Raw genomic sequence first — 108,653 nt, forward strand, 5'->3', positions numbered from 1 at the left:
ATAAGATGCAATTGCCAGACTGCAGATGACAATCATGATTATATGGTTTATCAAGGAAGTAACAAGGTACAGCTTAGGATCAGAATGAACTTGGATAGCTTCTTTTTAAAACATAAACATTTTAAATCCAGTTCTTCAATCAGGACTGCTTCCAACTGAGGTAGCACTGCTGGACAGTCCCACAGGCAGGTCTCATTCTTGGCCTCTGCCATCAGATCCGGCTCAGGCCTACTGTCCCTGGCTCTGCTCAGTTCTATCTCCTGCCCTGCTCCAGTCAGTGTTATTAGCTCCTGAGCTCTAATGAGTGCCTGGCGGCAGCTCAGTTCACCAGCAAGCTGCGAACCAGATGGCATTCATTCTCGCTCTGTGGTTGAGGATCCCATGGCAGCTGCCTCACTCCATGGGTTAGCAAACCGACGGAAGGCATCTCCTATCAGTCCCTTAGTTCTCACACAGCTGCCATGCTGTTTCTCACCAGCTTTAGGGCTACAATTCTCTCTGTGTCCTGGGTCTAGGAAGCTCTAAGCACAAGGATCCCAGGTCCAAAGGATACATTTGCTCCCAGTTCTTCTCAGGCATACCGAGGGGCCTTCATTCTCCAGGGACATGCAGGTACCAAGAGCTGTGTGATTAAAAGGCTCATGTACAAAATAGTCAAATGTTTCTCACACCTGAGAATCATTCAAGGCTCACTGTACAACAGAGCAACTTACTTATAGTTACCTTTAAACCGACTTGTGTAAAATAGGGTCTCCTTATACGAAAGACAACCATCACGACCATCCAACGAAATACAGCCCAAGTTGTTCATGAGAATAACTTTAAGAAAATGAATGGATTATGTTCTAGCTGAATGCAGTTGTTGCCTACTGAAACACGAGGGAATTCTCTCTAAAGATCATGAATCCCAAATTAAATATGTGTTCCTTGTGATAATCTGAAAAGAATTGTAAAAGGGACAAGGGTCCACGCTAATGTACTATTGAGGACTGTAAGTAGCCCTAGTGGTGAGGTGGTTCGACACCAAGGATGAGGGTTCTGGTGTTGGCTGTAGTAGTGAAAGCCCTAGTTTGCTATCCGTGAGGCTGGTGGCTCAGACTCCCTCAGCTGCTCCAAAGGGGTGGCAGTCCGCTTCCATAAAGAATCCCCAAACCAATTTCACTGCCATCGAGTTAATGCTGACCAGGTAAGACAGGGTAGAATTGCCCCTGGGAGGTTCCGAGACTGTAACTTTTTTACGGGAGCAGAGAGCCCTATCTTTCTCCCTCGGAGTGCCTGGTGCTTTCACGCTGCTGACCTTGCCATTAGCAGCCTGACTCAGAGCCACTGTGCCACCAGGGCTCCTTCCCCGGGGAGCAATCAATTTCAGCCAATCAAATGGACTCTCAGCCACACGATCAATAATCTAGTACTGTGACCCCCATGTTACCTAAAATACTCTTTGAGAAACATTCCAAAGCCCAAATCTCTTTCCCATCTTTATATGTCACTGCTCAGCAAAGGATAGAATTTCCACTATCATCTTCTATGTGAGTTCTGGTGGGATAGTGGGTTACACATTGGGCTGCTAACCGCAATGCCAGCAGTTCAAAACCACCAGGAGGCTTTCTAGTCCCCAAAAGAGTTAACAGTTGCAGATCCCCTACAGGGGCAGTTCTACTCTGCCTTCTAGGGTTACTGTGAGTCAGAATCGCCTGGATGACAATGGGTGATCATCTGTGATATGCAGATGATACAACCTTGCTTGCTGAAAGTGAGAACTTGAAGCACTTGCTGATGAAGATCAAGGATTGCAGCCTCCAATATGGATTACAACTTAAAGAAAACTGAAATCCTCACCACTGGACCATGCTGATAAATAGAAAACAAACTCGAAATTGTCAGGATTTCATCTTGCTTGGGCCCACAAGCCATGGTAGCCGTCAAGAGCTCAAGCGACACATTGCATCAGGTAAACCTGCTGCACAAGACCACTTAAAAACATTGAAACGCAAAGATGTTACTTTGAGGACTAAGGTGCACTTGACCCAAGTCATGGTATTTTCAATCATCTCCTATATATGTGAAAGTTGCACAACGAATAAAGAAGACCAAAGAAGAACCCATGCACTTGAATGACGGTGTTGGTGGAGAATGTTGAAAGTACCATGCACAGTCAAAAGAACAAACACATCTGTCTTGGAAGATGGACAGCCAGAATGCTCCTTAGATGCAAGAATGGCAAAAGTTCATCTCATGTACTTTGGACATGTTATCAGGAGAGGCCAGTACCTGATAAGGATATCATGCTTGGCAAAGTGGAGGGACAGTGACATAGAGGAAGACTCTCAACAAGATGGATTGCCACAATGGCTGCAACAATAGGTTCTAATATAACAATTGTGAGAATGGCCAAGGACCAGGTAGTCTTTGTTCTGTCATACATAGGGTTATTATGAGTCTCAACTGCCTGGACGGCACCTAGCAACAACAACAAACAAACAACAACGTCTTTTTAGAAGGGACATCTAAATGAATAATACTGTCTTTATTCTCAGCTAGATAAAATCTTAACAACACTCATTCACTCAGCTTCTATTCAAACATGGTGTTCTATCAAAGCTCAAGAAATCTAATCTTGAAGGAGAGTCCACTGACTTTATTGATTCAAACAGAAAAGACACAATGAAGCAAAGAAGGGGGGATGTCCTTGAACATGCCTCTAAAGACACTTACTTGGCAGAGAGCACCTCGCATGGCTGTGCTGTGACTATGGCCTAGTGGGGGCCACTTTTCTTCTTAGCAGCAGAGACTGGTCCAGCACCCCAAGTGAGAACTGGCTGCTGGCCCTGAGCAGCTGGAGCTGCTGTCTTAGAGGCAGGGGTTGGACTCTCCGTTGGTTTCTGAATGAGTTCCTGGTGGAGTGTCATGGCAGAGTCTCGGAAGTTTGAGCAGCTGGCTTGATATGACATTGCTGGACATCTGAAGGCAGTCTTTGGAGAGATCTCTTGGATGACAAACCTGGGTGCAATGGCCTGGTGGATTACAGGGAGGGGTTGAGAGTCCTGGGCACCCTGACAGACTGGGAATGGATAAATAGGGCCTACAAAGACTGGGGGAGGCTGAAGCTGGGTCCCATAGACATGGGAGGCTGGAGCCTAGATTTGAAAAGTCTGACCAGATGGAGGCTGAGTAGAGGCCTGAGAGAGATCCTGGAGTTGGCTTTGTGAGGCTGGAGGTGACTGGAGGTGGCTTTGAGAGGCCACGGGCACCATGGGGTGGCTCAGAGAGGACATGGCAACTTCAGGCTGGCTCTCAGAGGCAAGGATAACCAGAGGTTGACCCATAGAAGACAAGGGGACAGCAGGGAGGCTACTTGAGGCAAGGATGCATGGAGGCTGAATCGTAGAAGCCAAGGAGACATCAGGCTTGATCTTCAAAGCCCAGGTAGCGGGAGGCTGTCTTGTGGAAGCCAAGGAACCTACTGGCTGGCTTTTAGAAGTAGAGGTGTCCAGAAGCTGATCAGTAGAGGGCAAAAGAATAACAGGCAGGTTCTGAGACTCTAAAGTGGCAGGAGGCTGACGCTGAGGAGTCTGGGAGACCAGGAACTTGGTTGGAGAGGCCAAGGTCCTGGGAACCTGGTCCTGAGGGGCTGTGGTGAACACAGACTGCACTACATGGCTCAATGGGCTTCTGATGAGCCACGGGTGATCTGCAGAATAGCCAAAAGGTCCGGCTTCAGGGTCTGCGGAGGGAACTGCTTCTGGCTGTTTGACACCTGCAGGTACGGGACTCAGTTGCTTGCTGCAAAAAACTTTGGTGTCACCGCTTCCCATGACACCTGTCTTCTGGTTATCCACGTTTTCTTTTTCCAGCTGGTCCACGACTGTCATACTCAGCGAAGCAGCCCTTTTAATAGCCATCCTGCGTCTACACTGCCTGATCCGCAAAAAGGTGTTGGTGAAGGTGTGGGAGAGGTGGTGGCTGACGTCATGGTATAAGGATCCCACAATGGAGAACTGCTGGTGTAAGTGCTGTCTGAAGACCGGCCCGTCTTCAGGGGGCATCTCGATGTTGCCCGTGTACCAGAAGATCCACCAGAGGAGGCTGAAGAAGATGATAATGGAACCCAGGTACAGTAGCAAGTCGCTGAAGAGCAGGTCCACGAAGACCCCGGTCAACAGCACCACCACGCCCACCGTGTCGCAGATGAGCCCCATCCAAAAGAAATGTCTGCAACGGCCCAGGCCCGACCGAGTCTTGGACGTTTGAAAGGCGCTTTTTGACTCCATGGCCATGGACGGCAGAGGCAACGAGGCGGGTGACGCTACGGCAGATGCCACCAGCCGGTAATGGCAACTGCGTCTCCGTGGCAACGCTGTCTAGCTGCTGGGCGCGTGGGGCGGGGCTGGAGCGCCAGGAGTTTGGCCGCCCATCACCTGGTCTCTGGCGTCAAGGGCGGAGAGGCGCATGCGCGCGGCAGGACACGCCCCCTTCCCCCAATGGCCCCGGGATCTCCTCTCTACCAGGGGACCAGTTCTCTCCCGACCGTCGGACTCGCAGCCGCTACCTGGTGTGAAATTAGCCTCGGGGCAATAATAAAAAATAAAATAATAAAATAGATATTGTGGTCCGGCAGGGAAGTGCCGACATCTTTCACCCCACCCCTCCTTCCCTAGCGAAAGCAAGCCCTAAGCTAGAAAGTAACTTTCCTTTGAGTGGAGAAGTGGCTACATTAGGACCTATCATCAGATGGAGCCGAATTACAATTTAACGAATTGCCTTGTCTTCACTGTTTTATTCGCATGGTTAATGACAGGACCATTCACCTGGTTCAGTTTCTTCCCTTTGTTGTGGATGGCTGAGCTTCAATTTCTGAGCACGAAATGTTCAAGAAAGGCTGTGGCTTACAGTGCTTTAGAAGCCTCCATCCAGGTCAGAGATTTCACAGGAAGTTACTTCTGAGACGGACGTGCAAGCCTGTCCCTCACGACAATCTAAAAATGATTCGAGGGACATAAATGTATTTTTATAACTGAAGTCATTATCTGAATAGGACTCTAAATGAAACTGTGATAGCTTTATTTTCATTTTCAATTTTACTTCAGAGCCGCATGTCCATACCAAAAGACGTACTCATACTGACTCGGTAGGACAGGGTAGAACTGCCCCCGTGGGGTTTCCAAGACTGTAACTATGCGCTCAGAAAACCACTATGCCACCAGGAGCCTCGATCTCATATTCACGAGTCATACCCTGACTGCCTTGGTTGGAGGACCCTGGATCAATTATTGAAAGTGCTCCCAACCACAGTCCCTTTCCCAGTTCTGTAGTCGCATCTGCAACTAAGATGTGTTCATGACCATTTCCTTTGCCCTCCCATGTCCTTTTTAAGTCACTGGAAGCCCCTATGACCTTGTGACCTCCCTCATCTGGATAATGGGTCTTTGTCCTGTTGAAGACTTCATGAATGTTCTCCTTAAATTATATTTGAGATTTGGGGTCCCTTTTCTACTTTAAAAGAAATGGCATCGTCTTGGTCAGGATTCCAGTGCTGTCTTTTGTGGTAAGATCTCTGGAGAGCCCAGGAAACTTGTGCCAGAGAAAGGGGTGTTTTTATAATTTCTGTGTATTCCATCTGGAGAAGTTCATGGGTAGATTCACCATTTGCGCTGTTGAAAAACGGTATTTTCTATGAGGAAGTCGTTGGTCTTGCAAAATCCTATGATGTGATCCCCATCTTCAAGTCCATATTTTCCAACTGCTCTTCCTTCCTGTTTCCAACTTTTGTATTCCAGTTGGCAATAATTATCAATACATCTTGGTTCCATGGTTGGTCAATTTCAGACCAAGGCAGTTGGTAGATTTCTTCAATTGGTCACCAACTTCAGTGGTTGGTGTGGACATTTGAATCATATTTGTGCTAACTGGATATTCTCATATATGTATAGATCTCCTATCACAGACAGTATTGTCCTCAAGATTGATTTTGAAATATCCTTTTTGACAATGAAAATTATTCTTGATTGTGTTATTCCTGGCATAGAAGAAGAATGTGGCATTTGTATTGGGTAAATCGTCTGCAGTAAACCTCTTTAAAGTATTGAAAGCAAGAATGTTACTTTGAGGACTAAGGTGCACCTGACCAAGCCATGAGGAAAAGTTCAATTCCCTCATGTGTTAGTCTGGGTAAACTAGGGAAACAAATCCACAGAAACTCATATGTATAAGAGGAAGTTTTATATCAAGGGTAACATTAAGAAAGCATCTCAACCCAGTGCTGCCCAAACCCAGAAGTCCAACACTAGCCCATATTTTCAACACTAATCTACAGAGTCCTCCTCAATCTCACAAAAACACACACAATGACACCGACTGCAGGAGGAAAGACGAATCAGTGAGCATGTAAGCATCTCAGCGCTGGCAGGGGTCTCCACACAGCTGCTCCAGCACCCAGGGCTGCATCGGTGGTAGGTCCATGTGGTTTCTCTTCAGGTATAAAGCAGGGAACTGGCTAAGACAGCTGCACCCTGGTCCAACCATCAGGAAGCAAGAGACCCGAGAACTAGAAAGTGGAGGCTCATCAAGCCATTTATCTCTCTGCCCTTCAATTAATCCCACATGTGTTTATCAGCTAGGTTGGTACAATAAACCTTAACTATCTCACCTCATATGCATGTGAAAGTTGGACATTGCATACAGAAGATCGAATAAAATATTCAATGCTTTTGAATTATGTTGCTGGTGAAGCATACTGAAAGACTACCACAGACCAAACAAATCTATCTTGCAAGAAGTATCACTAGATTGAATGTCCCTTAGAGGCAAGGATGGTGAGACTTAGTCTCACACACTTTGGATGTGTTGTCAGGAGTGACCAGTCCTTGGAGAAGGACATCATGCTTGGTAAAGAACAGGGGGAAGGTCTTGAAATGCTGGATTGACACAGTGGCTCAACAATGAGCTCAAACATGAGGACAATTGTGAGGTGGCGCAGGACGGGGCAGTGTTCCAGTCTGTTGTCGTAGGGTCTCTGTGAATTAGAACTGACTGGATAGCACCTAACAACATCTTCTTGTATAACAGGATTTTATGGTTTGCCTCTTTTGTGCTTTGTTGAGATTTTAACATTTTCTTTGAGATTCATTTGTTTTTTATTGTTTTCTTTACAAAATTAAGACAGTTTTTTGGTCTTTTTGAATGGCTCACTATCTTTTGTTTGGCTATTAGTATCTACTGTATTCCCACTAGTTTTTGTTTTTTTTTGGTCTTCATTGAAGAACTTTTATCTGGGGTTCCTTATTTTGATTTACATGGTTCTGTTTCACTTTTTGTATTACTTAAATAGAATGATTTTTTTCTGTAGTAATTGTAGGGTAAATGAACAGCCCCCTTATGTCTCATCCAGGATCTCCCTCCAGACTAACCCTCCCCTTTAAGATATCATGCCCAAACTGACCACTAAGAATATGTTATCACCAAGGCCATTTCTAAGCAGCAATTGTGGGAAGGACTTAGCCAAAAAGTTCCCAGGAAGCTCACAGCCAGCAGGGGTGACCTGGGCCTGCCTCACAAAACTTCCCTTCCATTCCTGAAACAATATAAAACTCTTGCTTGCTAGGCGTCAGTGTGGCCCAAGCCCTGGTCCTGTTGGCCATTACAGGGTGACAAGCAGTACTGTACCTCCATCTTTAACTTTTAAATAACAACGTTCATCTCTCCCAGAGTGATTTCTGGCTTGTTTTGGGGGCTCTTGGCACCTGGTACTTGGGATTGATGATTCTTGTTCAGGGAAGCTCCTCACAGTAATGTTTTGTGTGATGATTTTTGTTTGCTGCCTGTTGTTGATTCTTCATATAAAGAACTCCCTATAGTTTAGTTGTTGTTCTTGGGGTGGGGAAGGATAAGACCCTTCTTGTTTTTTACAAATTCTTTCAGTTTTTAGCATGTCTGCAAATAAATTTATTTCTTCCTCATATTTGAGGGAAAAATTTATTGGATATAGGATTTGATTAGCAGTTCTTTTTTCCTTTCAAAAATTTGAATATATCAATCCATCGCCTCTTTGCCTTCTATGGTTTCCAGAGAAAAATCTGAGCTCATTCTAACCACTTGGCCTTTATCACTGATTATTCTTTATTCCTGTTTGGCTTTCAGATTCTTTCCTTTTCTTTGATGTTAGAAAGGTTAACTATGATGTGTTATCATGATTTGCTTTGGGCTCAATGCTGTTTGGATAGTTATTTTTTGGGCTTCTTGGATAGTTATTTTTTGTTCTGTCCTAATGTTAGGAAAACTCTCCTTTAATCCTTCAACTGTTTTCTCTGTAGTTAACATTTCTTTGTGTTCTGGGATATTGGTCAAATGTAAGTTTTTCCTCTTGATAGTGTCTCATAGAATTTTTAGGTTTTCTTCAGCTTTTTAAAAAAGGCTTTTTTTAATAGCTTGCTCTTTTTGTATTTTGGTCTCGAGTTATTTGCTGTTGAGTTCACGGATTCGTATTTCCATTGTTTGAATTCTTCTGTTTTGTTCTCGCAAAATATTAACCAGTTCTAATATTTTAGTGTTTGCCTTTTGAATTTCCATTTGGAATTGTTGAACTCTTCCTAGTTTTTCTTTTATTTTGTCAGATTGGTCTTGTAATGCTGCCTTGAGTCCCTCAATCTCCTCTCACTCTCTCTCTCTCTTTCTGTCAAATTTTTCCTCCATTGATTTAAAGCAGCTGCAGATAATTGCCCTGAATTTCCTCATCATTCGCGGCCATTGAGTCAATTCCAACTCAACTTGTGAACTTAGGGTTCCCCCTGTGGGTTTCCAAAACTGTAGGTTGTTTGTTTGTTTTTAATTTCTATGAGTAGAAAGCTTCGTATTTCTCTTGTAGAATGGTTGGTGGTTTTGACCTGCTGACCTTTTGATTAACAGCCCAGGGTATAACCTACTACCCCACCAGGGATCCTTCAAATGCCCTTGTAGGAAGATCTATAGCTTTCTCCAATGCATGTACTCCAGTCAATCGAAACATTTCCTCTTGTTTGTGCTTGTGCACAGAGATCGCTTCCTCTAATACATGGCCTTGTTTTTGATATTTGTATTCGGCAAACAGCAGTCCCAGTGTACCTGTTGTAGGTACCCAAGAGGCAAGAGTGGCCGGCAGTTCAGCACTAGCCTACTCTGAGCAGGAGCCAAAGGCAGGAAACAAATACAGCCCCATCCAAAACTTGGTTTCAAGACTCACTCCCAAGTCACCAGGGCTTGTTGGGTAATGATCAATACAGCCGACATGAAGAAGAGAAGGGACTATCCAAGACACTGCTTGCTCACCCACCAAGTCATGGTCACAAACTCTGGATGTCAGTGGACCCTGACCTGGGAACCCGGGTGGCTCAGTGAGTACGTGTTAGGCCAGTAGGCTGAAGACTCCAGTCGCTCTGTGGGAGAAAGCACGTCTCTCTTCTCCTGTAAAGGATTACAGTCTTGTAACCCACAGAAGCAGTTCTCCCCTGTCCTATAGGGTTACCATGAGTCAGAGTTGACTTGATAAGTCAACATGTGACTATGTCAGAGCAGAGCTCAGAGTCTGCTTGGGGGAAGCAGATGATACCGCTGTGATCCCTGGGTCCATGGAGAGATGCAGTTCAAACTCACCTGTGCTCATTTCACACCCAACACAGGCCAACCAAGTTCTGCACCCCTCAGGGTTGGCTCACCACCCCAGTATTCTGGGGAAGTGCTGCCACAGTCCAGTTCCTGAGAGGTCCATCCAGTCATTGAAAGTCAGCCTCCAGCTGTTCTAAATCTCCCTACAAACTATATATATGCATATATATGGTAGTTTATATAAAACATATATACCGTATATACTCGAATATAAACCGACCCAAATATAAGCTGAGGTACCTAATTATTACCTGGGAAACCAGAAAAACTGATTGACTCTAGTAGAAGCCTAGGGTGGGAAATGCAGGATGTGAATTAACACAGAGACCAGAGGGGAGAGACTGAGTGCAGCCACAGACACATCCTTACCAGTTCAGCTGCCGGCGTAAGTGAATCACTACCGGTGCTTCTGCAAATTGAAGCCGTCCACGTCATAGGACGGCTCTGATTGGTTAGATGTGAGTAAACAAACATTCAAAGCCCTGCAGTGTCAGCGGAACTTTGAATGAACAGTGGAGGAATGGCAATCACCCGTGAGATGTTACACCTCTCTGAGGTACCACTGACCCGTGTATAAGCTGAACCCCAGTTTTTCAGCATATTTTTTGTGCTTATACACGAGTATATACGGTCTATAAAGTTTATATTTTTAAGACAAGTGCCCATTTAAAAATTTTAAAATCTCACTGTGCTGGTAATATGCTTTTGGTTTTCTAGTTTATTAATTTGGTTTCTTTATTATTTCATTTTTCTACTTTGCTTAATTTCCCCCCAAGATTCCATGCACATTAATTAATAGCATGGAACACATAAAGTACTTATACTGAATAAATGATATTCATTAAACCAGATGAATATGATTCAAATTCATGCATCAACCACTAGAGTGTGATGAAGAAATCGAAGAGTTTTACCAATGTCTGCAGTCTGGAATTGATAAAAAATGCCATCAAGATTCATGGATAATTATTGGAAATTGGAGTGCAAAAGTTGGAAACAAAGAGGAAAAACAGTAGTTGGCAAATATGGTCTTGATGTTCGGTACAAAGCTGGAGATCACATGAAAGAATTTTGAAAGACTAACATCTTGATCAGAACAAATATTCTTTTTGCAGCAACACAAATGGTGATTATACACACGCATTTCTCAAGCTGGAACACACAGAAACCAAACTGATCATATCTGTGGGAAGAGATGATGGAGAAGCTCATTACAGCTGCTAAAATCATGCCCGGGGCTGAATGTGGAGCAATCATTAATTATTCATATGTATGTTCAGGTTAAAGCTGAAGAAAATTAAAGCAAGTCCATGAGAGCCAAAATATGACCTTGAGTGTGTCCCACCTGAATTTTGTGAACTTCTCAAGAACAGATTTGCTGCATTGAACACTAATGACAAGAGACCTGATGAGCTGTGGGAGGACATCAAGAACATCCTACATGAAGAAGCAAAAGGTCATTAAAAAGACAGGAAAGAAAGAGAAGATCAGCGTGGCTATCAGAAGGGACTTGCCCTTAATTGTCAAGTAGTTAAAGCAAATGGGAGACATGATGATGTCAAAGAGTTGAATAAAAATTTCAAAGGGCAGCTCAAGAAGACAAAGTCAAATATTATAAAAATATATAAAAATTATAACCCTCGCCAAGACCTGGAATTAGAAAACCAAAGAGAAGAACGCACTCAGCATATCTTAAACTGAAAGAACTCAAGAAAAAATTCAAGCCACGTGTTGACATATTGAAATATTTATGGGCAAAATATTGAAAGATGCAAGAAGCATTAAACAAAGAGGAAAGAATATTCTGCACTAAAAAGAACTCGTCAACAGTCTATCATTTCAGGAGGCAGCATATGAGCAAGAAGCAATGGTGCTGAAGGAGGAAGTGGAAGCTGCATGGAAAACATTAGTCCATAATGTAGCACCATGAATTGATAGAGTACCCAGAGAAATAGCTTAACAAGCTAATGAAGTATTGGAAGCACTCATTCATCTGTTCCAGACAATCTGAAAGACAGCTACGTGGCCAAGTGACTGGCAGAGATCCATATTTGTACCCATTCCAAAGAAAAGTGATCCAAGAGAATGCTCAATCAATATCACTGATATCACATGCAAATAAAACTTTCCTGAAGATCATTCAACAATGGGTGCAGCAGTACATTGACAGGGAACTGTCAGAAAGTCAGGGCAGATTTATCTTTATTTATTTATTTAATAAATTATTTGGGGGGGGGGCTCTTACTGCTCTTATAGCACTCAATACATCAATTGCATCAAGCACATTTGTACATATGTTGCCATCATCATTTCCAAAACATTTTCTTTCTACTTGAGCCCTTGGTATCAGATCCTCTTTTTCTCCCTCCGTCCCTCTACCCTTTCACCTACCTGAACCCTTGATAATTTATAAATTATTTTTATTTTCCTATTTTACACCATCCGCTGTGTCCCTTACCCACATTTCTGTTGTTCCTTCCCCTCCTTGGGGGCTGGTTGTAAGTCAATCGTTGAGGACCCATCCCCACATCTCTAGAAGTTTCTAGAGCTTTGAGTGATGTGATACAGATTTTGTTGTTTCTTTTTCCTGCTCTGAAGAAAATAAAACATGCAGAAAATGGATCATTTTTTGCCTCTTTGGCCTCAATGTGGTGAGGTTTCCCCTTTGTATATGTGATCACAATATTTTCCCCTAGAATCAATTCACTACCCACACCCCCACCCCCTAAAAAGCAATAGGACAACAAACAAAAAAGAGTCATTGTAAAAGAAAGTGTGGTGAAAACAAAAATACACCAGACAGCAACTTAAAAAAAAATTTTTTTTAAAGAGAAGTACTTATACACCAAGGCAGCAAATATGCATTTCCCAATTCTTTGAATGATTATTTAAATGATTGTTTAATTTCCAATTAGTAAATAGTGAAAGAATAGAGGATGAAGGTTTCCTTTCCTTTCTTTCTCCACCGGATAGACAAGGCAGAAGAGCCCAGCCAGCTATCCTTGGCCCTGCGGTTTCCACGCCCACCTGCTAGACTCTCCCCTGTGACTTAGCTGCCCAATCTGAAAGCGTGTGTCACAGACGACAGAGCATCTTTGCCTGGTTTTGGTATGAGGGTTATGCTTGCTTCATGAAATGAGTTTGGGAGTTTGCTATCTTTTTATAGATTCTGGAATAGCCTGTGGTAAGATTGGTGTCAGCTCTTCTTTGAAAACTTGGTAGAATTCCCCAGCGAAGCCATCTGGTGCTGGGTCTTTTTTATTTGAACAATTTTAATGACATGATGTATTTCTTCTATTGTTATGGGTCTAAGACACTCTATGTTAATTTGAATAGATGGTGTGTTTCTAGAAATAGGCCCTTTTCATGTAGGTTTTCAAATTTGTTGACGTACAGTCTTTCCTAGTAATATGTTACTATTCTTATTTCGTTGGAATCTGTTGTGATGCCACCGTTCCCATCTCCAACTCTTGCTATTTGCGTCTTCTCTTTTAGTTTTTGAAGTATGTCAATGGCTTGTCAATTTTGTTAATCCTTTCAAAGACCCAACATGTTTATCTTGTTGATTTTCTACTGTTTTTCTATTTTCCAATTAATATATTTCTGCTCTAATCTTTATGATTTCTTTTCTCCTGATGGCTGAAGGTTTGTTTGTTGCTTTTGTTCTAGTTATTGAAGATGCTGGGTTAAGGTGTTGTTACTAGTTTTTTTCCTGTTTTTTTTCCCCCATGTGTACTTTGATGGCTATAAATTACCCAAATGGTAACCACTTTTGCTGTGTCCCAAGGGTTTTGGTATATTGTGTTTCTGGTTGTATTTTTTGCAAGACTAATTTATGCATTTTTCTGCAAGTTCATGGTGTAGTCAATATTTGTTGCCGGTACCAATAGATCAAATGCACCAGTTCTCCTCCAATCACTGTCCAGCTCTCACATGCACACGAGGTGATGGAAAGTTTCACGGCTTGTGTCAGTTGTACCTCAGTCCTCAAATCGACACATTTAGAGGTCTCTTGCAGCAAACTTGCCCTGTGTGTGCCACGCACAGTTTGATTTCTTGATTGATACTTCAGTGAGAGTTGATTGTGGATTAGTAGAATGAAATTCTTTCTTTTTTATTAATCATTTTATTGGAGGGCTCTTACAAATCTTATAACAACCCATCATGCAATCGTATTAAGCACGCTTGCACATATGTTGCCATCAACACTTCCAAAACATTTTCTTTCTACTTGAGCCCTTGGTATCAGCTCCTCTTTTTTCCCCTTCGCTCCCACACATTCCCATCCTTGTGAGTCCTTGATAAAATGAAATTTTAAAAAATCATTTTATTGGGGGCTCATACAGCTCTTATCACAATCCATCCATCCATCCATTGAGTCAAGCACATTTGTACGTATATTGCCACTTGATAAAATGAAATTCTCAACAACCTCAATCTTTTCTCAGCTTATTATGATGGTCTTTACTGGTCCACTAGTGAGAATTTTAATTTTCTTTATATTGAGTTGTAATCCAGACTGAAGTCTATATTCGTTGGTCTTTATCAGTAAGTGTTTCAAGACTTCTTTGCTTTCAGTAAGGTTGAATCATCTCCATATCAAAGGTAGTTAATGAGTTTTCCTCCAATCCAGATCCTGCATTCTTCTTTTTCTTGTAGTGTCATTTCTTGAATTGTTTGCTTACCATAAATATTGACTAGATATGATGAAAAGATACATCTCTGACACACATTTTTATTGCTTTTAAACTATGCACTGCCCACTTCTGTTCAAATAACTACTTCCTGATCTATGTACAGATTCCACACGAGCACAATGAAATGTCCTGGAATTTCGATTCCTTGCAATGTTATGTTCCCCACAGACAGATGTCTTTATATAGCCCATAAAACCCAAGCAAAAACCTTCCTGGTAGTCTCTGCTTTCAGTTCACATCCACCTGACATCAGCAAAGAGAGCTCTCCTTCCTCATCCCCATCTGAATCCAGTTTGAATTTCTAGCAGCTCCCTGTGGATGTACTGCTGAAACCATTTTTGAATTATCTTCAACAAAATTTTAGTTCCCGGTGATACTAATGCTCTTAATATTTCTGTTTTCTATTGGGTCACCTTTCATTGAAATGGGCATGAATATGGCTCTCTCCAATTGGTTGGCCAGATCTTCCAAATTTCTTGGCATGGAGTAGTCATGGCTCTAGCTGTGCATCAGTTTTTGGAAACATTTCAGTTGGTACTCCATGCATTCCTTGGAGGACTTTTTTTTTTTTTTGGTTGCTATGCCTTAATTGCAGTTAGGACATCTTCCTTTAATAGCATCAGGTCGTGGTCCTTTAAGTGGTTGCATGTTGACCAATTTTGGGTGCAGTGTATTCCTTCCATCTTCTTTTGATGCTTGCCACGTGGCGCGGTCTCTTGCTCACTGAATCCTTCAATGTGCCAACTGGCGCTTGGCGCTCTCCGTTAGTTCTTTCTGTTTGAAATACGCGGAGTGTGTTCTGCTCTTTTGGTTTCCTAGCTCCAGGTCTTTGCACATTTCATTCCAATACTTTGTCTTCTCAAGCAGCCCATTGGTATTTTCTTGTTTAAGTCTTTTACTTCATCATCTCTTCCATTTTCTTTAGTTACTCCATGTTCGATGAACGTTTCAGAGTCTCTTCTAACATCACTTTGGTTTTCTCTGTCTTTCCCGACCTTTGCTTTCTTCATGTATAATATTCTTGATGTCATCTCACAACTCATCTGGTCTTCAGTCGTTAGTGCTAAATGTTTTTGTGATGGTCTCTAAATTTAGGTAGGATATATTCAAATCCATGTTTTAGTTCTCATGGACTTATTCGAATTTTATTCCCCTACAACTTGAACCTGAATTTGAGCGATTGATGATTTGTGCAACAGTTGACCTTGTCTTGGTGGATGACTTTTAGCATCTTCATTATTTCCTCCCACTGATGTGGTCAGTTTGACTCCCGTGTATTCAATCTAGTAAAGTTCACATGTATCATGCTGTTTATATTGTTGGAAAAAGTGATAAATCTTTGGTTTTGCAAAATTCTATCATGCGATCTCCAGCATCAGATACGTCATTAAGATCATTTGTTCCAACTTTGATCTTTCCTCTTCATTTCTAAATTTTAAATTCTAATCATCAGTAATTACCAATGCATATTGACTGTATGCTTGATCAATTTCAGACCGAAGTTGGTATAATTTTTCAGTTTCTTCATCACTGGCTTTAGTGGTTGGTATGTGAACGTGAATGATAGTTTTATTAACCGGTCTTCTTTGTAGATATATGGGTATTATCATATCACAGACAGCATTGTACTTCACAGTAGTTCTTGAAATGGTCTTTCGACGATGTATACAACATTATTTCACTTGATTTTTTTATTTATTTTTATTTTTTATTTTTAACAATTTATTGGGGCTGATACAATTCTTTTCACAGTTCATACATATACATACATCAATTGTATAAAGCACATCTGTACAGTCTTTGCCCTAATCATTTTTTTCTCTTTTCTTCTTTTACATTTTATTAGGGACTCCAACAACTCTTACCACAATCCATACATATACATACATCAATTGTATAAAGCACATCCATACATTCCCTGCCCCAATCATTCTCAAGGCATTTGCTCTCCACTTAAGCCCCTTGCATCAGGTCCTCTTTTTTTCCCCCCCTCCCTCCCCTTTCCCCCCTCCCTCATATGCCCTTGGTAATTTATACCTCGTTATTTTGTCATATCTTGCCCTATTCGGGGTCTCCCTTCCCCCCTTCTCTGCTGTCCCTCTCCCAGGGAAGAGGTCACATGTGGCTCCTTGTTCACTTGATTTTTATTCAAATTATATTAAACGGTATGTTTTTCTGATTGAAAATAGCCAATACAAGTCCATTTCAGCTCCCAAATGCCTAGAGAATATCTATCTTTTTGCATTTGATTTCATTTTGATGACTTCCAGTTTTCATGGACTTATATGTTCCTACATGGATGTTTCCATTGATTCTATTTCCATTTTGAATCATGCTCCACCAGCAAATGAAAGTCCTGAAAGTTTAGTTCCATCTACATCATTAGGACTGACTCTACTTTGAGGTGGCAGCTCTTCCTCAGTTGTATATTAAGTGCTTTCCAACCTGAAGGAAATGTCACCTCGCAGCACTATATCAGACAATGTCCTGTTGTTGCTGTTGCATCACATTGATTTCAAGCCTTAGCAACCCTATGCACAACGGAAGGCGACACGGTCCAGTCATGCGCCGTCCTCACAATTATTCCTATGCTTGAGCCCATTGCACTAACTCTTGTGCCAATCCATCTCATGAAGGGCATTCCCCTCCTTCCCTGCCCCTCTACTTTGCCAAGCTTGGTGTCCTTCTTTAGGAACTGGTCTCTTCTCACAGCATGTCCAAAGTGTAAGAAGTCTCACCATCCTTGCGTCTAAGGAGCACTCTGGCCCTACATACTTCTTCCAAGACAGATTGGTTTGTCCTTTTGGAATTCCATGGTACTTCCAATATTCTTCTGCGGCACCACAATCCAAACACATATCTTTATTTAGTCCTCGGTTTTGGGACAATGGTCTACTATTAAAAAATTAATTTAGCTATTTATGCAATATTTTTCTCTAAACTTTTAATATTACCATGAATAAGATAAAATTTTGAATCTCCGAAGAGTAAAGGTCTGTGTTCCAAATAGCTCTGTTATATATCATTACACAAAATATGTTACCCTCCCAAGTTGATGCAAACACGGAGTTGGTACCGGCATCCACAGACAAGACTGTCATGATTCACATGCACAGATGTAAACAACAAACCCACTCACCCAAGCACACAACCCGCACACGTAGGTTCACATTCCTGGTTCTGAACCCATCCACCACTCCTGTAAAGGTAGACCCATTGACCCTAGGTAGAGTTGTTGTTAGGTGCTGTCGAGTCTGTTTTGGCTCATAGTAACCCTGTGAACAATAGACCGAAGCAGCACTCGGCCCTCACAGTTGTTCCTATGTTTGAGCCCCTGTTGAAGCCACGGTGTCAGTCCATCACCTGGAGGACCTTCCTCTTTCCGCTGCCCCTCCACTTTGCCAAGTACAAGAGCCTTCTCCAGGCACTGGTCTCTCCTGAGAACATGTCCAAAGTATGTGAGATGGCATCTCCTCATTCTTGCTTTCAAGGAGCACTGAGTTGTGCTTTTTCGATGGTACTTTGGCAAGAGTCTTCGGCAGCACCATAATTCCAATGTATCAATTGTTCTTTGAACTTCCTTATTTAATGTCCAACTTCCACGTGTGTCTGAGGAAATCAAAGATGCCATGGCTTGGGTCAGGCGCACGCTAGTCTTCAACGTAATGTCTCTGCTTTTCAACACTTCAAAGATGTCTGGTGAGGTAGTTTTGCTCAATGGAATGAATCGTTTAATTACTTCACTGCTGCTGCCCTGAGTATTGATAGTGGATCCGAGCAAGACAAAATCCATGACACCTCCAATCTTTTTTTCCAGTTCTCATGATGTGACCTATTGGTCCAGTTGGGACAATTTTGTTTTTGCTTTGAGTAGTAGTTCTTGATCTTCATAAGCAAGTACCTCAAGTCGTCCTCATTTCGACAAGCAAGGTGGTGTCATCTGCCTCCCTCAGGTTGCTACTAAGCCTTCCTTCAATCCCCAGGCCACATTCTGCTTCATACAGTGCAGCTTCTTTGATGACTCGCTCAGCATACGGATTGAAGAAGGATGGTGAGAGGATACAAGCCTCACGCACACCTTTCCTGATTTCAAACCTTGCGGTATTCTTCACTTAGACACACACACACACACACACACACACACACACACACACACACACACACACACACAAATCGCACTCACAGCCCTGCAGCCCACAGATAGATCACGGGCTTCCTGCAGAGCGAACAAAGTACAAAGGCATCCAACAGAACAAAACGCTTTCCTCAGGCTCTCGTTTGGGCAGGGGGCTTGTCCTTAATGCCCTTTGCGTTGATTTTATTTTAGTCGTTGCCCCCTCTCTCCCTACCCAGCCCCCAAGCTTTTCCCAAGCTTCCATTGCGCATGTGCCCTGCATCCCTCCCCCTCTTGGGTACCAGTTGGTGCTACTGGGCACTGGCAGCGGAAGAGACAGAGCAGCGTCATAAGCGCCCGGCCCCCTAAAACGCTGCTGACTGGAGCAGCCTCGCTGCGGGCGCGCAGTGGGGATGGAGTAAGGGAGACCCATCGACCTTCCTGCGGGAATCCGCGATGGAGTTAAAGCCATCCCTTTCCACCCATCTGGAAGCTGAGAAACCTCTGAGGTGCTATGGGGCGGTGGAGGAGACAGCCTGGAAAGCAGAGGGGCTGAGAAGTGAGTACCTGGGGAGCCTGGGCCAGGCATTCAGGTTGCTGAGTGCCCCAGCAAGCCGAGGAAGCGTCCGCAGCCGAGCTTTTTGCGTTGCGGGTGGGGAGGGGGTGTTGGGGGGGGTAGGGGGGTGTTGGGGTACGCAGTGCCGCAATGACGGGCCCCTCCCCGTGGGTTGCGCAGGGAGGGTCGGGAAATCGTAAAGCAAGCTAAACTGGGAGTCTGGGGTTTCCGATCCACTAGTTCGCTACCGACCCGGAGAAGTAGGGTCTCTCCTGCGGCCGTGGGAACAGGGTTCTCTTGCAGCCGGGAGGCGCCTGTCCTTTGAAAGCGCCCCCGTTCCTGGAAAGCGGGGAGTGGCCACTGGTTTACGGGACATGGGGATCCGGTTGCATCTGAAACCCCGAGCAAGGGCGGCTTAGATCGCCGGAGGGGTGGGTATAGCGGTCAGGGCAGGTTCCCCCTGCGCGCACGTTCTCCTCGACGCGATGGGTCCAATCTTGGAATGCATTTCCGAACCGGACAGGCTCCGTTTGCCTAGGCTCTGTGGCTTCGCGGTGCCAGGATCTTACCAGCGAAACGAAGGATTTTCGTGTTTCCTTCGAGGGACGCAGCAGTTGAGACCCCGACCCTCACAGCGCAGATGCAGGTTGGCGGGCACTGGAGTGCCCCGAGTCCCCTCTACAGAGCCATGGGCTCCCCAGCTGCCCCGGCCCTGGCACTGCGAGTCCTCGCACAAAGCCTCCTGCAAACCGGGAAAGACAGACTCAGAGCGCTTTGCAGCTCCCCCTGCCTGGCTTCCAGGTAACTGCTCGGCGCTCTCACCCCTCCGACCCCCAGCTGTGCTGGGCCACACTGTTGTGAATGGATCCTTTGCAGGGCCTCTTCCAGCAGGTAGAAAATTGTGTTTGTGCGCGCGCGCCACTCCTGCGCACAGATGCGCATTCTCCAGCCCTGCCGTCAAAAATCCAGTCTTCCTCGGATGGTTCTGCTGTACTTGGTTAATCACAGTCCCATGCTTTCGGTAGGTTTTCACCTTCCACCTGGTCTCATAGCATGCACGCGAGTCCCTGAGTAACACACACGGTTAAGCACGACACTCATAACCGAAAACTTGGCCTCTCAGACCCACCTGGGAACAGTGCCCACGAGATGGGCTTTTGGAAAGTCGAAGTCTTGAAAACGCTACACAGGAGGCTGCCATGCTACTAACAGCAATCACAGCCACACCCTGTGCTAAGAAACGCAGGCTCACATTCAATCTGCACAACCCCTCTCCCCCCCCCACGCCCCCCCCCCACCCCCCCACCCCTCATAGGAGTTTTAGGAATTCCCTTGAACAGATGGTAAAAGAGCTCTGGGGAGCAGCGGTTAAGGACAAAGGTGGGAAACCCTGTGAGGTTTGCCTCTATAAGGATGGATAGCCTTGAAGGCTCACAGGGGGAGGTTCTACTGTCCTATAGGGTGTCTAGGCATTGAATGGCAGTGGACATCTATTTTTTGTCTTGTTTTTGCATTAATGAAAACACTGGGGCTTGTGAGGTGAAGGGGTAGAGCCAGGGATTGAACCCAGAGTGCCTGTTATTAATCGTGAAGGTTTGTTGCTTTCACACTTTTCTGGAACCTTCCTGAGTCTGTCCTTGTTTTCCTCTGTGGTCACAGAGTGACATTAGAACTTAAAAGAATATCACGGTAGAAGCTGAATTGGGATCATCCCTGCCAGGGATGTGAGTTTAGGCCCATTTCTAAGTATCATTTGCCTCAAAGGAATCCAGGTGGTGCAGTGATTGAGCCTTCAGCTGCTGACTGAAAGGTGGATGGTTCAGAAAGCTGTGCCGATCTGCTCCCTTAAAGATATCTTTGAACCTATGGGGCAGTTCTCCTCTGTCCTGTAGGATCGCTATGAGTCAGACTTCACTTCCCAGCATCTCATTTGCGGTTTTGTTTTTTTCTGCCTCCATTTTCTGAAACTCAAGACAATGATAGTATCTAGCTTATAGCTTCCTTATGAATATTAAGTAAGAAAATATGTTTGGAGGTCAAGGTAAGTGCTCAATATCTACACACTGCTTCCTTTATCTTATTACTCCACGTAAAGAAAGAATCTGCTTTTTCCCTTTGCAGAGATTTTAAAAAAGTCCACACTATAGACTGAAACAGCAATGTTGGGGAACCCCCTAGCTGGGGAGTCCATTTCTTTAAAGAATGAAGTTGGGCTTTAATCGGGATTGCACTGTACGTAGAGACTACTTTAGATAGTACTGACCTTTTCACAATATTAACGCTTGCTATCCATGAATGTGTTGGTGCCCTGGTGCCATAGAGGTAACATGTTGGGCTGCTGCCTGCAAGGTCGGTAGTTTGAAACCACCAGCAGCTCCTCACGGTAACTACAGGGCTTACGTTCTTTCTTTTTGATTTAAGATGAACTTGTTTGTCACTAAAGATTCCGTTTTACTTTTCTTCCTTTCCTCCACCAGAATTTTAACCATTCGGCCCACTATGTAGGTCGAAGCATAAGGAATCTGGAGAGTCTTATTTTTTAAAGAAACATACAGTATATATTTACACAGCCCATCTGAAATCAACAACAATATCCCATTAAACCCTCTATTTGTTGGCTGTTTCTCACCCCCATCGGCCCCACACCATTCTTCCTTACTCAATATCTTATCCCTCTTCCCGTTCCCACCCCCATTCCTGGTTGCCTCATAAGGGCTTTCTACTCCCATTAAGAGTTAATATCTCAAAATCCCACTGGGGCACTTCTATCTTGTCCTCTATGGTCGCTAGGTGCCAGAATTGACTCAAGGACATGGAGATTTAGTTTTAGTTTATGGGGTCACTATGTGTTAGAATCACCCAATGGTGGTGAGGTTGGCTTGGTTGTAGAGACCAGTCTTTGAAATGTGTAGTATCAACGATAGCAAAGAAGGTCCTCAAGGAGATACGTTGGCTCCGTGCTTGCAACAATGGGCTCAAACTTGACAAGTGTGAACATAGCACAGGATGTTTCGCTCTGTTGTGCAGAGAGTCACTGTGGTTGGAATCGACTCAATGACATGTAATAAAAACATAGCTTTTATAGGGAGACATGCTGGCATCGTAGCTAAGTGCTTGGTTAAGCCTGTTCCCCAGATTAAAGTATTTGGAACCCATTAACTGCCCACAGGAGAGAGATGCGGCACTCTGCTTCCACAAAGATCACCACCCCGGAGACCCCGAGAGTCAGTTCCAGTCCATCCTGCAGGGTTGCTTTGAGTCAAAGTTGACTTGAAGGCGGTGGGTTTTATTTTTCAGCTTTTAAATAGAAGATAGTTAGCCTAGCATAATAGAGTAATAAAGAGAGGGAGGTGTTTTTTTCTTTCAAGTCTTTGAATGGTAAATGAGGTGGGGGTTTGCATTTTGGATCAATAACTGTGTTCATCACTTTAAAGTACTAGTGAAATATCCCAAGCATCTTGGATTCACCTGCTCCTTGATTTGAAGTTAGGTGAGAAGCCCTCTGGCCTTCAGTTGCTTCATGGGTCAGGTGGGACTAATTATCATGACTGGTGGCGTACTGGGTTATTGGTTGGGCTCCGCAGCAGAAAGACACGACTTTCTACTCCTGTACAGAGTTATGGTCTCAGAAACCCACAGGAATTCGACTCCGCCGTGGAGGGTCTTTATGAGTCACAATTGACTCCATGGCACGGTGTGAGACCACTTCCAGCAACTGGGAAAGTGCAATGAAATAATATATATGTACTCACTTGACACGGTGCCTGGGATATTGTAAGCCCTTGACCAGTGCTGAACGGTTGTGGTCCTAGGGCATAGGGAATGATACCCAACAGTACTTGAAGAATTATTCCAAGCTTGCCTGTGACAACTTCTCCTTGTCTGTTTCTTTGTGAATTCCCAATAATGACTGTCCACCTCCCAGCCTTCCTATGGGTATGTGTGTGTGGACAAGGCCTCTGGATTCCTTGAAGACCATTTCGTGTTTTCTTATATAAGAAAGAAGGTAGAACATGATTGCCCCTGCTTCTGGCTGCACTTATCAGCTAACAGTGGTTGTTGATTTTTTGGTTTTGTTTTGCTTTGCTTTTTTAGTTGTTTGGGTCCCCAACCCCACCCTCCTTTACTCCGTTGGAAAATGTATCATGACACTTCAGTGTGGTTTGCGATGAAAGATTGCTTTCAACCAACTGCAATGAATTGAGGGAGGCACGAAGACAAGGTGCCTCTTGAAGAGCCAACTCTTATGAAAAAGTGTTGTCTGTTGTTGTGTCCATTTCTTCATAGACATTGAATGGCTCTTAAAGGGTGGTCTCGATTTTGGACAGGGGAAACTGTGGGTGAGTGGGGGGCAAGTGGCAGACTAGAGGAAATGCAATGGGAGGGGTAATTGCATCAGCAAAAGCATTAAGGTAGGAATCAATGTGCTATGAACACAGCCTTGGAATCAGCTCAGGCAGCAATCTTTATATAAGCCCAGGAGAGATGACTATTATTTAAAAGTCCAAGGCACACTGAGCAGCAAGCATGGCATTCAATTGGCCGGTGTTTCAGGTTTCATAAACAGTCCAGACTCTGGGAGACTGTGAATTGTGGTCAACCTACCTACTAGATTTCAAGGCAGAGTTTTGTGCTGGTTCCATGATTTGGTATGCTAATTTTATTCTTTCCATTTTATTTTTGTGGTCACATTATTAATTTTATTACAGAAGTCCTACGTGTACTTTAAACATGTCAACTTTATAAGAAATATAAAGATAAAAAGGAAAAGAGAATAATAACCCGCGCTTGCATCCCCTTTATTCACTGAACAAGCACGGTGCGCCTGCTTTGTGACCGGTCGTGTTCTAGGAGCGGTAGCTGTAAATAAGTAAACCAGAAAAAGTTCCTTTCCTCTTAGAGGTTCTTGGGAGTGAGGGTGTCAGAGGACACATATTCAGACAAACCAGGTAGCTCAGGTGTTAGTGTTCCTAGGGAGTTAACAGGAGAGGGATGTATCCTCAGCCAGTGGTAAGGAAATACTTCTTTAAGGTGATATTTTGCTTTGTAAATAGCAAAGATCCTTGATGGGTTAGAGCAAGGCTGAAGGACTTTCCCCCCCTGCACATCCAAGGTCGATTTGGATATTGATAACATCATTCTCGGGCCATACAAAACTATCAACTTAAAAAACTCTTCATGAACTCACCCCTAGTGGGATGGTGTGTGATATTAGTTGGTATTGTGGATTTGGGGGCTTTCTGTGGCCCTTGAGCGTTGTGTTAGAGGCAGAGACAGAGCAAAGGGAGTGGAACCCAGCGAGCGAGCGAGAGAGTGGAGATGGGTCAGTCTGGCCAGGCGAGGTGGCGTCTTGCATGGTGTGGGTTCAAGAAAATGCCTGGAGGATCTCAAGAACCAGAACAAGCCGTCAGCCAGTTCACATCTGTCTTCATTTTGAGTGTCTTTTAGAATATGTAAAAATCAATGAATATAATTGATGGTCCATGCTAGGTTATGTAAGAACTTCCTATATTTGTACACATTCCTGGGACGTAGTATCCCCTGAAAATGATCAACTGCATGTTTGGCATGTGAGTATTAAATAAGTTGGTAAGCAGTTTAAAATTTTTGTTTTAAGCCAATTATTTCACAAACAGAAAATATGGAAAGTATTAAAATGTGAGAGAAAGAAAGGTCTGGATATGATTCCTATTGCTGAAGAATCTGAAGAGACCTAAGCCAGTGTGATAGTTAAGTCTTGTATCAACTTGGCCAGGCCAGGATTCTGTTTGGTTTGGCACTATGTCCTCCCCCATAAGATGCAGGGCACCGCCTGTGGAGGTCTCATTGGGGGTGTGGTCGATTGGATAGCTATAAAAGAGATGCCCGTGGAAAATTGGCTCTCTCTCTCACCTTCCTTTCTGCCTGGATCCTGTGTCTTTTGGGACATGTGCCAATGGTTCATGACACTGCAGGACAATTCTGGCCTACTGTAACATCTGATCTGCCAATCTGTCTCTGTCTCTACTGGCCTCTGATCTTCTGGCTTCCCCGCCCCAGGCAGCCATGAGAGTCAAGATGAGCTTCCGGTGTAATATCTGACAACCAAACAGGGCCTCACCACTTCTTTAACTTAGCGTGCCATTTTTCTTGATGTCAATGTCACCCTTCATATACATATAGACTTGTCACCAGTTTTGCTTCCCTGGAGAACCCAACCTAACCCAGCCAGAGACCTGGGTTTTTGTTTCCAAAAGGTTAACCTTGGCTCCTAAATCAACACCAGACCAGTTGCCATGGAGTTGGTTGTAACTCATGGTAACTCCGCACGGGGCAGAGTAGCGCTTATAAAACCAGCCTATGAAGAAGCACTAAATAAAGGTGAGAAGACAAGATGGACTATTACTGGGAACTCCGGGGAGGCAGATGGGCAGATGGGCAAGTTTTCAATAGATGCACACAGGGAAGAAGGACATTTCAGATGAGCTCCCAGCCCAAGGTAGGGAAATCCCAGAGGCCACGCACCAGCCTTCTTCCCTCTTGGTACAAGGATTCTGGTTGGCACTCCCACCATGGGATGTTGATTCGTAAACCACAAGATTCTGGGTCTGTCTGGTTGACTCAGGTGAATCTCCTGTTACCAGGAGAGCCTGGTATGTTGGGAGCCAGCACAGCGGGAGACTCAAGTTCTGTAGCCTTTCAGAACAGCATGTGCCCAAATGCCCCCAAGATGCTGTTTCTCACCTGTCAGACTGTAAATTTGAAAGGAGATGGTGTTTTGAAAGGTGATGCTGTATTGGGAGCGAGGCAGAATAAGTTCTGCTTAGAATCAGAGTCTCTGATATGGTGAAAACGTGTGGAATTGTTCACTACAGATTAGTAAGCACAAGTAAGCCCGTTCTTGGTGTGCTTCTTGGCTAAGTCAATACCGGCCCCTTGAGAAGGCAGGAGACAGTGGGTGGCCGTGTGTTGGTTACCAGAAGGCGCTCTGAGTCAGAGCCTTTATTTTGAGGCCTGGCTCTGCCACATCCTAATGCTGCACCTGGCATGAGTCATTTACCCTCTTTTGTTTTGGTTTCCACGTGTATAAAATGGTGACAAGGAGCCTGTCGTTAAGCACTCAGTTGCCCCGTGGAAGGTGGGTTCTTCAGATCTACCAGTTGCTCCCCGGGAGGAAAATGTGGTCATTTCATCCATGGAAGCCCTATGGGACAGTTGTGCTCTCTCCTATAGGGTTTCCGTGAGTCAGAATGGACTGCACGGCAGTATGTTTCTTTTTGTTTTTGCAGGGCATGGGCATCTCAAGGGTGATGACAGTAGTAGCTACATTAGATTACTCTGAGAATTCCAGGAAACACAAAATGTAAGTGCATACAATGCATGTAGTACAGGGGCAACATAAACTGAGGCCTTTGCTCTAAATGTATGTATGGCTGTCTTAACACTGATGGTGACAGACACAGCAAAAGGTCAATTCGACTTAATACAGTGATGCGAGTAAGCAGGGTGCAGACTATGGGGCACAGAAGAGGGGCTTAGCTCATTCTGATGGTTCAGGAGAAACTTCCCGAAGGACAGAGTCTTGATGAAAGCGTGAGAAAGCATTGAAGGAAGGCCATGCATGCAAGGACCACTAGGTGTGAAGGAAATAAAAATGGGAATCTTGATGAGCTACCACTGTACCGCCACTAAATAATAAAAAAGTAAAACAGAAAAACAATATTGCCATAGATTCAATCTGATGGTGAGCTCTGTCTTAGGCAATAGGAACTGCTCCATTGGATTTTCATGATGCACATTTTATGGACCAAGCCTTTCTCCTGTGGCCTACTTGGTGGGTCCCAAGTGCCAGCCTTTAGGGTAGTAGCCAAGCAAAGAAATGGACCATCCCAAGTTGTTGACGAGAACTGGAGCTCTCCTAAGACAACTTGTGGGACTGCCACGGGGCACGGCCACTTTGGAAAACAGCTCAGCAACTAAAGATGCTAAAGACCCCATGACCCAGCCATTCCACTCCAAGATATGTATTTACCCAAGAGAAATGAAATCTACAGCCCCACAAAGACTCACAACTACATGTTCATAACAGTTTCCTTTGTAATAACCCCAAATGGAAAATCAGTCTCGTGGTTTTTATGGAATGGAATGCTGGTCATCAATAAAGGAGTGAACTCCTGATACGTGCTAGACTATGGATTCATCCCAATGGATAATCTTAAGCTAATGGACAGGAGCCAGAGCCTGTATGATTCTATTCATACGAAGTTGAAAAAGAAAAAAGGGGGGAAAAATCCTAATCTGGAGGAAGGGATAATGAATTGATTTCAAAGGGCCATGAAGAAACTTTTGAAGTTGGTGTATGTAATGGTTAGGGTTTTTTGGGTGTGCCAACTTGGCACCTGTAAGAAGATAAGGGTAGAGTCTAGCCTGTTGATCAGGTGACATCCCGTGGAGGTGTGGCCTAGATATCAAATGGGATGCTTTCCACCTTGCTCTCCCTCTGTGTTGGTTGGTTGGATCGTCATGCACAGGCTCGTTCAGCTGCTTTGCTTCTCCCAGTGTGTTGTGCCACCTCTGGGCTGTCTCATCATGCTGTGCGGTGCCACTCCGCACCGCCTCACCGTGCCGCACCACCTGTGGGCCGATTGGCCACACCCTGACATCCTGCATCTCCAGCCAGTCCCCTTGCCTGTCATGCTGTGAGAGTCCACCGTGACTTGCTTTGCCACCCTGTGCCACTGGCCTCTGCGATGCTTTACCACCCCTCACCACTTCCTCCTTTCTGCTTCTTTGTCCTTGGGACCTAGTGGCTATGAGTTGGAAAGAACTTCACTATATCAACTGACCCATAAAAGTGAGTTGGAGTGAGCTCTCTGTACTGGCCGGTGGGCTACTTTGCTGTCATAATTCCTTTTCACTCTATAAACGGTTCCACTCATATGTACTCACAAGTGTCCTGGTGTTGCTTCTCTCGAGAACCCTGTTTAAAACAATATATGTTCATGATCTTAATTGTGATGATAGTTTGTGGAAGTATAGCTATGCCAAATGTATCCAATTAAATGCTTCAAATATGCATAGTTGATAGTGTGGCAGTTATACCATAAGAAAGCTGTTCAGAAATTAAAGAGAAATATTAAACATACAATTGTAATACATATGTTGTTATATGGTATCGAGTCAGTGTCAACTTATGACAGGCAGCCTGATGTACCGCAGAACAACACACTGCCATCCTCCTGATTGTTATGCTTCAGCCCCTTGTTGAAGCCACATTGTCAATCAGTGTCATGGAGGAGATTCCTTTATCCTGACGCTCTACTTTACCAAGCACAATGTTCCTCTCCAGGGATTTGGTCCCTCCTGATAACATGTTCAAAATACATGAGGCAAAGTTTCACCGTTCTCATTTCTGAGAAGCATTCAGCCCATGGTATATTCACTATTCTTCACCACTGTAATTCATATGCATTCATTCTTCTTTAATCGCCCTTGCTCATTGTCTACCGTCCTGTGTCTATGAGGTGATTGAAAAGACTATGGCTTTGGGCAGGCACACCTTAGTCCTCAAATGGACCTCTTTGCTTTTTAACGCTTACAGAGAGGTCTTTCACCGCATATTTCCCCAATGCAGTCTCTCCTTGCATTTGTTCACTGCTACCTCGATGGGTGTTGATGGCGGATCCAAGTAAAACGAAAGCCTGGACAACGTCCTTTCTCCTTTGCTTATTCTGTTGCTGCTGATTGGTCCGGTGGAACTTTTAGACGAAGGTGGACCCAAGAATAAAGGCCGGGTGATCTGCCTACAAAAGTCAGCCAATGACAACCGCATGGGTTGCCGTCTGAGCCACAATTGATCACCGGGCAGGGGCAGGATTGGCTCCGTTATACTTGGGGCTGCTGTGGGCTGGGGTCTCCTCGGTGGCAATGAACAACACTGGCACACGACTTTCCCACGGTTAAGGAGTCCCCCAAATTAAAGGATGCACCTCGTGTCTTAGCTTTCCAGAACTGCCATAGCAAACGATCACAGAGCGAGTGGCTTTAAAGAACGGAAAGCTATTGGCTCACAGTTCTGGAGACTAGGACTCCCAGCCAGGCTATTGATTTCGTCAATTCCTTCTGAGAGCTTTGAGGGACGAACTGTCCCATGCCTCTTTCCTAGTTTCTAGAGGCTGCTGGCAATCCTCAGCGATTTTGTTGTTGTTGTTACTTGTAGATAGATGCCTCTTCACAGAGTGTATTCCATGGATGTGACTCTGCCTCCATGTCTGTTTTCCCACTTTAAATGATAACCCTCTGAAGGAATTAGGACCCACCTACTATGACCTCAGTAACCGAGAGCATTTTCCAAACAGACTATATTTCTAAGCAAAGTTCAAGTCGCAGTTCAGGGGCTAGAATTTCAACGTATCTTTGAGGGGGGTGGACACAATTCAGCCTATAACAAACAGGACAAAGTAATCCAATATAGTTCCACTCAATCGAGGTTAACTGGAGGTATGTTTGCTTGATCACACACAGACAAGTGTATCTGGACTCTGTAAAACCCAAATTGTGAAACGACTATAATGCATAACATTCATTCATTTTTCATTCCCCAATAAGTCTTCCATTCACTTATCCTCTCATTCCTGACTTGTTAAGTACACGTTCACTGCTTCTCTTCAGTCCTATGATCACAGCTCTGGGGATGTTCAGGGTGCACATGAGGCTCACCCCCAGCGCCTGCTGAGTTGAGCCGGAAGGTCTAGTTGGACCCCAAGGAGACCAAAGTCCGCGTTCCTCAGCAAATCTGGAAACTGATCAAAGGCCTGGTCAACCCAGACCCATGACTGTCCATTCTCATGCTTGCGGTCAGAGAAATAACTCAGTCCACGGGAATGGCGGGCATGTGAGCATTTGTAAATGAAAGAGTACTGCCAATGCTCAAATGCCCAAGAGCGTGGCCATGAGAATCCTGTACCAGCTGTCAGCAAACCCATGAATCTGAGAAGATTGGCCCCCACATGTGTCACAGCCTGTACCTGTAGGCGAAGGGGAACTTACTCAAGGACGAGTGGATGCTCATGAAGCCAGACAAGGCTTGCAAGATACACATGGTTGGCCAGGCTAATACCTCAAGGTCTCAGACCCAGGTAGCACTCGAGTGTCACGAGGCGTGGCTTGAGGACAAGAAAGAGATAAAGATCCTGTCCAAAGAGGACGAGACCAAAATATAAAGCATGCAGTGGCCTCATCAATTATCCAGGTCAGCCATTCCACAAAGCAAAAATAAAATAAAAACAAGCTAACAAAACCACATGCACTCTTGGCCTCTGATATGTCACATGATATGCTGAGGTCTTCCAAGGAAAGTAGTGCTTTGAGTAAGACATACACACTCTCTCTCTTCAGATGATTTATGGACTAGGGGGAACAGTCCTTCTTTCAATACTGCAGAACAAAGGGACCAAAAGGTGGCATATTCTTCTTCTTCATTCTATGTAAAAAGAACTCAGAACATCTGTTGATCCCATGTTCCATTGGCTAAATGTTGTCAGGAAACTAATTTGGTTGTTTAATTATAGACATGACTACTGACAGCTGAGAAGAGGGAATCTCATGGGTTCAAGCCAACTTTTACAGGCTAATCTGAGCTCAATTATTTGATTTTGCTCCCTACAAAGAGCACAAACACAGAGACCCAGCCTGCCCCATTAACTCAGAAGTCTGAATACCCCGTGTCTATCAAACCTTCTCCAGGAGAGACCTGCCTTCTACCCTGCTGCCCCTGTACTTGGGTTTCCAGTAAAGTCTGCTGTGGTAGTTACATAGTCCTGTGTCAACTTGAGGGTATTAAGAGTGAGGAGGTGGAGTCTAGCCTGTCAATCAGGTCACAGCCTGATGATGCCTCCTTGTGGGCGTGGCCTCCTCATGAGGATTCTTGGAACTCTCTCTCTCTCTCTCTCTCTGCCTTGGTCTTCCTGTGGACAAGCCATGTGGAGACTTGCTGAGCTCACCCTTCCTGTTGAGGATCTGCACTCCCACACTCAACTGGAGGAGCCACGTGGAGACCCTCCCCAGTGCTGAGAGGCTTCCACCACCAATGAATGGATCCACAAGACTTTCCACCCATGAGCCTGCGATATTCCACCATTTGGCATCACTGCATGTGCTGTGTCTGAAGGGGAATTTATGGACTAGTGTCGGGCATTCCCGTTACTATCGGACGTACGGTCTTGATCTGGACTGGGCTGGGACGTTTTCTTAATGTACAATTACTCTTAGCTATAAAACTCTTTCTTATTCACATATGAGTGTCTCTGGAGTTGTTGCTCCAGTCAACCCGGTGTAACTCATTAACGAATTATTCTTGTAGGCTTGTCCATTAATTTGGGGTGACAATGGAGTAATGTTGTATGACAGGAGCTGATTAGTCTTTTTCCTCTCTCCACATCACGGGAACTGACCTAGCTGAGATAGGGCTTCCCCGTGAGAGTTGTTTTTAAGATGTACGGATAAGGGGGTGCTATATGGTTCACGAGCTCTAGGCACACATAATGGCCCATTGCCTAGGAAACTAGATTCCAAAATGAGGTGATTTGAGAACAAGGGCCTAGAGAACAAGGGCCTACCTTTATCATGGTGTTTATTTTTATAATAATGGTTTCATACAATAATTGTCCTTTGGTGATTGGCTAATTTCATTAAGCACAATAGATACTAAGTCCTTCCATCTCATCTTTTTGTCTGGTTTTATCACTATATTTTAGGGATGCGCCGTATTCTACTGCGAGTGTGTGCAGAATTTCTAGATCCATTCTTCTTCTGGGCATTCGGGCTTTTCCTGGCTTCTTGGCATCGTGAACTGTGCCGCGATAAACACGGGAGAGCTTACATCTGCTCGTGTTCCGTCTTTTTCTTCTTTGGGGCCTAAGCCCAGTAGTGGGATTGCTGGATCCTATGGGGTTTCCATTTCCAGGTGTTTTAGGTAGTGCCATCTTGCTTACTATAGTGGCTGTACATGTTTGCAAGCCCACCAGCAGTGCATAAGAGTTCCAGTCTCTACACATCCTCTTCACCATTTGTTGTTTTCTGTTTTTTTTTTAAATTGGACTATCACTGTGGATGTGGCGATATTTCCTAGTTTTGATTTGTATCTCCTGAATGGCTAGTGATTTTCATGTGTTTGTTAAGCACATGTAATTTAATTTTCATTGCAACTTCATAAAATAATTCTTGTTTACCCTTAAAACAAAAACAACACATGTTAGAAAGGCAAGGAGTAGAGCGGGAGAATTACTTGCCCGTTGCTCAGCAAAGAAGGGATTTGAGCCCAAGAATGCGTACAGTAGCAGTTCACGTGCCACACTTCCACATGTGCTGAATTCCACCGGCATACACTATTTGAAACCAGCAAAGGCATCTGGAATTGTTTGCGGGGATTTGGGTCTGTCATCTATTTATTATCGTCCTTTTATAGGATTGTGTCACCTTACTACAGCACTGACTTTTCTCATCCAGATCCTACTTGCCAATTTTCCTCCTGGCGCATCTTAGGCTTGGAGAGCCAGAGTTCTGCAGAACTCTGGTCTCAGTGATAAACCTGGGAAACAGCTCTTTTTCCTCCCTGTGTTTAGATCCCTCCTTGGTCCAGAAAAAATTTCAATAGCTGGAAGCCAGAGAATTAGCCAGTCCCTACTCCACAGGTGAAATGCTTTTAGCGGGTAGCTTTAAAAAATCAACACCATTTCACCAAGAAACAAATGTGTTTAATGATTTTCATTTGGGTTCCATTTGGTGAGCCATGTCACCTAGCCCTGCAGGATCGACCCATCTTCCTCCTGTTTAAACACATCCCAGGAGCACTCTTGGTCACAGGGAGTGCCAGTGACAGCGAAATGCAGCCCAGCAGGGGCCCAGGTGGGTCCCAGCAGCTCGAGAGATTCATTTTCCTAGGGATCAGTTTACCTTATGGTAGGATTTATTTCTCGAAGGCCTTTTTGCCGGGTTAGGGGTAGGACAGCATTATGCACTTTCTTTCTCAACTGAAGTAGAACGAGTTGGACATCCACATTTGCTGGCAGTGTCCTCCTCCCTGTTTGCTCCTGGTCTTTCATCGAGGTTTATAATTTCACAAGATAATTTGGGACAGTGGTGTCTTAAGGTGATTAAATATATCAACGCTTAAGTTGGAGTCAGGCTGTTTGGGTTCAAAGCTCACTTCTCCCACTTACTAAGGGTTTGGCTTTAGGCACGTTCTATAACCTCTGGGCATTTATTGCACTTACCTGTAGGGATAATAGGAGTAGAACCAATAGGTAAAGTGCTTCGCTGCTAAGTGAAAGGTTGAGGGTTGGAGTTTGAAAGAAAGTCCTGGTGATCTGCTTCTGAAAACAAACCAACAGACACACACACACACTCTCTGAAACCCCTCTGCAGAGTAGTTCTGCCCATGGGATTGCCACGTGTCAGAGTCAGCTCAATGGCAACTGGCTTGTGGAATATTATTTACTTGACAGGGGCATTTTGAGGGGTAAGGCATGTACAATATAAAACCCAGTGCCCAGGGAATCGCGGGATGGTATCAGTTTAAGTGTTTGGCTCCTAACTGACAGGTTGTTGGTTCAAGTTCATTGAGAGCAGCGCGTTAACATGTTGACAACGTGTTTGCTTTCAGTCCGACAGGCGCTGCTGTCCTCTGAGACACTATCGTACAGGCAGATGGGGCTTGGGCAGTCAACGAGAAGCACATGTGTCCATCTTGTCATGTGGTAATGTGCGTTCTTGGCTTGTCCCTCAATAATTTTTGTTGCATTGAATTTCGAGTCCCACCTGCGGGATAAGTGGCAGGCCAGACCAACTTTGGATCCATGTGACTCTGCACCTACCAGCCTGTGATCTCCCTGCTTCTGCTTCACCTGTCAGCATCATCGGCCTACAGCTATGAGAGTCTGAAGAGGGCTCCCTAGCACTGAACTCCTGGGCTTGAGTTGAACTGGGCTGGATGATTTCTACTTTTTTAAAATTACTTTTATTTTTTAAAATCATTTTATTGGGGCTCATACAACTCTTATCACAAGCCATACATACATCAGTTGTGTAAAGCACACTTGTACATTCATTGCCCTCATCATTCTCAAAATATCTGCTCCCCACCTAAGCCCCTGGCATCAGCTCCTCATTTTTACCCCTCCTTCCCCGCTTCCCGCTCCCTCATGAACCCTTGATAATTCATAAATTATTATTTTGTCCTATCTTGCCCTGTCCAACGTCTCCCTTCACCCACTTTCTGTTGGGATGATTTCTTATACACAAATGAGTGTCACTGTGTTGTTTCTCTAGACAGCCCAGCCAGACACAGTGAGTTTTGGAAAGAGTTGTGTTCAACACAGATGCCTGCTAGGGCTCACAGGCTGGACATTCCCACCCTTGATCTAGAGGAGCCTCAGGAGAAAAGTTCGGTGCTTTACTGAGAGAAAATGAGCCATCGAAAACCCGGTAGACACGGTGTCTACTCTGATACACATGAGCTGACCATGAATCAGCATCAGCTTGATGGCGGGTGAAGGTCGTATGGGACTGGAAGTGGTAGTTTAGCATCATGATGGGTTAGGGCTAGGGAGTGGGGGTGGGGGACTAGTTCAGCATGTCACAAACTCAATTTTAAGGACCTGTAATCCTTTGTTTGGGGACTGTCTTGTGAATTGAAGGATGGGGAGCAACATCCCTGGCTACTAAGTACACCAAATGGCAGTGGTCCCACTCTAATTTTTGACCAAGTGTTTTTCTGAACATTACCCAATATTCCCTGGAGAGCAAAATCGCCACCAGTCAAGAACCACCGTCGAAGTCAAATGTCCTCAGTTTTATGATTCCATATTCTGATTCTGAGAGAATTTTCCTATCCCAATTCCTTATCTTGTCCCTAGGCATTTAACGTCTGCCCTGTCTTGCAGTTTTCGGTGTGTGCGCATGCCCCCTCCGTCCCCCCCCCAACTGCTATATTAAAAACTTGGTTGGATATACTCAGAGTTATGCCAAGGAAAGCACAATTATGAGCTCCCTGAAACATAAAGAAAGCTGATCATGCCGTTTCCTCAAGGCATTCCTGCTCACGACTATTCCTGCTGGCTGCAAACGGAAGTGAGGAGGAAATTGCCCCTTTCAGTTAACCATGAAAATGCTTCAAGTTGGTGACTGGAAATGCCCTTCAAACAACAGCCAGAAACTCAGCCACCAAATGAAGGATTTCTGTCAGCCCATTGATCCTTTAAGATCATTTTATTGGGGGCTCTTATAGCACTTATCACAAGTTATACATCAATTGTATCAAGCATAGTTGTACATATGTTGTCATCATTGTTCTTACGTTTTCTCAGAAACATTTGTCTCCAGGGAGTAATTCTTTCTCTGAATTACCAGCCCCAAGAGTTCACATAAAAATAATGACCTAGGACTTTGGACTTTGGGCAGGTTATCAGGAGAGGACCAGTCCTGGGTAAGGACATCATGTTTAGTAAAGCGGAAGGCCTGCCCCAAAGAGAAAGATCCTCAGTAAGAGGGACTGACACGGTGGCTGCAACAATAGACTCAAACATAACCGTCGTGAGGATGGTGTAGGACTAGGCCGTGTTTCATTCCTCAGGGCTGCTATGAGTCAGAATCACCTAACAACCACAAAAACAGACCAACTGAGCAAACCACCAAACCCCAACCCAGACCCATCACCACTGAGTTGATTCAAACTCATAGTGATCCCGTAGGACAGAATAGAACTGCCTGGCAGGGTTTCCAAGGCTGCGCATCTTCATGGAAGGAGACCGCTGCTTGTGTCACAGAGTGGATGGTTAGCAGTCAAGCGCTTCATCTGCTGTGAGTAGGACTCACCAGCACTGGGAGCAAACAGCAGGGGTAACAAATGACAGCTCAACTTTTGCCAACGGAAACGAGCGTTCCCTTGGGCTGAAGAAGAGAATGTGCAACTCTTACTTTTGTGGTCTATGATAAATTTGTATAGAGGTGTACTAAGAAATCAGGTGTTCCTGATGGTGGGCTTCCACGCGTGGGTCTCTGGGCTCACTGGCTTCTATGCTTCCATAGGGTAGAGAGTACATTTGTCGGACCTGGGGATAATCTAGTCTTGTGAATCAACTGTGTAACTGTCTTAGGCTGGGATCTCTCAAAACCAGTGGAACTGATTTACCTCTGTATGCACACACAGAGTCTTATTTCAAGGAATGGCTTACACAATTGTAGATACTAGCAAGTGCCAAGTCTATGAGTCAGATGTCAGACTGCAGGATTCTCCTGACTCATGCAGCCGCAGAGGCTGAGGAACCTCAGACTGATATGTCAGACAGCAGGCTTCTGGCTGCAGAGGCAAATAAGTCAAAGGTCGGCAGGTAAGATGGCAGGCTGCCGACAACTCCCAGTATCAGAAGGCAACACAGCAGGCTGCTGGCCCAAGGAAAACAGGTGAGGTCAGAGGATGAGCCAGATGCAGGATTCAGACCCAGCCTGAAGCCAACAAACTTTGCTGGAGAATTCCCATATATCTATCGGAAGCAGGCTACGCCTGGGGGAACGTTCTTCTAATTGCTTGCCTGATTGTAGCAGATCTCTTCCTGGAGGTGATTGTATTACAGTTCATCGTGGAGAAGGATCGGATCTTAACCACGTAGCCACGGAAAATCCGAGATCAGCCACACTGACACACAACCTTAGCTATCATAACTCAAAATCAAATTCACTATCATTCAGTCAGTGCTGATGTACAGCAACCTTTTAGGACAGGGTAGCACTGCCCCCGTGAATTTCTGAGACGGTAACTTTTCACTGGCCAAGAAAAGCCCTCGTCCCTCTTCCATAAAGCAGCTGGTAGTTTCGAATTGCTGACCTGGCAGTTGGCAGTGAGGGCATAATGATTATGGCACCCGGGCTCCCCATAGTAGTAGCTTTTAATGCAATTAGTTTATCACCTTTATTTTTTTTACTGGATTAAAAAACTGGACCCCCGAAAGTACATGATCTTCCAAATGCGCAGGCTAGGCGTTAGCAGAAAAACTCATCTATATCAAGGAGAAGTTGAATTGGCTCCTACTCACGGTGACTCTATGCACAACAGAACAAAGCACTGCCTAGTTCTTGTTATGTGGTGTGGTGGTGGGTGGTGCTGTGCTGTGCCCTGCTGTGTTATGTTTGAGCCCATTGTTTGAAGAGCTATCGTGTCAACCCATCTTGTTGAGGTTATCCCTCTTTGTCACCAACCCTCTTATTTTACCAAGCATGATGTGCTTTTTCAAGGACTGGTCTTTCCTGATAACGTGTCCAAAGCACATGAGAGGAAGTCTTGCCACTCTTGTTGCTAAGGCATCTTCTGGTTGTGCTTCCTTCAGGATGGATAACTCTGTTCATCTGGCAGCCCCCATGGGATACTTTCAATATTCTCTCTGCCAACACCGTTCAAGTGCATCCATTCATCTCTGGTCTTCCATATTCACGGTCCAACTTTCACATGCATATGAGGTGACTGGAGCAGGTTTGCCAATGCAACATGTTGTGCGAATTGTTGGTGACTGCTTCCAGGAGCTTGATTGTGGGTCCAAGTCAAAGAAAATTCTTGACAGCTTCAATCTTTTCTCTGTTTCTCATGATGTCTATTGGTCCTAGTGTGAGGATTTTTCTTATCTTTTCATTGAATTGTAATCCAAACTGAAGACTTCAGTCTTTGATCTTCATTAGCAAATGCCTCAAGTCCTCGATACTTTAGACAAGTCAGATGATGTCCTTCACTGTCAATAAGCCTCTCTCTACTCCTGATTCCATATTCTCCTGCAGGTAGTCCGACCTCTCAGTTAGTTGTTTGGCATACCCAGAAAATAAGTATCATGAACAGATACACTACCGATAAAGACCTTTCTTAACATTTGACCATTCAGTTATCCCCTTGGGACGTGGGAGAAACTGCCTCTTGATTTATGTACAAATTCCACTCGAGCACAACGAGGCGCTCTGGAATGCCCATTCTTCTCAGGGTACTCCATAGTTTGTTATGATCCACACAGTCAGTGCCTTTACACAATCAAATAAACATGTTTCTTGTCTTTTCTCCTTTCAACTAAAACCCATCTGATATTAGAAACTATATTCATCGTTCCTCATCCTCTTTGGAATTCAGCTTGAATTTCTGGTAGCTCTCTACTGATGTGTTGCTATAATCATTTTTACTTATCTCCAGCGAAGTTTTACTTAAATGTGATGTGAATCCTATTGTTTGATAATCCGTGCATTCTGTTAGACCCCCTTTGGCATACAAGATGGATTTCATATGATTTCTTCCACTTGGTCGACTAGATAGCTGTCTTCCAAATTTCTTAGCATGAATGAGTGTGTGCTTCCACCCCTTCACCTGCCCATTGAAACATGTCCATTGGTATTCTGTCACTGTCTCGAACCTTGGTTTTGGCTAATGCCTTAAGTTCAGCCTGGACTCCTTCCTTTAGTATCATTAGTTCTTGATCATATGCTACCTCTTGACTCAGTTGAATGTCTCCCAGTTCTTGTTGTACCCTGACTCTATGTATTGCTATGATACTTCTTGCGTTGTTGAAGATTTTGCTCATGTTGTTGTTAGGCGCTATCAAGTCAGTTCCAACTCACAGTGAACTTAAGTACAACAGAACTAAACACCGCCTGGCCCTACACCATACTCAGTTTGAGTCTATTTTTGCAGCTGCTGTGTCAGTCTGTCTCATCAAGAATCTCCCTCTCTCTTTTTTTGGGGTTGCCCTTCTACTTTACCTAGGTCAGCAGTTCAAAACCACCAGCTGCTCCTTGGGAGAAAGACGGGGCTTTTGACTCCCATAAAGAGTTACAATCTGGGAAACTCCCAGGGTAGTTCTCCATCCTAGCAGTGGTTCTCAACCTTCTTCATGCTGCGACCCATCAATGCAGTTCCTCATGTTGTGGTGACCCCCAGCCATAAAAGTATTTTCATTGCTACTTCATCACTGTCATTGTGCTACTGTTATAATTGGGCGAGCCTGTGAAAGGGCCATTCGACCCCCAAAGAGGGTCACTATGAGTTGTCATTGCCTCTATGGCAGTGAGTTTGGTTTTCCTTTTTTGTTTTCTGCTTTACCAAGCATGATGTCATTTTCCAGGGACTGGCCTCTACTGATAACATGTCCAAAGTACGTGCGGTGAAGTCTCACCCTCTTCGCTTCTAACGAGAATTCTGGCTGTATTTTTTTAAGACAGATGCGTTTTTTTCTTTTGGACATCCATAGTATGTTCAACTTTCTTCAGCCGCACCATAGTTAAAATGCATTGCTGCTTCTTCATTGCTTCCTTGTTGTGTGTCCAACTTTCACATATATAGGTGGTGATTGAAACTACTATGGCTTGAGTCAGTCAGAAAATGACCTCCTTGCTCTTCAACACTTGAACGAGTCCTTGTGCAGCAGATTGACCCTAAGTCAGGTGTTGTTCACTTTTCTGACTGTTGCTTCCATGAGCCTTGACTATGGATCCAAGCAAGATGAAATCTTTGACCATCGCAGGCGTTATTGCTCATAGAATCCTTCAATATGGCAACTTGAAGCTTGGCTCCTTTCCCCCATCAGTTCTTTCTGCTTGAGATCTGCTGCATGTGTTCTTCTCTTTTGGTGTTCCAGCTCCTGGTCTATTTCCACATTTCGTTATAATACTGTACTTTGCTTGAGCTGCCTTTGGAAATGTTCTCTTTGGCCTTTTCATATAGTCATTTCTCCCCTTTGCTTTTTAGCTACTCCATATTCAGGAGCATGTTGCAGAGTTTCTTGTGGCATCCATTTCTTCCCTCCCTGTCTTTTTAACGCCTTTTTGCTTTTTTCATGTGTCATTCCTTGATGTCATTTCACAACCTGTGTTGTTTTCAGTCATTAGTGCTCAGTGTGTTGACTTGAGATGTTTTCTAAATTCAAGTGGGATATGCTCCAGGTCTTATTCTATGGCTCTCAGGGACTTTTTTTTTAGCTTCAAAATGAACTTGCATGTGGGTAATTGATGGTCCATTCCACCGTGAATCCTTGGCCTTGTTTTGCCTGATAACATTGAGCTTCTCCATTGTTTCTTTTCCACAAACGTAGTAAGTTTTATTCCTGTGCGTTCATAAAGTCCATGTTTATGTTGTTGAAAAGGGCATTACCATGATAAAGTCATTGGTCTTGCAAAACCCTGCCATGCTGTCTCAGGCTTGGCTTGAATCACTACGACTGTATTTTGCAACTACAAGTCCTTCGTTTTTGTTGAACATTTTCAGATTCTAGCTGCCAGTAATTCCTAATGCATCTTGATTGCACATTTGATTGATTTCAGACTGAAGAAGTTGGTAGAGTGTTTCAGTTTTTCATCGCTGGACTTCCTGTTTGGTGTGCAATTTGAAATAATAATTGCAAAAACTGATCGTCCCTTGTAGGCGTTATCCTATCACATACCGCATAGTATTTCTTTAAAAAATTTTAAAATCATTTTGTTGGGGGCTCATAGAGCTCTAATCACAATCCATCCATCCATCCATCCATCCATCCATCCATCCATCCATCCATCCATCCATCCATCCATCCATCCATCCATCCATTGTGTGAAGCACATTTGTACATTTGCTGCCACCATCATTTTCAAAACATTTTCTTTCTACTTGAGTCCTTGGTATTGGCTCCTCATTTTTTCCCTCCCTCCTCCGCCCTCCCTCTCTCATGAGCCCTTGATAATTTATAAATAATTATTATTTTGTCATATCTTACACTGACTAATGTCTCCCTTCACCCACTTTTCTGTTGTCCGTCCCCCAGAGAGGGGCTTATGTGTAGATCATTGTGATCAGACCGTCCTCTCCGGATGCTAATCGTATGGTATCTTCCTGACTTTTTCAGAAGCAGCTTCCAGTTGTTAACTGGTAATATAATTCAAAATGAATTGGCAGAATTGAATCAGGGAATTTGATTTCTCGGCATCTGAGGCAAGCATTGCTTCCTTCCTAGGCTGGTAGGGAGAGTGGGTAAGCAGCTAACAATCTTCCAAAGATGGTCTTGAATGAGAAATCACTGTAACCTCAGGGGACTGCGATCAGGTAGCTAAACTTACAGTGTTTACTCAGCTGCCATTTCTATCCTCTGAAACAAAGCAAAGTAAAACTCATCTGAGAGTTGGGTCGTGCATCCATGCCCCTCCGTGTTAGATTGCTTATCAGGCTGGCACATGCAGTTGGATGTAACCCCATAGAGGAGTGTATCAGGAGGAAGAATGGAAAGCTAGATCCATATAGCCATTGGCCGCACCCCCAGCTCCAGCACACATACGTAATGGATAAAACCAGCCTCTTGAGCCATGGTCCAAATCAGTAATCTTTTCTGACCGAGGGCCGTTTCTCAAAGGCAATGTTCTGTGAAACAGCATCTGTTAATATATTTGGAAAGAAACGGTACTTTGGTCAATACTAGAGAGGAAAAGGCTAGGTGAAATTTAGTGACGCGGACTTCAGAATCTTTAAGAAGCGCAGGCCGATGTTTGCGCCTCCCCAAGGGCGCAGGACCCTTGTGGGCATCCTACAGTGTTTTCAGACTTGTCTGCCGCCCTCAGCTGGGTCCAGCTCTGCTGTGTAGCAGTGGTTTTCACCTTCCTTGCAGCCATCGGAGCCCCCCGGGGTGGTGCAGACCGTTAATGGAGGGTCAAGTCTCTCAGGGACCCCCTCAGAAAAAGGCCCATTGATCCACGCCCCCAACTCCATCATTGAAATCTAGTTAGAGCCGAGTTCAACTCTGACACACCAGGAGTTGTCACGAGTCAGCGCTGACTCCATGGTAACGGATTTATTTATTTCTCCACCCTTTCATGCAGTGCCACCTCCAAACTCCCCTACCATGTTTTGTTTGTGGTTTTCCTTTAATTTCTCTTCCTTTTAGAAAGTTGCCATTTTCATCACTTTTTTATTGTATTACCCAATGACACTGATTATATTCACAGTGTTTGTGTCCCAAACCTGTTCATCGTGCTAGACAAAAACTCTGCGCTGATTAACGCACTCATATCACATCATCCCCATAGTCTCTCAAGGACTGTCTCTATGCATTTGTACATTCTAGATATTTCATAGCTGTGATCTCATACAATATTTATCTTGTGACTGGCGGACTTCACTTAGCATCATGTTTTCAAGGTCATACATGTATAAGAACTCTACTCCTTTTTATGACTGAATAATATTCCTTTGTTTGTACGTGCTAAATTTTGTTTATCCACTCATCTATTCCCCCCCCCATATGTTTGAAATGAGCTTGTATGCCCCTAACAACTCCAAGCTAACTTCAGTTTTACTTTTTTCCCCCATTTTTAGTCACTCAGACCAATATTTAGATATGTAGGGTCAAGAATCTGGAAGGTGGTTGTTTTTTTCATGGAACACTTCAAAATTTTTTATTAAAAAAATTTGTTTTCTGTTAAACTCTACAGTTTTTTTACCTCCCCCCCCCCCCACCGCCAGCCCCACCATCCTTACCCTCTCCTTGTTCCCATCCCCCTCGCTGGCCTCCTGGTAATCGTCCAAGTCTTGTCTATTGGTACACAATCCACATTTCTTTGTTTTGCCTTATAATAATCTTTGTAAGGCTGACTGAGTGTTCTATGAGTCATATTCTCCTGTTTTGTCCATGTCTTGTGGTGTTTAAGAGAGTTATTATTGTTTTTTATTGATGCATAAAATTCCATAGTATGAAAGTACCAGAGCTTGTTGATCCATTCTTCTCTACTAGGAGTTTTGTTGCAGTAAACATAGGTGTCTATAGGTCGGTTCATTTCAGTCTTGATTTCTTTAGGGTGTATACCCAGTAGAGAGATTGCCGAATCATGCGATACTCAGGGGCATTTGTATAAGGAAGTGCCACACTGGTTTCCATAATGGCTGTACACTTCTACAGTCCCACTGGCAATGTAAAAACGCTCCTATCTCTCCACATCCTCCCCAGCATTAGCTCTTTGCTGTTTTATTGAATTTTGCCCTAAGTGTAAGTGCGAGGTGATATTTCATTGTTGCTTTAATTTGTATTTTTCTTATTGCTAATGAATGTGAACATTTCGTCATATGGTTGTTGGCTGCCTGTACATAATCTTTGGTAAATTTTCTACTCATATCTTGTACCCATTTTGATTGGATTACTTGTATTTTTCCAACTTTGATTGGATTGTTTGTATTTTTCTTAAGATATTGTAGTTTTCTATAGATTTTGGAGATTAGCTCATTATCTTTGGTATTATTACTGAAAATTATCTCTGATTCTGGGTTCTCTGTTGACTCTTTTGATGAAGTCTTTTGTTGTGCATAAATGTTATCTATTTAATAAGTCCCAGTTCTTTATTTTATCTTTTATAATGTGGATAATATTCATTACATTTGGTAATGTGCTTCTGCCTTATGTTAGGGTTCTTAAATTTATCCCTATTCTTTTGTTGATGGTCTTAATAACTCTGTGTTTTATATTTAGGTTCTTTTTAAATCATTTTATTGGGGGCTCCTGCAACTCTTATCACAATCCATATTTAGGTTTTGATTCATCTTGAGTTGTTTTTTGTGCATGGTGTGAGGTATGGGGCTTGTTTCATTCTTTTGCAGGTGAAGATCCAGTTTTTCCAGCAGCATTTGTTGAAAAGGCTGTCTCCTGCCCATTTAATGTATTTTATCAAAAATTAGATGTCTTTAAGTACTTGGTTATATTTCTGGGTTTTCCACTCTAATCCATTGATCTTCATAGCTATCATTGTACGAGTACCAGACTGTTCTGATTACTGTGCCTGTAGAGTAGGTTTTAAGGTCTGAGAGGGAAAGACCTCCTACTTTGTTTTTATTTTTCAATTGTGCTTTATTTATCCTAGGTCTAGTTCCTTTCCATATAAGCTTAGTAGTTGGTTTGTCCATTTCCTTAAAAATTTGTGGCAGGATTGGGAATTGTATTGAATTTGTAAAGTATTTTGGTAATATTGACATTTCCACAATATTTGCTCTACTTATCCAGGAACATGGTAACTTGTTCCATTTGTGTGAGTTCCTTTTGGTTTCTTGAAGGAGTATTTTGTAGTTTTCTTTGCATAAGTCTTTTGTTTCTTTGGTAAGATGTATTCCTAAATATTTGATATTTTGTGTAGTTATTGCAAGTGGCATTGTTATTTTAAATATATTTTTCAGTATCATCAGCTTTAGTATACAAAAATCCAACTGATGTGCTTCTGTACGGTGATCTTACAGCCTGCTGTGCTGGCAAAGTCTTCAGTTCGAGCAACTGTTTAATCGATTCTTCAGGGTTTTCTGCCTATAGGATTATGTTATCTGCAAATAAAGAGATTTTTATTTGCTCTGTACCTTTGTGGACATATCTTTAATTTATTTTTGATGTCTTAAGACTCTAGCTAAAACTTCCAGAACTATATTAAATACAAGTGATGATAAAGGGCAACTTTGCCTACTTCCTGTTTGAAGAGGAAATGATTTCAATTTCTCTCCATTCAGTGAGATTCAGACTACTAGTGTCTGGTATATATCTTTTATTATGTTGAGAAATTTCCCTACTATACCTATCTTGTTGGGTGTAAGTATCAGAAATGGATGTTGAATGTTATCAATGACCCTTTCTGCATCAGTTGTTATAATCATATGGTTCTTTATTTTGTTTATAAGATGGATTACACTGATTGTTTTAAAAACATTAAACCTTCCTTACATATTTGGTATGAATTCCACCTAATTGCTATGCATTTTTTAATGCATAGCTGAATTTTATTGGCTATGATTTTATTGAAGATCTTGATGTTTATATTCATCAGAGATATTTGTCTATAATTTTCAGTTCAGGGGATGTCTTTGCCAGGTTTAGGTATCAGATTATAGTTGCTTCACAAAATGAGTTTGGTAGGATCTTGTCCATTTGTATGTATTGTGGAATATGTTATAAAAATTAGTATTAAGTCTTCTTAAATGTTTGATAGAATTCCCCAGTGAAGCAATTTGGACCTGGACTTTTTGAACTTGGGAATTTTTTATGACTAGATCTATTACTTCTCATGTTAGATATAGTCTTGTTGAGATTTCTCTATATCAGGGGTTTTCAATCTTCCTAAAGCCAATACCCTTTAATATAGTCCTCATGTTGTAGTGACCCCCAACCATAAAATTATTTTCATTGCTACTTCATAACTATAATTTTGCTACTGTTATGAATCAGGTGACCCCTGTGAAAGGGTCATTTGACCCCAAAAGGTGTCGCGACCCACAGATTGAGAACCACTGCTCTATATTATTTTGTGTTGATTTAGGTAAATAGTATCGTTCTAGACATTTATCCATTTCTTCTAGATTTTCAAATTTGTTGGATTATGATTTTTGATAATACTGTGTGATTATAGTTTTATCTCATTTAGTTCTGTTGTAATGTCATCCATTTAATTTATTTGTATAATTGTTTTTCACATTCATTTCCTTTGTTAAGTTTACTAATGTTTTATAATTTGTTAAACTTTACAAAAATGAACTTGTCTTATTGATACATACCTATACCCTTCTGATTGTTTTGTTTTTGCCCTAATATTTATTATTTCTTTTCTTCTAGTACCTGATGGTTTGAGTTACTGCATTTTTCCCCTAGTTGTAGTTGATATGTTAGGGTATTAAAAAATTCTTTCTCGTTATTGGTGTACGCATATACTGCTATCAACTGCTTCTGAGTTCTGCTTTTTCTGTAAAGGTTGTGATAAGTTGTATTTTCAGTCTCACTTGTTTCAAGAATCTCTTGTGTTCTTTTGTTAGTCATTTTGTTGTGGTTTCGTACAACTCTTATCACAGTCCCTACATCCAACCACTGTGTCAGTACATTTGTACATTTGTTGCCATCATCATTCTCAAAATATTTGCTTTCTACTTGAGCCCTTGGTATCAGCTCCTCATTTTTTCCCTCGCTCCCCCTGGCCCATGAACCCTTGATAATTTATAAATTATTACTATTTTGTCATGTCTTACACTCTCTGACATCTCCCTTCACCCACTTTTCTGTTGTCCATTCCCCGGGGAGGGGGTTATATATAGATCCTTTTAATTGGTTCCCCCTTTCTATCCCACCTTTGTTCCACCCTCCCCGTATCGCCACTCTCACCACTGGTCTCTGAGGGGTTCATCTGTTATGGATTTCCTGTGTTTCCAGTTCCTATCTGTACCGGTATACATCCTCTGGTCTAGCCGGATTTGTAAGGTAAAATTGGGATCATGATAATGGTGGGGGAGGGGGAAAGCATTAAAGATCTAGAGGAAAGTTGTGTGTTTCATTATTGCTACACTGCACCCTGACTGGCTCATCTCCTCCCTGAAACCCTTCTGTAAGGGGATGGCCAATTGCCTACTGATGGGCTTTGGGTCCCCACTCTGCACTCCCCCTCATTCACAATGATATGATTTTTTTGTTCTTTGATGCCTGATACCTGATCCCTTCGACACTTCATGATCACACTGGCTGGTGTGCTTCTTCCATGTGGGCTTTGATAATTCTCAGCTAGATGGCCGCTTGTTTATCTTCAAGCCTCTAAGACCCCAGATGCTATATCTTTTGTCAGCTTTCTTCACCACATTTGCTTATGCACCCACTTTGTGTTCAGCAAACGTGTTGGAAAGGTGAGCATCATGGAATGCCAGTTTAATACAACAAAGTGTTCTTGCCTTGAGGAGTACTTGAGTGGAGGCCCAATGTCCATCTGCTACCTTAATATTAAACCTATAAATATATGCACACAGATCTATTTCACCATCATCATATATAAATATATTTACATATGTACATGCCTGTATTTAGACCTCTATAAATGCCCTTTGCCTCCTAATTCTTCATTAATTTTTATTTCTTCATTTACTCAGTAGTTCTTGAGTAAAGTGTTATTCAATTTCCATGTATTTGGGTTTTTTTGGAGTTGATTATTTTTATACCATTTTATTAGGAGCTCATACAACTCTTATTACAATCCATGGAGTTCATTATTCTGATTAATTTATAATTTTACAGCGTTATGATCTGAAAAGATGGTTTGTATTATCTCCATGTTTTTGAATTTATGGATGCTTGTTTCTTGATCTAAAATATGGTCTATTCTAGAATAGCTTTTATGGGCGCTAGAAAAGAAAATGAATTTTTGTTGAGTAAAATGTTCTATATCTATCTGTAAGGTCAAGTTGATGGATTGTGTAAATTAATATTTTGGTGTCTTTGTTGATTTTCTTTCTAGTTGGTCAGTCTTTAGTTGAAAGTGAAGTCTCCTAGTATTGTATTATGATCTATTTGTATCTTCATTTTGATATGAATTTGATTAATGTATTTTGATGGTCTTTCATTTGGTGTGTATATATTACTTACAGTTATAGTTTCTTGTTCAATTATATAGTGACCTGATTTCTCGCTCATTATGTATTAACTTTGATGTCTATTTTGTCTGAAATTAATACTGCTACTCTAGCTTTCTTTTGACTGCTGTCAGCTTGATATATATTTTTTCCATTCTTTGATTGTCTATATTTGTCTTTATATCTAAGGTGTGCTTCTCTAAGCAGCATATTAAAGGTTTGTTTCTTATTGATTATATTAGTCTTTTTCTTTTAACTGGTGGATGCAGTCCCTGTACATTCAGTGTTATTATGGATAAATATGGTTCTGTTGATGTCACTTTAAATATTATTTATGGTGTCACTGGTTTTAGTTTTCATGATGATTTTTTTGGTGGTGTGTGTGCCCTGTTGTGTTTTGGTTATCTTCTTGTTACTCTCTTTGCTTTTTTTGTTTTTATCATATTGTTTGTCTTATGTGGTTTTCAATTTGTTTTGTTGAAGTTTTAATTTTTCTTTGTAGGTTGTTTGTTTTATTGTGGTTTTCTTACCAATTCCAAAGCAGTTCTTTGTGTTTTGTGAATAGTTCCATATTTTCTCTGTTCACATATTTACTGTGTCCTCTGTCCCTTCTGCTGTTATTCGTTTGTTTTTGTCTTTATAGCAGAATGCTGTCCACAATTCCTTGTTTTGATTAATTTAGTTCTATTTCACTTTGAGTATTGCTTTAGCAGAATGTTTTCTCCATAATAATTTATTTTCTAACATGTTTGGGTTGCTGCCTCTTGTTATAGATTTTCTGTCCATAGAATTCCTTATAATATTTTGGTAAATGTTATCTTGCTGTTATAAGTTCCTTTAGCTTTTCCCTGTCTGTAAATTTTGCTGGATATAGGACTCTTGGTTGGCAGTTTTTTTCTTTCAATATTTTGAATATATCATTTCATTGCCTTCTTGCCTGAGTGGCTTCAGTAGAAAAACCTGAACTTCTCCTGACTGCTTGACCCTTGTATGTAATTGTTCTTTTTTGTTATACAGACTTCAGGATTGTTTCCTTGTCATTGATATTAGGAAGTTTGATTATTGTAAGTCGAGGTGATTTCCTTTTAGGGTCAATTCTGTTTGGTCTTTTATGGACTTCCTGTGATTTTATTTTATGTTCTGACATGATGTTGGGGAAGTTCTTCCTTAATATTTCACTATTTTCTCAGTAGTTGTTATTTCTTCTTTCTCTTCTGGGACATTTTATCAGGTGTATGTTGTTCCTTTTGATGATGTCTCATAGTATTTTTAAATTATCATCAGGTTTTCTTTTTGTCAATTTTATAACCTGGTCTTCTTGTATTTTGTTCTGGAGAAATACAAGAAAAAATTCAAGAAATCAAGAAACACCAATTCTTGATTCCAGTATTTTGTATCTTGTCATTTTTGTTCTTTCAAAATGTTGTTGAGTTCTAATATTTTAGTATGTGTGTTTTGTATTTGTTTGAAGTTGTATTATTTCTACTTTTCCATTTATTTTATCAGCATGTTCTTCCAAGGTACGTTTGAGCTCTTGAGTTATGGCACATGACTCATCTATTGATCTATTTTTGGCATTTCGGTTTCTCATTGGAGTGTAATGCACTCTGCCTGGCCCTCCCCACCCTCTGTACTCTGATACCGTCCCTCTGCCCAGCCTAGCCCTCTGTACTCCTCCCTCTGACAGTACACCTACCCACAGATGGCAGAGGGAGTTCTGTCCTTTTCCCACTGCGATGATTAAGGGAGCTCTTTAGGGCAGTTGACAGGTTAACACAAGTCAAGATCAGTAAACAGCAAGGATGTAGCCACTGGTCCATAACCCCACCTCTCCTCAGCCAGCAACCAAGTCTCTAGTCCTCCGCCTCCCAGCCATGTTGCCCCTTGGTCTTTGCTTCCATAGACCAGGACACCCACTTGTTTGCTCTGGCTCACAGTTCCGCAGTCTGGCCAGGTAAGGAGAAGGCATCTCATAGTCTCAGCACTGCTCCTTTGAGTCTCCATGCTCTGGTCGCAGTCTCCATCACCTCGAACAAAGATCTTGAACTTGTTTTTCTGATGGTCCTAGGAATTTCTCTGTTCCGGGTTCTGAGATGGCTCTTTCATGAAAGTGTGGTTTTGGTCTTTCAGCCGACTATACTCTCGAAGAAGACAAAGGATGTTGACTGAAGTCGCATCCTCTAGAGTAGAATCTAAAGATGCACCCCACCTCAATCCTGTAGCAGAGAGCTCTCTCCAAAAGGGGATTTCAGCCACAGGCATAGAGTCTGGAATCATAATGTATCACATAAGGAATTATGACTCGATGGAAGTGACTTGGGTTTTTTTAGAGTTGAGACTTGAGCCCCTGCATCCAAAAACAAAGTAAAGTTCAGTCCATCAGAATGCAGCAGTTTCTACCAGCTCATGGGTTCAACTCATTCATCGGTTGGGTTCTGGTCAACTCAGCCCTAGCTGCCATCCAAGCTAGGTTAATTGGGCACAAGCATAGCTCTGTGCATATCAGTCTGGTTCCGTCACAAACTTGTTTCAGCCCAGTGTGCTCATAGTTCAGTATCTGCATACTTCTTTAAACTTCAGACAGCCACCCCCTCCTCGTCCGTCTCTCATCTCTAGTCTCTGTGGACCAGCTCACCAGGCATCAGTGGAGCATGTCCAAACTCAGCCTGTCTCTTCATTGCTGCATTTCCCTCACTTCTACTCCACAAATATTTCCTGATAGCCACAGAGTAGACATAGGGTCTACTGCTGCCTTCCTTTTAGCTCTGAGTCCTGGGAGGGGTCATCTCTGATGGGCACAGACTTCCAGTTCAGGTGTGTCTAAAGGCAAACATCTTATCAAAATTCAAAACCACACAGTCACTTTGTTAGGTTTCTGGGGGTGGGAAATACCTCGGCCCTTGGCTTCTCATGATAAAGAATTCACTCCAAGCAGTTTGTGATCCCAGTGGGTTTTTATAAAGGGTAGAAGTTTCAGGTTTTACACAGGCAGCCCCAGGGCACTTTGCACCCACACATGGAGACAGGCTGAGGATCAGCTTGAGAAAGGGTGTGGGCTCCCAAGTCTGGGTTTTCAGGGCCCTCCGTTGGGAGGTGTGGTCAACTGTCAGGTAGTTGACCCCTTTGGTTGAATTAAGCCCACCTGGCCTAGTTTGGGGCCCTCCCAGGTGAACTGGCTTCCTGTCTCAAGGGCCTGAATGTGTGAGTGCCCTCTAACCTTGATCAGGGGCTTCCAACTTCCTGTAAGGGGGGAAGAGAGTCCTTAGCATGTAGAGCAGCGGTTCTCAACCTGTGGGGCATGTCCCCTTTGGGGGGTCAAACAACCCTTTCACAGGAGTCACCCAACTCATAACAGTAGCAAAATGACAGTGATGAAGTAGCAACGAGAATAATTGTATGGTCGGGGAGGTCACCACAACCTGAGGAACTGTATGAAGGGGTATAGGCATAAGTAAGGTTGAGAACCACTGAAGTAGAGGGACAACCCCTACTTCCTGTTCTGCCTCCTAACAGCTTTTTTTTCTTGCAAGTTTTTCCTTCAGTAGTTCTGAGTGCATGTTTTTATTTTTTCTAATGCAAATATACTCACCCTCAAGGCTGGTGGGGGACAGGGGGCGGGCATCGCCCATTTTTTTCTGAGGGCTCTATTAGATTACATATACTCAAAATAAAAACCTGGTCCTTCTGTTAGATCTCTCTTGTGGGAGAAATACCTCGGTCCTTGGTTCACGCAAAGAAAGCATTCACACTGAAGCCTGGTTTGTGATCCAAGTGAGTTTTATAAAGGAGAGAAAAAGTTTCAGGCATTACAGTAAATGGAACACCAGAGAGAGAGAGAGAGGGGAGAATGAGAGAGGAGGAGAGGGGGAGAGGGAGAGAAGGGAAGAGGGGAGAGAGAGAGGCTGTGGCACAGCTGCGCGGTACAGCCATGCTGAGCTGTGTATCTGAGCTGCAGGGAGAGAGCGTGCAAGAGAGAAAAACTTGTGGCATTTTCAGGGCCCCGTCGGAAGCCTGAACAATAGTACTGTTCGACCCCATTGGCTGAACTAAGCCCACCTGGCCCAGATGGGGTCCCACCCCGGTGTGCTGGCTTCCTGTGTCTCAAAGACCTGAATGTGAGCCTGCCCTCCAGCCTTAAGCAGCTTTCAACAGCCTGTCATAAGGGAGGGAGGCTTTGCCATGTAGAGGGACAAACCCTAGCTCTGCCTCTAGCTACCTAACACTTCTGGGAAATGTCCAACCCTCTTTTTTTATCAAATCTAATTGTAGACTGAAGGTAGGTTTATCAGCGCTCCCAAAACATAATTTCCAATATTCATTTTAATCACACATTGTTTTTAACACTAAGAGAAACCAACAGAATCCCAGTACTGACAACTAAGCAAATAATTCTAAACACAACCCTTTTAAGACATTCAAGTTCTCATCTAGACCAGAATCAGTGAACGCCGACTCTCGAGCCATATGCAGCTCTTTCCGTGTGTGCTTGTGGCTCTGAAGTAAAATTGAAAATGAAAATAAAATCCCCATAGTTTCATTTAAAGGATATGATTCAGATTGCAGTGATATCATGTGTTTGTAAAAACGTATGTATGGCTCTCCAGGGATTTTTAAATTGTGAGGGGCAGGATTGGCCTTTCCTTCTCAAATGTGTGCTGACCTCCTGGTCTAGATGATCCCATCCATGTGCAGGTGCCCTCGGCCTCTGGCAGGGTGTGTCCATTAAACCTGGCCTCTATCACTTAATTAAACAGCTCCGAATTTGCCCCTGGGGAGCCGGCTGCAGTTTAAGATAGCTTTACATTCCTTTTATTTCCCAGGCCACCTGGTTCTTTCCATTACAATCCTATATTCCTGGGGCTTGGACCCCTTGCCGGGAATCCCTCTCTTAGAACCAAGCGTGTTAAGTGTCAGAGAACCAAAGCTCACCTGCTCAGGCTTCCCCACTTGCCACAAAGCAGGGTCAGACATGCCTTCACCCTCCATATTTATTTTTTTCCTCTGTTCATGGTTTAGTTGGTGTTTTAGTTGGTATTACAGATAGTTGCCTAATTCATATGTAGATCGTTTTACATTACATATCATACACAAAATAATACCTGTTAGGACAGTTATGCACAAGACATGTGATACTGGATTTATACATTGGAGCCCAAGATGTGATTGGGGGAAAAATTGGACTTGGTACGTTGCACGAAGGTACCACACGTTATATCACACACATGGTGCCCGGCTATTAAAAGATATAGCGTCTGGGGTCTTAAAGGCTTGTAGTTAAACAAGCGGCCATCTACCAGGGAAGCAAGAAAGCCTACATGGGAGAAGCACACCAGCCTCTGTGATGATGAGGTGTTTCTTGATGGGAAGAGGTATTAGAAGTTCAAAAACAAGCAACCAAATCAATGTAAAGGGGTGTAGATATAGTAGAGACTTCAAAACCCACCTGGAAGATAACTGGACAGTCCCTCTCAGAAGGGCCACACGGAAGGGATGTGGTGTGGTACAGCACTGATGAATCACATAACTATCCTATAGTGCTTTAATATTGCCTCCCCTTCCTATTCAGGATTTTAATTGTTTTACTTCACTAATCACGTTAGATTTGTGTGTGCTCATTTGCATATGTAAGATTGTTGGGTACATGAAAGCCAAGATAGATAACCCTTCATAAACAGTAACAGGAGCAATGGTTCCCTGAGGGTACCAGAAGAGGGTGGGGGGCGGGGGATAGGTGGCTGACAGCATCAACGGCTCTATAAGTCCACTCTATGGGATAGAACAACAGAATTGTATGTGAACAGATATATTGGATTGTGTAAGATATGGCAAAAAATACTATTATAAGGGAGAAAAGAAATAAGGGTGGGGAGGAGGGTGGGGGAGGGAGAGGATAAAGGGGAGCTGATATCAAGGAGTTCAAGAAGAAAGAAGATGTTTGGAAACTGATTGTGGTAGCAGTTGTACGATACTGGCTGATGTGCTTGAACTCTGAAATGTTTTGTCATCTGTAAGACCTCCCAATAAAATGATTTTTTAAAGTTATATCACACACTGTAAACACACTGACGGTGGTGTCTCAGAGGAGGCAGACAATTTTATGCTAACAATTTATAGCTAGACATGCTGTGTGATTCACCGTAGGAGAGAGTTCTAAGGCTTGATGGACCATCTCCGGGTCTGACTTTAGGAAGTCATGTTTTTCCTTGATCATTTTTTACTGCTTTAGTCACAGAACAAATAAAAAGAACAACCCACAACCGAAGTCCATTTGTAGATGGACTAGATGGTGAAGTGGAACAAGAGAAGACTTTAAAATTTGCAGCTCATTTTGGATCCCCAAAAGTGTATCTGTATTTTTCTTCAACAGGGCCTCTTCCTCAGGAGTTCTAGAGTCACCTTTACAACGCCTGAGAGTCCCTTCTGTCCCCAGATGCATGGGGCACTGAGGCAGGCGTGTTTGTCTATTTCATGGAGGATGTACTGATCTAAGATTCTCCATACTTTTTGCCTAGTCAGCCACCGACTGCCCAGTGACCCAGGAAGTATAGCCTTTCAGTTTGATCACCTCATAAGCACCGTTGGCCACTTCTTTGTGGCCCTCATTCCACTCTTCCTTTTCCCCATCAGTACCTAAAGCAGGGTGCAGTTTTTTTCAGGGAGACACCAGCAACATTCTCTCCATTCCCAACTGCCCCACTAGAGTCTCCATGCTCCCCAAGGCACCCTGCATGACAGCGGAATGGGTGGACCCCCAGCCTCTCCCCCATTAGGTCACAGAACCACACTGAGTCCAGATTACAACCACTTCCAATAACACGGTTCTTGGGGAAGCCACTTATCTATGACTTTGAAGATGTTCCCGTTGCGCTGGGCTTTCTCCCTCTGGCGGTGACAATAACCAACTTGGAATTTGCAGTTACAACGATCAATCTTTGCCAGAGATGCCTTTTGGTATTCAAAGGAAAAGGCTGCCATATGGAAGATCCATCATTTCACCCTTCAATTTGTCTTCCCCGCCATCAACAAGAGCGAGTTCCCCTGCTAAGACCTTCATTAAGACACGGATGGCACAGGCCATGCCCACAGCATCCACCCCAACGACTGTCATCATATTCTGAGGGGTCTGGTCTTTCTTAAGACGGTTCTGAATCAGCTGATCCTTGAGGGTTGTCATATAGCTTTCGGAGGAGGAAGGAACCAGACTGTATGTCAGGTGAGCTGCTGACTCACCGGCAGCTTCTCCTAGACTCACACCAGAGGGGCCTTAAATGGTAGCACGAGGCTGATGTGGGGCAGGGGCGTGGATCCTAGCAGACCTGCAGGAACCCACGTGTGGGTTGGGCTGGGGGCAGGCCCTGATCGCCCTCTATATTTCTTTAATGTATTCTGATACCAACCATTGCTCTACAGTACTCTACTTTTCTGCTGGGTTTGATCATTGGGTGCAACGGCCACACAGAACTCAGACAATACTTACAATTCAGGGGGTTTATTGGGAGTTAACAGGTTACTACAAGCCAGGGCCCATCAACAGTAAGGACACAGTCACTGGCCCACAGCAGCACCTCTCCTGAGCCAGCAACCAAGTCTCTGGTCCTCAGCCACATGGCCTTTGCCTCCACGGACCAGGGAACCCACCTGCCACTCAGCCTCGCAGTAGCGTAGTCTGGAGCCAGGTGAGAAGAATCTCTGAATCACCATGCTAGTCTCTGGCGCCTCTGCTCTCTGCCTTCCCCACTTCAGACAGAGAGATCTTGAACATGCTCTTCCCGTGAGCCTGGGAATTCTCCCTCTCGTTCTTGTCCTTGGAATGTGTACATGGAGCTGGACTTCAGGCAGAGTTCTACACAGCCAGAAATAGTGGGAAGGGAAAGCTTACAAGAAAATCATGCTTAACGGATTAAATGTAATTAATGTCACCGGGAGCGACAATAACAATAATGGAAAGTAACAGGAAGCCTCATGTGATTCAGTAAGCACATAATTTGATTCCTTTTCTGCACATGACTCATTTTATGCAAATAGAGCAAGGTGCTGTGCTAGATTTCTTTCCTAGAGCTGCTTTGACCAAGTATCACAAGGTGGTTGTGGGTATGTTCTGGAGAGTCGGTTACAACTCATAGCAACCCTGTGTACGATAGAGTGAAACGCTGTGCGGTCCTGCGCCATCCTCACAATCATTCCTGTCTTTCAGGTCATGGTGGCAAGAACAAATATGCACCCAAAATAAGACAGAGCAAAACAAACCAACAAAAGAAAACGAAACAAAGACAAGCCTGTAAATAGTTCAAAGTCTGTTTGTTGACCTTTAAGAGTGTTTTGAGTCTGATGGGGTGCCATGCCCTGGCCCCAAAGTCTGCTTGTCTTATATAGATAGACATGAAAAAAAAAAAAAAGCCTACGAATAGTTCCAGGTCTGTTTGTTGACCTTTGTGAATGATTTCTGATTGAGTCTGATGAGCTGCCAAGCCTGGCCCTGAGGTCTATTTTGGGGATTCCTTGGGGACTTCATTGTTTTGCTCCCCCTGCTGCTCTGTTGCACTCCCTCCGCGTTTCATCCTGGGGTGTGTGTGTGTGTGTGGGGGGTTTGTCAGACCAGGGACAGGTTTCTGAATTGTTTCTCCAGTGTTGTCCCCTGTAGTGCTATGTGTCAGTGAGCAGACTGCCCCTCTCCCTGAGCTGCATCTTCAGTACTGCCCCCTGCCATGCAGTCTTCTGGGTCCGGGGCTCCAAGAAGCTGGGTTTGGGGCTGGCCCTGCAGACCTTTCTGTTGGTTTGCTGCTTAATGCCGGTAGGTTGCCTTCAAGTCTTGGGACACCAGGTTGAGGTCTGGTCCCTCTCTCCCTTTCCTGTGGAGACATGAACAATACCCGACTCCTGGGTGGGTTAGTGCCCTGTTGCCCCCTACCCTTGTCCCCCTTTTTTTAAGTTTAATTTTTTTAAACAAAAATTTTAAAAAATCTACAATAGGCAAATGGCCCGACCTTGCTTGCTCAACGTGCTTGAAACACTTGCTGAGGAAGCTTAAGGATCGCAGCCTTTGATAGGGGATGACAACTCAATGTAAATAAAACCCAAATCCTCACAACCGGACCAATGAGTAACATCATGATCAACAGAAAACTAGAGTGAAGTCAAAGATTTCATCTTGCTTGGATCCACAATCAGCTCTCATAGAAGCAGCCATCAAAAGGCTCATGATGCATTGCGCTGGGTACGTCTGCTGCACAAGAAGACCTCTTTAAAGTATTGAAAAGCAAGGAGGTTGCTTGAGGGCTAAGGCAGCTGACCCAAGTCTTGGTATTTTCAATTTCCTCAGAAGCATGTGAAAGTTGGACATCGAAGTAAGGAAGAGCAAAGATTGAGGCATTTAAATGATGGTGCTGGTAAAGAATATTGAAAGAACCACAGACTGCCAAAAGAACAAACCAATCTGTCCTGGAAGAAGGACAGCCAGACTATTCCATAGAGCAGTGGTTCTCGACCGTTCTAATGCTGCCACCCTTTCCTATAGTTCCTCATGTGGTGGGGACCCCCCAACCATAACATTATTTTTATTGAGACGTCATCACTGTAATTTTGCTACTGTTATGAATCGGGTGACCCCTGTGAAAGGGTCATGCGACCCCCAAGGGGTCGTGACCCATAAGTTTTGAACTGCTGCCAGAGGCAAGGATGGTGAGACTTCATCTCACATGCTCTGGACATGTTATTTATCTGGAGAGACCAGTTCCTGGAGAAAGACATCATGCTTGGTAACAGAAGGGCAGGGGGAAAGAGGAAGATTGTTGACAAGCTGGATGGTCACAGTGGCTGCAGCAATGGGCTCATAATAAGAGCAACAGTGAGCATGGCACAGGACAGGGCCGGCGGTGTGTGTGTGTGTGTGTGTGTGTGTGTGTGTGTGTGTGTGTGTGTGTGTGTGTCCTTCTGTTTTAGTGAGGGTCACTATGAGTCAGCACCTCCTCAAAGGCACCTAATAACAACAGCAAAAACAACGGAAGTCTGGCGAGCTGCTGCCAGACGTTCGTAGGTGAAAACCTCATGGCTCACAATAGAATCTTGTCTGATCGAGTGCCGAAAGACGACGCCTCTAGGTTGGCAGGCCCTCGAAACACATGCTGGGTGGGCAGGCACCAGGGGCCGTGACGGTAGTGCAGGATGGGGCAATGCTCTGTTCTGTTGTGCGTTGGTTTGCCATGAGATGGAGCCACCAAAAAAGGTAGCTAATAGCAACAGCAAAAAATGATGAACAGATGCTGGGAGGCCAAAATCAACCAATGTTCGCTCTGCTGTGGCATCTTATACTAGGACATTTAGAGTCTAAACACTTGAACCGAGTGGGCTAGGGACGTTCCAGGTGCAGTGAATGGCTGTTCCTTTCGCCTCTTCTTGGGGGAATTGCTTGTCTCTCCTTTGGCAGAATTGTTTGCCCAGATTCCATCTACCCTCTAGTAAATCTACCGCAACTTGGCACACCCACAGCTACATAGGAGTTTGTTTTCTTTCTTTCTTTCTGTGTAATCAGGTGGCCTCAGACGGCTGAACATTTTGTGTTGAAAAGCCATGGCTTGAGCTAACAGCGTGACTCAGCCATTAGCCTTTCTTTGTAAGGACAAACAAACTGAACTTTCTAACTGGGCTCTAAGTGGATACTTTCTGACCTGAAGCCTCCATGACTCATGCTGTAATTTCTCAGGCGTGGAAGTACTGCTGATACTTGACCTCCTCCTTCTCCCGGACAGATTCTTGTTATTAAGTGTCGTTGAGTCAGCTCCGGCTCACCGAGATCCTGTGCACAGCAGAATGGCACACTGCCCGGTCTTGTGCCATCTTCCAAATCGTGGTTATGCTTCAGCCAAGTGTTATAGCCACTGCCCCAGGCCACCTCCTCGATGGTCTTCTCTTTGTCTCTGACCTTTGACTTTACCAAGCAGGAGTACACTGGCAGTTCTTCCAAGATAGATTTGCTTGTTCTTTTAGAAGTCCATGGTATTTTCGATATTCTTTGCCAACATAATTAGAAAGCACTGATGTTTCTTCAGTCCAGTTTTCACATGCACTTAACAACAAGCCTGTTGCTGCGGTCTTTTTCCGCGAGTCCTGCTTTGTGGACTATTTGATCAGCATGCAGATTGAGTGAGCATGATGAAGGGATGCAAGTCTGACACACAGTTTCCCTGATGTGAAACCTTCTTTTATCTGAAGAGCTGCTTCTTGGTCCATTTCCAGGGTCTCCAGAACTATTATTTCAAGGTCTAGATTGATAGTGTACTTACTTGTTTGTTGAGTTCACTGCCTTCCCCACTAGGGTTGGGGTTGTATAGCTGGTCCCTAGCGTGTTGCCTGGTCTACAGTGAGCTGTTGTGGGGTTAGGCGCCACCTAGTCAGTGCCGACCCATAGAGAGCCTGTGAACAACAGAGCGAAACATGGCCCGGTCCGGAGTCCGCCTCACGATTGTGCCCATGGTTGAGTCCATTGTTGCAGCCACAGTGTCAATCCATCTCCTTGGGGACCACCTCCTGCTCTTCCTCCTCCTCCTCCTCCTCCTCCTCCTCCTCCTCCTGCTCCTCCTCCTCCTCCTGCTCCTCCTGCTCCTCCTGCTCCTCCTCCTCCTGCTCCTCCTCCTCCTCCTGCTCCTCCTGCTCCTCCTGCTCCTCCTGCTCCTCCTCCTCCTGCTCCTCCTGCTCCTCCTGCTCCTCCTCCTCCTCCTGCTCCTCCTCCTCCTGCTCCCCCTGCTCCTCCTCCTTTGCTACACTTCTACTTTATCAAGCATGATGTCCTTCTCCAGGCACTGGTCTCTCCTGACAATATGTCCAAAGTGTGTAAGACGAGGTCTCACCATCCTTCTCTCTAAGGAGCACTCTGGCCTGCCTTCTTCCAAGACAGATTGCTTTATCCTTTTGGTACTTTGAATGTTCTTCTCCAGTGCCACAATTCAAAAACACCGACTTTACTTTGGTTTTCCTTATCCAGTGCTCAACTTTCACATGCATATGAGGCGGTTGAAAATACCTTGCCTTCGATCAGGTACACCTCACTCCTCAAAGTAACATCCTTGCTTTTCAATACTCTAAAGAGATCTTGTGCAGCAGATTTACCCAATGCTTAGATTTAGTCAATGAGCTAAATAAGCCAATAACCCTCAAATGATCTATGAGGTCATGAGATTTGTCCAAAATCCCTCAGAAGAAAGACCAACCAACCAAGTGTCCACAAAGAGGTGATGGGGAGATAAAAAAATCGATGCCTATGAAATGTTCCTATTTTGCATCACTGTAGCATTGCTGGGGAGGTGACCCCCATCTCACCCCCAGTTCTAGCTGGGACAGTTCTGGGGTTTTGCTCCACTGGCATGTGATCTCTGTATTCTAATATGCAACATTTGTTTTCTACTTGTAAAAAAGTAATACCCGTCATACCTTCTCTGAGGTACAGTAATGTTGCCTAGTGCAGAGTGATGTCTTTCCAATGCACACTGTTATGGAAGTATTTGCCTCTATTTCCTGCACCTCTTGTACTTGTTATTGTGAATTGGATACAAGTTTACTGAGCAGTTTTCCATCAGTTTTCCATTCAGTAATTCATATACATCTTGTTTCATCTCATTGATTGCTATCTCTACAATGTAACCTCATTTATCCCATTTTCTCCCTGGGTTTCCTGTTTCCATTCTGCCTTTTTTCTTAGCCCTCTGAACTTTGTCCCTGGGTAAATACTGTCTTTTGAAAAACCGAAAGTGGTTGATAATTCTAAGGCATATGTACCTCCATAGTATTAACATCCCCCTTCAGAACTGTCTATTGTTTGGCAGAAAATTAAACCACGGGGTGAGTTGGGTGCCAGACCTGAAGGATGACAACGGGTCATAATCTTGGGACTTCACTGGTTTATTCTGATCCATAAACTGGCCCCTTTTATTATTTTGAGTTTTGTTTCACATTTTTCTCCCACTCTCTCCAGAACCTCCTACTGTGATCCCTTTCAGAGCTGTTGGCAGTGGTAGCTGGGCACCATCTAGATCTTATGGTCTCAGTCCATACCCAAAGCAACTCCATAGAATGAGACAGAAGAGAACTGCCCCATAGCGTTATCAAGACTGTAAAACTGTATATATGTATGCTCACTATAACGTAGCATTTACCTCTATAACCTGTAACTTTTTAAAAAGATAACTTATTTTGTTACTTAGTAATTTTACAGATCTTTTACAAAATAAACACATAAAAATCCTACAGATGTATGTAATCCTTTTTATGAAAAACAATGTGTCATTGTGAATTGGGTAGACTGATGTTTGTGTGGCCCATTAGGCCTCTATCTTTTCCATGCATTTCTCAGTTTCCATCACTCTTTGAACTGAGTCAGAATCAACTCAATGACAATAAATTTTGGGCCTTCTTCTTCTGGACAGGGAAAGACCAATAGCTGCCTCAGAAATGGGCACTCACAGAGGCTGGGAATCTTCATGGAAGTGCCCACGGAGCAGCTCACGGGTTCAAACTGCCAAGCTTTGGGGTTAGCAGCTGAGCCCTTTAACCCTGGCATCACCAAAATCACTGCCACCAAGTCAGTTCTAACTCATAGCAACCCTGTAAGACAGAGTAGAGCAGCCCCTGAGGGGCTCTGAAGCTGTGCATCTTTATGGGGGCAAAACTTCTCACCTTTCTCCCACAGAGCAACTGGTAGTTTCAAATTGCCGACCTTGCAGTTAGCGGGGACTCCTTATAGTGTGGAAGGGAGGAGGAGCAACTCTGGAGTAGAGAAACCTGCTAACCACCACCTCAGCCAGGTGCTCAAGATCAACACCCAAAGCTCCCAGTCATCTTGGGAACTGACAGCCTTGACATTGGAAACAGGCGCCTTCTGAGAAGCAGCGCTCATCGATCGCGAGGGGCTGCAGGAGGCATAAGGAGTGTCTGTTTCCTTGTGTTGCTGCAACAGAAATAACACAAGTGTGTGACTTTAAAGAACAGTAATTTACGATCTCTCAGCCCTGGAGCCTGAGTTCCATCCAATGTGTCAGCCATGTCCATTTCTTCCTGGTTGCTAGCTACAGGTATCCCATGGTTACCTGACTTGTAGACAGATATGGCAGCTGTCTCCCCGCATTTGATTTTGAATGAATGTCCCTGGGTTTGTGCTGCTTTTTTATGACTCAGAAGGGATTAGGTATAGGATCACCCTACATTGGTGTGGTAGTTACATAATCTATTGTCAATTTGAGTATTAAGAGTGAAGGGGTGGAGTTTAGCTTGTCAGTCAGGTCCCAGCTTGATAACCTCATTTAGAGATGCTAAGGAGATAAGTAACTTCTGGAGGTGGGACACACTCCCTGTGAGACATCCCTGTGGAGAAGACACATGGAGAGAGGCTGATGGAGGCAGAGCAGCCATGTGGAGACACCTGCCAGTGCTGAGCTGCTTACACTGCCATTGGATCCACAAGACCTTCCACCCGCTGGCCTGTGATTTTCCTGCATTCGGTGTCATTGCCTGAGTTTTGTGAGTTTATAGATTGGTAATGGACATATGGGTTAATATTGGACTTAGGGACTTGATCTGGACTGGGCTGGGATGTTTTCTCAATATTCAACTGCCTTTGTACATAAATCTCTTTCTTATGCACATATATGAGTTTATGAATGTGTTTCTCTAGTCTACCTAGACTTACACAATTGGTATGACCTCAACAGATTGACTATGCTATATGTGGAAAGTGAAGACATTGCATTAGATGAGATCACATCCACAGGTGTAGGGGTTAGAATTCCAGCTCATATTTTGGGGGAAGACAATTCAATCCATAACAATGACTAAAGGTAATCTGGTCTCCTGGATTGAAATTGACAATGGTAAAAAAATGAAGAAAATCTGAATAGAGTGTGAGCTTCAGTGAATAATTATGATCCTTGTTATTATTTTTTGCAGTCTTCATGGCTTTTGCCTTTGAGCTTGATCTTCCTTATTTGACGCATGAAGGACTCTCAGTCCACATGCCTATCTCATTCTGTGCTTTCCCCCCTCGTTGGCCATGAACTGACTCTCCCTTCTCACCTTGCAGTCTGTGTGGGTAAACATTGACCTCATGACCTCTACCCAGGTCTGTGCACAGCCCACATGCAGGCACCCTGACAGCTATCCCTGCCCCTTAAGCATACCCAAATGCCCCCATTGGAGTGAGAATTTATTCCATGCTCTTCCACAACCAGAGTCTCTTGGTAGCACCAATGATTTGTACTGGGACCCACCCAACAGTGTCGGAGCATCAAGGCCTGGCCATCTGCTTCCACAAAGATTACAGCCAAGAGAACAGATGGAGCCGCTCTGTTTGGTCACACACGGTGGGGGTGGGGTTTGGGGGGCAGGAGTTAGACGGGCTCCATGGCTTTGTTTGTTTGTTTATTCCTGAACCTCAGATTTTCTGAATGAAAATGGTGCTTGCCCCGCAGTCCATCTCCTCAGTCACGTTATTAGCCTGTATGAGGCATTAAATGACACACATGATTTCCAGGTCACACAATTCTGAAAACTCTGCATTGTAGCTTTGGCCCAACCTTTTCCTATAGATTTCATTCACTTAACCTCACCTGATGTGGTTTTAAGCAGGGTCATCCGGATCACTACCCATCCCTGGGTGACCTGAGCCCCCGCTTGGTAACTTCTGGACTGCTTCGTAAGTGACAGCTCTTAGGGGGTTTTGGTAAAAACTGACCAGGATTGATGTCTCACTGTCGACAGTCACCAATTCTTTCTGGGATTTCAGGGTCTGGGGCTATTTCAAGAACCCTGAAAGACGGACTAAATCTGCAGAAGTGTTGAAAAACATCCATTGTTTATGGACTTTCAATTGGACAACTTCCCTGTTGTTATTACGTGGTTATCAATTCCCATAGCATTCACCCGACAGTCCATCATCTTTGAATTAGAAAGAATGTTTTATTCTCTTACACGAGAGTCTGAACAACGACTCTGAGTCCTTCAGCTTGGGGCTGGGAGAAACAGTGACTCACTGAAGGCCACTGAGAGGTGTTGGCGAGAGGACAGTGAGTAATGTGGAATGACATCACTGGTTGTGAAATAACCTGGCAGAACCTATGTGTCATATCTCTACAAGGCCATCCTGGAGGGACCACATATATTATTTTCAGACAGCCTTTCTGGAAGTGCTTGGACATCGCTGTCCCATTCTGGCAGTGCATTCTTGGGCGCATCCTCCATGAAGAGAAATCTTTGCCTGGGAGAGGAAATGCAACTTTTGAAATTGCCCAGAATTATCCTGTGTTCAAGGGTGCAAATAAAGCGGGCGATTCAATCACATGCATATGCAAAACGAGAATACGAACCGATTTAACCCATTCTTCTTGAGGGGCTCTTAAACTGAGGTGAAAGTAATTGTCCAGGAATTGTTCACTAATACCTCTCATTATTTGGGAGACAGATGTATGAGTCTTGTTGCTGTTGTTGTTGGTGGTGTGTGTGTGTGTGTGTGTGTGTGGTTTTAGAAGGCTTAAGGAATTATTGGTTTTGTTAGACGCATAGAACATTCGAATGCAACAAGTGTACAAATGTGCTTGACATAATGGATGGATGTATGGACTGTGGGAAGAATTATACGAGCCCTCAATAAAATGATTAAAAAAAATAAGAACATTCCAAGATGATTCCATGAGGCATGATATTCTAGAATATTTGATAGGGTTTTTTCTCATTATGTTGATATCACCCTTCACTTCCCACATGCCCAGGTCTAACGTTGGTTTAAGGGACAATCCAGGCAGGACACTTGACTTCCTGTGTTTATCATCCTTCTTGAGAAGGTTTGGGATGGCTTGATGCATGAGGTGGGTCTTCATAAGTGGGAAGACAAGTTAGGGAAGGGGTTCCCAGGGCCTGACTTCCCTAGATTTTCTTCACTCCAGCTTCAGGGGAGGTCTGAATTGGCTGTTTTCTCTTTTGATGGTGAAGATGAGGGGTGTGACTGTGATCACTGACATGAGCGCCTTCCACACAGTCTCTCATTCCACTCTAGCCTCCAGCAATGGGGAGCAGCAACCTCTTACTCCTACATGTGCCATTGACAGATGCCACACCCTCAAAGTGGGAGAGCTTGCATAAACCTTTTACCAACCACACAGCTAGTTCTCACCGAGTGAATGAATTCTGCCAGCTAGATGCCATTAGCTCTCTGCTCCAAGCAAGGAATCAGAGGCTTGGAATAGTTAACTTGTCCTGGGCCACACAACCAGTAGTGGGTAGAGCTGATCTTTGAACTTGAGTGTTGACTTTCAGCCAAGTCTACTATGGTGATGTGGCTGCAGCTGCTGGCACTGAACTGGGGTGTGGCAAATGGGGGGTGCCCAGGAAAGTAGAAGGCAAGCACCTTCCTTAGTCACAACCTCTTCACCGAATCTCGGCCCCACCTGCATGCTACAGTTCCTTCCCTAGAGGATGATATTCCCCCTCCGGGGCCCTCCACTGCAGAAGTAAAATGAAGTTTTTTGCTGATGTAAAGATGCACAGCCTGGGAAAACCAAGGGGCAATTCTACCCTGTCCTATATGGTCTCCATGGGTTGGAGTCAGTCCTATAGAAGGGGGTTGAGGTCTTCCACTGTAGGATTATTTGGCACTCGTCTGCTCACTAAAGCTGGGTGGTTTGTACCCACGTGCTGCGGAGCAAGAGAAAGATGTGGCAGTCTGCTTCTGTTAGGTTTACAGCCTTAGCAACCCCACGGGATCCTTCTACATCACTCTGACTCAATGGGAATGGGTTTGGTCTGCATTGATCTTGTAGACCCAGATACCTATGTGGTGTAAATAGTGATGTGTCCGACTACTAATTGGTTGGTGATTTGAACAAAGGGTGCCTCAGAACAAAGGCCTGGATATCTACTTCTGAAAGGTCACAGTCATTGAAAATGATATCTAACCCAATTTTATGGTTTGGGGGGGGGGGTGGTCACCACAACATGAGGAACTGTTTTAAAGGGTTGTGCCATGAGCAAGGTTGAGAACCATTGTTCTATGGTCACCCCAAATCAACGGATACTCGTCTGTCCTATGGGAGTGGTGCCTTCGGAAGCTTCATTTGTTGATGGGACAGGACTCAAAGTAAGGAGAAATAACTGCAAACATCTGCTAATGATTGGAACTTGGAATATGGGAAGTAGGCATCTAGAGAAAATGGAACTAGTAAAAAATGAAATGGAATGCATAAACATTGGTATCCTAGGCATTAGCGAGCTGAAATGGTCTGGTATTGGCCATTTTTAATCAGAAAATAATATGATTTACTATGCTGGGAATAACACAGTTAAGAGGAGTGGCTGACATCATTCGTTTGCAAAAAGGACATTGCAAAATCAGTCATGAAGCACAACGCTGTCTGTGATCGGAGTAGATCTACTCACTTGCAAGGAAAGCAACACAATTATTATTCAACACAAAAGCCAGTGAAAAGAAATTGAAGAATTCTACCAACGACCAGTTGGAAATTGAGCAAACATGCAATGAAGATGCATTGGTAATTGTTGGTGATTTGAATGCAAAAGTTGGGAACAAAGAGCAAGGAATAATAGTTGGAAATTATGGACTTGGTGATAGAAACAAAGCTGGAGATCACATGATAGAATTTCGCAAGACCAACTTGTTCATAGCTAATATCTTTTTTCAACAACACAAAAGACAGCTACACACATCAACTTCTCCAGATGGAATACATAGAAATTGTATCGACTACATCTGTGGGAAGAGATGATGGTGACTCTTAATATCAATATCAGCAGATAAAACCAGGCTAGGAGCTGACTGGAACAGACCATCAATTGCTCCTATGCAAGTCCAGGTTAAAGCTGAAGAAAATTAAAACAAGTTCATGAGAGCCAAAATGCGACTTTGAGTCTATCTCACATGAATTTCAAGAACAGATTTGATGCTAATGGCAGAAGACATGATGAGCTGTGGGAGGACATCAAGATCATCATTCATGAGGAAAACAGAAGGTCATTAAAAAAACAGGAAAGGAAGAAAGGATCACAGTGAATGTCAGAAAAACTCTGAAGCTAGCTCTTAATCCTAGTAGTGTGATAGTTGGCTTTTTGTGCCAACATGGCTCCCGTAGGGCCGTGTGGACAGAATTTAGCCTGTCAATCAGGTCACAGTTTGATTGGAAGACTACTAAGATAAGTGCTTTCTGAGACTGGCCTCCTCTTTCTCCCTGGTGATGGGAACAGCGAGTTGCTGCCTCAGCTGGTCCTTTGCCTCAGCCATGCGCTGTGCTACCTGTGTGCTGAGTCAACCCATCGCTAGAACTTGGGGCTCCATCGGACCTGTTTCTCCACATTGCCAAGCTACTGGTCTCTGCTACCCCTTGACTTCTCATCTTCCTGCTGTTGCCACCCCACCCTGCAGTGTCTGCTGCCTGCGGGATGTCTCTGCTCATCTTTCTTGAGGGCAGATTCCGATGTCTGCTTCTTTGACCTTAGACCACTTGCAGGTGTGAGTTGAAGGACCTTCAGTATTTTACCGCCCCAGGAAAGTGAGTTGAACTGAGCCCTCTATTGCTGTGTGGACTAATTAGCTGTTGTGTTCTTCCTCGCTACATAAACCTATCCTTTTATATGTATAATCATTTGTGTCTTGGTTTTGTTTCTCTAGAGAGTCATTCCTAACCCAAATAGCTAAAGCAAATGGAAGAACTGATGAAGTAAAAGAGTTGAATAGAAAATTTCAAAGGGCAGCTCGAGAAGACAAAGTTAAATATTGTAAGGAAATGTGCAAAGACCTAGAGAAATGTACAAAAAAACAAAATGGAATAAGATGCTCAGCATATCCTAAATTGAAAGAACTCAAGAGAAAAAAATTCAAGCCTCGAGTTGCAGTTTTGAAAGATTCTATGGCAAAATATTGAATGATGCAGGAAACATCAAAAGAACATGGAAAGTATACACAGCGTCACTGTACCTAAGAGAGCTAGTCAACATTCTACCAGTTCAGAAGGAAGCATATGAGCAAGAACCAATGATGCTGAAGGAAGAAGTTCGAGAGGCACCGAATGAATTAACCAAAAACAAAGCTCCAGGAATTGATGGGACACCAATGAAAATGTCTCAACAAGCCAATGAAGCACTTCCTTCTCCAGGGGAGGGATTGGTATGTCTTGATAATATGTTCCAAGTACATAAGCCTAAAATAGATACCATGTATTGTATACACTGGACTGAATGCTCTCCATAGACCTGATCACTTTATATCAACCCTTTGAGGAAGACACTGCCATTCTTTTCTGTGCTTTCCAGAGAAGGAAACTGAGACTCAGAGAGGTTAATTAAGAGTCACCTATGGAGCTTCTTAAAAATTCTGATTGCCAGGCCCTCTCTTAAGAGACTGTAAGCCAGTCAGTCCAGCATCAGTTTATGAGATGGAATTTTAAAAATAATTAATTTTTGCTGTAGTTATGACTACACAGCAGAAACACACCAATTCAAGACTTTCTAGACGTACAAGTCAATGGCCACGAGTCACATTCTCCGCCACACGACAGCCATACCCTTCTTTGCTGAGGTTCCTCTCTATTAAACTCTCAGCCCTTCAGTTGGCCCTCTAGTCTTTTAAGTTGCTCTTTTCAATTAGATCCCATCAAGATGGACATTCAGAGAGACACAACGCACAAGGCAGGTTTTCTTTATTAGTTAAACTTGTTTAACTCCTAAGACTTCAGGAGTATTTGTTGGGTTGAGGCTTAATGCTTAAAGATTATCTCAGGAGTCCATCCTGGGATTCCATGAAAACTTGAGATTCTGTTTTTCATTTCTCCCACTTTGATAAGGATTCTTCTATAGAACCTTTAATCAAAACATTCACTAATGGTAGCCAGAGACCATCCAATTCTCATTTCATGGCAAAGGAGGCAGTTTTTCCTGGAGGCAATTAGCCATATATCACATCAGGGCGATGGGTTTTTCATGACACCCAGGAAAGTCCAGCTGCTCTCCCATGAGCACTTGTGAGAAACACTGGGTCTAGAGCAGTCATTCTCAACTCAGGGCCATTCTGTGACTTGGTGGGCATTTGGCACTGTCTCGAGCCTTTGGGATGATCAGATTTGTAGGCGTGCTCCTGACATCCAGTAGGTGGAGGGAGGCCAGGGGCTCTGTTGAACATCCATCCCACCGTGAACAGGACACCTCCCCCTACCCCCACCCCACCCGCACCACAAAGGGTGATCCTGCTCCAATGTCAATAGCACTGAAGGGGAGAGATCTTGGTCTGAACAGAGGCTACTGAGCAGGGATAAAATAGTTCCAGAGCGCCTTTCTTACTGTACAGAAATGCTTATTTCTGGTCCCCTTCTAAGACATCAAGTTGGAACTGCCCACTATTCAGTTCCTAAGTACGGAAAAATGATACTTTGGGAAGTTTTCAAATTCATGCAATTTGCACTGTTCAAAAATATCTTTGGATAAAAGAAATATAATGACCTACATATTCAGTACAACACAAACTTTAAATAAAGCCAGTGTGCACTTCCTTTATCTCAGGATAGGTAACACTGCATTGAAATTTCCTGATTTTTTTTTTTAATGGCAAGCAGAGTACAGAGTGATGCTCTTGTTGCCAGGTGCCATCGAGCCGGCTCTGACCCATAGCAACTCTGTGCACAACAGAATGAAACCCGGCACGGTCCCGTGCCATCCTCACCATGGTTCCCATGCTGAAGCCCACTGATGCAGCCACTGAGTCAGTCCAAGCATGATGTCATTCTCCAGGGACTAGTCTCTCCTGACAGTATGTCCAATGTAAGATGAAATCTTGCCATCCTGGCCTCTAAGGAGCCCTCTGGCTTCACTTCTTTCAACACAGATTGGTTTGTCCTTTTAGCAGCCCATAGTATTTTATTTTATTTTTTTAAAATGTTCCCCATAGTACTTTTAATATTCGTCTCCTGTACCACAATTTAAATGCATCGATTCTTTTTCGGTCTTCCTTATTCAATGTCCAACTTTCACATGCATATGAAGCTATGGAAAATATCATGACTTGGCTCAGGCGCAATTCAGTCCTCAAAGTAACATCCTTGCTTTTCAATACTCTGAAGAGGTCTTATGCAGTAGATTTACCCAGTGCAATGTGTCATATGGTTTCCTGGTTGCTACTTCCATGAGCATTGATTTGTGGATCAAGCAAGGCAAAATCCTGGACAACTTCAATCTTTTCTGCTTATCATCTGTGACCTATTTGTCCAGCGTGGAACACCTTAGATAGTCAATAAAACACAAGCAAATGCCTTTATATTGTTCTCTGCTTTTAACCAAGATCCAGCTGAAGTCAGCTAAAATATTCCTTGTTCCATGTCCTCTTCTGGGTCTGGAATGGCGTTTCTGTGCTTTTCTGTTAATGTACAGTGTATTGGACAGGGTTCTCTAGAGAGACGAACCAGATTTCTAGTAATTATATATAAATATATTTATAAAGATAGATATATAATTCAAGAAATAAACCATTAAATAATATACAGATAGATAATACAAGAAATTAACAGTTAAATTATAAAGCAGTGAGACACTAGCAGTCCTTCAAGTTTTGAGAGCTTCCAGGTGCCAGTCCCCTTCTGTAGAGAGAGCTGGGCTATATATACCCAGGCAGCAAACAGCAAGGCAGGTCCCCAACTGTCATCAACTGCCGGTCCCCAGCTCCAGAGATGAACATTCCAATCGTGTGGGCTTAAAGGGACCTCAGCTTACAGCGACACAGTCCACAGGCGAGGCATCCCACAGGTAGTGTACCCCTTTAAACTGAGGCACAGAACAACCAAGATGAGGCTCACCGAGCCATTTATCCCTCTGCCCTTCAGTTAATCCTACTTGCGTTTATCGGCCAGGCTGGCACAATAAACTATAGCATACGGCTGCACTCTTTGCTGAGTGCGCTTCAGGGAAACTGTATGTGCACATATTATTAATGCTGTTGTTCAATAATCTCTACAATCCTTTTTTGGAATGGATGAAAATATGTATCTCTTCTAGTTGATTGGCCACGTAGTGAGTTTCTTGGCATAAGTAAGTGAGTGCCTTTTGTGATTCATCAGCTTGTTGCAATATTTTCAATTGGTATTCTGTCAATTACTGGATATGTATATATAATTTTTAAAATTTAAATATGGATTACATTCTGAAATGGTAACATTTGGCATCTAATGGGGATAAATAAACTATTTCATTTAATGATTTTCCCCATGCCTTTTAAGTTTTAAAAATGTTGCTTGAAACAGTACAATTATATGTGCAGACCATTGTATATGAGGGGGTTTCCAACAGTTCAGGGAAAGTAGAGGTCAAAGATTTTTTTCCCCTAAGACTTTGTAAAGCATTCCAGTTTTTTGTTTGAACAGCAAGCTCTGGGTTCCACATTATTTTTCTCACAATCCCAATTTACAGATAAGAAAACTGAGCTTGAGAGAGGTTATCGTAAGTCTTTTTTTTTTTTTTTCTTTCAAGGCTACCTCTATATTTTAACAAGATCCCCAGGGAATTCTTACAGATCCTGGGGATCTTGTTAAACTTAGGTTTGATTCAGTAAATCTGGGGAAGAAAGCAAGTGATCAGCAGAAGGCCAGAGTGAACTGGTCAATCGTTTGAAGTCACGTTCTTGTGGCCATTGTTGACTGTCTACCCCTCCTTGTTACTTTTGTGACCTTGTGTAAGGCAGGTGTGAATAGGAAAACAGAAACTGGGAGATGCTGAAAATGGTGTTCAAGGTCACATAGCAGATTCTAACTGCAGTCAGGCTTGGAGGCAAGTCAATGCCCTCAGCTGCACACCCTTCCTTTCAAGGGCGATGGTGAGGAGAAAAATTTAAGGTATGGAAGGCACTGGGTGGGGAAGGTACCATCTCTCTCAGGACCCCGAGCCTCCTCCTCCTTCACAAGGATGGTTGGCGAATGGAGTAGCCTGGAGCCTGTGAGTTAAAAGAAATGACTTCTTCAGGAGAAACGGTGACTCATTAAATGCCACTGACTGCTTCCCATTACATTCCCGTTAGCGCAAGACGTCAAGGTAATTGGTAAGTCCCACAATAGGATGTTTGGGGGTTGAAATGAGTTTCTTTCTTACGTGAATGATTGACGATCATAAAAGCCTGGGGAGCCACCCATCTTAAATGCATCAAGATGCTCAGTCCCCACAATACAGCTCGGGCGCCTTTTCTGGTATTTAAGGCTCTAGTCTAGGAGTCCTGTGGGCAAAATGGCCATGACTCAGTTGCTGACAGAAAGGTCAATGGTTTGAATCCCCCAGCTTCTCCGCAGGAGGGAAAGGGGGGGCTTCCACTTCTGTCGAAACCCTCTGGAGAAATTCCACTCTGCACGGGAAGGTGGCTGTGATTGGAATGAACTTGGTGGCACTCAGAACAGGGCGAGGTGGCCCCATCAGAGTTGGGCACAGCAGTCTGACCTTGAGGGATCCGATGGTAGCCTCCATGACCAGAAGTCCCCTTCTCCAAATCTTGTGATTTTGATTTTTGTTTCCTTCCCAAATGTTGCCTGGCTGCTTTCGGGAAGGGAAATGTGGCGTCACTGGTGGCCACTACAGTGCCCGGTACTGCACCAAGCCTCGACACAGGAAGAGGTTTCTGAAATGTTGTTAGAAATCATTATGAAATTTATCAAAACGAAGCTGTTTGTCAACCTTCCCCATACCAGGGCCCTTTCATACAGTTCCTCATGTTGTGGTGACTGCTACTGCTATGAATCAAGTGGCCCTTGTGAAAAGGGTCATTCGACCCCCATTTGACCCATTGGGGGTTGCGACCCACAGGTTGAGAACCACTGATCTAGATCCTTGTACTTCTTTGGAAAAAATTTTTTTTTAAATTTTGAATTGGGTGAAGGCTTACAGAGCAGATAATCAGTTTTACGTTGAACAATTCACGTCTATTTGCTTCAGCTCATTTCAATCCCACAATGCAACACAATGCACCCCACCTCCTCCCTGTGTTCCCCACCTCCACTCCTCCTCTGAACCCTTTGTAGCCCTTTGATCTCAAATGGTTGGCTGGTTGGTCGGCTCTCCTAAGGAGTGCGTACCTCCTTCGAGTTATTAATCCCCTGGTAGATCTGTCGATTGTTTGGCTGAAAATTGAGGCATGGGTGAGTTCAATTTCTGATCTAAAAGGTGATCTAAAAGGTGGTCTCAGGAGGTCTCGTAGTATATATCCATCTGATAAGCCTGGTCTTTTTTTTAGGAGTTTTTAGTTTTGTTCCAAATTTTTCCCTCACTCTATCCAGGATCTTCTGTGATCCTTTCCAAATAAGTTGGTAGTGGTAGCTGGAGACCGGACCCCATCCACTGATCACAGAGAAATGTTGAAATATGTTTCATTTGGGAGAAACCTGTATGTGTATGAATTGGAACCTGAGTATCAAAACATTTTTTAACTTAGTAACAGGGATCCCTCAAAAATTCATGGAAAAATTAAATGAAGATTTCCCATGAACTTTTGAAGCACTCTCATCCATTGAGCGGAGTATATGCAATGTATGATGTAATATGTATATACAGACATTGGAAGAATGTACACCAAGCTGTTACTACATATATGGTGTTACGTGTAAGGGTATTCACACAGTACATAGGTAGATACATACACACCCATACTGACCGTATAAGGCAGAGTAGAACTGCCCCTGTGGGTTTCCCAGACGATAACTCTTCATGGGAGTAGAAAGCCTGGTCTTTCTCCAGTCGCTATGGATCAGAATTGATTCAAAGGCAGTGAGCACATCTTTTGTTCTGTATACATATATGTGCACGTATATCTTGTCTGTATCTATGGCAATGGTTTATCTATGGTACATTCCAACACGTGACTATTTATATATGTAATGTTTGTATCACCGTATGTGTATAGGTGTGTGTAAAAACTGGGAGATAATCATGACTGTGTTCTCATAAAATAATCACTGTAAGCATTTCTTCTGTCTAAAGTTGGAAGTGGTCTTGAGGCTCGGCGGGGCTCAGTGGCTGTGGTCAGTCCCAGGGAGCAGAAGCTTGGACACTGGGCCCGGCAGGAACTGACTCACTAACCCTGAACTGGTGGCTCAGAGCTCGCCTCAGGCATTCCATGGGAAACATGCTTTCTGGTTTCTAAAAGGCCCGCTCACAACTACGTATTTTCAACACAGGCCAGGCTCCGTGGGCCTTGTGGTGGTCAGTGGGTGGACTCTTCTTCCCCAAGCATGAATAGTGCCATGTCCCACAGAGATTCTTGGTTTACCTGGCCCGGCGGTAGCCGTGTGGTCTTGACCCCTGGGCTCTGTGTCCCCCACACAGATCAACTGGACATCATCTCCATGGCTGAGACAACTATGATGCCAGAGGAGATCGAGCTTGAGATGGCGAAAATCCAGCGTCTCCGAGAAGTCTTGGTTCGCCGGGAGTCGGAGCTCCGGTTCATGTGAGTGACAGAGCTTGGGGGAAGTGACGGAAGGGGTTGGGAAGAGGGAGGGCACCAGGGCACCTGACATTTATTGATCACCTTCTGGATGCCAAGCCCTGGGGCAAAGGCATTATGTTTTGTTTTCCTCATTCAGTGGGTCCCATGATCTTCAGCTTTAAATAAGACATGGACGATGGATTGAGTTCAGGTCAGTCTAACCCTGAAGCCCAAGCTCTCTCCCCATAGGAGAGTCGGGGAGACAACAGAGAGACCAAAGGGAGCTGGGGAGATGGAGGCAATGCTCTGTGCTGAGGTCCTTAAAGGGCACATCCTTTGGTAAATGTGTCATCCAAAACAGAAACAGAGGCGTCACCAGCAACCCAGGAGCCCTGGTGCATGTGAAAGTGGAGCATGTGAACATGGATGCATTTGAACTGGGGGGCTGGAGAAGACCATGGGAGGTACCATAGCCTGCCTAAGGCAGCATGGTCAGGGTGCCACGAGAGAGAAATCAGCTTCCACATAAAGTTCACAGTCAAGAAAACCCTCAGAGAGTTCTGCTCTGCCACACGGGGTTGCCATGAGTCAGAACCCAATGAACAAAGGACGACTTAGTGAGTAAGCCGCTAACTCTACCTGCCAGCTCCTGGCCCAGTCTCCGCAGCAGCCATAGCACACCTTCCAGGTACTCACTAATCACCTCCCGCCCACTCACTCACTGAGCTCTTTCAGGACTCAGGCAGGTCACGGCTGGCATCCCATTCAGCAGATGAAGAGAATGAAGCTCAGAGAAGTTAAGCAACCTGCCCAAGGCCTCCCACCCGGAAAATCGGGAGTTAAGATTCAGACTAGGTCTCCCTGCTCTGAAAACCAATCGCTTTGATTTTGTTGTTTGAGGGGTAGTGGTGATTGCAGTGAAAATGTACACAACAGAACATTCAACGATCCAGCCATTTATGATGGAGACAATTCACAGACACGGATGACATTTTTCATGTTCTGCCATCATGTTCTTCAAATCTTTCCATCTCCATGAACAATACCCACCTCCACCCTTTCCCCTTCCTCCTGCCTCTCCTAACCACAATAATCTTTAATTTCTATCTATTGGTTGATTTTATACAACAGACTTATTTTTCCCTGCTTTCAAAATCCCCCCATGCATCAGAACATCATTTCTATTTACAGCTGGGCAACATTCCAGTATATAGCCCAGCCTCAACCCCGACCCCAACCCCAGGTCGTCTCTAGTCACGTGAGTTCACATTATCCAGTCATGTGAGCATTTCCATTGAACCCATCTTCTTCCTGTGGTCGCCTCATCACACGGGGTCTGACGAAGAGCTTCCATTTATTCTCTTGACAGATGCCAGGCCCTGTGCTAAATGTCCTGTCTCTGCATTCCTTTTTCATCCTCAGGGAAGGTTCTAGAATATCCCCACTTTTCAGATAAGAAACCTCCCGTCATAGAAGGTGGGGTAGAAAGGGGGAACCGATTACAAGGATCTCCATATAACCCCCTCCCTGGGGGATGGACAACAGAAAAGTGGGTGAAGGGAGACATTGGACAGTGTAAGACATGACAAAATAATAATAATTCATAAATTATTAAGAGTTCATGAGGGATAGGGGGTGGGGAGGGAGGGGAAAAATGAGGAGCTGATATCAAGGGCTCAAGTAGAAAGCAAATGTTTTGAGGATGATGATGGCAACAAATGTACACGTGTGCTTGACACAATGGATGGATTGTGAAGAGAGTTGTACAAGCCCCCAATAACATGATTTTTTAAATGTAAAAAAAAAAAAAAGAAAGAAACCTCCCCTGTTGGGAATAAGCTAACCTTGCCTGTATGAGTCTTTGGATACAGTCCCGCACTCCCATTGTTTCCAGACAAAGACGGAGCATTTGGGCTCTGTTTTAAAGGTCAAGAGCCCCTTCAGCCCTTCAGTGGCTCTGGGGGAGCCCCACATTGGTTTTGCTGCCAAGAGAAAGGGGCGATGGCTGTTGCTTTGTGTTCACATCAGTTTGCATGATGTGTGCACATCCCTGTGTGTGTCTGTGAACATTTTCCGAGGCGTCTGGCACATACCTGGTACATGAACCCCAAAGGCTCCATGAGTCCATTCAGACTCAGTGACCCTGGAGGACAAAGTAGAGCTGTCCCCATCGAGCAGCCAAGGCTGTGTTCTCCATGGAAGTCCACTGTTTATTTTCTCTCCCACAGAGGGGCTGGGGCTCAACTCACCAGCCTTTTGGATAGAAGCTCAGTGCTTAACCACTGCATGGCCATGGCTCCTGCCGGGCACCTAGTGAATGTTTAATTATAAAAACCAAACCAAACAAACCGTTGTCATCAACCCAATGGGATCAGAGTAGAACTAGACTCCACAGGGCTTTCAATGGCTGATTTGGGGGGAAGTAGATTGCCAGGACTTTATTCTGAGGGACCTCTGGGTGGACTCAACCCCCTCACCTTTTGCTTAGTAGCCAATTGCATTGTCCAGTGGTGGCACCTAAAAATGTTGATAATAGCAACAGTTGATATTTATGAAGCTCTAACTCTAGGCCCTGGTGGTCGTTGTAGATTAGGCATTGGATGACTAACTCAAGGTCAGTGGTTCAAACCTACCAGCCACCCCAAGGGAGAAAGATGAGACCATCTGCTCCTGTGAAGGGTTACAGTCTCAGAAATCCTATATACAGTCCCTACGAGTCAGAACCGACTTCATGGAGACTAGGTGCTGGGGAGATCTGGGCCAGGCACTGCCCGGAGTCCTTGGCCTGTGATCTCATTGACTCTTCCCTCTGAGCCCATGAGTCCAACCACTTGTGGACAAATAATAAAGGTAGACACAGATTGATGCAAAGCCCAGGCTGGGCAGCCACGTGAATAAATCAAATGAAGCTCTTTTATCTCAAGGATACAGAAGGGAATCCATGCAACCGGGATCCAGAGAAGAACTCAGCGACATTTCCCAGAGGAGGGAGACAGCTATCAGGTCCTCAGAAATCTCAGACAGTCATGGAGGACAATAAGGACCCTTCCCTGCCAGCTTGGAGACACACTAGGGACAGTCCCATCTGGCCAGGCGCATCCACCTGCTCAATCTCAGAGATATACAATGGACTCGAGGCTCACCGGCAGCACCCTCAGACCCAGACAGACCACGCATCCACCATTCTCAGCCTCCTCAGGCTAGCGTGCCGCGGGCCGGGTGCATGCTTGAATTCACATTCCCCACTGTCTCTTCTCTCAGAGTTATGTCCTTACATGGCTGTAGGGCTTTTTCTGCAGATGGGTCCTTTTCTACTGTAGAAGGGGGGTGGGGGCAGGGCGGTGTTGGAGATCAAGAAATTTGGCCCGGGTTGTATTTGAGACTACCTAGCCATGTCAGGACTGGACTCTGACTCCAGTGAGATTCCACTTGCTAGTGAATGAATGGAGGGGGAGCGGGGATGGTGGGGGTGGGGGGAAGGAGAGACAGGGAGGGCAGGAAGAGAGCTTTGAATCCTTCGACCAAGACAATGCCTTACAGAATGTCAACCCCCCCCCCCGCCCCCTGCAAGGCGGGGACCTTCTCTTGCCTTGCTCACTGCTGCATCCTCCTTCCCAGAATCTTGAACTTGGCCTGGCCCCACTTCCTAATACTGTGTATGCTATAAGCTGAGAGGAAGGCAGCTCAAAGGCGAGCAGTGCTGCAGCCTTTGGCTGCCCGGATCCTTGTGGCCAGAGCTGTGATGAACAAGGAAGACTGATTCTGTCACATCTGCTCCGAAGTAATCCGTTAACAGCCAGCAGCTCCCCTGGAGACCCTATGAGTCAGACAGTTGTTCTCAGATGAGAGTGTTCTCATTCTTTCACACTTTCCTGCTGTGTGGACCCCTGAAAGGGCAGGCTCAGCGGCTGTCACATCCCCGCCTCCACTCCAACACTCCCAACTTTTATAATGATTCTCCCGAGTAGTTCCCTCTTCTCATCTACTCTTACCCTTTCCCTTGGACTCCACAGTGGGTACCTCTTCTGCCTCACCTTGCTAGGACTCTGCACAGGCAGAAGAACACGATTTATCCATTTTCTTCTTCTTTTTTTAAAATGAAATACTTTTATTGGGGACTGATTTATCCATTTTCAAAGAAACCCTGGGACATGGGCTCAGGAGTCAGATGGCTCTGGGGGGCCTCCTGGCTCCCCACACACTTGGCCGTGTCTTTGGTTGTCTGAACAGCAGGGGACATACGGGCTGCTGCTTCCCGAGGGCACTGATGTGGTGTGCACTGTGTGGAGCGCTCTGCAGGCGCTCCCTTCCTCTACTTGATAGAGAAGGTTCAGGTTGTCTGTTTAAGGACACCAGGTGGTAAGCTGTGGAACCCTGTGTTAGTCTGGGCACTTTAGAGAAACAAATCCACAGCAACGCATGTATAAGAGAGAGTTTTATATAAAGGGTAAGTGCACATCAAGAAAACACCCCAACCCAGTGCTGCCCAAGTCTACAAGTCCAACATTAACCCATATGCCTAACACTAATCCACAAAGTCCTCCTCCATCTCACAAAACAGACACAATCACACCGACTTCAGGGGGAAAGCCAAGTCAGTGAACGTGTCAGCATCTCAGCACTGGCAGGGGTCTCTACATGGCTGCTCCAGCACCCAGGGCTGCATCGGGGTAGGTCCATGTGGCTTCTACTCAGGGATGCCTTGCAGGAACTGAGCCTCCCCAGCTGAAGCAGGGAACTGGCTTAGGCAGCTTCACCTTGGCCCAACCATCAGAAAGCAAGAGACCCGAGAACTAGAAAGGTGAGGTTCACTGAGCCATTTCTCCCTCCGCCCTTCAATTAACCCCGCATGTGTTTATCGGTCAGGTTGGCACAATAAGCTAACTAACTCAACCTGGGTCTGAACCCAAGCTGTCTGCGTGGAGCTGATACCTGTGACTCTAAGCCATCCTGCATTCCTTATTCCTGTTTGAAGGGCCCTTTGCTCTTTGCCCAGGGATCCTGGGATGCAAAGGCAAATGCGTGCCTGGTCCTGTGTTGGTCTAGTCTCCTGAACTTGAGTGTGGTGGGGACTAAGGGTCTAGGGCGTCAGACTTCAGACTTCTCCTTGTTCTTTCTCTTGAGACACTCCCCGCCAGCCAATCAGCCAGGTGCAGCACAGCACCAACGAAACACACAACATTCCTCTAGTTCGGAAGTGCTCAACCTGTGGGTCGCGACCCCTTTGGGAGGGTCGAATGACCCTTTCACAGGGGTCGCCCGATTCATAACAGTAGCAAAATGACAGCGATAAAGTAGCAACGAAAATCATTTTATGGTTGGGGGGGTGTCACCACCGCACAAGGAACTGCGTTAAAGGGTCGCGGCATTAAGAAGGTTGAGAACCACTGCTCTAGTTCTTTAGTGCTTCCTCCCGCCCCCCCCCCACTATCATGATCCCAGTTCTATCCTACAAATCTGGCTAGACCGGAGCATGTACACTGGTACAGATAAGAGCTCTTGCCACACAGAACCCAAGACAGATAAGCCTCTTAGCACCAATGAGAGTAGTGATACCATGAGGGTAGGGTAAAGGTGGGGAGGGAAGGGGAAGAAAGGGGGAACTGATTACAATGATCGACATACAAACCCCTCCCCCAGGAGCACAAATACCAGAAATGTAGGTGAAGAGAGGCAGCAGATGGTATAAAATATGAAAATAAAAATGATTTATAAATTATCAAGGGTTCACAAGGGTGGGAGGGTTGGGGAGAGAGGGGATAAAATGAAGAGCTGATACCAAGGACTCAAGTAGAAAGATAATGTTTTGGAAATGTTGATGGCAACATACATACAAATGTGCTTGACACAATTGATGTATGGATTGTGATAAAAGCTGTAAGCACCCCCAAGAAAACGATTTCTCAAAAAAAATTTTAGTAATCCCTGCTGGCCAAAACAATGGGTTCTAATCTAAACAGAGGGACTGGCAAAAGCATTCAGCTTGGATATGTGTTGTCGAGAATTCTCCAAAGCCATAAGAGGGAGTTCCCACTGTGGACTGCCCCTGTCCCTTTTCTATTAGTGTGTCCGCCACTGTAAAAGCTATGCTACTGGTGTATGCAGGTGTGTCCGGATGCATGAACTGCGTCATGGCTTGTCAACACAGCAGAGCCGGTGCTAGTGGATGCAGGAGGAAAGGCCAAAGGAGAAGTCTCCATTTGGAAGCAAAATGAAAGGTTATTAAGCAACCTGAGGGGGGGAAAAGAAGCCACTGCCTTTACTCCACATTTGGGCTTGTCACGCTGGACAATCACAAGGATCTTCCGAAAGAGAACAATGGTCCAAGCTTTCAAAGGAGCAGTTCTGCTGAAAAGTATAAGGCTAAGGAAATGCGAGCGGGACCTAAAGATACGGAGATCCTGCTAACGATGTAGCGGGAGGACAACACAGAAGGGAATTCTGTTCAGTACAAGATCCCGAGGCCCGAAGTTTGTTAGAGAAGCTGAGAGGAAAAGCAGGCCCAGCCTCTGAGAGGGTGTTCCTACAGTCTCCAAATCCCACCGACTGTGCCGTGGGTGTTGGGTGACCCATGACTGGATCTCTGGAATAGGTAGCCAGTGTCTCTCTCCTGGGCTTGGTCCCCTCTTCACCCTCAGTGCCACCATATCTCAGCGCTGGTCCCTCCAGCTGCCACATCTCCGTGCCTCTCCATTCCCGGGCCTCTCCCATGGCAAGAACTCGCGGAGAAGGGCAGGAGCCTCAGCCGGCTTTCTCTCGCCTCACACCAGCCCTGAACCACAGCTTTAGCTCCCGATGGCTCCTCGCAGCCCCTAGGGGCCCACCTCAGTTCTCTCCTGTCATCTCGGGTACGATGCCGTCCTGCTGTTTATCTGGGTTTCAGGTATTTCCGCACCTCCAGCCTTGGAATGGCTGTGGAAGTGGAGGCTGTCGGAGATGTTGCAGCCTGGTTTCTGCTCTTTCACCAGGAAGAGTCCAAACTGCAGCCGGCAGAGAGGACCCCTTTTGGAGTTCCAATCATCACAGATCATCACAGAGCTGGACTGAAACCCCGGGGAGGTCATCTTGTTAAGAAGCACCAGGATGCATATGGGAGCTGGAAGCACAGGGAATCCAGGGTGGACGATACCTTCAGGACTAGGGGTGTGAGGGGCCATGCTGGGAGAGTGGAGGGTGAGTGGGTTGGAAAGGGGAACTGGATCCACATGTGACCTCCTCCCTGGGAGATGGACGGCAGAGAAGGGGGCGGGGGCGGAGACTCCAGATAGGGCAAGATATGACAAAATAACAATCTATAAATTATCAAGGGCTCATGAGGGAGGGGGTAGCAGGAGGGGAGGGGAAAAAAGAGGACCTGATGCAAAGGGCTTAAGTGGAGAGCAAATGCTTTGAAAATGATGAAGGCAAAGAATGTACAGATGTGCTTTATACAATTGATGTATGTATATGTATGGATTGTGATAAGAGTTGTATGAACCCCTAATAAAATGTAAAAAAAGAAAAGATGAGGAAAAAAAAAAGAAAATGATTAGGGCAAAGAATGTACGGATGTGCTTTATACAATTGATGTATGTGTATATATGGATTGTGATAAGAGTTGTATGAGCCCCTAATAAAATGTAAAAAAAAGAAGAAGCACCAGGAATTGTCAGAGGCCAGGCCTTCGAGCCCGGCAGAGATTCAGATGGGGTCAAGGGGAAGCGGGTGGTTGAACACCGGAGCTCTTTTCAGTACTTGATCTGCTGAGCACTGTCGTGAGTGATGGACACGTATCAACTCATTTCATTGACACGCACGACGATCCTATAGGGGTCAGATTGTCACACGCTTAGGAGCCAAAAGTCTCAACCTCCCCCCTCCCCACCCCCAGAGGTGCCTGGTGCTCTGTTTCCAAAAGGTCACAGCCTTGAATACTGTTCGGAGCAGCCCTGCTCCGTCCACACCGGCTCCCACTGCCCAATAGGGACTCACAGCCACAGCAATGGAGCCATAAAGGTGGAATCGCTGCCTCCCCCTCCCCCTTATGATGAAGCACAGAGAGGTCAAAGAACTTGTTTAGGGCCCGCAAGTTGATTCTGACTCGCATCGACCCTACAGGACAGAGTGGGGCTGCCGCGTGTGGTTTCCACGGCCCCAAATCTTTGTTCTTGGTGGTGGTGGTGAGGCCATCAAGCCAGCTGGCATGCAGAGGGATCGGTCCTCTGTACTGCCTGGCCGGGCACCATCCTCTCAGCGCTGGTAAGTTGGAGGCGGCGGCTGCAGCCACAGTGCCAATCCGTCTCACTGAGGGTCTTCCCCCTTTGTGCTGACCCCCTACTTTACCCAGCGTGATGCCCTTCACGAGGAGCTGGGCCCTCCTGATAATAGAGCCATGGAAGACGCAATCCTGCCTTCCTCTCTTCCAAGGAGCGGGATCCTGGGGGACCCTGCTGACATAGAAAACCCCAGTGGCATAGCTTCTGGCATCCCAGCAGCATGCCAGCCAGCTCACTGCCACAGCGTAATCGATCATTTTTGTTGGTTTGTTGGAAACAAAATTGTATATAGCTAAAGAGTCCAAGTTCAGTTCAGTTTTATTTTGCCTCCGTGGTTAGACCCTCAACTCCGTGTTTAGATCTGATGGGTAAGGAATCTGGAGGGTTTTTAAGGCCGTGTCCTCCCTCTCTATCTATTTAGAGCTTTATTTATATTTATTTTCCCTTTTTGATTTTGAAATATAATAAAATGTATTCTATGGATTTACATAGCTCATCTCATCAAATCAGCTACAGTATCCCACTAACCCCCGACTGATATGCTTCTCCCTGCCCCTCCCCACTTTCCTTCCTCCCTTCTTTTCTGTCCCTTCCTTCTTCCCACCCCTACCCCCACCCCTGGCCTCCTTGTAGTCTTTAAAGCCTTATCCTTATTGGGGGCTCGTACAACTCTTATCACAATCCATCCATCCACCCATTGTGCCAAGCACATAAAAAAAGCAAAATATTTAAAATATAAACATGGATTATGAGTAAATGGAGACAAATATGAAATCATAGAAAATTTTGAGCAGTATGTATACAATATGTAAAATTAACTGCAGTTAAATTTTTAGAATTTATAGCCCTAAAGTTTTAAAATGGAAAAAACACGTTTCTCTTGATAATAATGGTGTCACACACTATTAATCTTTATGAGATTGATTAACTTTGCTAAGCTGAATGTTCTCTAAATTTGTCCAGGTCTCAAGGTTTTTAGCAGATTCATCCTTGTTTTTTAATGAGGCATACTATTCCAATGTGAGCATGGACCAGGGTGGTTTACCCATTCCTCTATAGTTGGGGTTTGTATTGTTTCCATCTTTTTGCTATTATAGAAATTGCTACAATGGACATAGGTGTGCCTATGTCTGTCTGTGTTTTGTTCTGTATTTCTTTAGAGGGTATATATCATGTAGAGATTGCAGGGTCATAGGTATTTTTTAAAATAATTTTATTAGGGGCTCATATAACTCTTATCACAATCCACACATACATCAATTGTGTAAAGCACATTTGTACATTCATTGCCCTCATCAGTCTCAAAACATTTGCTCTCCACCTAAGCCCCTTTGCATCAGCTCCTAATTTTTCCCCTCCCTCCCTGCTCCCCACTCCCTCATGAACCCTTGATAATTTATAAATTATTATTTTGTCATATCTTACACTGTCCAACGTCTCCCTTCACCCACTTTTCTGTTGTCCGTCCCCCGGGGAGGAGGTTATATGTAGATCCGTAGAGTTGGTTCCCCCTCTCCAACCCACTCACCCTCCACCCTCCTGGTATTGCCACTCACTCTTACCACTGGTCCTGAAGGGATCATCTGTCCTGGATTTCCTGTGTTTCCAGTTCCTATCTGTACCAGTGTACATCCTCTTGTCTAGCCAGATTTATAAGGTAGAATTGGGATCATGATAGTGGGTTGGGGAAGGAAGCATTTAGGAACTAAAGGAAAGTGTTACGTTTCATCGTTGCTACATTCATTGCACCCTGACAGGCTTGTCTCCTTCCTGAGACCCTTCTGTAAGGGGATGTCCAGTGACCTACAAATGGGCTTTGGGTCTCTACTCCATACTCCCTCACTAATTCACAATGATATAATTTTTTGTTCTTTGATGCCTGATACCTGATCCCTTCCACGCCTTGTGATTGCCCAGACTGGTGTGCTTCTTCCATGTGGGCTTTGTTGCTTCTGAGCTAGATGGTTGTTTACCTTCAAGCCTTTAAGACCCCAGACGCTCTATCTTTTGAGAGCCGGGCACCATCAGCTTTCTTCATCACATTTACTGGGTCATAAGGTATTTGTGTTTGCATTTGTTAAGGAAGACAGTTCTACAATCAATGATGTCTGAGTGTTCCAATCTCTCTACAACATCCCCAGTATTTTCGATTTTTATTAAATTTTGCTGAGTGTCCATGTGAGGTGGTATCTCATTGTTTTTAATTTGTATTTCTCTTATTGCTGATGAATGGGAACATTTCTTCATGTGCACGTGAGGATGTTGTCTTTAGTACATGGTCTATTCATCTCTTGTGCCCATTTTTTATTGGGTTATTTGCATTTTTCTTACTACACTATAATCTTTCAGAAAGAAGGATACCACATCATTCTTCTGCAGAGCAGTTGTTGGGTTCTTGATTGCCTTGATTAACATGTTCTATAATTTATCACTCTAGTTTCTAATAGGAGCCCTGGTAGCTCAGTGTTTATGTGTTGGGCTGCTCCCTGCAAGGTTAGCAGTTCAAAACCACCATCTGGTCTACAGGGTCACAATGAGTCAGAACCACCTCCATGGGAGGGAGGGAGTTTCTAATATCTGTTGCAAAAGATACCCAGAAACCCACAGATAACATTTACAAGTAAAAGGCTTATGAAGGAAGTTAACAAGTTGTAATGCCAGTGACAGAAGCTCAGGGTTGAGCTGTTCATCAGGATGTTTTATAAAGTTTTGTTTTCTGCTAATAAATGCCCAAAGGGGCATACCACTGCGCTGGCATTCAGCTCAAGCCCTGTGGCTCAGCAAAACCGGATCCCCACCAGCCAGCCTCCTGCACAAAAGCCCAGCTTCACTTGCTCCGTGGGTGGGCAGTCCATCTGTTCCATGCTCTGGCTCCTGGTCCTGCTGCTGCTCCTCTGATGGTGTAGCTGTCTTCTGGACCCAGGAGGCTCACTGCGCAGGGATCTTGTGTTCAGCGGACACACTCACTCCTGACTCTGCCTGGTGATGAGATTCCTCCTCTTGCATCTCTGAGGGCTCATTTGATACACAGCAGGATGGCACTCCAGGGAATCCTGTTCGTAATTACTCACACCAAATGGTATCGGCATCTTCCCCCACATTCTGACAAGACTCACGCAGGGAAAAGCCATTTGGTGGGAATGAAATACTTTGGCTGCGTTTAACAACCAAGTGCTTATTGCACATCCAGACCTCATTTTCAGGGTTGCATAGATCCTATTGCATGGAAGCTCTGGGGTTTAAAAAATAATAATTTTATTGGGGGCTCATACAACTCTTATCACAATCCATACATCCATCAATTGTATAAAGCACATTGTACATTCGTTACCCTCAGAAACTGTTTATTACCACCTGCGTGGCCTAGAGCTAGTTCTTTGCCCTTTCTCAGCCTCAGTTTTCCCAGCCATACGATAGGGACAATGCTCTCTCCTTGTCAGTGTTGCCACAAGGTGTGAAACCAGACAGTACCTGGGGCAGCTGGCTCTTGATAGGCAGCGAGGTCGTCAGGACTCTCCTTCCTCCTTTACCTGTTTGCATTGGGCTTTCAAGAGGAACTGGAAACCAGGGCTGTCAGTCAAACCAAAGGAAGCTTAGAAGCAGTTCTTCCCTCTGGCAGCGGGAGAAGAAGGGCTGACTTCGGGATATTCTTCGGTTGGGCGGTCTGAGTGTAACTCTCCAGCCTCCAGCTCTCTCTGCCTGGGCCACCGACTTTAAAATGAATACTATTTATTAGTACTCTAAAGCGTTTTGCAATTTTCCTTTCAAGATGCTGCTAATTCTGCAGGCTATTACATAAGACTTCGAGCCCAAGGCCAAACAGCGCATGTACTCAGCGCATCTCAACTGTATTCCAGGGGGTGAGGTTCTGGGCCACCCTGGGCAGGCTCTGGGTTTTAAATAGCATCTCCTAAGAACAGGTCACCATTGCAGAGTCAGTGCTCCTGTCAGGTGTGAAGAGGTGTTCTTAATTGTAGAAGATATAAAAAGCAATCTGTCTTGAGCAGAGACACAAGAATATAAAACGCCAGGTTGGAGAACGAAGGCAGAGTTGGAGAGGGAGGAGGCACAGAGGAAAGACTAGGGAGGAACGGAGATGGAAGGAGACCGACTGAATGTCCAGGTGTCCCGGAGGGCGTGGGATCTGGGTTGATGGACTGGAGGTAGAAATGTCCCCAGCTTGACAAGCTTCTGTTGCTCCACATTTTCATAGCCCAAGAAGCTTAACAACGGGAATTTAAGCTTCAAGCTTCGTACCAGAAGATGACAGTATTTCATTCTACTGACTCAGGAGTTCCTTGGGACCTCCTAGAGAGAGGTCACCCTCGGAGACCATTTCTTCTCAGTGAAGTCCAGGAGGATGAATCAAAAAGTCCTGTCTCTAAGGTTTCAGTCCCACCTGACAGACACGGGCTGATTCCAAACAAGAATGGATGGCCGAGAGGAGTTCTTTCTGGGATGCTCTTGTTCGAATCCCTTTAAGGTGCCTTAAAAAAGGGGGGTACTTTTGTGCCAAAGGAAAAATGACTATTACCCAATTTTTAACAACCTCAAGTAGACATCTTAGCAGAGCACAGAGCCTGCAGTAAGTTTATAGACATGCTTTTCCATGCATTGCAACTGCCTAAGCCTGGGAAGACTTCAAAGATGAGCTAAGAACTCTTTCAATTCCATCAGCCTCCACCAATGAAAACACAGTGGCTGAACTGGTGGAAGAGAGCCATAGAGTTATGTTGACATAATTGGGGGTCTCGCATGGTTTAGCGTTTTTAGTGATCTCTGTCTCAGCCAGTTTTCAGCTTGATGCGGGCCAGAAGCACAGAGCGAGGGTCTGCGAGTGTAAAGTCTCGTTAAGACAGAAGCTGAGGAAGACAATTTTATGGAAGGAGTGGTCAGCAAGGATTGAATTTACCAACCAACCTAATCAGAGAGCCAGGGCGAATTTAGAACACCGGTTTCTGAGTGGATTGGCTGGGCTAGTTAAACTCAAGACAGAAGGTCAAGGCAATCAAGTCTGGGGGACTCTCAAATGGGACTCTTCATAGATTTTCTTAAAGGACCCGGGACCATCATAGAGACTTACTAAGCTGAAGTTGTAAGAAAATGGAAAAGTGCATCCATGAGGAAAAAAAGGCCAAGGAAATTGCTCATAAGAATCTCAGCTCTGGTTTTTGCCCGTTCAAACTCCTTTTCGTCCCCAGCAGTTAAAGAACATTTAAAAGGAACATGATTTTATCAGGGGCTCAAGTGGGAAGAGAATGCTTTGAAAATGACGATGGCGGCATATGTGCAAATGTGCTTGACACACTGGATGAATGTATGGATTGTGATAAGAGATGGAAGAGCCCCAAGTAAAAGTATTAAAAAAAAAAAAAAGAACACGATTTGAGTTCCTTAAGGTTGACAGTGCTTCTGCTTTGTTGCTGTTAGGTGCCATGGAATCAGGTACGACCCACAGCGACCCAGGGCACAACAGAACGACACTCTGCCCGTCTGTACCAGCCTCACAATTGTTCCCATGCCTGAGCCCGTTGCTGCAGCCACCATGTCCATCCGTCTCCTTGAGAACCTTCCTCTCCTTCTCTGCCCTCCACTTTACCCAGCATGATGTCCTTCCCCAGGGACTGGTGTTTCCTGACAAGATGTCCAAAGTACGTAAGGCAAAGTCTCGCCTCCAAGGAGCACTCTGACCGTACTGCTTTAGGCAGTCTATGGTACCTTCCATAGTCGGCTCCAGCCCCCCAGTTCAAATGCATCGGGTCTTCTTTGGTCTTCCTAATTCAATGTTCTCCTTTCACATGCATATGAGGCTATTGAAAATACCAAGGCTTGGGTCAGGTGCACCTTAGTTCTCCAAGTAACATCCTTGCTTTTCAATACTTTAAAAATGCCTCGTGCAGCAGATTTCCCTAATGCAGCACATCTTTTGATATCTTAACTGCTGCTTCCATGAGCCTTGATTGTGGATCCAAGAAAGATAAAATCCTTGCCAACTTTATTTTCACCATTTATCATGTTACCTGTTGGTCCAATTGTGAGGAGCTTGGTCTTCTTTGCATTGAGTCACAAGCCATCTGAAGGCTAAAATCCTTGATCTTCATCAGCAAGTTCTTTTCCACTTTTAGCATGCAAGATTGTGTGATTGTGGTAGTTACATAATCTGTTATCAATTTGAGACTTAAGAGTAAAGGGGTGAAGTTTAGCCTGTCAATCAGGTCGCAGCTTGATGACTTCATTTGGAGCTGCTAAGGAGGTAAATAGCTCGTTGGAGGTGGGACACTCAAACACTCCCTGCAAGACATTCCTGTAGACAAGACACATGGAGCTACACTCGTGTCCTGGAGCTCTACCAGGGCTGAGATGCTTCCACCGCCACTGGATCCACAAGACTTTCCACCCACTGGCCTGTGAGCTTCCTGTACTAGGTGTCATTACATGCATTGCATGAGTCTGAAGAGGACTTTATAGATTGGTATTGGACATATGGGCTAATATTGTACTTATGGACTTGATCTGGACTGGGCTGGGGTGTTTTCTCAATATTCAATTGCTCTTGTATATAAAGCTCTTTCTTATACACACGAGTGTCTATGAATTTGTTTCTCTTGCTTACCCAGACTAACACAGTCATTTACATATTGTAGGTTGTTAATAATTCTTCAATATCGATGCCACATTCTTCTTCTTACAAGCCAGACTCCATGATTATTTACTCAGCATACAGATTGAACAAATATGGTGAGAGGACACAATCTTGACACACGCTTTTCCTGATTTTAAACCACGCAGTAATTCCTTGCTCTGTTTGCCCAACGGATTCTTGATCCATGTACAAGTTCATCATGAACATAATGAAATGCTCTGAAATTCCCCTTCTTCTCAAGGTTATCCACAGTTTATTGTGGTCCATACTGTCAAATGCCTTTGCACAGTCAATGAGACACAAGTAAACATCTTTCTGGTAGTCTCTGCTTTGAGCCAACAGCCATCTGACATCAGCAATGATATGCTTTGTTCCCCATCCTCTTTTGAATCTGGCCTGAACTTCGAGCAGTTCTCTGACAATGTACTGCTGCAATTGTTGGTGGGTGTTCGCCAGCAACATTTTACGCTGTGCAATATCAGTGATACTGTTCTACTGTGTGAGCATTCTGTTGGGTCACCTTTCTTTGCATGGGCACAAATATGGATCTCTTCCTGCTAGTTGACCAATAGCTGTCCTCCACATTTCCTGGCACAGATGAGGGAGTGCTTCCCGTGCTTCATCAGCTTGTTGAAACATTTCAATTGGTGTTCCATCAATTCCTGGAGGCTTGTTTTTGGCTAATGCACTCAGCGCAGCTTGGACTTCTTCCTTGAGCACCATTGGTTCTTGCTCCTGTGCTACCTCCTGGAATAGTGGACTGTCGACTAGTTCTTCTTGGTACTGCTACGTTAGTGTGGTGTAAATGGAAGAGTGCAGAATTCTCCAGGGAAGGGCTAAAGAGATGGAGACACCGCCTTCAGAAGTCTATAGACCTAAACAGAGCCTATGTGAGATCAATCCTTTTCACCTCCTTTGCTGAGTTGTTCCTCCATCATTGACATAAGCGCACTGCCTAAGTTTCCTGTCTAACCCTTCAGTAGCTCTTGTTTGTTTGATTTCCTCTAGGTAGCTTTTTATTTTTTTAAACATTTTATTAAGGGCTCATACAACTCTTATCACAATCCATACATATACATACATCAATTGTGTAAAGCACATCCGTACATTCTTTGCCCTAATCATTTTCAAAGCATTTGCTCTCCACTTAAGCCCTTTGAATCAGGTCCTCTTTTTTTTCTCCCTCCCTCCCCGCTCCCCACTCCCTCATGAGCCCTTGATAATTTATAGATTGTTATTTTGTCATATCTTGCCCTATCCGGAGCCTCCCTTCCCCCCCTTCTCTGCCGTCCATCTCCCCGAGAGGAGGTCACATGTGATCCTTGTAATCAGTTCCCCCTTTCCAACCCACTCACCCTCCACTCTCCCAGCATCGCCCCTCACACCCCTGGTCCTGAAGGTATCATCCACCCTGGATTCCCTGTGCCTCCAGCTCCCATATGCACCAATGTACAACCTTTGCCCTATCCAGTCCTGCAAGGCAGAATTCGGATCTTGGTAGTTGGGGGGAGGAAGCATCCAGGATCTGGGGGAAAGCTGTGTTCTTCATCAGTGCCCTATAGGTAGTTTTTTAAAGAACACAATGCTCATTTGTTACAAGTTAAGCCAAACCCCTCTGTGGTATAAAGATTTCAAAGGGATACTGCTTGTTTAAGGCTTGGGCAACAGTTTCAGGGCACCTCTGGGTAATCTCTAATGCTCCAGCTCTCTGGGTGTCAGGAAAGCATTCATCACTGTTGCTGAACAAACATGAAGTGGATTTATCATCCCAAGCGCCTACGTTTCTACCTGTGCAATGAGTAGAATGGGAGTCGGGCTAATTGTAGAGTCCAGAGCTTCAGATGAGGATGCTCTGTGCTCTGGCTGGGTAGGGCGGCCCTGAGAGCAGGGTTGGTGCTTGAGCAGAAAAGCTGGCTGTCCATTACGGTATGTTGCTAGGCAATGCTTCATCAGCTCTTCTCCTCTCCCCACTAAGGGAGTGTCAGCACTCCAGCTCCATGCAGGAGGAGCCTCGGGCCAGGGTCTGGTCAGAAGCAGAAGCAGGGATTTAGGGGGTTTTATCTTCAAGCTGCCCCTGCAGTAGCAGGATTTCTGTTTTTACTACGTGCGTGGTGTGGAGCAGTAGAAAGACCCCAGTCTCCTCCTTTCATTGATACTGCTACTGGGTGAAAGCATTTTTATTTAATCATTTTATTAGGGGTTCATATAACTCTTATCACAATCCATATATACATCAATTGTGTAAGGCACATTTGTACATTCATTGGCCTCATCATTCTCAAAACATCTGCCCTCCACCCAAGCCCCTGGCATCAGCTCCTCATTTTCCCCCTCCCTCCCTGCTCCATCCTCCCTCATGAACCCTTGATAATTTACAAATTATTATTTTGTCATATCTTGCCCTGTCTGACATCTCCCTTCACCCACTTTTCTGTCATCCGTCCCCCAGGGAGGAGGTTATATGTAGATTCTTGTAATCTCTTCCCCCTTTCGAACCCACCCTCCCTCTGCCCTCCCAGTATCGCCACTCACACCACTGGTCCTGAAGGGACCATCTGCCCTGGATTCCCTGTGTTTCCAGTTCCCATCTGTACCAGTGTACCTCCTCTTGTCTAGCCAGATTTGTAAGGTAGAATTGGGATCATGGTAGTGGGTTGGGGGAGGAAACATTTAGGAACTAGAGGAAAGTTGTATGTTTCATTGTTGCTACATCACACCCTGACTGGATCGTCTCTTCCCCAAGACCCTTCTGTAAAGGGATGTCCAGTGGCTTACAAATGGGCTTTGGGTCTCTACTCTGCATTCCCCCTCCTCATTCACAATGATATGGTTTTTTGTTCTGATGATGCCTGATACCTGATCCCTTCGACACCTCGTGATTGCACAGGATGGTGTGCTTCTTCCACGTGGGCTTTGTTGTTGTTAGCTAGATGGCCACTTGTTTACCTTCAAGCATTTAAGACCCCAGACCCTATATCTTTTGATAGCCGGACACCATCAGCTTTCTTCACCACATTTGCTTATGTACCCATTTGTCTTCAGGGATTGTGTAGGGAAGGTGAACATCATGGAATGCCTGTTTAATAGAACAAAGTGTTCTTGCACTGAGGGAGTACTTGAGTAGAGGTCCAATGTCCTTCTGCTTCCTTAATACTAAACTTATAAATATATGCACATAGATCTATTTCCCCATCCTCATATTTAAATATATTTACATATGAACATGCCTGTATTTAGAGCTCTATAAATGCCCTTTGCCTCGTAGCTCTTTCCTCTATTTCCTTTGATTTTCCTCTTGTCCCACTATCATGCTCAGTCTTCATTTGGGTTTCAGTAATTCCTCTTGGTTACATTACCTTTGATCATACCCTACCAGGCCTCTTACACCCTCCTCATCACCTATTTGGATCACTTGTTGTTCCCTTGTCCCTGGGTTTGTTAACAATACTACCTTTCCCCCCACCTCCCCTTGTCCCATGTGCCCCCGGAACTGTCAGTTTTGTTGTTTTTTCCTCCAGATTGTTCATCCAGCTTATCTTATTTAGACAGACCTGCGGAGATAATAACATGCACAAAAACAAGACAGAGCAAAACCAAGCAACAATATACAATCAAACAACAACAACAATAAGCCAATGACAAAAAACAAAACATAAGAAAGAAAAGCTTGTAGTTAGTTCAAGGACTGTTTGTTGTCCTTTAGGAATGTTTTCCAGTCCAGTCTGTTGGGGCACCATACCCTGGCCCCAAAGTCCACCTTCAGCATTCCCTGGGGACCTCGTCACTTTGTTCCATTGCTGTTCTGTTGCACTCCCTTAGTGTTTTCCTCAGTGTGGAGGGATCAGTTTGGGCACAATTCCCTCACTATCTCCGGTGTTGTCCCCTGTAGGGCTATGGGTCAGTGAGGGACGTCATGTCTCATAGTGGGGGCAGCCATGTGGTCCTCTCTGTTGACTGGCTGCTCTAGTCGAAAACATCGTCCTCAAGGCATGGTGGGCCAGGATGTGCTCCACTCTCTCCTCCTCCCCCTTCATCTGCTCCCATGTACTCCCATCAGATACGTCCCTCTCCCTGAGCTGCCAATTCAATGCCGTCCTTTGAAACAAATTCTTCTGGGGGGAGGGACAGGTGTCCATGTAGTTGGGATTGGGGCCGGCCCCTCAGACCTCTCCACTGGTTCTCTACTCCAGGCCAGCATATTGCATTCACATCTTGGAGCACTGGGTTGAAGTCTGGCCCCTCTTTCCCTGTGGAGATATAAACAATACCCTCCCCTTGGGTGGGTTAGTGCCCTGTGACCCCATTACCCATTTATTTATGTTTTTCCTTTCCCCACCTCCTTTTTAGTTGTCTACCATATGTATCCCTGTATTTGCTCTGGTCCCTGCCATACTACCTGGTCTTCACCCCAGGAATGTTTGTATACAGTAGCTTTTTCCCTAGGCCCCTTTTGCATTTTTTTTAAAGATTACCTCAGCAGGCTCATGTTGTACTTGTCCTTTTGTGCCTGACTTACTTCGCTTAGCATGATTTCCTCCAGTTCTTCCCATGCAGTGATGTGCTTCAAATGTTCATCACTGCTTTTTAGCGATGTGTAGTACTCCATTGTATGTATATACCACAGCTTTTTAATCCAGTCATCAGTTGATGGAAATTTGGGTTGCTTCCAACTCCTTGCAATTGTGAACTGTGCCGCAATGAACATTGGAGCACAGATGTCTGGCCTTGGTTTGTTTCTTGCCTCTTCTGGGTATATGCCCAGTAGGGGGATTGCTGGGTCATATGGTAACTCTATTTCTATCTGTTTTAGGTATCGCCAGATTGATTTCCATAGTGGCTGTACATACTTACAGTCCCACCAGCAGTGGATGAGAGTTCCTGTCTCCCCACAGCCCCTCCAACACTTGCTGCTTTCTGATTTTTTGAATTGGACTATCTTTGAGGGTGTCAGGTGGTACCTCATTGTTGTTTTAATTAGCATTTCTCTTATGGCTAAAGATCGGGAACATTTTCTCATATGTTTGTTGTAACATTTTCTCATATGTTTGTTGGCCATTCAGATTTCTGTCCCTGTGAAACTTCTGTTCAGGCCCTTTGCCCATCTCTTCAGTGGGAAATTAGTGTTTTTCTTTTTGGAAGCTAGCAGAATATTTTAGATTTTAGTAATAAGGCCTTTTTCTGATGTGTCATTGCTAAAGATGTTTTCCCAGTCTGTGGACTCTCTTATTACTCTCCTGGTGAATTCTTTAGATGTACACAAGTATTTTATCTTCAGTATATCCCATTTGTCAATTTGTGCCTCCTCTGTGTATGTGTCCTTCCCTATTTCTGATAGCCTGTGTAATCCCTGTGCCAAAGTTCTCAAGTTGGCCCCAATTCCCTCATTGATGGCCCTAATAGTTTGGGGTTTAACTTCAAGGTCTGTGATCCACCTTGAGTTTATTCTTGTGCATGGAGATAAGTGTCTTGCTTCATTTTTCTGCAGGTAAGTATCCATTTTTTCCAGCACCACTTGTTAAAGAGGGTATCTGCTTCCCATTTGATATTTTTTGGGGCCCTTATCAAAGATCAGCTATCTGTATGCTGATGACTTTATTTCTGGGTTTTCAGTTCTTTTCCATTGGTCTGAGTATCTGTCATTGTACCAATACCATGCAGTTTTGAGAACTGTGGCTGTATAGTATGTGCCAAAGTCAGGTAAAGCAAGCCCTCCCACTGTGTCCTTCTTCTTGAGGAGTTCTCTGCCAATTCTGGGCTTCTTCCATCTCCATATGAAGTTGGTAATAAGTTTTTCCATTTATTTAAAGAAAGATGAGGGTAATTGTATCGGGACTGCATTAAACTTATATAGTGCCTTTGGCAGAACTGACATCTTGACTATATTGAGTCTTCCAATCCACGAGCATGGGATATTCTTCCATTTGTTGAGGTCTCTCTTGGTTTCTTGTAATAGTGTTCTGTAGTTTTCCTCATATCGATCTTTTGTTCTTTTAGTCAGCTATATCCCTAGATTTTTCCATTTATGTTTGGATGTTGAATCGCCTTTCCCTTGGGTGACTCGTCACTGCCTTTGACACACGCTGGTACCCTTGTGGAGCAAGCAGCAGCCCCCACCTGCCCTTGCCCATCCTCAGGCTTTGTATCTCTCAAAATCCAGCATTGACTGGATTCCTCTGTGCCCACTTGCGGGCTTGCCCTCCTCCCTCCATCATACGTTTACTGATGAACATCATGAGATGATGGGTGAAGACCTGAGAGGGGAAAGACAATGTCCCTTATGCTGTTCTCAGCCCGTGCACAGGTGGCTATCGGGAGGACAGGGTGTGGGGTGACCAGGAAAGCCGTGGTGTCTGAAGATAGAGGACCTAGGCTGTGGGGGGCTGCTGGGGTTTATGGCTGGCGGTGACTTTTGAGGAGGCCCCCAGGGAATGTCTACTGAGGCTCTGATGACCCAAGACTGGCCTATGTGAGCCTCCGGGGAAAGGGATGGCCTGAGACTAATGAACACACACAAGTTTAAAAATCATGCTTCTTCTTCTTAGTTTAAGATAAAGCATACAGAAAAGTAAATAAGATGTCCTTCAAAATGACCATTGACGGAGGCGATGTCCATGGATGTGGTGAAGGACACAAGGGGCAACGTTAGGAAAACTCTGAGACATAACCAAGCTCCTCCAGGGAAGGAGTTGCTGGGCCGGGGCCTCAGGACCATAATCTGAAGCGGTACCAGCGTCATAACACTGGCACAACATCAGCCACAAGGTGGTGCTCTCCCCTTCAACGTCGGGGAGCAGTGACTGGTCCTGACAGCTTAAGTCCCTCTTGGTCTCTCCCTGTTTGGAGCAATGAGGGGCGAAGACAGATGAAAGACACAGGGAAACAATTTGCCCAAGGGACGAATGGAGCACTCCCAAGCAGCCGTCACCGCAGCCCAGATTCAGGGGCAGGGCATTATGCAATGCTCCCACCAAACGGCCTTTCCCTGCGTGGGTCTGGTAAGAGGCTAGGGTAGGATTCACCTGTGAGTAGTTGTGAACAGGATTCCCTGGAGTGCCATCCTGCAGTGATCAAATGAACCTTCGGAAAATCAGGAGGGTGGGATCCCCTTACCAGCAAGAGCCAGCAGTGGAGCACATCCTCTGGACCCGAGGTCCCTGGTGGATCCAGAAGACAACTCTGCCATCCGAGCAGCAGCAGAACCAGGAGCCGGACTCTGAAACAGTGCTGGACTCCCCAGCCACGGAACAAGTAAAGCTGGGTGCTTTGTGGGAAGGGGTGCCTCTTAATTGGGAAAGCTGGGCTTGCTGACCCACGGAAGTGGAGCTGGGTGCATTACTGAAGTAGGGTGCCTCTGGGCACTTAGTTCAAGGAGGTGGGTTTGCTGACTCACAGTGCTTGAGCGGAATGCCTTCAAGGTGAGGCTTACAGCAGACTAGGTATTTCTTAGCAGACCTGAAAGAACTTTGTCACATCTCTGAAAGATAACTGCATCCTCAACATTGCTCACTGGTGTTTCAACCCGTCCACTTCCTGAATAAACCCCTTAATTGTGAATATTGCCGGTGGGTTCTGTGTCGCCATGGCAGTGGGTAGTAGAACCTAGATTTAAAGTAGAGAATACTAGTAAGACAGCACACCCGAGACCAGACGGACTAGGTGGTGCCCAGCTACCACCACCAAGTGCTCTGACGGGGTCCCATCCGAAGATCCTGGATCGAGTGGGAGAGAAATGTGGAGTAGAACTGAGAAGCATAAAAGAGACGAGCTTGACCAGCCAGGTAGAGGCTGGTGGACCTCCTGATGCTGTGGATTTTAGTCCCTTTCCAGGTCTGTAGTTGAACTCAGCCCCACGCTGGGTGTTCAGCCAATCAACAGACAGGTTTATAAAGGGAATGCTAATGCATAATGGGGTGTGCACTCCTTGCAATAATGAACCCGTTGAGATCCAAGGGCGTCACGTGCTCAAGGACAGCGCTCAGAAAAGAGGAAGCAGCAGGTGGGAGGAGGAATGGAAGTGGGAAACACCAGGAGCGGTCAGAGCAGGTCACTGAGTCTTTCCTCCGCAGTGTGACAGGTGGGTTTGAACTGCCCACCTTTGGGTTAGCAGCCGAGCATTGTAACCAGTGCACCCCGAGGGCTTAATTATGAAATCCTGGAAATGGATGGAGGGAAATGCTTCCAAGGCCCTTGACTTAAATGCCAAATTGTGCCCCATTTTCGACTCTCATCAGCCCACGGGACATTTTTGCCACTTTTCCTGGGGGCCTGGAAACGGCTCTTTTCTTAAATTCACATGGGATTGAACACATGTTCAGTCCCCAGGAGGGATGGTGAGAGATGGCTCTAGGAGGTACAGCCATTGAGATGCTTTTAACAAAACGGAATCACTCGTGTCAAGGAGGGAAAAAAATGCAAATAGAACTTCCGTCAGGAGTTTTTCATTTATCCCAAAGCCTTGGTTTTAAAACGCCCCTATGTGTTTTACCTAAAACTCAGACTTAGCTGGGTGCCTTGTATGTTCTTGGCTACCTGGTTGCCCTACCCTCAGAGTGTCTTGCTTCACTGGCTGTTAGCCATGCTCTCTCCAGGGACCACTCATTTTTAATGGCTGCTGCGTTCTCCCTTGCATTGTTGGAGATACAGACCTTGCGCCAGCTCGACCGACTGCAGTCGGTGTGGTTTGATTTTGGACCAGTTTCCTCTTGCCGGATATTCATGTGCGTTCCTTTGCCCATCACTCTCTCCCATGTCTTCTCCCGTGCCTTTTCTGCACGGGCCCATTTGGAGCGTGATCTTTGTGCGCATCCTTCATTATTTCAGGCCGGTCTGGCTATCTGGTGTGACGGTCACACAAACCCCACAGGTGGGTGGCCGTGAGGGGAGAGACATCCACCTTCAGGGGGCTGGCTCTCTGGTTTTATTTCTTTATTTAGGCTACCCCCTGTGAGTGGTGAGCAAGACTGGGACCATTTGTATTTGAATCTGCCGTGCTTCAGTAGAACTGATCATGCTCCACATTGAGCGTTCTATGTTTTGACTTTGCCAGGGCTCTAATAAGAGTCTGGGATGCCCATTACTATTGGACTCCTGCTTGGACTTGAACTGACCCCTCGGTTCTCTCAGTCATTGTATGAGCTTGACCAGGAGTGGGCTCAGGAGATCAGAGCTTGCAACAAAGGGAATCCAGAACAGAGAAACACCTCAGGACCAATAATGAGAGTAGCGATACCAGGAGGGGAAGGGGCAGGTGGGGGAGAAAGAGGGAACCAATCACAATGATCTACATATAACCTCCTCCCTGGGGGATGGACAACAGACAGGTGGGTGAAGGGAGACATTGGAAAGTGTAAGGCATGACAAAATAATAATAATTTATAAATTATCAAGGGTTCAGGAGGGAGGGAGGTGAAAACATGAGGAGCTGATTCCAAGGGCTCAAGTAAAAAGAAAATGTTTTCAGAATGATGATGGCAACAAATGTGCTTGACACAATGGATGGATGTATGGAGTGTGATAAGAGTTGTACAGCCCCCAATAAAGTGATTTCTTTAAAAAAAGGAGGTGGGGTAAAGCCTACCCATTATCCCACCTGCTTAAAAATGACCCATCGTGTGAATAATAACAGTTCTTCCTAGTGCTCAGCTCAGTTGACTTTTATTAAAAATCATTTAATTCCTCTCGGTTACATTGCCCTTCATCAAGCCCTACCAGGCCTCCTACACCCTCCTCACCACCGATTTTGGATCACTTGTTCCCTTGTCCCTTCCCCCACCTCCTTAAAGAAGGTGTCATGTGTGTTGTGCCAGCGTAACCTGTCACGTGGTGCTCCTGTTTCCCCAGGATGGACGACATGCAGCTCTGCAAGGACATCATGGACCTGAAGCAGGAGCTGCAGATCCTGGTTGCCATCCCAGGTAACATTCACATCTTGCTCGTACGAGCCTGCCCTGCTTGTCTGTCCCCCTTGGGTCTGGAAGATGGAGTCCATCTCTTGCCCTCCGGATCTCCTCCTCGTAACGCCACCCTCCCTTCCCGCATAGTTCAAACACACTCCGAATCAGCCACACCCGAGGTCCAGTCTTGGTCCTAGGATTTCCTGGCTTTGGGATCTTGCACAAGTCACTTCACCTCTCTGAGACTCAATTTCACTTCCTTGGAAACGGAGGTGGTCGCCGTACCGAACTCATCGTGTGCAGAGTGCATTGTGGGAAATGCCCAAGTGCAAGGGCGTAGTTTTACATCTGGCCCTCATTACGAGTTCCGTGAATCTGAGTACTGATTCGGTTGTCCTGGTGGGGGGTGTTGTGGCCTGGCTTGAAGACTATGGGGTCAGTTCAACTTCCATGTTTTCACCCTCTGAGGAATAGATGCAGAACTCTATCCTAGAGGCAATTACTGGAAGGACAAAGGTGTTTCCAGGAGGCCAGGACATGAAGCTCAGCACGGCCTTACAGGGAGCTGGAATCTGGCATCAGAAAGTGGAGCCTGCCCTTTGGCATTCACCCTTTCTTTCCTTTCTCGCTTCCTCCTCCCTCTGGTACATGTTTCATTTCTCTCTCTCTCTCCAGAACATGAGCCAAGCACAGCCATGAGCCACGCAGGTGTCCAACACAGAGGCCCAGGGTCCCAGTGTCAACTCCCCGGAGACTCTGAGAGACCCAGCATCAGCCTCTGTCTCGTGTGCCAGGACTCCACAACCACAAAATACCACAAGTCGGTAGCTTAAAAGAACAAAAATGTCTTTCCTCACAGTTCTGGAAGAGAAAAGTTCACACCAGGGCCCCAGCCATGTCCAAGTTCCTCTGTGGCTGCTCTCCTAGTTTCTCATGTCTGCCAAGGACCCTAGTGTCTCTCTGCTTGTGGATAGGCGGCTGTCTCCCCAGTGTGAGGCTCTGAGGCACCTCTCAGAATTGATTAGGTTTAGGACCCATGCGACTCTTTGTTACCTCGTGAGCATAATTTTTTTAAAACCCTCATTTCCAAACAGGGTCACATTTACAGGTACAGGCTTTAGAAGCTCCATCATTCTTTGAAAAGAACAACAAAACTTTTATTGGCACTTCATCCATATATCATACACCTCAATAGTCAGTCACATCAAGAAGAGTTGTAAAATCATCTCCACAATCAATCGGAGAACATTTCCTTCTTCCTTGCACTCACTGTTATTTGTGTAATTTTTTTTTCAATTTTGGCAAAAATATACACAACAAAGTGTTCTCCAATTCAACAACTTCTACACACATAATTCAATGTCATTGATTTTACTCTTCGTGTGGTACACCCATTGTTGATATTCCCTTCCAAATTGCTCCCTCACTTCCCTCCCCCCTGCCATTCTTTTTTCCCCTTTATGCAGGAATACAGGGATGGGAGGACACAATTCAATTCAGGCTAGCCCCATGCCTAGGAGATCCCTCTTATCCCCTCCAATCCCGTTCCCCTCCCCCACCTTCTCCCACATCCTCTTGAGGCTCTTTCTCAATACGCAGTGGGCTATTGCCAGCTTTCTAGATGGATTTTGCTGGCTTTGTGGAGGGGGGGGTGCGGGGGTGCAGGGGAAGCTCCTAGCTCCTGGCAACACAGCCAGACCAGGATTAAGTGAGGAGAATGCCCCATGATGAAGGGAATCGTGTTGCCTGCGCCCAGGGTCAGCATGAATCAGCTCCTCGGTAGGCACAGAGGGAAAGGTCACTCTGGTTGGCGGGAACTCTTGGGGCCCTTCCCACCTTGACGTCCACTCAAGGACAAGCCACCAGGCTGCACCCACCACCGTAGAGCTGGGGACGCTGAAGCCCTGGCCACCTTCCCCTAGACATGACCACAGCATCTCCGGTGACGCTTGGCCATGTACGGAGATGGTTTTGATCATCTCAACTGGAAAGGGGAGGCCCTGCGACTGGCATCTAGTGGGTGGAAGCCATCGATGCCGCAAAGCATGCCCCAAGCTGGGGGGCACCCAGGACCCGGCACCGTCCAGTCCTGGGTAGTGCCAGTAGGAGTCAGTGAAAGAGGAGGAGCTACAGAGTGGCAGCAACAGCGGGCTCAATCACGGCCGTGGCTGTGAAGATGGCCCTGGACCTGGTACTGTTTCACTCTAATGTCCGTGAGGCCACACCCAACAGCAACAAGCCGGTGGGGCAAACAGGTCAACACTTAGCTACTGCCAAAAGGTTGGCCCTTCAAACCCACCCAGAGGTGCCTCGGCAGAGGAGCCTGGCGATCTCCACAACGCAGACTCACCTGGGCTAAGGGCTCCCTAGACCAGGTCAGTGGGACAGGCATCCTGCATGGCACAAAGGGTTAAGCGCGGGGTTGCTAATGAGAAGGCTACCAGGTCAAGTCCACCCTGAGGCTTCCTGCCTGGAAAACCCTATGGGGCAGGTCTGCTCCACACCTGGGGCTGCCAGGAGTCAGAATCAGCCTCCCAGCAGCTAACAGTAAGGACATCGACCGGTAGGAGTCCCTCTAGGTGCCAATGGCGGCTGACCCCCCAAAGGGAAGGTTTGTGTCCACTAGAGGAGGAGCCTCGGAAGAAAGACGTGATTATCGACATGGGAAGGGAAACAATCGGCCAGTGGAGTCGCTATGAATCAGAGGCAACTGCATGGCGACCGGCTGCCATGCCAGTCATGTGCAGGATGAGAGCCCCGGCGTGAAGCGACAATGACAGTCCAAGCTCATGAGTAATACGAATCATTCCCACCCCACCCCCCAAAAAGAGCACTTACCGTCGGCACCCTCGCCTTATGCAATTGGCTTTTTATTCGTTAAATCAGTATGTATTTCTCTGGGACCTGCTGCCATAAAAATTTCATATGGAAGGCTCATGCAAAAATAGGGTCGCAGCCCTCCGACCCCACAAGGCGGGGGGATCAGGATCAAGAGCTCACATCCGAGTCCCAGGGTCTGAGGGCACACGGACCTCCTCCTGCCTACCTCTTCCCACGTTCGGACACTAGCTGCCCCTCCCAGAGCACTGCTTCTCTCGACGGGGCCACACAGAACTCAGAGAAGACTCATGGCTGTGGGGGGGTTATTCAGGAGGTAACAAGTTACAATCCAGAATCGGGAACGATTCAGGATGTGGTTCTTTGATCGGGACAGTTTCTCAGCCCTCTAGGCAAGACTCTCTCAGTCTCTCTTCCCAACCTGCTGGCACCAGTGTTAAAAAGACAAAGTGCTCGCTGGTAAGTCCCCGGTGGGGTGAAACCTGTGCCACCAGGCACGTCTCAGCCCAAAAACCCTCTGGGTGGGCAGGCTTAGCTCTATCAAATGCCTGGGGGCAGCCTCCTAGAGGTCAGGCACACGGCTCTGTCCTCAAAGTGAAATCCTCGCTCTTCCACATGGTCCAGAGGTCTCCTGGAGCACATTGGCCCATAGAATACACCGAGTCATGTCCTGATTGCTCTCCCATGGGTACCGATGGTGGATCTAAGTCAGATGAAATCTGAACAATTTCAAGATTTTCACGACGCCTGGTTTATTGGTCCCACGGGGAGGGTCTTTGTTTTATTTGGGGCTGTAGTCCTTCCTGAAGGCTGCAGTCTTTGATCTTCCTCCGTCAATACTTCAAGTCCTCTCAACTTTCAGCAAGCAAGGCTGTGTCGTCTGCACATCACAGAGGCTGCGTCCCTCATGCCGTCCATCTCCTTAGAGTATTTGCTCATCAGACAGAGAGAATACGGACAGTGAGAGACACGCATCCTTCCTGCTTTAATTAAAAGAGCACTTTATTGGGGGCTCTTACAGCTCTTAGAACAATCCACACATCAATTATATTGAGCATATTTGTACATATGTTGCCATCATCATTTTCTAGATATTGACTTTCTATTGAGCCCTTGGTATCAGCTCCTCTTCCCTTCCTTCGTGACCCCTTGAGAAATGATAAATTATTCATATTTTCATATCTTACATGGACTGCTGTCTCCCTTCCCCCAGGGTCTCTGTTGTTTGTCCCCCTGGAGGCTATGTGTGCGTGTGGTTATGTGTCGATCATCGTGATCGGTTCCCCCTTCCTCCCCTCCTCTCCCCACTTCCCACTACCCTTCTGGTGTCGCTACTCCCATTCTTTCTTGCCGGTGGTCCAGGTTCTAGATTTTCTCTGGTCTTGGCGCTGCTACTGCTGACGAATTGACGGTGAAGCGGTGATGCCGCACTGGACTGAGCTGACCCCACACGGGCTGAGCTGATGCCCGAACATTACAACACTCACAGGACGCAGCAGCACACATAAACAAGCTTGATCAGCAAACCATGTTCTTCGAGAAGAGAATGGGCACCTTATCTTAGGAGGGCGCCGACAGCAAACAGTTCACAGGTCTTTATAATGCCTAATTATTTATCATTTATTTTCGGGCTCTTTCCTGATTTCAAACCATGCAGTATCCCCTCTTGGTCTCTGAAAGGTTCCTCATGAGCACAGTGGAGTGTTCTGGAAATCTCATTCTTTGCGATGTTATACAAAATGTGTCAGCACTCACACAGTTAAGTGCCTTTCCGGAGTCACGGAAGTCCATGTAAGCATCTTTCTGGTCGTCTGTTTTCAGCAAAGACCCAACTGATATCAGCACCACTGTTCCACATCCTCTTCTGACCCCGGCTTGAGTTTCTGCCAGTTCCCCACTGGTGCGGCATCTAGACCTTGCGAGTGACCATGTCCCGCCATCTTGACTTCTAAGGAGCATTCTGGTTGTCTTCCCTCAGAGATAGGTTTGTTTGTTCTTCTCAAAGTCCATGGTACTGTCTGCATTCTTCCCCAACACCCTAACTCAAGTCCATAAGTCCGTTTGTCCGTTTTCCACATGGATACAGATGATTGCGAACACCATGGTTTGACTCAGTTACACCCGAGACCTCGGTGACATCCCTGACCTTTAACGAGGTCTTCGGCAGATCTACCCAATGCAATACGTCATTTGTTTTCTTTGAAAAGCAAAACAACACGGTTTTATTCGCCCTCCCTCCACATGGCGCACAGCTCAATAATCAGTCACACCCAGAAGAGCTTAGTCCTCACCACAGTCACGTCTAGGCCATTTTCTTCCTCCCTGTGCTCATTCGAGTGCTTTTTCTCACTGTGGCAAAAATACGCACAACAAAACATTCTCCAACTCTACAGCTTCGACATATATAAGCCAGGGCCATTGGTTATGCTCTTCGCGTTGTACAGCCACCACGGATACCCTTTTCCAAAGCATTCCACCACCAGTAGCATAAACCCAACGCCCCCTAAGCAATAACTCTTTCTGCTTCACCCACGGCACCCATTGGTCAAGTTTGTTTTCTCTCGCTCTCTCTTTTAAAGTAGTTTTCTCGATATAGTTTTAACCCATGGCTAAATCGCTTTTTAAAGAGTGGTGTAGACACCATCACCATCAGTTCTAGTGATTCCTTCACGGCTGCTTCCACGAGTGCTGATGGACATTCCTGCCATAGAACCATGCGACCAATGCAGGGCTGGCCCCTCAGCTCCAGGGCTTCCACCTTGTCCGTTCACCGGATCCTCTGCCGACATTGTCTTCTTTCCAGAAAACGAGAAATCCAAGGTGCAGAAGCAGAGAGAGGATGAGCTAATCCAGAAGATCCACAAACTGGTGCAGAAAAGGGACTTCCTGGTGGACGATGCGGAAGTGGAGCGGTTAAGGTCAGCGGGCTGTGGGCGGGCCACTCATGGAACCCCCCAAACTTGATCACACACACACACACACACACACACACACACACACACACACACACACACACACACACACACACAGCCTTCTCCAGCAGACCCAGTTCCAAGATTGCAGATGCCCAGCAAACTCCACTGTGCATTCAAGACAAACTTCAATCCAGCGCCCCAAGCCTGCCCAGGGCCTGCAGGTTTTCCGTGGATGCTGCTTGAAAAGGCGGGGAGGAAGGCGTTCTAACACGTGACATCCTGCCGAGCCGCCCCTTCTTATTCTTTTGTTCCCCCTGAATATTGTTTTGGTTTTGGGGGAACGTCTGTACAGCACAGTGGGTCTCCACTAGGTAATTTGTGGAATAGCAGCTCCATTTTCCATCATCGGCCAGCAGTCTCGTTCATTGACGTCCGGGGCCCTGTCTCTGGCTGCTGGAGTGTCCCTGCCCCCTGGTCTCCCCATCCGGGCTCCTGAGTAACCGCTCACCTGTCGGCTCCAGAGCTTCTCCGCCACTCTCTTCATGGAGCTGGCTCCGCGTGACTTCCAGAGCTTCCATCCCCTCCAGAGACTCCATTTCCTGCACTCGCATGCCTCCTCCCCTGCCCTCTCCGCCTCCTCCTCGGCCTATCCTTGCTCTTCCGTCTGGAGAAAGGTCCCTTCTAGTAACCAGGCTTTCCTGTTTACAGACCCACCTGGCACCTCAATCCAGGACAGAGGGAAAGCAGTGAGGGCACCAAGATGGGAGGGCCCCAAGGAGGCCGTGGGAAAGCTGGGGCTTGAATAACTTCGTCCCTGGCCAAAGAAAGGCACACAGTGTCTCCTGCCTCCCAGGGCCTCTCTCAATCCAGAGACATTTTCTCCTCCCAGGAATGCACCTGTCGGCTCTCCCAGGCGGCGCTCACCCACCTTGCTCCTGGTGAGCCTCGGGAGAGCCAGGGTGCTTGCCCACAGAGCCTGACCATGTACCCCCACCTGATGGGGGTTGAAAAGCATAGGGTCAGGAGGTGTCCCAGCTCACTGAGACTCAAGCAGAAGGAACCGCTCCCCTATCCCCAGGCCAACAGTCACTTTCGTTGATACGTCTGCTTCAAGTTTATGGAACACAGTGCACCTACATCATCCATCAGTAAAGGCACATCTTCCTCAAAGCCCACTCACGGTCTCGCCTAGTCCATCTCATTTCGTTGGCTACTCAATGGGCTTCTGGTCTTCATGGACTTTTGTCTTTCTCTAAACTTCTCTGTACTCACAGGGAACAGGAAGAAGACAAGGAAATGGCCGATTTCCTGAGGATCAAGTTAAAACCTCGAGACAAAGTAACCAAGTCCCCAGCCAGTGAGTACAGGCATGCTTCTCCTCCCCTCCCTCCTCCTAGTCCAGGAGAACCAGAACTTTAAATGACGCCTGAGAGCCAAAGGGCACCCAGGGACACACATCTGTGACCCGTAGAATGGTGGGGGGCAGACAACTGGCATCACCTGTACTGATAAGGCTCCCCAATTGATGTAATGCTCTGCTGCTTTTGTCTGAACAAAAGACAGACCACTGGCCGGTTGAGTTGCTTCTGACTCGTGGCAACCCCAAGTGTGGTCCAGCAGATTGTCGAAGGGGTGACCTTTGAAAAGCAGATCTTCTGAGGCGCCTGGGGTAGGGGTGGGGCAGGATTCAAACTGCCAACCTCTGGGTTAATAGCCAGCACTTAACCATTTGCATTACCCCAGGGACCCCCTTTTTTTTTAACAAGAGGGTCCCCTATTTTCATTTTGCATTGGGCTCTGCAAAGCACACAGTCAGTCCTGGCAGCAGCGGCCTCACGGTTTGGGGTAATTTCACAGGAGTTGGGGAAGTGCCAAGACAAGAAGGCGGGACAGGCCCAGGGGCTCTGGTCTCGTTGGGGTTGGAATCTCTGGGAGAGAGAAGCAGGAAGCATGCTTCTCAGGGCATTAGCTACACAAGATATTGGGGTGGGTGGGTGGGTGTTTGTATGTGAAATGTCTGGGAATTGCTGCGTACGTGACCCTGCTTGGAGCATCCCGGGGTCCCCTGTCAGATTACAGAGCGAATGGGTCCTTCTGTCAAAGAGGATCTCTTTGTGGTGTGACGATGTGGCCGCTGCTGGATCCGTGAGACATTTTCATGTACAAGAAACGGACACTGATCCACACTAAGCCCCAAACAGGATTGTTGAAAGGAGAATAACACAAACCTGAACCTTCGGATGGCCCCTTGCCAGAGTGCCCTCGATTCCCCTTACTTCCTTACCTCCGCCCCGCTAGGCATGCTGGCTTCATTTCCCCCACCACCCGTCTTTTTTTTTTTAATCATTTTATTGGGGCTCGTACAACTTGTATCGCAATCCATCCATTGTGTCAAGCATAGTTGTACATTTGTTTCCATCATCATTTTCAAAACAATTTCTTTCTACTTGAGTCCTTGGTATCAGCTCCTCATTTTTTCCCCTTCCTCCTCCATCCTCCCTCCCTCATGAACCCCTGATAATTTATAAATTATTTTTTCATGTCTTACACTGACAACTGTTCTGTTGTCCATCCCCCTGGGAGGGGGTTATATGTAGATTATTGTGATCGGTTGCCCCTTCTCCCCCCCCCCCCGCCACCTTTCTCTTCCCCTCCTAATATTGTTACTCTGATTATTGGTCGTGAGGGGTTTATCTGTCCTGAATTCCCGTGTTTCCACCTCTTAACTGCACCAGTGTACATGCTCTGGTCTAGCCAGATTTGTAAGGTAGAACTGGGGTCATGATAGTGGGGGGGGGGGAAGCATTAAAGAACTAGAGGAAAGCTGTGTGTTTCATCGGTGCTACCCTACAGTCTTAACGCTGGGGCCTGAACCAGAGCCCAGCACTTCCATGTGAAGGCCACCTCTTCTCTCCCCTGGTGTCTAAACACATCCATCTCAGAGAGAGAGTCTGATCCACCCTTCTCGGATTATGTCCCCATCTCTCAGGCCAATCACCATCACCAGAAGAGTGGGTCACTGAAATAACAATTCTCTAAAAGCATCAATAAGAATATTTAAAAGAAAAAAAAGAATATTTAAAAGGGTGGCATGGATAAAAACAACTAACATACAAGATGTTAGGAAAAAATATGTAGATTCGCCCCCCCTCAACCCCCAAATTCTAAAAATGATATTGTCACTGAAGTCAAATCTGTGGACCGTTTGAAGAACAGATTAGACATAGTTAGACATAGACACAGCTGAAGGGAAGATGCATACATTGAAAGACAGCTCTGGGGAAATGGCCAAGCGTGCAGCAGAGAGAGACAAAGAGAGACACATTCTAAAGGGGGGGGGGGGCTAGCGGACATTCAAAAAGGCAACGTAACAAGTAATGGACGTAAAAAAATATCCAAGAAGGGACTGCACCAGCATTTGACAGAACGAAGAGCCACGAGCCCAGGACTAAAATGACCTGACCAAGATTTCCTATTTACTGAAGACTTCGTGACTCGTAGGCCCCGTGCTGGGAGAGCCGGACAGGGAAAGGGCTGACTCAGGAAAGGCCGTGGGACCCTGGGGGAGATGGCAACAGTCCCGCCTTAGCTCTCACTGCCACACTACCTGGCCTGTGACGCTGAGCAAGCCGTAGCCAGGGGCTGGGGGGGGGGGGGGGGAGGCTGGAGCTGCAGCCGGTCAGGGGTCTCCTCACCTCATCTCTCCCTCTTTGTGCTCCTCCCTTGCCGCAGGCTCCCGGGCAGAGAAGAAAGCAGAGCCCCCACCTAGCAAGCCCACGGTGGCCAAGACGGGGCTGGCGCTCATCAAGGATTGCTGTGGGGCCACCCAGTGCACCATCATGTAACCCCGACGTGGGGTGCCCTTGGGGCCACGGGGACAGCCCCCCTCCCACCCTCTTGTCTTCATAGCCCCCATGGCACTGGGGCCCAAGAAGTCTCCAAGACGGAAGGGGTTGACGGCAAGCCTGTGACTGCCGCCAGGGGCCGTGGGCGCGGCAGGCAGGCCCGGCCGCCCTGTACAGAGTGTAGCAATAGGGAGTCTCTCACTGTCGCATGGCCCTCCCCAGAGCATGCTGAACCCAGGCGTCTGTCTCACTGTCTATCCAACTCTAGGAAAGGTCCTTTTTTTGGGGGAAAAAGTATTATATCTACTTCTATCTAGCTGTATCTAATTCACCATGTGAATGGACTGGGGGCGAGGCAGGGTCCCCAGTGTGTACAGTTGTGATTTCTCAGCGGTCTAGCACAGTGGTTCTCAACCTCCCTACTGCCGTCACCCTTTCATACAGTTCCTCCTGTGGTGGTG

The 108,653-nt window shown here is 45.3% G+C and overlaps 1 protein-coding gene and 1 pseudogene across 1 annotated transcript; one reads left to right on the forward strand and one right to left on the reverse strand.

Moving 5' to 3' along the window:
* The first annotated feature begins 18,903 nt into the window (after positions 1 to 18,903).
* BMERB1 (bMERB domain containing 1) lies at positions 18,904 to 108,192 on the forward strand. Its single transcript, XM_075563715.1, has 6 exons — positions 18,904 to 19,006; positions 73,701 to 73,824; positions 98,542 to 98,615; positions 104,236 to 104,350; positions 105,622 to 105,704; positions 108,080 to 108,192. The coding sequence occupies exons 1-6, from the start codon at positions 18,904 to 18,906 to the stop codon at positions 108,190 to 108,192; spliced, it is 612 nt and encodes a 203-aa protein (XP_075419830.1).
* On the reverse strand, positions 19,240 to 54,546 carry LOC142422252 (L-lactate dehydrogenase A chain pseudogene; annotated as a pseudogene).
* Positions 108,193 to 108,653: the final 461 nt, after the last annotated feature.

Source organism: Tenrec ecaudatus, chromosome 12, assembly GCF_050624435.1.
Source record: "Tenrec ecaudatus isolate mTenEca1 chromosome 12, mTenEca1.hap1, whole genome shotgun sequence".
NCBI classification, from domain to species: Eukaryota; Metazoa; Chordata; class Mammalia; order Afrosoricida; family Tenrecidae; genus Tenrec; species Tenrec ecaudatus.

What these genes read in the sequence shown, in the direction of transcription:
- BMERB1 (XM_075563715.1), top strand. Translation starts at nt 18,904, where the DNA reads ATGGAGTTAAAGCCATCCCTTTCCACCCATCTGGAAGCTGAGAAACCT. An exon ending in GAGTCGGAGCTCCGGTTCAT is followed by an intron (nt 73,825 to 98,541) that starts GTGAGTGACAGA and finishes CTGTTTCCCCAG; the next exon opens with GATGGACGACATGCAGCTCT. An exon ending in GCGGAAGTGGAGCGGTTAAG is followed by an intron (nt 104,351 to 105,621) that starts GTCAGCGGGCTG and finishes CTGTACTCACAG; the next exon opens with GGAACAGGAAGAAGACAAGG.